Source organism: Colias eurytheme, chromosome 20 (genome assembly GCF_061535395.1).
Source record: "Colias eurytheme isolate Ceu_HAF_F1 chromosome 20, ilColEury1 Martin Lab GWU primary, whole genome shotgun sequence".
Lineage (NCBI taxonomy): Eukaryota > Metazoa > Arthropoda > Insecta > Lepidoptera > Pieridae > Colias > Colias eurytheme.
This window is the reverse complement of record NC_142999.1, coordinates 2327449-2471627: the sequence shown is the minus strand read 5'-3', so window position 1 is coordinate 2471627 and position 144179 is coordinate 2327449. Positions and strand designations below refer to the sequence as shown.

The 144179-nt window shown below is 33.4% G+C and overlaps 11 protein-coding genes and 1 long non-coding RNA gene across 12 annotated transcripts in view; 7 read left to right on the top strand and 5 right to left on the bottom strand.

Moving 5' to 3' along the window:
* The window catches only part of LOC149899525 (UDP-glucosyltransferase 2-like), a 9577-nt gene extending 7291 nt beyond the window's left edge, over window positions 1-2286 (top strand). The window contains exons 7-8 of the mRNA XM_090113946.1: window positions 1695-1914; window positions 2016-2286. Of these exons, the coding sequence (XP_089970072.1) occupies window positions 1695-1914; window positions 2016-2286 (491 nt within the window). The remainder of the gene's footprint in view (window positions 1-1694; window positions 1915-2015) is intronic.
* Window positions 2287-10685: 8399 nt separating this feature from the next.
* Window positions 10686-33154, top strand: LOC149899523 (UDP-glucosyltransferase 2-like). Its single transcript, XM_090113950.1, has 8 exons — window positions 10686-10838; window positions 26194-26281; window positions 28819-29011; window positions 29561-29752; window positions 30634-30853; window positions 31212-31431; window positions 32015-32234; window positions 32536-33154. The coding sequence occupies exons 1-8, from the start codon at window positions 10701-10703 to the stop codon at window positions 32804-32806; spliced, it is 1542 nt and encodes a 513-aa protein (XP_089970076.1). The 5' UTR covers window positions 10686-10700; the 3' UTR covers window positions 32807-33154.
* LOC149899524 (uncharacterized) lies at window positions 22814-24295 on the bottom strand. The gene is made up of 3 exons (XR_016457911.1): window positions 23750-24295; window positions 23560-23621; window positions 22814-23485 (listed from the first exon to the last, which is right to left on the bottom strand). It is a non-coding gene; the product is annotated as an uncharacterized LOC149899524 (long non-coding RNA).
* Window positions 33155-33354: 200 nt separating the features above from the next.
* On the bottom strand, window positions 33355-47196 carry LOC149899522 (UDP-glycosyltransferase UGT5-like). Its single transcript, XM_090113945.1, has 9 exons — window positions 47154-47196; window positions 43689-43838; window positions 43376-43463; window positions 42876-43068; window positions 36453-36650; window positions 35954-36173; window positions 35175-35394; window positions 34639-34858; window positions 33355-33669 (listed from the first exon to the last, which is right to left on the bottom strand). Exons 2-9 carry the CDS (start codon window positions 43836-43838, stop codon window positions 33399-33401), a joined length of 1560 nt encoding a protein of 519 aa, XP_089970071.1. The 5' UTR covers window positions 47154-47196; the 3' UTR covers window positions 33355-33398.
* Window positions 47197-52259: 5063 nt separating this feature from the next.
* Window positions 52260-58559, top strand: LOC149899521 (UDP-glycosyltransferase UGT5-like). The gene is made up of 8 exons (XM_090113947.1): window positions 52260-52415; window positions 52829-52916; window positions 54143-54335; window positions 54775-54972; window positions 55275-55494; window positions 55928-56147; window positions 56486-56705; window positions 58280-58559. The coding sequence occupies exons 1-8, from the start codon at window positions 52263-52265 to the stop codon at window positions 58557-58559; spliced, it is 1572 nt and encodes a 523-aa protein (XP_089970073.1). The 5' UTR covers window positions 52260-52262.
* A 10490-nt stretch (window positions 58560-69049) lies between these two features.
* On the top strand, window positions 69050-75240 carry LOC149899520 (UDP-glucosyltransferase 2-like). The gene is made up of 9 exons (XM_090113949.1): window positions 69050-69113; window positions 70686-70841; window positions 71560-71647; window positions 72060-72252; window positions 72686-72883; window positions 73198-73417; window positions 73827-74046; window positions 74216-74435; window positions 74961-75240. The coding sequence occupies exons 2-9, from the start codon at window positions 70689-70691 to the stop codon at window positions 75238-75240; spliced, it is 1572 nt and encodes a 523-aa protein (XP_089970075.1). The 5' UTR covers window positions 69050-69113; window positions 70686-70688.
* Window positions 75241-79209: 3969 nt separating this feature from the next.
* On the bottom strand, window positions 79210-83499 carry LOC149899519 (UDP-glycosyltransferase UGT5-like). Its single transcript, XM_090113943.1, has 9 exons — window positions 83409-83499; window positions 82639-82794; window positions 82284-82371; window positions 81764-81956; window positions 81062-81259; window positions 80732-80951; window positions 80229-80448; window positions 79691-79910; window positions 79210-79489 (listed from the first exon to the last, which is right to left on the bottom strand). Exons 2-9 carry the CDS (start codon window positions 82789-82791, stop codon window positions 79210-79212), a joined length of 1572 nt encoding a protein of 523 aa, XP_089970069.1. The 5' UTR covers window positions 82792-82794; window positions 83409-83499.
* Window positions 83500-86208: 2709 nt separating this feature from the next.
* LOC149899518 (UDP-glucosyltransferase 2-like) lies at window positions 86209-91144 on the top strand. The gene is made up of 8 exons (XM_090113637.1): window positions 86209-86355; window positions 86922-87006; window positions 87214-87406; window positions 88955-89152; window positions 89425-89644; window positions 90248-90467; window positions 90577-90796; window positions 90877-91144. The coding sequence occupies exons 1-8, from the start codon at window positions 86209-86211 to the stop codon at window positions 91142-91144; spliced, it is 1551 nt and encodes a 516-aa protein (XP_089969763.1).
* Window positions 91145-92725: 1581 nt separating this feature from the next.
* LOC149899517 (UDP-glucosyltransferase 2-like) lies at window positions 92726-97979 on the top strand. The gene is made up of 8 exons (XM_090113495.1): window positions 92726-92869; window positions 93147-93231; window positions 93673-93834; window positions 94558-94762; window positions 95650-95869; window positions 96429-96648; window positions 97143-97362; window positions 97709-97979. Exons 4-8 carry the CDS (start codon window positions 94635-94637, stop codon window positions 97977-97979), a joined length of 1059 nt encoding a protein of 352 aa, XP_089969621.1. The 5' UTR covers window positions 92726-92869; window positions 93147-93231; window positions 93673-93834; window positions 94558-94634.
* Window positions 97980-99162: 1183 nt separating this feature from the next.
* On the bottom strand, window positions 99163-105468 carry LOC149899516 (UDP-glucosyltransferase 2-like). Its single transcript, XM_090113944.1, has 8 exons — window positions 105281-105468; window positions 103131-103221; window positions 102329-102521; window positions 101542-101739; window positions 100850-101069; window positions 100203-100422; window positions 99799-100018; window positions 99163-99536 (listed from the first exon to the last, which is right to left on the bottom strand). The coding sequence occupies exons 1-8, from the start codon at window positions 105425-105427 to the stop codon at window positions 99263-99265; spliced, it is 1563 nt and encodes a 520-aa protein (XP_089970070.1). The 5' UTR covers window positions 105428-105468; the 3' UTR covers window positions 99163-99262.
* A 7290-nt stretch (window positions 105469-112758) lies between these two features.
* LOC149899515 (UDP-glycosyltransferase UGT5-like) lies at window positions 112759-130225 on the top strand. The gene is made up of 9 exons (XM_090113653.1): window positions 112759-112943; window positions 114231-114377; window positions 114741-114828; window positions 115011-115206; window positions 128018-128215; window positions 128491-128710; window positions 128842-129061; window positions 129329-129548; window positions 129811-130225. Exons 2-9 carry the CDS (start codon window positions 114234-114236, stop codon window positions 130085-130087), a joined length of 1563 nt encoding a protein of 520 aa, XP_089969779.1. The 5' UTR covers window positions 112759-112943; window positions 114231-114233; the 3' UTR covers window positions 130088-130225.
* A 3427-nt stretch (window positions 130226-133652) lies between these two features.
* Window positions 133653-139144, bottom strand: LOC149899514 (UDP-glucosyltransferase 2-like). Its single transcript, XM_090113586.1, has 9 exons — window positions 139028-139144; window positions 138160-138306; window positions 137050-137137; window positions 135886-136081; window positions 135456-135653; window positions 135118-135337; window positions 134719-134938; window positions 134336-134555; window positions 133653-133992 (listed from the first exon to the last, which is right to left on the bottom strand). Exons 2-9 carry the CDS (start codon window positions 138301-138303, stop codon window positions 133719-133721), a joined length of 1560 nt encoding a protein of 519 aa, XP_089969712.1. The 5' UTR covers window positions 138304-138306; window positions 139028-139144; the 3' UTR covers window positions 133653-133718.
* Between the last annotated feature and the right edge of the window lie 5035 nt (window positions 139145-144179).

The following is a 144179-nucleotide window of genomic DNA, read 5'->3' as shown; positions in this document are numbered from 1 at the left end:
TCAAGGGCCCATAAAAAAATAAAATCACATAAAAAAGGTTTTCCATTTGGCTTTTAAAAACTTGCTCTATCAATCAGGTAGCTACCCTAAAAATTTCATTTTATTATTCTGAAGGCTTCAATCGAAAAATTGAAATCTAAATGTGGTAAGTGGAAAATTTTTATTAACATGATGATCATTAAAACCAATAAATAGGTGTTAAATTACCAGAATTTTTTTAAAATAGCCCCGCTGTTGCTCAATGCAAGTGCGACATCACCGTAAAAAGTTGTCTTTTTAATGTCTGAATGCTCTTTTATCATTTTAAATGGTTTCTTCTGCAACTATGAATTTCCGGGTTATTTCGTCCAAATTGTGGAAGTCTCTCCTCTTTGTAGTATTCCCACGGAAAAAATTCAATAGGGTTTATGTCCGGAGACCGTGGAGGCCAGGCTAAAGGGCAAAAATACTCTGAAAGATGGATTGGTCGTTGCAGCCTGCGCATGCGTCGGTGATGCCTGCTTTAAAGCCTGGCCTCCACAGTCCCTCGACCCCATTGATTTGTTTTAATGGGGATACTAAAAAGACCTCGGCCACTTGAGAGAATGCCACAATTTGGACGAAATAACCCGGAAATTCATAGTTGCAGAAGAAACCATTAAAAATGATAAAAGAGCATTCAGACTTTAAAAAGACAACTTTTTACGGTGATGTCGCACTTGCATTCAGCAACAGCGGGGCTATTTTAAAAAAATTCTGGTAATTTAACACCTATTTATTGGTTTTAATGATCATCATGTTAATAAAAATTTTCCACTTACCACATTTAGATTTCAATTTTTCGATTGAAGCCTTCAGAATAATAAAATGAAATTTTTAGGGTAGCTACCTGATCGATAGAGCAAGTTTTTAAAAGCCAAATGGAAAACCTTTTTCATGTGATTTTATTTTTTTATGGGCCCTTGAAGTTATGAACATACTGGGTAATTTTATCTTCCTTGGCATTTAATTCTTTTTTTTTATTCCATTCGAAGATCTAACGATAGTAAATGTTACCATACTGAATTGACCTATCTTTCAGCTTAGCACACAAAAAAAATCAAGCATCTAGCGCAATAATTCACGTCACCATAAATAAAAATCTCATCGTACTTGGCGATAGATGAAAAATTGAAAAAAATGTAATAACTCCGAAAATACAAAAAATCGCATAACACACATGGGGGTGATTCGGATAGCCCTCTTGGTCCTCTACCTCCCAGCTATCGTTCATCACTACTTTTTGGGACACCCTGTATTACTAGCTTTCCACCCGCGGCATCGCCCGCGCAGTCAAAGAAAAACCCGCATAGTTCCCGTTCCCGTGGGATTTCCGGGATAAAACCTATCCTATGTCCTTTCTCGGGTATCAAAATATCTCTATACCAAATTTCATGCAAATCGGTTCAGTAGTTAAGGCGTGATTGAGTAACAGACAGACAGACAGACAGAGTTACTTTCGCATTTATAATATTAGTATGGATTCATTATTATCAACAAAAATAAAAGCTTTTCATAAAAAAATTGGGTTCAAAATGTAGTATAACACAATTTTTCAACATAATCTTATTTTATTTTTCAAAATTAAATGACGATATCTAATGTATGCAATTTCACATGTCTTTTTATATGAAATGTGGAAAAAATCTATTGAAATGAATGTTTCGTCCTTTTAGCACATCCCAATCTTAAACTCTTTATAACTCATGGTGGCCAACTTTCTACAACTGAAGCTATACATTTTGGGGTACCAGTAATAGGTATACCTACTATGGGAGATCAGCATATTAACATGAAAACTGTTGTACAAAAGGGCTTCGGTATTACTGTAAATCTGGCGGAAAATATGGCAGCTGACTTATACAAAGCAATTAAGGAAGTGTCAGCTAATCCTATGTAAGTTAAATTTGAAAATGTATTGCAAGTTTTTGGAACGAAAACTATTTATAGACTGACTATTAAGAAATATTATCTTTCAATGTTTTTCTAATTTCCAGTTATAAAAGAAAAGCAGAAGAACTTTCCAGAATTTACCATGATCGTCCGTTAAGTCCAAAAAGCGAACTGCTCTTCTGGATTGAACATGTTGTCAAAACTAAAGGTGCATTGCATCTGCGATCTCCAGCTTTACAAATTCCTATGTATAAGAAACTGTATATTGACCTTCTGGTGTTTTTATTGATAGTAATGTATCTATTATTTAGGAAAGCAAGAAGTATAGTTTGTAAGCAAAATAAAGTAATCAGGAAAAAAGTGAAGAAAAATTAAATATTACATGATTTTGTTTGTGATGGCTTTTCAGTGTGAGAATATGAGAAATAGAATAATTACTTTATACGAATTAAAATGTTTTGGTAGTTTTTTGCCATTTTATTTTAGACGTCATCGGGTTTGCATATGAAATAAAATATGACACATTATTAAATTAACTTATATTCACAAAATAACTTAGCCTATATTTACAAAATTAAACAATATTCCTTAACACACTAAGCAGGAACAGCTCTTTCTAAATGATATGCGTCTATCAACAAGGATTGCAAGCTTAAGTTGGTTAAGATCCATTCACCATGAGGATATACCCTGCTACTAAAAACTACTTCGCCTTCGCCACAGAATAATTCTAAGCTACTGGCATCTAAGAAAATCCTCCAGCTATGAGATTTTGTAGGAACCCACTCTACTTGTCGTATATCACCAGATCCTCTATCGACGATTACTTTACCAGCTTCGCGGTTCCATCGCAGCCAAACCTTACCACCTCCCATGGAACCTTCTAGCAGAAGTTCTATATCTTCAGTAAGATCACCTTCTATAATTAGTTCCGATGCCTTTGGTAAATTTATTATTTGATCCGGCAACAAAGATCCGTGGATAATAGAGTTATGTCTTAAGGTGACCATTTCATTTACTGGTTTCATAATAATTCGATTGCCAGATAATTTTAATTCTCTTACTATAGTTAGCGCTCCAGCCCATCCGTCAACATCCTCTGGATGAGGCACTTCCCACATACTAAACCATCCGACTACGTAACGTTTCCCATTATGTTCCATTGTTTGTGTAGCGTAAAAGTCATGGCCGAAATCAAGTTCTTGAAATTCTACTTCTGGGATAAATTCGTACGTTTCATAATTAAAACTACCTATGATGTAACCTGTTTGGTATGTATTTTTATATCGATCACCTTTAGGTTCCAAGCCTTGCGGTGACATCAACAAAACATATTTGCCATCGAGTTCAAAGAAATCTGGACATTCCCACATATAACCCATCTCTCCGTTTGATTCTCCAATCACAGCGAGATATTCCCAAATTTTGAGATCATGTGATGAATATAAAACTACTTTACCTCTTTCATCGTGTGTTTTGCTTCCAAGAACAAGGTACCATTTATCACCATGTTTCCAGACTTTTGGGTCACGAAAATCTGCTGAATCGCTTGATGGCAAAACGGGATTGCCTTTATATTTGTGAAAGTTGATACCATCGTCACTAAATGCGAGATACTGGCTCTCTTTGTAGTAAGGTTCTTCATCGATCACTTCACGTCCTGTATAAATAAGTGTAAATGTATCGTCATCTACAACAGCGCTGCCAGAAAAACACATTTCTTCTTCAGGAATCAATGCAGTAGGCAGTTGCTTCCAGTGAACAAGATCAGGACTGGATACATGGCCCCAATGCATAGGACCCCAGATACTATCATATGGATAGAATTGATAGAAGAGATGAAATTCTCCATTGTAATATGAGAATCCGTTGGGATCGTTCATCCAGCCAACTGGTGGTGTGACATGATAATGTAACCGATATCGAGGATTTATTTCACTTTTCTTACTTTCTATATATTGCTCCAACTCAACTTTAGAACTATAATCTTGTTTTATTGACCCCGAATATACTGCTGCGAGGAAACAGAGTAAAATTATAATATTTTTTATGTACGCCATTTTTACTTTGAATGGCTGTTAGCGAATATGACCCTTATTTATATAATTTTGGAAATTCAGTGATAAATATTATCTCAAGTGTTTTATTTTGCACTTGTTATGTAAAATGTCTCCTGTGCAGTATTATCAGACAGAAATTGATAAGTTTTGTTCATACATGTAAATTCCTTATCATTTGTTTTGACCCTTAATAGGCTGATGGTGGTATTGTGTTTTTTTGGTTGTTTCAAATTAATTTTATATAATGCGTTTTCTGTGCGTTTTCTATTTGGTGATAAATTTGGTGTGTAGTAATTATTGTTAATGTAGGTATTATACATATTTTAAGAACTTAATCTGCTTGAGGCAAAAACAACTATTAATCCTTTATTTTTGCCTTTTTTATTATTTTTTTTATTTTAAGTTAATTAAAAAAGGAAAGCCACATTTTCGTAATGTACATTTTCGTGGATGACAATATTTGCCAAAGAGAATTTCCATTATTAATATCTGCAATTTTAAAAATGTTGGAATTAATATTAAAGAGGCTTTAAAATACTATTCATTGATTTGTCAAAAATATATACACACAGATTTCGTATGAGTTCTAATTTTTTACCATATTTATATTATTATCTTTCACCTTTTTATTCATGTATCTCGTCATTTTCATTGGTCTTGTGTAAATTGTAATATATTCAAAACTGGATAAAAAAACTAGAGTCATTTTTATTTTTCAATAGACATTTCAATCCAATATGACTAATTTTTTTTCCAAAAAAATACGTGCCTTTTATAATATTTGATAATATACGATTATTTTTATGAAATATCCTCATATTATGTATTAACATAATTTTTTTAATATGAGTAGGTACCTTATTTATTTATCCTATACATTTGTTTGTTACGCTAAACACAATATGCAATCTTTAATCAAGATTATTAACAACATAATCTTAACTCTTTTCTATCTTATCAGGTGAGGATTCTAACTGAGGGGTAAAAATTATCGATAAGAAATAAAAGACAAGGAGCTTGACAAATATTGATAATCTTGATGATGATTTTCCGTACGTGATTCAGAACATCTGATTGATAAAGAAATTAGATCTAACTAGCTTCCTGCCCGCGGCTTCGCCTGCTTTGTCTAAAAACTAATAAATTATAGATCTAACTACATAATATACCGAAGAACTGTCCAGTGGTTCTTACGTGACAACCCTCCATGGATTTTCATCTTCCGTAGGTATCGGTCAATTAGGGAAAGCTGGCATGTTCACAGTACTCACACTTATGCAATTTCACTTACAGTATGTTCAAAAATAAATGCGACTCTAGTTTCATTTTAGACTTGAATTGTAAAATGGGTGCGTTGTAGATATATGTACATATATGCAAATATAATTACTTATGGAAGCTCTCATAATTTACCTGTAAAATTATAATTTAAAAGTAAATCAATTGATGAAGTTAATTATTTATTCTAATAATAATCAATTGGATAAAAGTATTAATAATCATTCAATTATCAAATAATAATTAAATTCCTGACTTTGGTCGAGTAAAGATATCTAAGAAATATTATATTTGTAGTAAGTACGTAATACCTACCAATACGCGCTAACAAATATGTGTTACATGTTTATTGTATAATTTTCACACTATTGGTTTTAAACTCAAACTCAAACATTTATACAATTAGACTTCTTCTAGAAGCACTTTTGAATCGTCATAACAGTTTAACAGTTTTAACATTTACCACCAATTCAGAAAGCAGTATCTATAGAGAAGAAGAAGAATCTATTTTAATCATAATCGTAATCTTCTACTTCACTGTAACTTTCATCGCTCGAAGAACTCGATGTTTCGTTGTCGGAATTTCTTAATGTTATTATAAATGAGTCAGTGTAATTATCTACTTTTGGTTCTAATTGAATATATTTTTCCTCATGTTCTCGCGTCTTTCTCCAAACGTCACTAAACATATCCAGACTAATAGCATTTGCTTCCTTTCTAAATAATTCTTCCACAGTTTTCAAGTTAAAGTTCACATTTTGTGATGCTACTTTCCCTTTAATTATGCCCCATAGTAACTCTATTGGGTTGAGATCTTTGAGGATTGCATCAAGTAGGTAAAAATTGTGTATAGTTTGGCTTATTTTTTTTAATAATGTGATAACTCTGATTATTAATTAGTTATTTGATTTTTGAAAAAAAAATGCCGATTTTAGTCAAAATTTATATTTTTCTAACAAGATCCTTATCATCCAAATTTCCACCTTGGTGAGAAAAATTGACATTTCTAATGAAAATGAACAAAAAATTAAATGATTTTATTAAATACTGTAAAATAGTCTATAATTCTTCCATTTACTGTATCACAAAATTCTTCATAGATTTTTAGATATTCGTACTACACCAATTACATCACCCTGTATTTATAAACAATTGCAAAATATGACACATACATAGGCCGGGAGATACTGACACAAAATTTCGGGTCATTTGTAACAGAATGGCGGTTCTACAGAGGTCTTATTACGCAATGACTAAAAGAAAAATGATGGTCAGAACTCAGAACGCTGGTGGTTAGTCGAACTCGTCGGATAAATAGCGAAAGTCAAACGATTTACAAATCGTTTGACTTTTCCGCGGTATGGCGACCATTTGGAATCGTCCGAAAAGTATGGCATGGCAATTTTAGTAAATGGCTGCACGACGATGGTTACCTGTGCAAAAGTGAGCTCGGTACAAATGGTTGAATTGTTTTTTTTTAAATCAACGCATTCACGTCGGTATGGCGGACTGTAAGTCACATCGTAACTGTATGGCATGACACTACCGCCTACATCTTTTTTAAGGGCTATCGGTAAATTCTAAAATTTTTGTGTTACAAATCGTTGGACTTTCGCTATTTATCCGACGAGTGTGACTAACGCCCACGCGACTAGTCCGCCGGTACCAGCGTTCTGACCATCATTTTTCTTTTTGTCATTGCGTACTAAGACCCCTCTAGACCGCCATCCTGTTACAAATGGCCCGAAATTTTGTGTCAGTATCTCCCGGCCTAACATGTGCAATGTGTAAATGTGTTGACGTTCCAGCTCTTCTTAATATACCTGTATATTCCTTAACGCTGTAATAAGCCCTCTGAACTAATACATTTTTTTACATAAGTATTTTAAAAAGCAAGAAAAAATATACATAAACAACTATTTCAACATTTGTAATATCTACATCAAGTTATCTACCATTAAATTTTATAGATCAAAGATCCAGACGAGTAGGTGAATGATAATAAAAAAGTCAAAGCAAGGTTACGATTATTTACGTTACGTAACATTATTTTAATTCAATTAGGTACTTACATTGAAGACTACTGATTATTTAATGTATATTGTATATGTCCCAAGCAAATTGTAATATTTCGACTTTTACAAACGGCGTCGGTCACTTTTAACAAACGGTTATAATATGTCGAGAATTAATTGTAAACAGAAATTTTTTGTTTGTATAAGAGGGTGGGTTCTTGTATTTAAAACTACCTATTTCTGTGTAGTTTTAAAAACAAGAACCTAACTGTTTGTAAACGGCGAAATATTACAATTTGCCTGCGACATATACATATTACATAATTACATATAATATTTAGTTGTACATTTTTTTTAGTTAGATTAATTTCAATGGAACAAATAATTTGGTGTAATGTTACTTAAAGGAAAATCTATATATTACTAGCTTCTGCCCGCGGCTTCGCCCGCTTGGTGTTTTGATAAAAGGTAGCCTATGTTCTTTCTCAGGGTCTAAAGATTGTCTGTGCCAAATTTCATCAAAATCGATTCAGAGGTTTAAGCGGGAAAGCGTAACAGACAGACAGACAGAGTTACTTTCGCATATTAGTAGATAGGGATTATCAATACGTACCCATAATAAGAAGATTTTGCTAACAGTTATATACGTTTGATAATTTTCATTAATAGAATGAAATTCTTACTCTACAATGTACTAGATACTATTTTTGCATTAGACTCACTGATAACGTTAATTATTCAATAATATATTATAATTCTTATCATTATGTAGTAGGTACATGTCATTATCAAGTTGAACCTATAATTACCAATTTATCTCGTTCAAAAGAACATTACAATATGTCACTTCATACATAAAATAGTCATAAATATGTAAATGTTTTTGTTTCATTGTAATGGCCGTAATGGCCATAATGTACCTACAGGTACATGTAATTTCAAACATATTGACAATAACCTAACATCACAGAATACATAATAGTAGTATATGTACCTAAATCCTACTAAAACAACAAATGCCAAAGATCAACATTGCCAAAAAGAGCATGCACCTTAGCAAGTTAAAAATAGATAGCCTGCGAATTCATTTAGAATTTTATAGCATAAACAAGCAAATTAATATTAAAAAATTTTAGACCTTATCGAAAATGACTATATACGTATATAATCGATTCGAATCGCCTTAATGCAATCGCATAGTCCATATTTCAATAACATTAATAATACTTATCTTTAATCTTTAATCTAAATCTTATCTAATAATGTTAATAAAAGTGTAGGTTATGGTTTTAACCGACTTCAAAAAATGGAAGAGGTTCCCAATTCAGCCGGTATTTTTTTTCAATAAAAAAATTGGTGGGTGCAACTTTATATGGAAATTCAATATAGGCAATTAATTTATATTAAAACTTATAATTTTTCGACAGATTATTATTAGAACACTAGAGGTCCGCCCCGGCTTCGCCCGTGGTACATATTTCGCAATAAAAGGTAGCCTATGTCCTTTCTCGGGTATCAAAATATCTCCATACCAAATTTCATGCAAATTGGTTCAGTAGTTTAGGCGTAATTGAGTAACAGACAGACAGACAGAATTACTTTCGCATTTATAATATTAGTATGGATTAGCAAAAAACTACTGTAGGTAGGTACTAATGTAAAAAGTAGGACAACAAGAAAAGAAAGTCCTCATAAGTCATAATATTGTTTCAGTTGGTGAAAAATATTGTCTTCATTAAAATTTGAAATATTACGTGATCATAATTATACACAGTTAATATTGACACAGTATTTTAATAATAATAGAAACAGCACGTGTAAATTTTTCCATTCATAAAATATATCAAAAATTTTCCTCATTTGAAATATTATATTGAAAATTTTACCACGAAATATTTCTAGGTCAAAAATTTATATGGCTTTTTCGTTGTGAATATGTGTCTATTTGAAATAAAAAAAATGTTGTGTGGTTTTATGACACCACGGTAAAAGTGAAACTGTTCGAACGGTTCCGAACACTGCTTTGTGTAGCGCATGTCGCGTGACGGTCGGCTGCCGAGTAGGTATACCTACTCGGCAGCCGCGATACACGCGACATGCGCTACATAGACCATAAAGTTTGAGACGATGTAATAAAAGTTTCACTTTAAAAATATTTGGGTGCTTGTCCACTATATTACTTCAAACGCTAAACGCTTCTAACTTCAAACTCAATGAAGCAATATGATTGGTTTTACACACATTTCTCGCTTCACATCCTCGCACATTATTGGTGGAAGTCACAGATCAACTGCACTCAATAATCGCCATAGAGTATATCGCCCACACACATATCGAGTTCGAGTGCTGTTTATTAATCAATATACTAAAACCTTCCTCTTGAATCACTTTATCTATTTAAATAAAAGACGGGTTGCACTCCGGGAGTGCCGGCAGAAGTGAAAACTTGATTATTAACGTTGAGCATGTTTGATATTTTGGAATGGTATCCATCCTACGCTTTTTCGATCAGGTCACGTGTCCTGACGCGAGTTTAAGATTTTATACCCATTACAGAAAAAGTGCTCAACGCCGCTAAAGAAGTTTTCACTTCAAAAACCGCATCAAAATCCGTTGCGTAGTTAAAGATTTAAGCATACAAATGGACATAGGGCCAGAGAAAGGGACTTTGTTTTATACTATGTAGGGAAGCTGAACTCATCTGATAACGCAACCTCAAGTTATTTTTATAGTATAGCGCAGCATCTCATGTTTTTACATAAGAGCATACTCTTTGAGATCTGTTTATTAATACGAGGCTTGGGATGGGATGATATAATATAGCCCATAGATTTCCTCAATAAATGTACTATCTAACAGTGAAATAATTTTTCAAATCGCACCCCGAGTCCTGATATTAGCGCGTTCAAACAAACAAACCTTTCAACTTTATTATATTAGTATCATAAATTCAAGTATGACGTCAAAATTCCCCAGAAATCGTGTAATGAATATTTAAAACATTTCAAGGTCTAACAACTTATTTGTTTTGATTTATTGATGCAAAAAAACATCAAACTTCACTACAAAATAAAAACAAATTTTAGTTGAATTTTTGGTAAGCTTATATTTTCTCAACAATAAATGTTTCAAAGTCAAACTCAAACATTTATTTATTCAATTAGACTTCATCTAGAAAAACTTTTGAAACGTGGCCATTACATATTTTTAACATTTACCAACAATTCGGAAAGCAGTATCTACGGAGAAGAACCGGCAAGAAACTCCATAGTTGCTCTTTTATATCATGTCAGTTTTACAATTTAATTTTACTAAATACATATTATTAATAATATGTTTCTTCGGTATACTGACTTTCAGAGTCAAGTTCGTAACTTCTTGATAAGGAAATCTCTTCAGTAAGTTGTTTCTTTCTGTCCTGTGTAGTAGTGTTAATATGTTGTTTCTGGTTTTATTCGCTTTTCTTGGTGTCAGTGATGGTTATAATATTTTATTATTTTTCCCTATTCCGGGGAAAAGTCATTCGATTTTGGGAGAGGCGTATGTGCGTCATTTGACAAACGCTGGCCATAATGTATGTATTTTTTTGTTATTATTAATTTTAAATTAATTTATATTAAGAACTATAAGTAAATAGGTATGTTTTTTTTGGAATTTCCTAGAATATGGGACTTATTGCAAAATACTTAATGTAGAGTCGAAATAATTTATTTTTAATTTCATTGACTCTTGAAATTTATTACAAATTGTATTAATTAAAAAAAAATAAGTTTTATAATTCATAGGTCTGGCTGATCATATTATCAAAATTATTTATTATATACTAATATTAAAATCAACAAAAGCTACATAAAGCGGGTGATTGAACTCTTTATATTTCTCTAGTACTTGGTCTAACGTGTGGATATGATCTATAGTTGAAAAGGCCGAACGAAAGCCTGCTTGTTCAATTGGTTGTTGGGAATCTATTAGTGGTGTTAACCGACTCAAAAGTATGGATGTGAAAAGTTTATAAATACTAGATAGAAGGCTAATAGGTCTATAATTAGCAATATCTAATGGATCTCCTTTTTTATAGAGCAAAACTATCTCTGAGCTGTACCATCCGGTAATCAAATCGAATATGTTAACAGCTACATATATCTAGGAAAGCTAGTATCATTTAACGAAAACTGTAATGAAGAAGAAGTTGATAGAAGAATTAATGGGACGTGGAAGAAATTTTGGGCTCAAAAAGAAATTTTAAAAGGAGACTACCACATAGGATTGAAGAGAATAGTGATGGATACCTGTATTTTACCTAGTTTGACATACGGGAGCCAGACATGGACATATACAAAGAAAATTAAAAACAAAATTACCACATGCCAACGTTCAATGGAACGAAGTATATTAAAAATAAAAAAAATACAGAAGATTAGAAGCAAAGACATAAGAAATAAAACTAAACTAACAGATGCTCTCCGCCAAGCTCTACATCTCAAATGGCAATGGGCGGGTCACATATCGAGATATACAGATAACAGATGGACATTACTGACAACTAAATGGGCAGGACCAACAGGAAAAAGGAAAAAAGGTAAACCAAGAAAGCGATGGGCTGATGATTTAATAGAAACGGTGGGCAAAAACTGGATGAAAATTTCACAGGATAGGATTACATGGAAGAGGAGAGAGGAGGCTTTTACCCAATAAGGGGTCCGTGGAAATAAGAAAAATAAAACTAACATTAGATACTAAAATAGATTAAGTTAAACTAACAACTAACAAAACATTTGAAATGTAAATTTTGATTTTTTCACGGAATAAATGAGCTTTATTATTATTATTATTATAATATTAAAACAATAAATTATTAATAATTTAATTAAAAAAAATACATTTTTTCCATACTTATAATTCAGGTGCTCTTCTCAAAACTAAGAGAGAAAAAATACGTTAACATTAAAAAAAAAATAGCATAACTCAATGAACAGCTGTTGTTAGAAAAAATTAAAATGCTTCTTTTTTAACGTTTTTGGATAACATTTTATCTTCCTAGGACTATAGCAAAAAATTAAAATCGGTCCAGGCGTTTTCGATACTTGCAATTTGGAATAAATAAAAAAAAGTATTTATAATATTATTATCTATGGGGTTCCTATATCTATAGGTATAATCTAAGTACCCACATATCTTATCTATTTGGTAATATAAAATAATTAGTTATTCGTGTCATGTTACAAAATATAATCAAAACATAGTTTATTCCATTCATATATAAATACTTAGATATTTTAGTGGTAACAATTCAGTTTAAATGCATCTTACTATAAATAAATAATCATAATATCTTGTTCTCTGTTTTATTTTTTGTCTGTCCCGATAAAAAATATTAAAAAAAAAACAAATTGGTAACTAATATAAATCTACATTAAAATATTGGATGTACCTACATTAAAATATGTAGCATCACGATGTTTATCAATAATAACTCCAAAATAAATAAGCCGATCTTGATAAAATTTTGCATACATTGTATAATTTAGTGTAACATGTACATCACAATAATAAAAAATAAAGAATAGAAAAAAACGATCACGAAGCGGTTTTCGAATCCACGCCATTCGTATTATTTTTTTAAAGAATTGAAAATAATACGAAATATTATTTAAAAATATATTTATAAAATATATTTTGTAAGCTATAAAACTAAATATCAAATGTAAATAACATACAAACTGTTTTTATTTGGCAGAAAATTACCAAATATCATGAGCTGGTTCCTAGTTGAATAAGTTTTTTTAAATGCGAATAAAAACGTGTTATTTACAATTTACATCTATACTTATACTAATAATATTATAAAGCTGAAGAGTTTGTTTGTTTGAACGCACTAATCTCAGGAACTACGGGTACGATTTGAAAAATTGTTTCGGAGTTAGATAGCCCATTTATCGAGGAAGGCTATATAGGCATATCATCACGCTAACACCAACAGGAGCGGAGTAACGCGCGTAAAACCGCGGGAACATCTAGTATAAAATATTGTTTTTGTGTGCGTATAAATTGAAATACGAAAGATCGTACATTCATTAACCTTTCGCAAAATAAATTACTAATAATAATTAATGAGAAATGAAAAGAAAAACAATACGTTACATAAAAAGTAAAAACCGATACGATTACGATTATCAGTTTTTTTTTACAATTCAACAAATGCGACGAGGCGTCGAAAATAAATTTAATCAAAAATATAGTTTTCCAGAATATTCTTCCTATATTTACACAAAGTATTCTTCCTATATTTATGAAAATTTATCCAATTTTGACTTGTCCTCTCCCTCCTTTCTTTTATTGTGAAATTTGTATTATTAACTTTTTTCATTCATCACCAATAACAGCATACTTTTGTTTCCAATGGGTGCAGAGTAGAGTTTACTTCGATCTGTTTCACTGATCGATTTTCTTTAGGGACAAGTAGGTGATCAGCCTTCTGTGTCCTGCCAGACCGAGACATTTTTTTTTCTCGTTTCCACCTGAAATCGAACCCAGGACCCCTCGGTTCTACGCTCACGCGTCAACCACTATACCAAAGAGGCGGTCTTCTTCTTCATTTGGAGCAATAGTTACGAATAATGTTTTAAATTGTTTGCATTCTCATCAAGTTTCTGCTCATTTTTTATGGAAATCCTTGATGAATGAGCGTCTATAGCTAAAATATATACCAGTTCGGATTGAAAGTCAATCCACTAAAAACACAAGTCATCATTGTTGGTAGCCCATCGCTAATCGCGAAGGTTGACTGGGTTTCGCTTCCTTCAGTTCATTTGTGCGGCGCTCAACTCCCCTACAGTAAAATCGTCAAGGATCTCGGCATATATATTGACCAAACATTGTCTTGGGATCCTCAACTGAAGGAAGTGAGCAGGAAGCTGTTTGCCTCCGCTGGTGCTTTGCGACGACTGCGTAATCTTCTACCCATTCCGACAAAGTTAGCGCTTGCTCATTCCCTTCTCCTGTCCCACCTTGACTATGCTGATACATCCTACCTTGACCTTTCTGAAGCCCAGTTGGATAGGCTGGAAAGACTCCAAAACTTCTGCATCCGATTTATCTTTGGTTTGAGAAAATTTGATCACGTCTCCGACTTCCGTAAGAGACTGAAATGGCTCCCTATCCGACTGAGGCGAAACTCCCATATCCTTCATCTTCTGTACTGTGTGTTGTTTGATCCAAAAGCTCCAAGCTATCTTCGAGAGAAATTCAAATACTTGAGCTCGAGTAATCTACGCTCCTCTACTAACCTTTTACTTCTGATTCCGGCTCACAAATCAAAATTCTTTCACAATTCGTTTGCAGTTCGTGCGGTTCAATTATGGAACTCTCTGCCCACAAAGGTCAGATGTGCTCAAAATTTGAACGCTTTTAAATTGTTATTAAAAAATTATTATCTATCTCTTGTGTAATTTTGTATAGCTGTCGTATTTACGTTTATTTTTATTTCTCGTTTTATTCTATTTTTCTGATCCCTTCTTTTCTACATAGTTACTAATATTTATGATGTATATGTGTGCTATGGATATATATTTGTATATGTATTTATGTATTTATTTTATGTATTGTATGTAAGTATATGTATAGCTATTTATTATAATTATTATCGTATTTATGTATTTATATATTTCATTATTTTTATGTATTTTATATTACTATTAGTAAGTAGTTAGCTTTGTATATGTTTATTTTGTACATTTTTCAATGTGTTAGTATTGCCTTATTTTTGCTCACCCACATCATATTGTTAAATTTCCTCTGATTGTTGGGTTGCCTGGTAGATATCGCTACCTAGCGATAAGGCCGCCCTTTGCTGTTTCTGTAGTATTGTCTTTATTATATGTATTTATATGTATTTTCAATGCAATAAAGTATAATAAATAAATAAATAAAAATAAATAAAAAATATATATAAATCAGTTTTATTTCTTTTTGCAAGTTTTTATATACCTAGATATAATATAATAGAAATTATAATGTGTTATCTATAAAACTCAAAAACTCAAAAAACTCAAAACTTTATTTAGGTACCTATTCAATTTCTGCGGACGCGGTTCTACCGAATACCCGCGGCCCCGTCAATAAAGCGGCACGGCGGAACACAGTGGAGTTTAGTCGGTAGGACCCTGCACTCAGCAGGGTGAGTCCGACATAACCCAGGGCTCTTCCCCCGAGTGCCCTGGGTATGCCTAAATGCATTCTCCACTATAAAAAAGGGAACCTATTGAATTAGACTTCTTCTAGAAGTATCGTCATAACATAGTTTTACCAAGGTTTTACCATTCATCATGTCATGTAATTGTAGACACTACTTATACAGACTATTTATTATTTCGTTGACTATTATTATGCAATTGTTTGCGTTACTCGAGTAGTTAAGTACCTACTTGTATTATTTGATCATACATTACTACACTGATATGTACAAATTATGCTGTAACTTTTTTAGTACTAGCGACCCGCCCCACACTAGTGCAAGCAATTTTATTTATTTTATTTGTTTATAACACTTTATTGCACAAACTCAATTATGAAAAAAATTGGTTGTCTGTAAAGTCGGTTTACTGACGATAGTTGAACGTGACAACGTCCGATTGTGCTTCTTTGTCGCTCGTTCCGCGCTCTCGCTTGCACTTCAAGCTTTACATGGAACGCCTCAGAGCAAGGTAACGCCGCATGAGTCATGTTTTTTCGTGCGTGCAACCGGCTCTATCGAATTATAAGACGTCACGTCAAAAAAAAAAATGTGTGCGTGTACTAGTGTACACACGTAAGAACTAAGAAGTGAAACTTCTTTATGACCTTATTTTTCAAAAAATAATTTACTATAGGTATGCAACTTTACATAAATACGTCGAATCACGCGTGGTGGGGATAAGAAAAAGATGGCGCGTAACGGAAAAATGTCACGGGTAACGAAAAAATGTTACACTAATTTTTTTCCAACCCCGATACAGAAGTTTCTCTTCAAAAATAACATTAATGCAAAAGAAAGGCATAGTTTGTACAAGAGGCGGCCTTATTGCTAAGCAGCAATCTCTACCAGGCAACCTGATGGGAAAGGAAATGTATGAAGTTAATGGGGTAGTGCAAAAAGAAGAAAAAAAATGTATGTTATATAATACAAACCTTAGCTGTGTCCCGCGATTCACCCGCATTGCTCCGCCCTTATTAGTGTGTTAGTGTGATGCTATGTAGCCTTAGCCTTCCTCGATGAATGGGCTATCTAATACTGGAAGAATCAAGAAGCAAATTATTCAGATTTATAATATTAGTATAGATTCCTCTTGAGTCGCAATCTAGTTAGTGATTTAGAGTCAATAGTCAATACGGCCTTCATGATTTTATAAGAATACTAGCGGTCCGCCCCGGCTTCGCCCGTGGTACATATGAAAAATAGATGTTGGCCGATTCTCAGACTTACCCGATATGCACAGAAAATTTCATGAGAATCGGTCCACCCGTTTCGGAGGAGAATGCAGACTAACATTGTGACACGAGAATTTTATATATAAGATAAGATTATAAAGCTGATGAGTTTGTTTGTTTGTTTAAACGCGCTAATCTCAGGAACTACTGGTCCGATTAGAAAAATTATTTCGGTGCTATAGGCTTTATATAATCACGCTAAAACCAACAGAAGTGGAGCAACGCGGTTGAAACCGCGGGGCATAGCTAGTAAAAAATAAGATAGAGCCTGTGTTAATCACTCAAGATGGGCTTAAACTTTAAAATTAGTCGAGGTACTGAATTTTTATTATGTACCTCTACAATATAAATTAAATTATTAGCTCAACATAATTAAATTTTTAATCATTAGTCTGCCAAATATATTAATTTCCTTCCCATTAAAAATAACTTTTAATGAAGCAAGCAAAAACGAGCTAAAACAAAAAATAAGACAACCCATATTTTAAAACTTAGTTTTAAGGTGCATTTACATCAAACGAGCGAATGCTCATTCTACCCCCACTATGTCAAATTATTTAAGTGTAAACAGGCGTAGAGTATTCTTTTCTTGTTTTTAATGCGTTTGAAAAGATTATAGTTGATATTATGACAAATTATGCAATGTTCTAATATCTAATGAACAACACTAAATACGAGTTTTCGTTACACTGAAATATCAGGAAAGAAAGCTCTTGCCTTGCTCTAGCTCTTCGTTTGGTGTTAATGCACAAACGATATAAAACAGTTTGGCACCTTGTAAAAAAATGTTTTTTTTTTTCTGAAAAATATTAAAACTATATGTCTTTACTAAACTAATAAAATTTTGTACGGAGATAATATATATTTTTAATCGGTTACCACGCGAGTAAAACCGCGGGAAGAGGTTCATTTCATTAATTCACAAAGTCTTTAAATTTATTATGTACTAGCTGTGCCCCGCGGTTTTACCTACATTGCTCCGTTCCTTAGGGTGTTGATATATAATATAGCCTATATTATGTTGACCCGACTTGATAGAAATATTCATACAAAATTTGAAGACAATCCATGCAGTACTTTTAGAGTTTAGCCCGGACATACATACAGACAAACAGACAAAAATCTAATAATATGAGGAATATTCAAATATAGTGTTAAGGATGTATTTTGACTTTCTTTGTCTTTGAACAGTTTAAGTTTTATTTATTCACATAAAGATAAGAGTTAAGTCGTTTGTATGCTAACGATGCTTTAATTAATTATCCCTCAATATAACTATCTATTATGGACTAGCTTACCGCCCACGGCTTCGCCCGCTTTGTCTACAACCTAATCACTACATAGTATAAAACAAAGTCGCTTTCTCTGTCCCTATGTCCCTTTGTACGCTTAAATCTTTGAAACTACGCAACGGATTTTGATGCGGTTTTTTTTAATAGATAGAGTGATTCAAGAGGAAGGTTTATATGTATAATAACATCCATTAAATAGTGGAGAAGTACTGTTATTTTTGAGGTTTCTAATGTGATGTCGTAAATAATTACATTTTTCCGCTTACATTGCAAACGCAGCAGCCTGCGTTTTTGTAACCCTACGAGTTTTATCAAAATAATGTACTAAGTATTGTACACATTGAAAAGGTCTACAGAAAAGTCCGCGATGGTATATTATGTCTATCTCTTAGGGATAACCCACAATTAAATTAAATTATTAAATTAAATTAAATTTATTTATTTTCTCATCACAAATGCACAATCAACACATACATTGTAAATCTATATAATATTATCTTAATCTTAATATAACCCACAATAACTTTTTTTTGTCATTTACTTTTTACGACAAATAATGGTTAATTTTTGAAGCGATTTTAACCAATACAGCATTAATCCTTAACGAATTAAATACCTTGAATACATTGTTCATTTAATATAGATCTATATGGCCCTTTTCACCGTATGATTTAAGTGAATATTTTCGAAGATAATACAGATTTAAAAATTGCGGGACGTAGCGTTTGCGGCGCGGCGGTACCGGCCGGCCGTCATTGCACCCGTGCGAAGCTGGGGCGGGTCACTAGTAAATTATATATTAAAACCTTCCTCTTTAATCACTCGTTCTATTAAAAAAAACCGCATCAAAATCCGTTGCGTAGTTTTAAAGATTTAAGCATACATAGGGACATAGGGACAGAGAAAGCGACTTTGTTTTAAATGCTATGTAGTGATGATAAAACATTTATTGATATTTAAATGCATAACACATAGACATGGTCTATATTAAACGTTTTGTGACTTTTAAAATATGTAAATATGTTATGGTCAAATCCCGGAACACAATCTCTTCGCGGAAGGACTGGTTTATATTGGCAAAAGCCACCTCGAAATACATTTCAATTTCACCCTTTGACTGACGTCAGCTGCAGTCTCGGGCGCGAACGCAGCACAGGCATCGCACGCGCATAAGACGCCTCAGCTAAACAACGACTGAGGAAAATTGTTTAGTAAAAAGCCGTAATATTACATTTATTTGGGCTTTGGACATTATGCCAGACCTGAGGTTCGACCAGTCCAACCTGCGAGTGCCCGAGCTTCGGGGTTTGACTATAACACATCCATACTAATATTATAAATGCGAAAGTAACTCTGTCTGTCTGTCTGTTACTCAATCACGCCTGAACTACTGAACCAATTTGCACGAAATTTGGTATAGATATATTTAGATACCCGAGACATAGGATAGGTTTTATCCCGGAAATCCTACGGGAACGGGGAAAACGCGTTTCTCTGAAAACGCGGGCGAAGCCGCGGGCGGAAAGCTAGTAATATTATAAAAGGAGCGTAGCAGAGAGCGAGCGCAGTTTTAGGTGCGTGCGTAGGTTTTAGGACCGAGAGAAAAGTATCCTACTGATATTATAAATGCGAAAAGGCGAATGAATGTACTCAATACTAATTCTGGGTACTCTTTCACAAAAAAACTACTTCGAATTTGATGATACTTTACAGTTATCTTAATATATATAAATCTCGTGTCACAATGTTTGTCCTCAATGGACTCCTAATCCACTTAACCGATTATAATAAAATTCGCACACCATGTGCAGCTCGATCCAACTTGAGAGATAGGATAGTTTAAACATCTAGGTACCACGGGCGAAGCCGGGGCGGACCGCTAGTAATTTTTATATATTTAGGTTATACATAACACAGGCGCAGCACAGCTAGATAGACAAATTATTATTTAAAATGAACATTCGAGATAATAACATAAACTTATTAAAGTAATAAGTAAGTACATTATTACCATAATTACAGTTCAAAATAAGTATATATTTAACGAATATTGCATATTTAATCTTGGGAACAAAGTTTTTAAATTAGTATTACCACTATTGTAATACTGTGGTATTTATTACTTTGTGAAGTACGTAAAAAAGGTGGAAATATTACAGACTAGATTTCCGCCCGCGGCTTCGCCCGCGTTTTCAAAGGAAAACCCGCATAGTTCCTGTTCCCGTGGGATTTCCGGGATTAAACCTATCCTATGGGTTAATCCAAGTTACCCTCTATATGTGTGCTAAATTTCATTGTAATCGGTTCAGTAGTTTTTACGTGAAAGAGTAACAAACATCCATACATCCATACATCCATACATCCTTACAAACTTTCGCCTTTATAATATATATTTAATATTAGTATATTACAAACATAGTCTACGTTAGATATTATGTACAAAAACAATATAATAAAAAAATAATGTTTTAAAAACTCATTAAGTATTAATTTTTGCTATTGAGTAAACGTGCCTGGAGCACGTTTAAAAACAAAAAAAATCTTTCATATTCTTTTTTTAAGCTATTGCATAGCTTCTATCGCGGGCCTTGAACGCGGGCACCGAATCGAGAATTTCCGTAACGAAAAAACCTCACGCTCCTCACTCCGACGGGCTCGGAGGTGTGGCTTGAAGGCATGCTATGCAATAGCTTTACCGCGGCAGTCCCCGAGTGCCACACGTCTTTTTATTTGTATTTGTTTTTATAGCGGCAACGGTAATACATATTTTGTGAAAATTTCAGCTTTCTAGCTATCACGGTTTATGAGATACAGCCTGGAGACAGATAGACGGTACGGAACCCTATTAAAAAATAAATCTATATATTATATATACTAGATTTCCGCCCGCGGCTTCGCCTGCGTTTTCAAAGGAAAACCCGCATAGTTCCCATTCCCGTGGGATTTCCGGGATAATACCTATTCTATGTGTTAATCCAAGTTACCCTCTATATGTGTGCTAAATTTCATTGTAATCGGTTCAGTAGTTTTTACGTGAAAGAGTAACAAACATCCATACATCCATACTTACAAACTTTCGCCTTTTTAATAGTATTAAGATAAGATTAATATTAAGGTAAGATAATATATAACTCAAAGGTGACTGATATAGTGATCTATCAACGCACAGCCCAAACCACTGGACGTATCGGGCTGAAATTTGGCATGCAGCATATTAGGACATAGGCATCCGCTAAGAAAGGATTTCCCGAAATTCTTGCGGGAACGGGGAAAAACGGGGATGCACGCACAAAGTCGTGGGCGGAAGCTAGTATACATAATATTATCGTCAGTTAGCTATAATGAGTTCTTCCGTCAGTTTGGTGGTCAAGTTGATATGTAATTTGATTAGTGTTACAATAGCATTGGTTTTAAGCATTTGATTCGTGTACGTAATCGCTCACATTTGTAATTGTTATATATTAACATTATTCTAGCCGTGAGAATCTGTAAATGGCTTATTGTAAGTATTATATTATGTGACTATCTTTAAGGATACAGCTGTAGATTCTCCTAAAATATAAATAAATAAATAAATAAATAAATAAATAAAATTATTTCTGTGCAGTGAACAGAAAATTATATTGGAATATTATTCGACCAACCTGTTATATTGATAAACAAAATAATTAATTAATTTTGGGCGTCCTTCTGACTTTCACGTACAATGTACCAGAAATTTCTTAATTAATGTTAATCTTGAAGTTAATTGCTTCTTAATAATTAATGTAGGAATAAATAAAATAAATAAATAAAATAAATAATGTAGGAATTTCTTCATTATATTCATAAATAGTCCAGGATTCCAAGTAGGTATAAATAAATATAAGTATTATTATCGGATTATTACCAAGTAGATTATATTATTTACTAGTGGTCCGCCCCGGCTTCGCCCGTGGTACCTACATGTTTAAACTATCCTATCTCTCAAGTTGGATCGAAATGCACATGGTGTGCGAATTTTATTATAATCGGTTAAGACGATACACAAAAAAAAATCCACTGCTTGGCGGGCGGAGTCTAGCTCGCTATCGCGAACGCGGGTGTGCGCGAAGTCATTCTTGCAAACTCGCCGCGCTGCCGCTGGCTGACTCGGGACAAACATGTATGGAGTCGTCATACAGTTATAATATTGTTATACATATATTTAATTGTTGATTTATTGGTTTTATTTTCTTGCTTATAAACACAAAATTATCTTCTTTTTAACAACTACTTATACATTATTAATAATTATTAATTATTATTATTTCGTAATGTTTACTTTATTACAAAATAATACAGGTTATAAATAATCTTTAAAATAACAAAAAATATTGTTACTCTGAAAAAATGAAATGGTACTCAATAACGCGGACTACTGAATTGATTAGAATTTGATGCTGACGTAGATATTACATCATGCCCAGAAATGAAAGGTACTATTTCTGAAAGAAGTTATAAACCCTAATTCTTCTCAGTCAAAGTCAAGAGTGGAAGATATCGCTAATACAGTAAAACTGATGCGAAACTTTGGATGTTAATTTGTATATTTTTTTGTTAGTTGTTACTTAATCACGTCAAGACTACATTACCAATTTTGATAAAATATAGCTAATTGCCTGGATTTACACATAGGATACTTTTTATCCGAACTGAACACTTCTGTGGGATAAAATAGGATTCACGATATAACCTAATTCCACGCGGGCAAAGCCGCGGTCGTAATGATATTTTTTAAATAAAAAAAATGTTTAAAAAAAAACACAAAATATATTGACGCATGTATTTATTTTTTGCACTCTATTATAATTGTAATTATTCATTACAAATAATCAAAATAAAATAGCCAGAACAAAGTTAGGCCCTGGTAGGATAGGTAGGCAGGTACAGCAATGTGAGACGAACACTGGCTTATTTATACCAATAATAATGTATTATAAACATTAAATTAAGTTTACTTTCTAACAACAAAAATACATAATATTAGCTAATGTGAAAACGAATCAACCAATCATCCCACAACAATGAAATATGCACACAAATATTCATCCAAATCGGTTCATGTGATTAGGAGGAGTGACTGCAGCGCCATCCTCCGGGCCCAATTGTGTTTCCAGATCACCCAGGAACTCAATTTAATATACTTACACAAAATTTTTCGAAATGAAAACTCACATTACTATGTAAATATGAATATAAACCGGTTTTAGTACTAAGCAATTTCCCGCACAGGTGTAGTAAGTATAAATGAAATAAATATCAACATCAAATTCTTTATACAACATACCTACCACCTACTAAGAAATTCTTGAAATTTTTTCGTATTTTTTTAAAATATAATACTACTCCAACGAGCTCCTGTTCCATAATTCCATATTACGTCCACCATACTTCCACTAAGTTCACCATGATTTTTTATTTCTTTGCACTTTGTTGCTTTTTGCTAAAAATGGAATCAGGCGATAAAACCAGTAGAGCGTTGATAACATACATTTTTGACTGAATAAAGGTACTTACGAAGGAGTGGGTTCACATTGTGAACAATCAGTGGGTTTATTTTCCTTCTGGATTCCGGATTTCTGAAAAGATTATTTATGCTATAAATGAAAAAATCTAACATATTCGTTATGTACTTAAAACAGGGGTACATATCAAATACATCGTCTATAATACAATTATCATCAAATTTAAAATAAAACCAACTTACTTCATTAATTTGTTCCAATTGTAAGCATTCTTTTTCCTTCAACCTTTATGTTTCTTCTTCTTATTTTCTTTATTGTCCCCATTTGTCTCATTTTGTCTTATCGTGTTGTCACCCTTTTTTACGATTGCGCGAGCGACACAAGTTCCCCGTGTGACGGCCGTAGCGGGAATGACTCGTGCAGCGATCGGGGTAGGAAGGTACAGGGCGGCTCTCGCTATATTGGCTGGTCAGGCGCTAATTTCAAGTATTTCTTGTTTATTTCAAAACCATCGCATATTTCAAAATTCTAACACGGTAGACGTATAGGTTGTATATTTTATAGTTAATATCCAAAAAGTCGTAACTTTACGTTTGTTATTTTGAAGATGCCAGAGATTAAAAAAAAATAACAATGAGAACTTTGTATTTTTTTTCTATCGAGAAAATATCATGGAATCATGTTTCTAAAACGGTAGACGTATTGTGTTACTATTGAACTTTCTTGTCAAGAATTTTCATCACGACAACTTTAATAATATAAAAATTACGAAGGTTTAAAAAGGGCCGTAAATGTTAGAAAAATTAATTCATCACCTTATGTGGTTTAGGAGTCCATTGAGGACAAACATTGTGACACGAGATTTATATATATGTATTAAGATTTATTGTAAGTATTTATATCCAACGACTGTCTGTCTGTCTGTTCGTGGTATACTACTGCACCAATTTTCATTGATTTCAATAATGGATAGCGTGGTTCTCTAGCAAGGTTTATTACATGACTAGCTTTCCGCCCGCGGCTTCAACCGCGTTTTCAAAGAAAAACCCGCATAGTTTTCGTTCCCCGGGGATTTCCGGGAAAACCTGCCATACCTATGTCCCGGGGTAAAAAGTAGCCTATGTCCTTTCTCGGGTATCAAAATATCTCTATACCAAATTTCATGCCAATTGGTTCAGTAGTTAAGACGTGATTGAGTAACAGACAGACAGACAGAGTTACTTTTGCATTTATAATATTAGTTATTTTTGGATAAAGCGGGCTAAGTCATTCGCAGAAAGCTTGTATATAATAAACATGTTATTATAAAATGAATACATAATTTGTTTCTAAGATATAGTTCAAACTAGCTGTGCCCCGTGGTTTTACCCGCATTGCTCCGCTCCTGTTTGTCTTATATTAGCATGATGATAATATTATATAATAGCCATAGCCTTCCTCGATAAATGGGCTAATCGGAACAGTTGTTCCTGAGATTAGCGCGTTCAAACAAACAAACTCTTCAGCTTTATAATATTATTATAGGTAATAAGAACAAAGAGACCAGTCACGGTTTTTACACGTCTAGATTTATTATTGTAATTATAATTAATGAATTAATGTATAACACTATTATCTTATCCCAGTCATTTATTATTATGTACTGTTAATAAATCACTTGATGTAACAATAACGTCGTGGTTATAATTATATGTACTACTTAAATGATAATTTTTAACCGTGTTTGTAACCTTTGATTAAATTAATATGTAATCTTATATTATTTTATACTTTTTCCTCTACTGTACCAAAGGTTGTCTGGAAGAAATCGCTCTGAAGCGATAAGACCGCCATTTGTACTTAGTTTAAGCTATATTTAAGTGTCTGTATTTCTTTTTTATTCTCTTTAAGTGCAATAAAGAATTTATAAATAATAAAAAATCTATAGTTTTTTGTTGCATTCATTTGAGTAATTTCCCTGAAAAACTTTCCTTATTTTGTGTTTAAAATCAAAAAAAATATCATGACGCCTTTGAATATACATGTACATAGCCTAACAAAAATATTTTACTAAATCTTCTTATATATAAAATTTTCGTGTCACAATGTTAGTCTGCATACTCCTCCGAAACGGGTGGACCGATTCTCATGAAATTTTCTGTGCATATCGGGTAAGTCTGAGAATCAACATCTATTTTTCATATGTACCACGGGCGAAGCCGGGGCGGACCGCTATTCTTATATATAAAAATGAATCGCAAAATGTGTTGGTAAGCGCATAACTCGAGAACGGCTGAACCGATTTCGATAATTTTTTTTTATTATATTCCTTGAAGTACGAGGATGGTTCTTATGTAGAGAAAACGTAAACATGTACCACGGGCGAAGCCGGGGTGGACCGCTAGTACTTAATAATTATGTACCTACTTTGGCAATTCTAAAGCGCTAAAGGAAGTCCAGTTATGTAAAAATTCAAATATTTCAGTTTGTACATAACTAGCTGTGCCCCGCGGTTTTACCAGCAGTGCTCCGCTCCTGTTTATCTTAGCGTGATGATACCTATCTATCCCATCTAATTATTTTAATCGGACCAGTAGTTCCTGAGATTAGCGCGTTCAAACAAACAAACTCTTCAGCGTATAATATTAGTTAAGATATGTAATTCAGTTTTATTACTCCCACTAACTAGATTTCTTCAATGTTTCAGGTGACTTATATAACGCCGCTACTTATGAAAAACCCACCACCCCTTTTAAGGCAGATAGACGTATCACATAATGCGGATTTATTACCTGGTATGTTATATTTTTTTTTAATTAATATTAATATATAAGTAATTAATATTTACTTAGAATTTTCAATCCATACTAATATTATAAATGCGAAAGTAACTCTGTCTGTCTGTCTGTCTGTTACTCAATCACGCCTAAACTACTGAACCAATTTTCATGAAATTTGGTATGGAGATATTTTGATACCCGAGAAAGGACATAGGCTACTTTTTATCCCGGGAAAATGACGCAATTCCGGAAATCCCACGGGAACGGGAACTATGCGGGTTTTTCTTTGACTGCGCAGGCGAAGCCGCGGGCGGAAACCTAGTTAATAATATTTCAATTTATTTATTTGCATTTCAAATAGAATATAAAAGAAAACGTGAAGTCCCATGTCGTAGTGTATCTGTTTCACTGATCGATTTTCTTTAGGGACAAGTAGGGGATCAGCCTTCTGTGTCGTACCAGATCGAGAAATTTGTTTTTCTTCATCTCCACCGGGAATCGAACCCAGGACCCCTTGGTGCTACGCTCACGCGTCAACCTCTGTACCAAGGAGGCGGCTGATAAAAATAGAATATAGATTTGCACAAAATATTTTGAACATAGCAAAAATATATTACCTTTATCTTAATATTATACAAGGTCATTCTATTCATGCAAAATATAGAATAATTAAACTTGTTCTTATAAAACCAAAATAAATTAACGTCTTCAATTTACAAAGTTTACTTAATATTATTATTTGCTTGAACGTGGTAATCTCAGGAACTATTTGAAAAATTATTTCGGTGTTAGATAGCCCATTTATCAAGGAAGGCAATAAGGCTACATTATATGAACACGTTAAGGCCAAGGAGCGGAGCAATGCGGGTAAAACCGCGGGGCACAGCTAATTCGTTAATATACTCTTAAGTTTATAAACATCTTAATCTTAATACTATTATAAAGGCGAAAGTTTGTATGGATGTATGGATGTATGGATGTTTGTTACTCTTTCACGTAAAAACTACTGAACCGATTACAATGAAATTTAGCACACATATAGAGGGTAACTTGGATTAACACATAGGATAGGTTTTATCCCGGAAATCTCACGGGAACGGGAACTATGCGGGTTTTCCTTTGAAAACGCGGGCGAAGCCGCGGGCGGAAAGCTAGTAATGATATAAATAGCATGACTGCACGTCTTAAGCTAAGATAGCAAATAAATTATAGTCACTGGGAACTAATTAATATTCATATTTGATACAAAAAATCGTATTACCATTGAGTTGAATAAATTTTTCATGGCAATATTAATATATGTATATAGTTTGGTAGATTATTGGTACTGAATTTAACCAAAATTTATGAGGATTGCGTATCAAAATAACAATGAAGCTATAGAAATCTTTATCTTCTTATATATAAAAATGAATCGCTAAATGTGTTGGTTAGCGCATAACTCGAGAACGGCTGAACCGATTTCGATAATTCTTTTTTTATTATATTCCTTGAAGTACGAGGATGGTTCTTATGTAGAGAAAACGTAATTATGTACCACGGGCGAAGCCGGGGCGGACCGCTAGTGTTAGATAAAAATGCTTTTCATTTTTCAAGAAAGTTGCAAGAGAGTTTATTCTTCCAATAAATAAAGACCTCTGTCAGTCTACCAAGCGTTTATTTACTGCAATATGTATATCATAATTATCATTAGCCCATATAATATGTTCCCACTGCTGGGAAACGGGCATCTTAAGAGGGTAAAGACCATAATCCACCACGCTGGCTGAGTGTGAGTTGGCGGATGTGACATGTAAGGTTTGGCGTATGCCGTAAATCTTCTTATATATAAAAATGAATCGCAAAATGTGTTGGTAAGCGCATAACTCGAGAACGGCTGAACCGATTTCGATAATTGCACGCCTCATAAGCGAAGCGTTGAGGTGGGTACTACTGTCACTTCGCGCAAAACATCTGATTTTTCAAACTTAAAATGTCTTTATGTATCATACATTGCACTTGTAAGATAATACATACACACACATGTTAAGAAAAAACACTATTTTTAACGTTCATGATATTTTTGATGTCATTTTTGTTATTTAAACTAGTTAAAAAACAGTTTAAAAAAGTTCTGTCTTGGACGTCCGTGTGTCTGTATGTGCGGATCCTTTTTCTTGTTAACACGATAGCGACCGAAATACTTTACTAATCGAGTCTTTTTTTTTCTCTTACGCTTGAGTATGCTCAGGAATAGAACCCTTTCATTTTTCAGGGTCTGATTCGATGTGGTTTAATTGTTATTAAATAAACAAAAATAATAATTAATAAATATTTATTAAAAAAAAATTATGAGGCGTGCACTTTTGGATTTTCCAAATTATTCTTTTTTTATTATATTCCTTGAAGTACGAGGATGGTTCTTATGTAGAGAAAACGTAAATATGTACCACGGGCGAAGCCGGGGCGGACCGCTAGTAAATAAATAAAATAATGTCGTCGAACTTTTGATTCTAAGACATGTCGGTTTCCTCACGATGTTTATTAACATAATGTTTCATATAATGTTTCAGGTAGCATATTCGACGTGCAGAAGTTTATGTCCAAAGAGTTAGACTTGCAAGAAATACAGCTACTGTTCCCAATAATGCAGGAGCTCTTACGGGCGACGCTGCAAAGTGACCAGATGCAGACATTCATGCATGACCCTGAAGAACAGTATGATGCTGTTATTGTTGAGTGGCTGTTCACGGAACTTGGGGCAGGGTAAGTTTAGGAATACTAGAAAGAAGTTTATTACGCCTAGTGAGACTACTCACTAAATATTGAATAGTTCTTATTTAGGTATATTATAATAATTATTTCTTATTTATTAATTACAACTGCAACCTGCGTTAAATATAAAGTAGTATGTGTGATAACCGATAGGATCTGGGTTGAATCCTCAATTAAAATAAACAAAATGTAAAGATACTAGGTAATATTGGAAAGGAAAAATTAAAAAGGAGCGTGTTTTCTGTGCACGCGTGTCAGAAGCGAAAATTCTTTGGCAAGATTCAAAGATAGCAAAATCGTCGCCTAAATCCACGACGTGACGGTACTGCCATGACGCGACCTTGAAATTTGACTTGCCTAACGAAGTTTCACTTCAATAAATTAATAATACAATAAGCAAGTACCTAACCTTTTGAACTTAGTTGTAACTTGTAAGGTAGAATTGGTTAATTTCTGTATTGACGATTTGTAACAATATAAACATACACATAAGCTACGAGAACTTTACGTCATTTTCAATACATTATTTTTCGATTCCAGATTGTCTTCCGTATTCAACTGTCCGCTAATTTGGTCAACATCTACAGAACCACATTCTGGTATATTAGAACTGATAGACGAGCCCCTCAATATTGCGTACACTATCTATATTTGGGGGAGAGGATATTCCCTGGATCTCTACAGCCGTTTGCAGCATGTATGGTCGGTGATGAAGATTAAGTATTATCAATGGTATGTTTATTGTAGTTTTATTATTTCAATTTAATGATAAATTATAAAATTCCCTAAATTTATATTTATATTTTTTTGCTACGACTATTAGCTCAAAACTACTCTATAACAGTGCATTCACATCAAACGAGCGAATGCTCATTCTAACCCCACTATGTCAAATTATTTTTAAATAAAGCGTATGGCATTCTTTCGTTGTTCTTAGTGCGTTCGAAAAGATTCTATGCAATGTTCTAACACTGAACAACACTGAATACGAGTTTTCAGTTTAGTTTGCACTAAAAGATCACGAAATAATTCTCTGGCTCAAAGGCCAGCTTATAATCTAATCGTTTATAATCTACTTAATATTATAAAGCTGAAGAGTTTGTTTATTTGTTTGTTTGTTTGAACGCGCTAATCTCAGGAACTACTCCGAATTATTTCGGTGTTATATAGCCCATTCACCGAGGAAGGCAGGCTATATATATCATCACGATAAGACTAACAGGAGCGCAGCCACGCGGATGAAACCGCGGAGCGCAGCTAGTTTAAAAATGTAAATGCAGAGTAAACTATCTTTTACTAATTTTAAACTTGCTATATTAACGGGTTGCAAAATTTCCTCGCAAACATACATGCCAGCATTTTACTCAGTAATGAATAACATGAACAATCAATTTTATAGTTAACTAGCTTACCGCCCGCGACTTCGTCCACTTTGTCTAAAACCCAATAAATTATATACTAAAACCTTCCTCTTGAATCACTCTATCTATTAAAAAAACCGCATCCAAATCCGTTGCGCAGTTTTAAATATTTAAGCATACAAAGAGACATAGGGACAGAGAAAGCGACTTTGTTTTATACTATGTAGTGATTTCATAAATTTTGTATTTCAGGCAAGGCCAAGACATAGACAATGAAATATTCATAAACTCATACAAATCAGCTGTTGAATCTAGAGGATTCAAACTACCCACATACGACGAAGTGAAATACAACGCTTCACTTATGCTGGGAAATTCTCATATATCTAGCGGTGATGCTCATAGATTACCACAAGCTTATAAGATGATTGGAGGATATCATATTAAGGATAAAATTGATCCTTTACCTGCAGTAAGTTCATTTACTATTTCTCTATAATCTATACTAATATTATAAAGCTGACGAGTTTGATTGTTTGAACGCGCTAATCTCAGGAACTACTGGTCCGATTTGAAAAATTCTTTCGGTGTTACATAGCCTATTTATCAAGGAAGGCTATTTATCATTACGGTAAGACCAACAGGAGCGGAGCTACGCTGGTGAAACCGTGAAGCTCAGCTAGTATATAATTAATACTCTATAATTAAATAATTTATTTTCTTTTGCTAACAAAACAGTCATAAAAAGCATCATAAACTATTTTCATCCTAAAATTAAAAAAGAAAACATCTAATGTGATAATTATATTATATCTCCTCACATTTTACAGGATCTGCAAAAAATCATGGATGAATCTCATGAAGGAGTGATTTACTTTAGCCTCGGAACTATGTTAAAGGGTACCACAATGCCAAACAAAACAAGAAATGATATAATTGGCTTTTTCGGTAGTTTGAAACAAACGGTCATTTGGAAATATGAGACACCAATATCTAATCTACCACCGAATGTTCATGTTGTTCAATGGGCACCACAACCTAGTATATTAGGTGAGAAATAATTTTAACACTAGCTGTTACCCGCGGTTTTGCACGCATTTTTTCAATATATAAAAAGAGGTAAGGTAAGGTAAGGTAGGTATATAAAAGGAGGTAGTTTATTTGCTTTTATAGTATTATTTCAAGGATTTTCATAAAATATTTAAATAGAAGACGGAATGATTGTCCGTTGCTACAATTTAGATAATTTACTTTGATAGATATGCAAAGTCTGGAAAGAACAGTATTTTAAATGAGATAAAATTATAAAATGAAAGAAATTCTTATTTAAAATAATATAAAAAGATTTAAAAAAAGTTCAAAATATAACTAGGTATTAATTCGCTTATTTTGTTTTGTAAAGCCCTTGTAGTCTAAGATCCCACCGCAGGATTAGTGCGTTCATAGTTTTTTGATGAAACCAAAATTTTATGTATAAGTATTTTTAATTACGAGACTACATATCGACTATATTTCTAGTCAAAATTTTGCCGCAAGCATGTTTAATTAAATTTTTATTGCATCATGTTATAATTTGTATGCCATACTCTAAAACAAACTACATTTTAAATATTAATATTTCACTTTTTTACAGCTCATCCCAACACCGTCCTATTTATGACGCATGGAGGTCTTCTATCCTTATTTGAAACTCTTAAATTCGGGGTGCCCATAATCGGCTTTCCAATGTATGGTGACCAATTTACAAATATCAACAGAGCACAGAAGAAAGGCTTTGGAAAACGGTTCATACTGGGACAGGACCCGTTGGAAAAATTATTCGAAACAGTCAAAGATATGATTGAGAATCCCAAGTACGTATTTTTTGTTTACATTACCTTACATCTTACATCTAAATAGTGTTTGTTTTTCGTAATTATACAATATTTTATCCACTGATTTAGCATGTTTAGTATAATTATAATTGTAATTAATAGCCTTTATAATTTTTAAGTATTACACTGCATTCTAGCTGATGTAGACATGTAGTCGATGTAAGGGCATGCCTGTCTTGATAGAGCCTATTTTCTCTCGCCTGTTTTTAGTTTATATTACTGTGCCTTCTTACTTCTCTAAGTACCTACCTAAATCTAACCTTCCCATATAATTTTACAGATACCGCGAACGAGCAAAGGAATTTTCCTTAATATTCCACGACCGTCCAGTCTCTCCTGGAACAGAATTAGTCCACTGGGTGGAGCATGTAGTCCGGTCAAACGGCGCGCCGCATCTACGCTCTCCCGCGCTTATGGTGCCCTGGTACCAGAAATGTTACCTCGACCTACTTTCTGTTGTCCTAGTACTTATTTTAATTGTTGCGTATTTATTAAGAAAGTTATGTACGATATTGATGAGTAGATCAATGGTTAAAAAGAAAACTAATTAGATGTATGTTAAGTACTATGTAAGTGGAGAGATTTTACATAATTCAGTAATAGAGTTTTATAGTAATATCTCTTAGTAGCGCCTGTAGGTAATAAATCGCAAAATGTATGGAGGATGTATTTTGTTGCCACACTTATTGTTATCTATAAGGAGGATAAGAATCAAACAATACAATATTTGCAATTCGCTAGCACTTCTGCTTTAAACTGGCACTAGAGATCACCTGAGATGATATTATTACGTCTTCACAATCAAAAAACGAATTCATTTTTTTGTTTGTAAGTAAACTCACAATTTGACTAGTCTGTTTTGTTAATTTACTTTATGTATGTTCATTTATGTATATTATAGATTATTATTAAACATTTTCATGAAATAAAGATTGTTTTAAGTATATAATCACTCTTTTATTTCTCATATTAATAATAATTTAAATCTTCACTAACAACATATCCTTAGATACTCATACTTCGTGTCATTCATTCAATAACTTCTCAAGTTCAATTATCATATTTCAAACGATCGTGATAATCAAAACAAACAACACAATAAATAAAAAACATTATATTTACAATTTATTTACTATTTACAATTTACTGTCTCTTCTTCTTGTCCACTTTCCTACCTCTAAAGGTCAATATAATCCTTTTCACAACTGTTACAATGACAATTAAAACTATTAACACAAAAGCAGCAAAGTCTAGGTATATCTTCTGGTACCACGGCAAGTCTAATGCTGGTGACCTCAAGTGGGGAGCCCCACGGGTCTTCACCACGTGTTCTACCCAATGCACAAGCTCCTTGTCAGGAGTCACTGGTCTGTCGTGGTATATCACTGATAGTTCTTTCGCTCTGGCAGCATATCTGAAAGTAAAATAATTGTTAAAGATTGAACGTTTTTGAAGAAAAACTTCTTAAGGTGTGTTGAGAGTAAACTTTCATGGTCGGTCATTTCGTGGCAATACCGTCACGTCAAAATTTAAGGCGATGATTTTGGTATCTTGAAATCTTGCTAAAGAACACTTCAATATGTGTCCTTTAAGTGTCATATTGTGCTCGGCACACACGCTCTTTTTACCCGACTACGGCAAAGCAAAAGGAGGGTTATGATTTTGACAGGCTATGTATGTATGTATGTATGTATGTATGTATGTATATATGTATGTATGTATGTATGTATGTATGTATGTATGTTCATCTGTTCCCTCGTAACTTCTAAACTACTTATCAGAATTTGACAAATGACATATCATTAGAAGCGTCTTAATTGTCCGCTGGTTATAGGCTATATGGGGTTTCACAAAATCTAATGTGGCGCCCTCTAGCGGACAAAACATACAGAGTAAAAAAATAAAGTTAAGATAAATATGCCGTGTTTGGTATCATTTGAAAGCTTTTTACTTGCACATTTTGAATATATATATATTACTAGCATTTGCTTGTGACTTTACCTGTATTCATGGGCTGATTGTAGTTGGGTTTTAGTTGTTTTACTTTTTATCTTGTTATGTATTTTTGTCAAGTATTTTACATAATTTCTGTTCAGTAATGATAACATAGCTGCGGTAAAATATATAACATTGTATTTGCAATAACTATTTTTAACAAAAAAGTTGACCGCCTTCAAATTGTTAGAATTAGACCAAATTAAAAAGGACCAACAAAATCGGTTCATACAGTCCGAAGTTGGACGTAACAAACGTGTAACAAGCCTATCAAAATACAGTCTTATTTAGAAACTTCTCCTCGTTTTCAACTCTCCTTCTACTTAATTAAGTTCGCATTTCTATCCTGATAATTAATTATTAGTTTTTTTAGGGCAGTACTACTTACTTTGGGTCTCCTAAAATTTCTTCAATAGCCTTTTTAATATCACCAGCCATGGTGAATGATAACTGAACTTTTTTGGCAAAACCTAGATGTACTGCTCTTGCAGCATTTAAATGTTGGTCAGCAAATGCTGGGATAGCTACTATGGGCTTTCCGAAGTGAACAGTTTCAGTAGTTGATAATTGACCACCATGAGTTATAAACAGGACGCAGTTTGGATGAGCTGTGAATTAAAACACATTTTAATTAATTATATAATCTCTACATTTACAGAAGAAGTTGTATGAAGTGTTTTAATTTTCTTCTGATTAAATAATATAGCCTAACTTTATATGCAAGCTCAAAAGAAGGCATGTAACCATCAAAATTAAATATTAACAACAAAAATCAGCTGATTTCAATGCTTATTTATTTTAATCGTTTTATCATTTTTATGAAAAAAAAATAGACTTGAGTTATTAAAAAATGTAACGGACAGGAGCTATAATTTTACACACGTGTACAAATTACTAAAATACAAATTACACACGTGTACAAACCTAATATACTCTGTTGAGGAGCCCACTTCACGATGTGAACATTGCTAGGTGTCCCTGGGAGGTCCTCTTCGAATTTCCATAAAATTGTATATTTCAATCCACCGAACATCCTCAATAGACTCTTCTTCAATTCATCAGGCAAGAGTCTACTCTTTAAATTACTTCCCATACTGAAGTAAATTAAACCATGTTTGGCACCATCTAGCAATTTCTTCAAATCCTGTAAATACCTATAGATTAAGGGCCGATTTTTCAATGCTTGGATAAAACTTATTCGTCGAATAATGTATAAAACTACCATTTTAAAAACGTATTCTAATTGCCCGTATTTGACAGTTTACGTGACATTTTAATAATATCGTGTAATTACTTTATTGGACGGATAGGTTTTATCCAAGCATTGAAAAATCGGCCCTAAGACTTACATATATTTCTAATTTAAGATACCATGAAATTTGTGAGTTCATTTTCCATACTTTGTTTTCAACAATTGTGCACTTTTCACGGTATTTTTTGGCCAGGACGACCAAATTTTCGAACAGCCTACTATTATCATCGGTTCTACAATATGGACACCTTCAAAAAGAAGCGCGCAATGCTCCAAGACTGGGAAAACAATCACAATGTGCCTAACGTTGAAACGCTTATGGGCGGCGACGATCACCTCCATAAATTGTACTGCCTGCTCCTTAAGTGGTTGTCCTATAAAAAACATCCACTAACTTAACCATGTGCTATTTTATATTAATCTTTTATAGTTAAATATATTAAAATATTACCTCTGGTAATGGCTTCACTTCACGGCTAATATGATACCCTCCCACTGGTTTGAAGTTCTGTGGCAAAGGTATAGATTTGCCCATCGATGGATGTGAATTACTCAAAACAAGAGAAGCATTGTATATAATGTCTTCTAGTGGCGGAACAGGGTAACCACGTTTTTTAATCGCTGGTACCAACAATCGGTCATACTCTATGTATTGTATAGGATCCGTCACGCTGAAATAATAATTTGATTTAATAATATAACAGTATTGTTTTGTTAATTTTAGTTACGATAAGTTCAAAATTTCACGAAGTTTTGAAAATACTGCAGATAAACAAACAGTTTGGTAAAATAATAAAATAAATAGTTTTTAATATACGGAATTAAATTGTGTTTGGGATATATCCCGTCCCATTCTGAATTACTACTATCATTCCTCGTCAAGTTTTTTTTGTGAATGATCAACATTAATTATCAACAGAACCAAAAAAATAAGATGAAATCATACTCACAAATATTGTAATACAATTCCTCCTACATGGAACAACAATTCCTGAGCTCTTTGGAAGAAACTCAAGGGTGGCATGTTAGGAGACATGGCATCGGTAGTATATGCTGGGTTGGGAGCATCATGAGCCAGTCGTAACACCATACGGTGAGGGTCTGATGATGACAACCAGATGTATGGGCAATCGAATACAGCAGATAATCTAAAAATACATAAGGATATTTTTTTACTGAATAATTATTAATAATGTTTTCGAAAAAAAAATCGTTCGATATTATTTTTCCTACGTTTGTGGCTGGAGAGCAAATTTCAAAGCCTAGTGCCCGAAAATTTGCTCTCTTTGATTTTGTGGTCATTTTTGAAAATATTTTTCTTCCTTACGCTCTTATGTATGCTCTTATAGTAGAGCCAATTTAATAGGCAACATTTGACGTCTATCAATTTTATCTTCATAGGGTGGTAACCTGCTTAAAACATCGATTAAAGTGAATTAATCGATACGGACTTGAAACATTTGTTGTTGGAATTATATGCAAAAATTAATAAATTATTATTGTTGGAATTATATGCAAAAATTAATAAATTATTATGAGTATAGTAACTCATTTGACCTTTTTGTAAGTATAAAATAACCGCCACCCGTTAATATTTGTTCAGTCCTGTTTTAATTTGTGAACAGTACACAAGTATAATATTATAGTAAAATATAAAATAAAAGGTGATAAAGTGAAGTGAAGTATTATTTTATACCCTAACCTCCTACAGGTTATGGGCCCAGATTACGCGAGTGAAAATAATAGTGCAGTGTTTGTGCAGTGAATTGTTAAGTGTTGTTTAAGTTAAGTGCGTATACGTTAATATTTAAAATGGAGAACCAAAAAATGAAGCGAAACATTAAGCCGTTCGATGGCGAAAAATATAGTACGTGGAAATTTCGTATTCGTGCTTTATTGGCCGAAATGGACGTTCTTAAGGTGGTCGACGAGGATCCCATCATTCCGACAAATGAGTGGGAGAAAAACAATAGGATTGCAAAAGGTATTATAGTGGAATATTTGGCGGATTCTTTTCTCGGTTTCGCTAAAGAAGATTCTTCAGCGAGGCAAATTTTCAAAAAATTAGACAACCTATACGAGAGAAAAAGTATGGCTACACAATTGGCTATACGAAAGAAGTTATTGGCGTTAAAACTACAAGGCGATGTACCTCTTATCAAGCATTTTACTACGTTTGATGATTTGATAACGGAGCTCTTAGCTGCAGGCGCTAAATTGGAAGAGACCGATAAAATAGCCCATTTATTTTTGACACTACCCTCATCTTATGATGGAATCGTCACTGCAATTGAGACGTTGACGGAAGATAATCTAACGTTAGCTTTTGTAAAAACGAGACTTTTAGACCACGAGGTGAAGCTGAAGAATGAATCTGGTGACACTAGTATGAAAGTCTTACAGGCTAAAGTTGAGATTCCGAAGAAAAGGAAGTTCAATCGTCATAAAATTAACTACGATAGTCATAAAAGAAAGAAGACATCACATTTCATAAAGTGTCATCATTGTGGGCGTAAAGGACACGTTAAAAATGACTGCTACTATTACAAAAGGAATAATCAGGCATTTAATCAGCATAAAGATTATACCGACAGACAAAAAACGCTACAAGTAGTGGACACAAATCAACCGTCAACTTCAAATTATGTTTCCGGGTTTGTTTTAATGATGGGAAATTATCGAAATGATCTTAGAGGTAACAAATTAACATTTATCTTGGACTCCGGAGCGTCGGACCATATAACAAACAGGGAAGATTTGTTTATCAATTGTACTCTTTTAAATTCGCCTGTCAAAATTTCGATTGCTAAAACCGGTCAATTCATCTGTGCAAATAAAAAAGGAGCTTTGCAGGTAACCAGTGATACAGGCATACAGGGAATCTTGGAGAACGTGCTTTACTGTCCTGATGTGCCGTATAATCTCTTGTCTGTGTCGAAAATGCAACAAGCTGGTTACACCATCATTTTCAACCAGTGCGGTGCTCGTGTACTAGATAAGAGTGGTAATGTCATCATGCGAGGTATGTTGAATAATAATTTAATAACTGTTGATTTTATGACTTCGTTACACGAGAGTCACTCTGTTTCTAATATTTGCAATAATAATATTACCAAGTACAAATTATGGCACGAACGTTTGGGCCATATTAGTAAAAATAAATTTTTAGAACTGAAAAATAATAAAATGACAGATGATTTTAATGAAATTGAAACATTGTTGCCAATTAATGAATTTTGCGAAGCCTGTATAAAAGGTAAACAGAGTAGACTACCGTTTAACGACGTCAAGGATAAAAGTTACGTGAAGAGACCTTTATTTATTGTTCATTCGGACGTCTGTGGACCTATCACTCCTCCGACCGTAGATAATAAAAATTATTTTGTGCTTTTTGTTGATCAGTTCACGCATTACGCCGTGGTTTACTTGATAACGTATAAATCGGACGTATTTTCAGTATTTAGGGACTTTGTAGCTAAAAGTGAAAGTAAATTCAATACAAAATTAGTAAATTTATATTGTGATAATGGCCGTGAATACTTATCCACGGATATGAAAAATTACTGTGTTGAGAAGGGTATTACTTACCATTTAACTGTACCTAGGACCCCACAGTTAAACGGCGTCTCGGAAAGAATGGTTAGGACTGTTACTGAGAAAGCCCGCGCTATGATTAACGGCGCTAAATTAAATAAAGTATTTTGGGGTGAAGCGGTATTAACTGCTGTGTTTTTGATTAACTTGACTCCGACTAAAGCGGTGCAATGTCATAAGACACCGTTTGAGATGTGGCATGATAAAAAGCCCCGAATTAAATATTTAAAGGTGTTTGGATCGACTGTGTATGTTCACAATAAAGTTATGAAGTCAAAGTTTGACGACAAATCTTGGAAGGGTATTCTCGTGGGTTATGAACCAAACGGATATAAAGTTTGGAATCCTGAAATTAAAAGGTTTTGTGTTGTTAGAGACGTTATAGTTGACGAGGTCAACTTTATTAAAACTAGGCCTATAGATAATTTTGAAGAGAATGTTCGAAATTCTCATGACCAAACTGATATTGACTTTATGTCGAAATCAGTGTCAAAGCCTAGAGTCTCTGCAAGTAATAAATCTGATGATAATGAGTGCCCTAGTAAAAAGAGTAAGAACCAAGATGTAAATGATTGTGAACAAACACATGTTGATCTGCAGTCTGTTAGTCCGAGTTCAAGTAATAATGAATTAAGGAGGAGTGCTAGGCTTAAAGGGCGTCTGCCTGTGTCATATAAAGAAATTGATGAATGTAATAATGATTATTTAATGTGTGCTCATTCCGTTTTGTATAATATACCCGCCTCTTTTAATGAAATTAAATTTCGGGATGATAAAGTTTATTGGGAACAAGCAATAAAAGATGAATTGAATTCATTAGATATTAATAATACATGGGTTTTAGTTCCTAAACCTGAAAATAAAAATATAGTTGATTGCAAGTGGGTTTTCACTCTGAAGACTGATGAGTTTGGAAAGCCTTTAAGATACAAAGCTCGCCTTGTTGCAAGAGGTTTTAGTCAGGAATATTTAACTGATTATAACGAGACATTTGCCCCCGTTGCAAGAATAGCTAGCTTCCGATTTATTGTTAGTTTTGCTAATCAGTTTAATTTGCTCATTCACCATATGGACGTTAAAACAGCTTTTCTTAACGGTGACTTAAAAGAAGAGATATATATGAAAATACCTGAAGGAGTACAATACAAAGATAATTATGTATGCAAATTAAATAAATCATTGTACGGGTTAAAACAGGCCGCTAGGTGTTGGTTCGAAAAATTCGAACATTGCCTTGTGGAAAAAGGTTTCCAAAACTCTTCTGTAGATAGGTGTATTTACATGTTAGACAGGGGCAGTGTGTATAAAAGTATTTATGTGCTATTGTATGTTGATGATTTAGTAATTGTATGCGCTGATATTAGTGTTATGAATAGTTTTAAAATGTACCTAATGAGCAAATTTAAAATGACCGATTTAAAAGAAATTAAATTATTTCTGGGCATTAAGATTGCAAGATCTAACGATGAAATATTATTAGATCAAAGTGCATATATTAAAACAATTTTACATAAGTTTCAAATGCACGAATGCAATCCCATAAATACTCCTATGGAAGTAAAACTTAATTATGATGCCTTAAACTCAGAAGAAAAGTATAATGCACCTTGTCGTAATGTTTTAGGCTGCTTAATGTACGTAATGTTATGTACTCGGCCAGATTTAAGCTTGTGTGTTAATATACTTAGCAGATATTCTAATAAAAATAATAAAGAATTATGGCTGTGTTTAAAGAGAGTTCTCAGATATCTTAAGGGTACTATTAATTTAAAATTATGTTATAAACGGTCTGATTATGAAAATATTTTATGTGGATATGTTGACTCTGACTGGGGTGGAAGTGATACAAAGGACAGAAAAAGTACAACTGGCTATATATTTAAATTGTTTGATAATTGTACTATAACTTGGTGTACCAAGAAACAAATGTCGGTGGCAGCCTCTTCGACTGAGGCTGAGTATATGGCACTGTATGAAGCTGTAAGGGAAGCGTTATGGCTAAAATCATTAGCGGCTAGTGTTCATTTAAACATAGATAAACCCATTGTTATATATGAAGATAATAATGGTTGCATAAGTATTGCAAATAACCCCACCAGTCATAAGAGGTCAAAACATATAGACATAAAATATCATTTTTCAAGAGAAAAGGTTGAACAAAATGTAATAAAATTAAATTACATTCCCACAGGTTTGCAGCTAGCAGATGGACTCACAAAGCCATTACCTGTCGTGGCCTTTCAAGCAATGAAGTCCAAATTAGGATTAAAATGAATATGATTCATTTTAAATGATTCAATTAATTTAGTGTGAAAATTATTAATTATGTTTGATTGATACATTTATGAATATTATATATTATATAGTCTGATTAGGTTTTTCTGGGTTTTTCCTAATCCTTGCAACAAATGTTGGACTATTATTATGTATTCCCAGTGTATACTTGTAAACTGTACTGTACTGTGGTAAATATTAGAAATATGTAATGACGATTCGAAAGTGCTTCTAAAATAAGTTTTATTGAACAAATAAATGTTTGAGTTTGATTTTGTAAAGATTGATTTAATGATTAATTTTTGAGGGGGCGTGTTGGAATTATATGCAAAAATTAATAAATTATTATTGTTGGAATTATATGCAAAAATTAATAAATTATTATGAGTATAGTAACTCATTTGACCTTTTTGTAAGTATAAAATAACCGCCACCCGTTAATATTTGTTCAGTCCTGTTTTAATTTGTGAACAGTACACAAGTATAATATTATAGTAAAATAAAAGGTGATAAAGTGAAGTGAAGTATTATTTTATACCCTAACCTCCTACATTTGTCAATCGAACTTGAAACACATGTCAATAATTTATGATAATTTTTATTCCCAAGTAATCAATGCATTCGATTCTAGATGTCAGATTTCGATTTTTAGAGTAACGTCTCTGGTATTTAAAAAGAAAAAAGGTTTATTGACACAAAATTGTAGCGACGTCAGTTCTTTAAATCAGAAATTGTTCATTATGTTTAGAATGGTTTATCAGTAAAATCAAGTCCTAAAATTACTTTTATCGGTCATTATTATTATAAATATGTAATCGTAATTGAAAAAAGTTAAACAAATGTGCAGTTCTAACAAAACGAAATATCATGTTATTCTATGTCGTGGTTACTAGGTTACGTTGTTGAATTTTGTTGAACTGTCAAATGTTGCCTATTAAAATGGCTCTACAATAGTATGGATAAACTCTTCTCACTTCAGAAGTGAAAAATTTTAGCACTATTACGCAGCATCATTAATATAATATACACATAAATATATTAGACCCGGATTCTATCAAGCGTTATATTTACATTCATTCATAAACGATCTATACGCTATATTATCTACTAGATTTCCGCCAGCGGCTTCGCCCGCGTAGTCAGTCCCCACATAGTTCCCGTTCCCGTGGGATTTCCGGGATAAAATATATTCTATATTGTGTTAATCCAAGTTACCATCTGTGTGCTAAATTTCATTGTAATCGGTTCAGTAGTATTTGCGTGAAAACCATACATACCTACATAATTACAAACCTTTTCTCTGTATAATCTTCTTATATATAAAATTCTCGTGTCACAATGTTAGTCTGCATACTCCTCCGAAACGGGTGGACCGATTCTCATGAAATTTTCTGTGCATATCGGGTAAGTCTGAGAATCGGCCAACATCTATTTTTCATATGTACCACGGGCGAAGCCGGGGCGGGCCGCTAGTATTAGTATAGATATATCAATTTATAGCTTACCCAGCAATATAGTCGAGGAAGATCCATTCTATTATAATAACATCAAACTTCACATTAGGATCAAACATCATCTCCTGTACTTCTTTATGTTCAAAGGCGTGGACACATGATTTCTTCAAACTGTCAAAAAACAACGTAACATTCGAAGGAATAAGATTGGTGTTCATATACTGCTTAATATCACCCACATGATCTAGAAAAAAAAACATTATATTATGGAAAAGAGGAAATCCAGGTTTGAGGCTTTTTAACGAATTTGACATTTATTAATTATATTGTAAATATTATACAAAGACCTTTCCAACACTTTCGATAAATAGATAGATAATTAAAATGGCGGTCTTATCACTATTAGGTCTAATAAGTCTTATCTCTTCACTATTATTCTCTTCCAGACACTTTACAATGATCTTATTCACGATTAGTTATTTTCTAAATGTTCAAAACTATAATAAAACACACAGACTGCTAGAAAAATAAATTAAAAACTTATAAATTACCTGGTAAATATTGTATGTTATGGCTCAAATCTATTTCTCGTACATTGGCTGGTCCTTTACCTTTTGGGAATGGCGTCAAATATGTTACCTGAAATGAATTGTTTATATTATAATTTATGTGACTTTTTATATCTTCCCAAAAAAATGAGCGTGTATGCCGATCACACGTGTCAGAAGTAAAACTTCTTTGGCGAGATTAGAAGACCTAAATTGTCGCCTTAGGTACCATGACGTGACGGTATTACCATGACGCAACCATTTTCATCTTCATCTTCATCTGAGCAAGTGAATTAATAAAACCATATTTTCTTACCTCATGACCAGCCTTTGCTAAAAGCGAGACTACACTGTCTCCCAGTATGGAATGGCTCTTCGATGCAATTGGGAACACCACCATTATCTTGTATCCAGAACAAAAGGTAATCAGCGTGGTGATCACCAGCCCCAACCATATTGACTTCATCTAAGAAAAAATAACAAAGATTAACAAGTATTTTCAGCAGAAATTGACTAAAATTAACATTGTTTTAAATGAAATTTGCTAAACGGGAGGTTGAATTGTTTCTTTTTATATTTTATTCGTCTATTTCTTTTGCTCTTTTTAAAGGACCTGCTTTTCGCTTTTCGCTTTTTCGCGGCTAAGCGATCGTCAGTTAATGTTTTCCTATTTCAAGGTGAATTTAAATAGACCAAACTATGAGTTTATCAATAAAGCTTATACTGAGTCTACCTTCAAAACTTTATTTATCCCTTGGCGTTCGCACGTGGTATGTTCAAAGGCTAATTTACATTTTACTAGGTTCTACGGCTCTACCCGTCAGAACTGAGGCCACGATTCCAAACGCGATTAAGTCTTATCGTGATATAGCTACTTGTCCAGATAACTCAGCATAAAATATCACGTTTTAGTATAGATTTATCTGTATTAATTTAGATATAAACTTTGCTTTGTTTATCCGTATTAAAATAGATTTTTATCTTCTCTGCATTTATTAGATTAATATATTAATTATTTATTTTAATAATAATCAAATAATCAATCAATAAGGTCAATAATAGTAGATCCTAGGAAATAATCAGATAAAATTCTCTGTTATATTTGCTTTTGGATAAGTTTTTTTAGATTAGTCCAGTACAGTTTTGAATCCATGTAACCAGATTCACAGAAACATAATTGAAGATATTCAAAAGATTCTTCACCAACATTCTACCGGGTGGTTATCGTAAAATCAAGGCTTAAATTTTAGTCAAATGGGTAATCTTATAGGCCACCTATTGATTGGTGTATTTGTGTATGCTATAAGAAATACATAAAATAAACTATCAAGGCGTAAAACCTCAACATGGAATCTAGTACAGATATACTGACCTTCTGTTTTCACACGATAAGTAACAACTAACATGATAAAGTGATAAGATTGTATCATTGAACGGTTTAGTATCAATGTACCGTCTAGAGTCACTTGTTCATCTTTTGAGTAGGTACCCCTTTTTATCGGACAAACCTCAACTACGAGCAGAATGTATAAGAATGTTTAAGGCGTTACCCGGCAATTTCGACTATGTTCAACCTCTATAAAGTCTGGTACAACATAAAGCACAATACCGAAAAAAATATATAAAATAGGATGGTCTTTGATCTTTAATTGCTCGCGAGGACTTTTTTCCAAAGTTAATAGATTTCTAGAAAAAAATGTGCCGTGATCATCGATTTTTCCGCAAATACTCTATAAACTTCATAACCTGCTGACTTAGAGCTCTGAAAATTTTATGTTTAATAAATTATCAGTTACACAACATTCCCTGACGAGGATATTTTGTTTCACTGATTAGTATCTTTTTAAATACAAAATGCGAGGAAAAAAGAAGGTGCAGAGGGAGAGGTTTGAGATCCGTCAAGTATGGTAAAGGTTATTAGCGCATGTAAAAGCCTTAAACTTGAAACATGCATCTTTGTAACTACATTACGTTTATCTTAATGATAAATTGAATTCTTATTCTCATATTTAGTGGTTATGATTAAGCTACTCACTATTTGAATAAGTTTACTAGCATCTCAAAAGACACAAATTTTAAGTCAATCTTTTGCAAAGTTTAAATCATTCATTCTCGATCTTAGTACAAGGGATAAAATTATTTTGAATTAGTTCGGATATAAGATCGTTATAATAAAATTTGATCATTCTTTCTTAGTATCAACATTCTACATTTAACTTATCGGTATTTTATAATTAGAAATCTATATCTTATCAATTATTGAATTAAATACTTTTTTCGCTTGCTCATGGCGTCGCGTGAATACCTGGACTGATTTAGACAATAATTTTGTTTTGTTTGCTATTATTAGAAGATAATATGTATTATATTATGTTATAATAGATAGTAATTAGTAAATTTACTTAATAGTGTTCACTATATAATATAGACATGTTCTTGTATCTATTTTCAAGCAAAATACGAGTTAAATATTACAAGTGTTATTGTTATAATGAATGTTCAAACAACTAGCCAATTATTGATACAATAAATAGGTAGGTACTATCTTATTCAGTCAATTTTTCCTTTAAACTTGCAATAACAATGTTAAGGAAAATATATAGGTAGTACATTATAATTGTAGTAATATGTAACCTGAGAATTAAATAAATGTTTATATAATTACAATAACACGTCTACATAAAATCAGACATTTATTAATATTAAAGTAGATATGTATCATAGATAATTTATAAGTTATGACAGCGTTAGGTATACATATAGGTAAATTTTGGCGCCAAAAATAGGCATTTTTGTTCAGCTTGTTATTGAAATAGGATAAGCCTTTGACGTCGCTCAAGTTATGTAAATGTTTCAACTTTTAACTTTTAAGTAATGTCTGGCAAGCAATATCTGTTCTCAAGCATAGAATCAAGATTAATAAACCATTTTTTTCAAATCCTTACATCATCTTTTAAACATTTCAAACGATGACAAAAACTTGTCTGCAATTTAGTAACAAAAACTAATTACCTTTTGACCAATGAAATAAAAGGTCAATGCGGTTTAATTTAGCTGACAACCATGCTGTAGATAATCTTCATACGTGGTTTTTCATAAAAAAATAAGTGTCATCAAAAAACATAACTACCTATCCGTCCATTTGTCAGTTTGCAGACGAAATTAAGTATTTAAAGACTAATAATTAATATTAAAATTAATAAAAAAAGACGTGTGGCACTCGGGGACTGCCGCGGTAAAGCGATTGCATGCTATGCCTTCAAGCCACACCTCTGCGCCCGTCGGAGTGGGGAACGTGAGGTTTTTTCGTTACGGAATTTCTGGATTCGGTCCCCGCTCTCAAGGCCCGCGATAGAAGCTATGCAATAGGTTAATAAATATTTAAGATTTATCAAAAAGGTTCCTTATAATTAGCATTGAATTGATTTAAATCTTCGGAAATAATTAAATTTTGTATTTTAAAAATCGTTAAGAAGTAAACAAGTTCTTAAAAAAAATATATCCATATAATAATCGTTTTAAAACAAACAAATGTTTAATATAAATTAATAATTTAAATTCTCAGACCTTACAGACATATAATAAAAAAATCATAATAAAACAGTTCAAACAGTTTGATCGGAGTTTTGTAAACAACACTGACGCGAGAATTTTATAAATAGATCGTACCTACCAAAAAAATACTATCAAATAAAGATTAGTAACCAGTTATAACAAAAACCATATGATCTTAATAATAACACATAACCTGTAGGAATAAATTATTAAAATAATAACGAACCTTATACACTTCAAAACACTTCAAATACACAACCTAAACTAACTTTGGCCTTGTGCGAGCCGACGTTTTTTTATTCCGTACTCGGTGTGTCCATGATTAGATTGATCGACGAATATCTGACTCATCTTTATTATAAAAATAATACCTGATCGTTTGTATTGAATATCCTATCCTGTACTACTTATATTATAAATGCGAAAGTTTGTAAGGATGTGTGTGTGTGTGTGTGTGTGTGCGTGTTTGTTACTCTTTCACGCAAATACTACTGAACCGGTTACTTACAATGAAATTTAGCACACATGTAGAGGGTAACTTGGATTAACAGGTTTTATCCCGGAAATGCCACGGAAACGGGAACGGGTTGTCCTTTGAAAACGCGGGCGAAGACGCGGGCGGAAATCTAGTAATATGATGAAACTACTGGGTGACTTCATTAATACTATTAAAGCCAAAACAATGACATGCATAATTATATTTTTGGCTAGTATCCGAATTGTCTGAGGGTTGGCACCTTGGAAACAAGTTTATCTTATTAAGTGCGGTTTGTTCTTATCTATAGTTTGATTAAGGATTAATTTTGTGGTCTGTACAAAATATGTAGGTACATTATTTAGTTTTATTCTTTAAAAAATCACGTCGTAAATTATACTACTTATAGATTTATCATAGATTATTTCATTTCAATAATGTGAAACTACATTTTTCGTAAGAACGTTTTTATCTTGATAACAAAATGTAGACGAAGTCGGGGTCGCAGCTAGTGCATAGTTTTTCAGGAAATGAACAACCCATAAGAATTATGCGTTAGGTTAGGTTTATTTTTAGTTTTAAATTAATGTTGATCATAATGATTGATGATATTATCTTAAAAAAGAACTTGTTCTGATCACCGAATCTAATACAAAAACCACATAGGTATAATTATGTTTATATGAAGTTAACAAATTACCCAAAAAATTATACTGAGAAAATAATTTAATGGTTTTTTTTATGAATTAAATAAAAACAGCTTAAATTTTGATCCTGCTGTTGCTAGGTTTCGTCTAAGGCCATACCTTGGTTACAACGGTCAATTATAAATAATACTAGCATCCTAACTTAATCTTATATATAAAAATGAATCCCTATTTCCCTTGGTCACAGCACCACGCGTGAACGTGTGGCACGCGTTGAGCACGGGGACCGAATCCAGAAATTCCGTAACGAAAAAACCTCACACTCCCCACTCCGACGGGCACGGAGGTGTGGCTTGAAGGCATAGCATGCAATAGCTTTTTCCGCGGCAGTCCCCGAGTGCCACACGTATTTTTTTTATTATATTCCTTGAAGTATGAGGATGGTTCTTATGGAAAGAAAACGTAAATATGTACCACGGGCAAAGCCGGGACGGACCGCTAGTCTATAATAAAATAATGCTAAAGTAATTCTGCCTGTCTACTCTTCAAGCCGCGCCACAACCGCGGCACTAATTTGGTTGAAATTTAATACAGAGATAGCTCGAGACCTGAAGAGGGACATGGGATAAGTTTTATCCCGAAAATGTGAGAAACCATTTGCAGTGCATATCCTATTTAAGATGTGCTTATGGGTTTAGTTTCCACATATTCATGAACCCACTTAGATTGAGACAAAATAGCGCCCTAGTATACACTGAGGCTTGTATGCTTAAATCTTTAAAACTACGCAACGGATTTTGGTGCTTTTTTTTAAATCTATTTTAGTATCTATTTAATTCATGATTTTAGACAAAGCAGGCGAATCAATAAATGTTTTCAGACCGTTCGACAACATGTCCATCCTTTTGTCGCATCCAGCCATAACAATACCTACCTACTTATTTTAGTAATAAGATTCACAAAGATAAATGCAATCGAATGTTATCCAAAGTCCTTCTGCCAAAGCGACATAATTTTTGCAGTGTCACAGTGACCAAGCTGATAATAATATAATTATCTTGGTCACTCAAATGATGTAATATTTGGATCGATTTCAAAACCTTTTATCTCACCCAATTAGATTTTTCAGGTATCAATAACAACTGTATATGCGAACAAGAATCTTTACTTATAATTGTATACGTAGTATATTATTATTAGTCTGTGCTTATAATATACATAAACATACGAGGAATTGTTTTTTTGGTAACGGATAATTATTTTCTTTATACTGTTTGAAATACAAATAAATAAAGGTTCGATTTTTTATTTTATTAACCGACTTCAAAAAAAGGAGGAGGTTTGGCCGGTATATTTTTTTTATTTTTTTTATGTATGTACACCGATTACTCCTAGGTTTCTTAACCGATTTACGTGATTCTTTTTTCATTGCCGAACACTAATATTAAGCCCGTGCACCGACATCAAACCTTTTTAATAAATAGCACATCTAAATAATACGTAGTAATTAATAATATCAAATCTTTTTTATTTTTACTTTTCCGTTTTTGAAGTCGGTTGTTTTTAACACAGTTATTTTTATTTAGGTTAGTACATGGACTCGCGCAAAATATATAAAATAGACAAAATAAATAAAAATAATTTGCTGTTTTTAACTCTCTATGCAAAAGGTAATAGAGATTGAACAAAATATTATGTACCTGCTTTCCTTGCGCTTTTATTGTTAATTTTGTGTGTATATTACTATTAATTATATTGTATCAATGTACTTAATTTAAAAAAAATAATTGATTCGAGAAAAAGCAGTGAAAAGGAAAAACAAATAGTAGGTAATCAATTTAAGTAATAATGACATTGCCCACTTAAACAATATTGATACAGAGTAGGTAAGCAACGCGGACGTACTTGTAAAAAGCACCTATTGTGTAGACAAATCCACGGTAAACGCTTAGTATAAAATATTATCATTCCTGCATACGGTTGTAATCTATCGATATATATTTCGGTAAAAATAGACCGGAAATGGTTGTATGAGGATTGAGGATATCATAAGATAAGAAAGATAAAAATATATATAAAAGTGTCGTGTCACATTGATTCTCTTCAGATCGATTTCTAGGAATTACTACATATCTAGTTTAGGAAGGCTTAGGTTTATAATTTATTAGATTTTAGACAAAGTAGAAAGTTAGTGGTTTTATAGAATAGAAAGGCGATGACTGGCTGATAAATTCTACCCAGGGTATTAAATAGGGTATGAAATTTGTGTCAAAATTTGTGTCACGACTCACGACCTATCCATCTTTCAGGGTATCTTATAACGTGGCCTACACGGTCCCCCGTCCTAAACCCCATTGTTTTTTTTCTGTGGGGATACTACAAAGACTTCGTCTACTCAACGCCGCAATTTAGACGAATTTACTCTGAAATTGAGAGTAGCAGACGATACCATTAAAAATAATAGAAGGTCATTCAGACACATACATTCAGTATATTAAGATTTTTCACTTACCACATTTCGATTTAAATTTTTCGATTGAAGCCTTATGAATAATAAAATGAAAATTTCAGTTTTACCTGATACATAGAGCAAGTTTTTAAAATCCAAATAGTATTTTTTTGTGATTTTTTTTTAAGGGTCCTTGAAGTTGTAAATATACTGGGTATTTTGTCTTTCTTGGCAATTAATTTTTTTTTTATTGATTCAAAGATCTAGCGATAGTAAATGTTACTATAACGACTTAGCCAATCCTTCAGCGACCAAAAAAAATTTAATAACTACGCAATAATTCACGTCACCATCATAAAAATCTCAACGTACTCGGCGATAGGTTTGAAAAAAAAATTGAAAAAAAAGTCACAACCGAAAATACGAAAAATCGCGTAACATACCTACAAGTCCTCTACTTCCCAGCTTCAGTACCTGTCTCATTACTTCTTGGGACACCTTGTATACCTATATGAAAACTTCGTGCGTCTCTGACTTGCAATTTTCCGGTTTAAAATATTTTATCATTTCCGAAAATTTTTAATATTTATTTCAGCTTAAAGATAAAATATTTCAAGGAAGTTTCTTATTATCTATATCTCTTTTTATTTATATATCGTTTCCAAGAAGTAATTTTTACAAAAAATTTAATACCTACTATTGCCTTTAACCGTGGCCGTGGTAAATAATCTAGCTACGTATTATGAGGATTCAAAAACGTTTCTATTAGAAGCCTATTTCAATTAATCCATCTTGGAGTTCAGTTACTAAGTTCTATCATATTATTTTGCGATTATAAATAACTAGCTTACGAATCAAAACGAGATCGCGTACATAAACTTTGTGTCTTTGGATGGATTTTCAAGACTTCAAAATATAAAGTCCTTCATTTGCGAAAATATATAGATAAGATATACCCGTACTTGGGATTTAGCTTCAAAAATAAACGAGGTTCAAAAAAACATACTTCTAAATTTTTCATAAAAATACAAGGTAGGTGGGTACACATTTATCGCAATATTCTAAACTACCGCCCGCGGCTTCGCCCGCTTTGTCTAAAACCTAATAAATTATATATTAAATCCTTTCTCTTGAATCACTCGTTCTATTAAAAAAAACCACATCAAAATCCGTAGCGTAGTTTTAAAGATTTAAGCATACATAAGGACATAGGGACAGATAAAGCGACTTTGTTTTATACTATGTAGTGATGAAGAGAAGTAGGTATATCAAAACGCTTCTAGTAATTTGCTCTATTGTGTTACAATGCTCAAAAAAATAAACAATATTAAATACCTACCATGATGAACAAACAGTATAAAATAAAGTTTTTCCAATAAGGAGATACCTAGTCGTTGTCTGATAATATATCAGAAATATATAAATGATTACTTATTTTTAACGATGCAAAACTAAACATTGTCTTTATTCTATTCTGGTTTTTGACTGGGACGATACATCGAGTAAATAATTTATATTAGTTATAAATAACATTAAATTATAGATTTAAATGGATACGAATATAATAAGTGAATTTCTCCTTTAAAAAACAGTCAATAACATTAAAAAATCTGTAATTTTTTTAAAGAAAGCTTTGAGTTACGACACTCAGTGAAAACTGAAAAATATAGTAACGTGTTCATAATTTGTGCTTTGGTAAATTATGAGTTTTTGTAAGAAAGCTTTGAGTAACGTCACTCAGTAAAAGGCAATAATCATCAGAAAATGGCATCAAGTTTATTAAGTGTATTTTGCGTGTTGCTCTTAATGGGTTATTGTGAGTCGTATAACCTTTTAGTCATCAGTCCTCTGGCTGGTAAAAGTCACGCTATTCTTGGAGATGGCATCGTTAGACACCTCACTAATTCAGGACATAAGGTAAAATAGTTATTTCCAATAAAAAACTACTCAACTTGTCAAACCTAGCTTTCAAGTATAAAAAGTATCATCAATATCGGTTCATCTAGTTGAAAGCTTTGAGGTTACACACGCAAAAATGTGTAGCCAAGCATACTAAATACTTTTAAGCTATTGCATAGCTTCTATCGCGGGTCTTGAGCGTGGGGACCGAATCCAGAAATACCTTAAGGAAAAACCTCACGCTCCCCACTCCGACGGGCGCGGAAGTGTGGCTTGAAGCCTGAAGGCATAGTATGTAATAGCTTTACCACGGCAGACCCCGAGTGCCACACGTCTTTTTTTTATTATATTTTTTGTGTTTCTACCCCAGTATCTCACCATGTTTTTTTATTAATTTTCTGTTTGTTTTAAACTAATTTTATTTGTTTTAGGTGACATACATAACATCCTACCCTGATAATAAGTCACATAAGAATCTCACCATCGTTTTCGCAAGTGACAATGTAGAAGTCATCGAAAGTATGTAGATTTTTTTTTATTAAAACCTATTTAACCTGATTGTATTAAAGAAATTAGTTAAAAGATAATTGTAATAAATACGTGTTTATTGTTACCTTGTTTAAAATAAAAATATAAATTACACATTAAAAAAATATGTTATTATACAACATAATATAAATTCGAACTTCAAACTAGAATTTTGCATGTTACTACCCGCTCATATGCTTGAGAAAAAAAAAATGACCCCTTACTTAGCTACGCGCAACCACAGTTGCAAAAACACGATCAAGAATCTTGTTTCGCGCAACTGTGGTTGCAAAGCGACTTTCTTATTTCAATTGATTATAAACTCTATTTCATACTCTCAGAGTCTAATTTTTACGTATTTAAACCAAAGACAACTAATTGATTCGTCTATTTCTCCCCAGTACTACCAACCTTTCAAACAGAATTTTGGGAATATCTTAGTTTGTATCTTACGTGTCTTACAAGGAAGTGTTAAAATATGCCGTAATTGTTGTATTTTATTGATTTCTACTCGTGTTTACTTACCAGATTATTCTCTAACATGTGTTTTATTGTTATAAAGTAGTATTTTAGTGACCGTTGTAATAAATATGTAATAAAGACGACTTTAAAAGTTAGTAGACTTTAGACGATTTCATAACTTTTTAAGGTATACGGTAATCATATATTGTAAAAATAACACAGTTTTGTATAGTATTATTACAATAGCAATCGATTACAGTCAATATATTTTAAGTACTCCTTTCGCGGAAGTCAGAAATTAAGTTTTAATAGCGGTGCGTCGAACGCGCGGCGCACGTTCCAGAGCACTAGCAAAGTAGGCTACCTTTATTTTTTTTGCAAGCTATTTAGCGTATTTTACTTTTGCAACTGTGGTTGCGCAAAGCATATGAGCGGCTACATAATTTGTTTGTGATTCTCAAAACTATAAACTGTTAAAATGTATATCTTACTAGCGGTCCGCCCCGGCTTCGCCCGTGGTACATATTTACGTTTTCTCTACATAAAAACCATCCTCGTACTTCACGCAATATAATAAAAAAAGAATTATCGAAATCGGTTCAGCCGTTCTCGAGTTATGCGCTTACCAACACCTTTTGCGATTCATTTTTATATATAAGAAGATTATTTCTTTAAAATAAGCTTCGCTGAGTTTTAAACAAGATTGCGATTAAATGCTGAAAAATTAACTAATATTACGTTTATTATTATTCCAGACCATATGACCAACATACAATTTTTAATGGACCAGAAGTTCAGTTTGCAAGACCCGAGCCTTCTTTTATACCATTTCATAGAAAATGGAAGAAAAGCGGTATCTGTTCCAGCCGTTCAAGAGTTATTTAAGGATAAGAGCCAAAAATTTGATGTCATAATCGCTGAATGGATGTTCTCAGAACTGTATGCTGGGTGAGGTAGATTAGATTTTCATTAGGATAAAAATGCTTATTTGAAAATTTATTAAATAACTAGCTTCCGCCCGCGACTCCATCCGCGCGGATGTCGGTCTTCGCGTATTTTACGCCCAGGATAACTAATAAGGCATAATTATACCAAGTTTCATCGAAATCGAACTGTTAGTTTTCACGTGATGTCTTCACATACAGACAGACAGACAGACAGACAAAAATTTTTTTAATCACATATTTGGGTTTGGTATCGATCCAGTAACACCCCTGCTATTTATTTTTTCAATATTTTCAATGTACAGAATTGACCCTTCTACAGATTTATTATATGTACTTATAGATAGTAAGGGGCCCATGGCAGCGCTCGAATACTTTTTCAGTATTACTTGGCTAACAAGCAACTGACGCATTGATGTCATAAATTAAACTTCTGTTCACAGAATATCAGCTATCTACGACTGCCCAATGATCTGGTTCTCAACTGTAGATCCGCATTGGATGGTGCTCAAGCTAATAGACGAGGTTCCCAACCCAGCGTATGTTGCGGATGGCTTATCTACTGATATCCCTCCATATTCCTTTTGGCAACGAGTACAGGAGTTATATAACCAGCTTTATGGACAATATCTGCAATACTGGTAAGAGGGTTCTTAATTCAACGCTATTTTATATGTATGTATTTGAAAGCTAACCCTTATTATATTAAATATATAATAAATTATATAAATAAATTATAATAATAAATATTTAAATATGTAATAAATTATTTGGTATTGTTTAAATTTTTTCTTCCTTAGATAGATCGATATAGCGTGGATTAAGAAAATTTTCGTAGATGACTAAAATGAATATCATTATTGATTGAAAAAAATAGGTTAGGTATTCAGCCAACACATACAGCTAAGAAATTATTCAAATAGTATGTGTTAATAATTTTCAGGGTCACATATCCTATTGAACAGCAATACTACGAACAATACATAGTACCTCATATCAGGGATAAGAGTAAACCTGTGCCATCGTTGGAAACTTTGAGATACAACGCGTCTTTGATGTTGGGTAACTCGCACTACTCTATGGGAGGAGCTTTGAAATTACCGCAAAATTACATAGCAATTGGTGGCTACCATATCGATGCGAATGTCAAACCTCTGCCAGAGGTAATAATATAATAATTTTGTATAAATTTATAAATAATAGAAAAAATTCGATCACTAGTGGGGACTCGAACACATAAAACTGAAAGAATAGAATAAATCCGATTGCTCTGGCGGGTCACGAGTGGATGATTTGGTCAGGAATCCGCCCCGGAATGGCGCAAAAGGATGCAGGTTCGAGTCCCGCCTAGTGATCGATTTTTTTCTATTCTTTATAAATTTATATTTATAAAGCATTTGAATGTCATAAAACAATAAATATCAATTTCAACATAATAATTTTGTATTTGTATTTAATATTGCGATAAATCCTAATCCGCTTTCTTCTTATGTTTTGTTTATTGTGAATGTCAAGTTCTTTGTTCATATTTTTATATGTAAAACGTGTTATTTCTTAAAATTAAAACTGCTCTAGATTTTTATCCTCTAATTCCAGAATCTCAAGAAAATCATGGATGATGCAAAACACGGAGTAATTTACTTCAGTATGGGATCCAATTTGAGGAGTGAAAACTTTCCAAAGGAATTAAAGGACGGAATAGTAAAAGTTTTGGGAGAGTTAAAACAGACTGTTATATGGAAGTTTGGAGAAGATTTACCAAATCGACCCAACAACATCCACATTGTACAATGGGCACCGCAGGCCAGCATTCTAGGTTCGGAATATTTATATGGAACTAGCTTTCCACCCGCGGCTTCGCCCGCGTTTTCAAGGAAAAACCCGTCCCGGAGGATTTCCGGGATAAAACCTATCCTATGTCCTTTCTCGAGTATCAAAATACCTCTATACCAAATTTCATGCAAATTGGTTCAGTAGTTAAGGCGTGATTGAGTAACAGACAGACAGACAGAGTTACTTTCGCATTTATAATATTAGTATGGATATTATTATTAGCTTTTTAATCTGGAGTACTTCGGACACTTTTAAATATTCAGAATAACGTACCGACCGAATTTAATTCAGAATTGTTTACGGAAATGTCTTAAATTGCAGCTCATCCTAACTGCGTGTTGTTCATCACTCATGGTGGTCTGCTGTCAACCACTGAAGCAATCCACTTTGGTGTTCCCATCGTCGGTATCCCAGTGTTTGCTGACCAGTTTACTAATATCGAACGCGCTGTGAACAAGGGATTTGCGAAGAAAGTAACACTCTCCTATACTATGGCTACGGAACTTAAGACACAGATTGAGAACATTTTGAGCGATCCCAAGTGAGTAAATCTGGGGGCACGGTAGTGCCCCCGCCAAGACGAGCCGAGCGAAACGCACGGGCACTACCTACCTTTTCTCGAAGCGCTTCGACGTTTTTTTGAACCCTCATAACTTGGGTTTGGATTATGCTAGATCAACAAAATTTTCGGGATATATTGTCAATAGCGAACTTATTGAACATATTAAGTTTTAATTACATTAGCTTTTATGCTTCAGATTTTATTTATATCTAAAAAACGCTAATTTCGTCACTGACTCACTGATGATCATCAAAATTCTTAAGGTATTTTCTAATGTCCTAGAAAGCTGAAATTTTGTATGTAAGCTAGTATTAGCACACAAACAACAAAAAAATTATAAAATTTGTAACTTTCATCCCCCAACCCCTTAAACTAGGGGATGGGAGTTTGTATGAGACCTGTAATTTTAAATTAAATTTTGATGACGCTAGAGGTCTAATCTAATAATCTAAAACTTGGTTCCCCTAGGTATATATAGGCTATATGTATAGGTACTCCTTGTTAAAAAAAAAAAAATTAATCGACATAATTATATTGAGACATATACTTCAGATCAGATCATATAAATATGAATGAATAGAAAATTTGAAATTATCAATAGAGCATTCGTTCATCGTGAACAGTTTCCAATCTGTGTCGCGTATGCTATCACCATACACAAAAGCCAAGGACTTAGTTTAAATAATGCTCTCATTGATATTGGGTCATCAACGTTCTCTTGTGGGCAGGCTTATGTAGCACTCTCTAGAGTGACTAATTTGCAAGGTGTTCACCTTATAAATATTGACTTTAGTAGTATTAAAGCACAACAGTCAGCTATAGTCGAATATAATCGCCTAAGAACCAAGTATCGCCCTGATCTATCACTTATTATAAACAGTAAATCAACAAAGAAAAAAGGCAAAGATAGAGAGTGGGCTATAAAAAAAGGCGTCTCTGATGTGCAAGAAATACACCCCAAAAAAAGAAGAAAAAAATAAAAAAAAATTTTGTTACAAACAACTTACAAAAAGAAATGAAATCCCACCAAAAACATTTTCATGTAAAATGTTGCCAAGACGAGCCCATATGACTCGCACTGTCAAAAAGTTGTCAGATCTCATGTAGAGCCAAGCTTCTAACACTACACGCCCTAACTCTAAAAGGCCTAACTTCACAAACTCTACACCTTAGTCAAAATATGTGGCTTGGCCGTTCGTTACTACAAGAACTATTGTATAACACAAAAGTAATGAACAGTGAATTAATTTTTCACCTTACGCCGATGTGAATGTAGCGCAATGGCCAAGCCACATATTTTGACTAAGGTGTAGAGTTTGTGAAGTTAGGCCTTGTAGAGTTAGGGCGTGTAGTGTTAGAAGCTTGGCTCTACATGAGATCTGACAACTTTTTGACAGTGCGAGTCATATGGGCTCGTCTTGGCAACATTTTACATGAAAATGTTTTTGGTGGGATTTTATTTACGACACAACTAATATAAGTAGCTAATGAATAAGACGAGATTATAATTACTGATGTTTCAATCTATTCCTAAAACTTTTTTTGAATTTCAGATATGCGGCAAAGGCAAAGGAATTGTCACAAATATACCATGATCGTCCAGTATCCCCTGGCGATGAGCTGGTACACTGGGTGGAGCACGTGGTTAAGACAAATGGCGCGCCGCATCTACGCTCTCCCGCGCTTATGGTGCCCTGGTACCAGAAATGCTACCTCGACCTTCTTGGTCTTATCCTAGTAGTACTTTTAACTGTTTTATGTTTATTACAAAAACTGTATAGAAAAATGCTCAAAAAACCTGACAAAAATATAAGTAATAAGAAAACAAATTAAATTAAAGCATGACTTTCTTAATCAATTTTTTTTATTTATTTCCTCCTGGCACCCTTGTCAATCTATGCATTAATTTATTAGAATATTTATAACGAACGGACAGTCAATAAATAATTAAAATTGTGTGTAGATCCAAATTATTTTTGGGATAACACGTAATTTGTGTGTAGATCCAAATCATTTTTGGGATGACACGTAATAACAGATAATACTTTATCCCCAACTTCTGGGATTATAATTTGACAGATCATTTAAATGTAACTTTATTTTATAACCGATTTTTACTTGTCTGATTACGAGAATAGAATAGGTAAGAATAATATTATTATAAGTTATAAAATGATGTAAAAATTGTACGAAAATATGTAGCTAAAAATATTTGCTTTTATGATTTAGTAGGAACTAAAATTTCGGTCGTTGTATTTCTCTAACATGTTCTTATAATATAAATTTATAAAGAATAGAAAAAATTCGATCACGAGGAGGTAGGTACTCGAGACCGCATCCTTTCGCGCCATTCCGGGGTGGATTCCTGGCCAATTCAGCCACTAGTGACCCGCCAGACCAGACCCGCGGCCCGCCAGTGATCGAATTTTTTCTATTCTTTTTGAATGCCATAAAACAAAAAAAATATTAATTTCATGTTCTTATTATTATCTGTTTGTAAGTGCACATAACACACCTTAACCGCTTTAAGTATGTTGAATAATTTTAATACGTAGGTAAATGGATAAAACCTTAGGGAATACTATTTATTTTGTGTCGAAAACTAAACTTGAAAAATATTTCGATGGAAATTTGTGGCCTATGGCATGTGCAAAGCAGCGAGCAGAATACTAGTTAATTATAATGTGTCCGTATTTATGCAAAATGGAACCACTCGACAAATTTCGTTTTTTACCTTTATTGAAGAATACTCATTCAAAAGTGGTCTAAATTCTTATACAAACAAGAACCACATGATTTTAACGTTGGAAACAAGGTATACTAAAAGCAGAAAGGAACCACCAGCAACAACGAATAATACCATATTAAGCAAAACCGAACCACAGCACCACTGGACTGCTTTGTTCAAACAAATAAACGATATTACTATCATGTCATTTTATACAAAACAGATCCACACCTACTTGGTACCATTATACATTACACATTTTTCTATTAATAACAATTATTTTTAATACACAAAATGGAACCAGGTTTCTGTGGTATGGTTATGCGTAAAATAAATACATAATTTAATTGTAATTTTTTATTGCAAAATAAAACCACAAGCATTCGGTTCTATTATGCATAAATAAATATTGTAAAACATTCTGAAACCCATCATCACTATATAATATGGAACCAAATGCCTTGACTTGTTACAATGCTTCTCATCTTTAAACAACGTATTTCATTACTTAAGTGCAAAACTCCAATTTTTTAAGTAAAACGTCGAACATCTGTCAATATATAGGTGACATTCAGCGAAGTAGTTCGAATACGTGTTTTCCTCCGCGAAGTAAGTTCTATTGTTTTTGTTAATTACCTTTAAAATAAAATGTGAAAATGTTTAGTAATAAATAAATAAGCAAGCAATTCGTAAGAAAAGCATTGGAGACGAACACCGAAGATAATAATGAAGATACAACGGGTAAGTAGTTTTATTTAATGCATTTAAGTACTTATTGAATCTGAGATGCAGGTACGCTTTATCCACTTTTGATTCATTCCCGATTGTGGTGTGATTTTAAGAAGATAGTTCATTAAGTAAGTACAAGAGGAATCCTCTGTGGATTTACGTATTTTAACGACAATGTCATTGTTCACGAAGGCGCGGCGAGTCGAATTAAGAGTCATTTTGTTACGATTCATCTGTCATTGTGAGATGAAACTACTAAAGTCTAAACCCTGTTTTAAAAATAACTGTCGATGATCTAGGTACCTACCTACTATTTTGGTAAAATACGTTTAGATTCAGATTCAGTACAGTACATTCAGCCACATCATTCAGCGCATATAATTATTAGTTTGATTTTAAAACTCGCGCGGCTACTGTTTTGACCGGAACAAGGCCCTAGCCTGCGAAATTCAAAATTTTAACAAGTTTATTTAATTTTTTGCCAGGGTTGCCACTATTGCGTATGATTTTTAGGGTTCCGTACCCAATGGGTAAAACGAGACCTAAGACTCCGCTGTCCGTCTGTCTATCCCTCTGTCTCATGAACCGTGACAGTTAGATAGTCGAAATTTCATATGATGTATTTCTGATGCCGCTGTAACAACAGATACTAAAAAACAGAATAAAAAAAGACGTGTGGCACTCGGGGACTGCCACGGTAAAGCTATTGCATAGCATGCCTTCAAGCCACACCTCCGAGCCCGTCGGAGTGGAGAGCGTGAGGTTTTTTCGTAATGGAATTTCTCGATTCGGTCCCCGCGCTCAAGGCCCGCGATAGAAGCTATGCAATAAATAGCTTAATAAATATTTAAGAAGCTCCCATACAATAAGCCGTGATTTTTTTGGCGTTTTTATAGATAATGGTACGGAACTCTTCGTTGCGCGAGTCCGACTCGCACTTAGCCAGTTTTTTGTACATGGCGCATGTACATACAACATACTTAGTCGTCTAGTAGGGACACGGCTTTATAAGAACTAATAATAATATTTTGCTGTCGCCATATAAAAGTAAACCTACGTATAAAAGCCACGCAGCTTTATTATTTTGATTTAAAGCTTTTTTCTTTTTATTACAGAAGATAACGAAGAACCTTATACGTCGCTGCCTCTGGAGAAGCTTTCTTCACCTTCTAGCGATATTCAGTCCATATTACATCTCATTCCACAAGATGCACAGTTTTTATAACGGTCTCATTAGTGATGATGCAATAGAAGACCACATAGATGGACTAGACACGGTGGATTTCGAAATCCAATTTTATGATAACGTCGAATAAACGTCCTATATAAGTATTATTTTATATATTTTATTAATTAAAGCTTTAATTACGATATTATAAATACATAGTTTCATTTATATCATTAAATCCCTGGGATGTGGTTCCTTTTTGTATAAGAGAAAACCTATCAATTGATAAATGTTAAAAGGAACCACATGCACATTTTCTTAATTATCTAGAAAGTTTAAGAATATTCAGAGCAAATTTATATACACATACTTAAATAAGTAATTTATCAATGAATTTAAATAAAATAAATTTTAATTTTACTTCATCTAACAGAGCTGCAAATGTTTTTGTAAATCCTTTGATATCTCAGAAGTGCGTTTTTGCTGGGTGGTTCCTTTTTGCTTAAATACGGACATGTTATGTAACTGTTTCTATCTTATATAATACTAGCTTTCCGCGCGCGGCTTCGCCCGCGTTTTCAAAGAAAAACCCGTTCCCGTAGGATTTCCGGGATAAAACCTATCCTATTTCCTTTCTCCAAAAATGTCTCGGTCTGGCAGGACACAGAAGGCTGATCACCAACTTGTCCCTAAAGAAAATCGATCAGTGAAACAGATGTATGAATAATGCATCTGCCCCATACCCCACTACGGGGACACGGGACTTCACTTATGTCCTTTCTCAGGTATCAAAATATCTCTATACTAAATTTCATGCAAATTGGTTGTTGAAATATTGATTTCATTTACAAAAGTTTCTCTCTTAAAAAGCAATTACGTTTCTTACACTATACGTGTGATTTATTGCAACGACCTTTTTTTCTTATCATGCACATTTGGTAAACCTATTGTGAGTCCTGTATACACTCAACACTTGGTAACACATGTTAAACCTTGTGAATATTTATTGTATAGATTCCTAGAAGTACGGGTAAGAAATACTCGAAGAGGGTCATAAATAAAGGTATAATTTTGAGTGTTATATAGACCCTAAAACAGTTGAGTTATATAGCTCTTTGTGTGTAGTTCACTCGTATCCTTCAGACTGTTAAGACATACCTTCGATACTCTATTTGAAGTTAAAATAAAGTGACTATCTTCCTACAACAAAGTGCTTGAATTATTTACTAATATTAATCACACCACTATCAATAATCCCAATAGGTTATGGGCCCAGGCTACGTTGTTGATTAATTTAAATACAAATTTTATTGAGAGGAAGAAAATTAAAATTTCAAAGTGCAATTGAAAATTAGTGAATGTATCGTAAGTAAAACATTCAGAGTGAAGATAAAGATTTTATAAACAATATGGAAACTATAAAATCTAAAAGAAACATCCAACCTTTCAACGGTGAAAATTATAATATATGGAAGTTCAGAATCCGCAGTCTCTTAAATGAACTTGAAGTGATTCATGTAATCGATAAACCAGCACCAGCGAATCCTGACAGCAAGTGGAAGAAATCGGAGTCAACCGCAAAGAATGTGTTAATTGAATATTTGTCCGATTCGTATTTAAGTTACGTGAAACCAGAATCGTTGACAAAACAAATTTTTGATGTACTAAACAATATCTTCGAAAGAAAAAGTGTAGCAAAACAAATTGGAGCTCGGAAGAAATTATTTAATTTGAAGTTGGAAGAAGACACAGATTTGTGTAAACATTTTATGATGTTCGATTCTTTGATATCGGAGTTAGCATCAGCCGGTGCGACTATCTCAGAGGTTGATAAAGTGACTCAACTATTGCTTACTTTACCACCTTCTTACAATGGTGTTATAACAGCCATCGAGACTTTGTCAGAAGACAACATCACGTTAAGTTTCGTGAAAACAAGATTATTAGATCATGAAGTTAAACTTGTTAATGAAAGTCTTGACACAAGTAAAATGGTTCTACATGTTGAACAGAAAACTAATGAAAGAAAACGAAATAATAAGGAGCTTAGAAAATCATCGAAAATACGTCGTGGAATCGTCAAGCCGAAACAAAATGGTATAAATTATAAAGGGCACATTAAGTGTCACAATTGTGGAAAAAGAGGACATTATAAAAATGAATGTCGTAACTTCTCGAAACGCTTTAAGTCCAAACCAAGTACAGAAAGACAAAGGACAATTCAAACCATTCAAGCTGAGCCAGTGATTGAAGACAGCTTTGCATTTATGGCTGGAAATTTTCAGTTAACAAATGAAGGAAGTGAAATATCCTTTTAGCAGTTAGTAAGACAGCTGACAGTGAGGTGGAATGGTAAGACGGCAATGACTGGTAAGCCGAAATACAATATATCTATTCTGGAATTTTCGGTAAGTTAAACTTTATTAATTATTAAAATAAAGATTCTAATTCCGAATAAAAATATTAGCATCAGTGACGAGGTCAAATAAGAAAAGATAAATTTTAAATTATCTATTAGAAGTTTGATAAAGTTAAATTATCTAGTAGCTAATAGATGACATTAAATGAAAAGGTAGATTACCTGTTTGTGTGAAGCTTGTATAAACAATAAACAAGTGTAAATGTCATTTAATAAAATAATGTTGAAATCAGATGTTTATGGTTCTCATGATTAAAAGAAATGAATAAATCATAATAAAATTATTTTGTAATGTTTAATGATGAATTCACTCATAAGAGTGTAACATATTTTATGAGAAATAAATCTGATGTATTGTAAACCTATTTACTGATCATGTTAAAGAGAATTTATCTTACTACTTAAAAGGTAGATAAAGGTATCAGTTATCATCTCACATTGCCACGAACTCCATATTTAAAATACCTTTAGGTTTTCGAATCAGCCGTATGTTGAAACCAGTAAAACAAATTTGATGAAAAGTCATCAAAGGTAAAATGGGTATAGAGCGTATAAAGTGGAGAGTAATAAATATGTGGTAGAAAGAGATGTAAATTTAAATCAAAGGCAAAGGGAGACGAGGTTGATTCAGGTTTAAATACTGAAGTCCCTAACGATTCGTTAAACTCAGTTGACAACCTTATATATTCAGTTAAAAATAGCTATATGGGTTAATCTCAGTTGGTTGAAACTGAATGAATAGCTATATTATGTTAAACTCAGTTGGTGAAAACTGAATGAATAGCTATATGTGTTAATCTCAGTTGGTGAAAACTGAATGAATAGCTATGTGTTAATCTCAGTTGGTGAAAACTGAATGAATAGCTATGTGTTAATCTCAGTTAGTGAAAACTGAATGAATAGCTATGTGTTAATCTCAGTTGGGAAAACTGAATGAATAGCTATGTGTTAAGCTCAGTTAGTGAAAACTGAATGAATAGCTATGTGTTAATCTCAGTTGGTGAAAACTGAATGAATAGCTATGTGTTAAGCTCAGTTAGTGAAAACTGAATGAATAGCTATGTGTTAAGCTCAGTTAGTGAAAACTGAATGAATAGCTATGTGTTAAGCTCAGTTAGTGAAAACTGAATGAATAGCTATGTGTTAAGCTCAGTTGGTGAAAACTGAATGAATAGCTATGTGATAAGCTCAGTTGGTGAAAACTGAATGAATAGCTATGTGATAAGCTCAGTTGGTGAAAACTGGAAGTAAATAGCAGCTATACGTTAAATTCAGTACCTAGACGAAAAACTGTAGTCAATAACTTTGCGTTAAACTCAGTAGCTAGTCATCAATAAAATAATAAGGCAGAAGGCTATCGAAGTATTGAAAATACAAACAATACAGTGCCTAAAATTTAATGACACAGACAATTAGTATTGACAATGAAACCGATATATCAGATAGATATTAAAAGCCAAACTTCATCTAATGAAGATGATTATTAGCCGTTTCATTATTTACTGTGCGCATAATACATTGTATATTTACTCCTAATTCACATGAGATAATTGAAAATAGGAATGATGCTAAACAATGAAAAATGCAATTAATGATGAACTATATTATTTATTTGTAAATAAAAAGCTTGGACTTTAGTATCAAAACCAAGTAGTACAAATATTGTATATAATGAAAATGGATATTATAAAGTACGATGAGTTCGGAAATCCATAAAAGTGTAAAGCCCGTTTAGTTGCTAGAGGTATTAGTAAAAATATCGGTTGCAACAATTTTGAACTTAAGTCTTTTAACAGCAGCATGGCTTGTTAGTTTACCAGATTGATTAAACTGCATTTTAAGTGGTCAGTTAATCGTACAGTATATTAAAATACTTGAGGGTGTGAAAAGTGAAAACACTTGTGAACCCCGATTGTAAATTAAACAAAGCATTAGGTAGCATATTGCTTAAAAAGTTGCCAGATGTTGGATTGAAATATTTGAAAAGACTATTAGAAAAAGGTTTTACAAATGATTTTAAGGATCGATTCATGTACATACTGAATAGATGAGATATCTCTAATAATATTTATACTGAATTAAATGTGGACGATCTAGTGATTATAGTGAGTGACTATTGTTGAAAAACGATGCAGAATTTAATGAATTAATTTAAAATGGGTGATTTAAAAGGAGGTTAAATTCTTATTAAGCTTTAGAATCACGAGACAAAATAATGTCGTAACACTAGATCAAAGCACATAAGTAAAAATTAAAACCGTATGAAATAAACTTAGTACAATGGGTGATCAAAATCTTCTTACATAAAATTCAATTTAGATTTTGAGGCAATGGAATCCAATGAGAATGGCGGTATTCCATTTCGAATTCTTATTGGAAATCTAATGTATTTAATTTCATGTACAATGATCTGACTTTAACTATAAGCAGACATGTGAATGAAAATAAACAAGAACTCGGTAATGTTTAAAAACAAGTAGATTAAAATTAAATATGTAAAGGAAACATATAAGAACAAATTGATAAGATACTTGATTCTAATTAGACAAATTGATAAGATAATTGATTCGAGTTAGTATTTAAAAAGAAAAGTACAACGGGTTACTTCTTCTAGTTGTATGATTGATGTACAATATGTTGGAGTACAATAAGGCAGGTTCTTCTACAGAAGCTGAATATATGGCTCTGTATGAAGCTGTTAAATGCAATATGGTTGAAAAAAAAACTTTAGCAGCAGGTATAAACCTGAAAACTAAAGAACCTATCTTAATATATGAATAGTAAAATGGATGTACTAGCTAACAATCCAACAAGCCTTATTAGATCCAAACATATTGACATCAAATATTAATTCCTTTGGGATCAATATGAGAAATAATACTAAAATTATTAAACATATGTCAACAGGTGTTCAAATTGCAGACATGCTGACAAAGCCACTACCAGGGAGGTTCCTGGAGTTAAGAGCGAAAATGGCATCAGAAGATTATTTGTAAATAAGTTGTATCTTGATGTAAACTTATATATTTTTAATGATCTGATAAGGTTTTCCTGGGTTTCCCTTATCGTGAAGACAAATGTCGGATCACTATGTATACGGTTAGTAACAACCGTCCCAGACAAAGAGTAAGCGGAAGGTATGTCGATCAGTATTAAGAGTATTGTATTCAACTTTAGAATTTTGGTTATCATGATGTATTAATATAATTGTATATGTATTAATATGTAATTGCAATTAAAATTGTAACTTGGAAAAGAGATTAACTTTTGAGGGGGCGTGTTGAAATATTGATTTCATTTACAAAAGTTTCTCTCTTAAAAAGCAATTACGTTTCTTACACTATACGTGTGATTTATTGCAACGACCTTTTTTTCTTATCATGCACATTTGGTAAACCTATTGTGAGTCCTGTATACACTCAACACTTGGTAACACATGTTAAACCTTGTGAATATTTATTGTATAGATTCCTAGAAGTACGGGTAAGAAATACTCGAAGAGGGTCATAAATAAAGGTATAATTTTGAGTGTTATATAGACCCTAAAACAGTTGAGTTATATAGCTCTTTGTGTGTAGTTCACTCGTATCCTTCAGACTGTTAAGACATACCTTCGATACTCTATTTGAAGTTAAAATAAAGTGACTATCTTCCTACAACAAAGTGCTTGAATTATTTACTAATATTAATCACACCACTATCAATAATCCCAATATTGGTTGAGTAGTTAAGGCGTGATTGAATAACAGACAGACAGACAGAGTTACTTTCGCATTTATAATAGATATGAGTATGGATTTCATGAATGATTTTTATTGTGATTACTGATTACAATAAAGACCACTGTCCTTTATCAAAATTTATCAATGAGAATTACAAGAACGTACATTATTCATCACTACATAGTATAAAACAAAGTCGCTTTCTCTGTCCCTTTGTATGCTTAAATCTTTGAAACGACGCACCGGAATTTGATGCGGTTTTTTTAAATAGATAGAGTCATTCAAGAGGAAGGTTTATTAGGTTTTAGACAAAGCGGGCGAAGCCGCGGGCAGAAAGTTAGTAATAGAATAAAAAGAAAAAAACTGTGTGATAAAAGAAATAGTATGTTTTCTAATTAAAGACAAGCAAATGAATTTATAAGCCGGTACTAATATTGATGGACGCACAATCTATTTTCCACAAAGTGCATAAAATAAACGATTATCCTTACATAGGTACAAGCATGGACGTATAAAAAAAGACGGACACCGTTTTACGAACAAACAACGTGAAGCCACCGTAGTAAGCTAGCGATCGTGTAAAGACAATGAACACGCACACATTCTCACCATAGTAAGCTAGTCGGCCGCCATTACGTCGTGAACTACCGACTGATTAACTGCGTCACTGTTTCACAAAAAATATTTAAAATGCCGCCTTGCGTGGTTAAAATATGGTGTCGCAACAGTACAATTTTAAATAACACACAAGGGATTACATTCCACAATGAAGCAAGTTATTTCTTTTATGTTATAATGACAAAATTATTACGGCAAAATTTATAGAAAAAAATACAGCCGCCATTTTCATCAGGACAGCTGTTGCCATAGTGTTGCCATGGCAACATGGCACACACACATGGATGTGTCGCCGCCATTACTAGGCTTCACTCAATGTTTTGGCGATATATACCGTCCGTCTTTTTTTATACGTCCATGGGTACAAGCATACAAGTCAGCAAATTTCTAAGAGCTAGCGCGCAAGAGCAACTTTTGTCTCCGCAAAAAACCGTATCAAAATCCGTTGTGTACTTTTAAAGATTTAAGCATACATAGGGACGTAGGGACAGAAAAAGCGACTTTGTTTTTTAATATGTAGTGATAACCCCATGAAAGTAAAGTATAATGACTAACTGCCCCCCTAGACAAGTGGCTTTCTATTAGCGTAAAGTTCAATAGAATAGATTTTAAATGTATGAGATTGACGTTTGATTACGACGACGACGACGATTGATTACGTCAATCTCATACATTCATAATCTATTCTATTGAACTTTACGCTAATAGAAAGCCACTTGTCTAGGGGGGCTGATATTTGATAGATATGCATTCATCTATTGCTTTGATAACAAATGTATCTAACCGACTTCATTAAGATGCTATTATCCATAATCCAGCATAGGCGTTCAAATGTGAAGTTACCATTGCTAGGGACGGACGTTTGCTTTGGTAAAATTAGGACATGTTTATAATTAAATTTATAATTATAAATAATTGAGTACTTTGTGATAAGTGATACAGATATGTAATTTATTATTGGTGTAGTAATTTTTGAATAGTTTGTTGTTTAGTTGATATAAAGGTAATTGATTTTTGTTATCTTTGTGTATGGTTAAACTGTGGTTAGGAGATAGGAAAGGTCTAAATTAGATAAAAATTAGTTCTGGTAAAATCTGCGAAAGTGTTAATTGATATAAGGAAATATTTTTAATTTTTTGGCTTATTACGAATGTAAATGACTAGTCATTGATGAGTTGATATTTATTTATGAATCAGTTTTAGTACGTCGGTAGTAATATTTTTTCCTAGCTACGCTTCGCAGTTTTCCCGTGATTTTACCCGCATGGATCCGCTCCTGTTGGTCTTAGCATAATGATACACAGCCTTCCTCGATAACTAGGCTATCTAACATCGTAAGATTTTTTCAAATCGGACCAGTAGTTCCCGAGATTAGTAGTACTAGTGTACACACGTAAGAAGTGAAACTTCTTTATGACCTTATTTTTCAAAAAATAATTTACTATATGCAACTTTACAGAAATAAATCAAATCACGCGTGGTAGGGATAAAGGGAAAATGTCACGCCTAACGAAAAAATGTCACCCTAAATTTTTTCCAACCCCGATAAAGAAGTTTCACTTCAATTATTTAACGATTCATAAAAAAAATAAGGAAATAACGATTTTTTTTCTAAACTTTATTTAAACATGAATTTAAAAATTATTGACCGTTTATATGCTATTTAGAATTTTTTAATTATAATAGTCGATTATTTATCATTATTGCGTCTGTGATATTCGTATTTATTTATTAACGATAATAAAACTTGAGAAATAGCCATATATCAGCAAACAATGTGACGGAGTTGTATAATGCATTACTAAACACTTATTATTAAGGGCATGAAATAAACATATCGCATAAGAATCCATATTTTAGATCTTGAAGATCGTATCTACGAATATGTATCTCTATATCTAAAGGTATATATATAAAGTTCTCATAACATATAACTCACAATGTTACCATACTCCTCCGTAACGGCTGGAACGATTCTCGTGAAATTTTTTGTCTATTGGGTAGAGAGCCTAAATCTATTTTTCACCCCTAAGTGATAAGAAGGGCAGAACAACATTTGCCGGGGCAGCTAGCAATAAGTAAACTGGGTCAACTACGCTTTCGATAAATAGAGATATTTTTTAGAAATTGAATAATCTATATATATGTATATGTATATAAAAATGAAACCCGTTTCGCGTTGTCACGGCATCACGCGTGAACGGGTGGACCGATTTCGATAATTCTTTTTTTATTATATTCCTTGAAGTACGAGGATGGTTCTTATGTAGAGAAAACGTAAATATGTACCACGGGCGAGGCCGGGGCGGACCGCTAGTAATTTATAAAATTGTAGGATAATAAAAATAATTACCCATAATTTATATATAAATTTTTATCAATTTATCTTCAAAATGACCGGTGTTCTAATATTCAAAAGCTTAATAACATTAATTTTTCAGTTAGTTAAGAATCCATAACATTAAAATAGTCGCCAGATATTACATATTTGAATTTTTAGAAATTATTAGTCTTTAGTACAGTTTGAGTGACCTGACTCAGTAGAAATGAATATGATTTGGTTTTTCTTTTACAGAAAATGGCGTCACATTTATTGACCGTGTTTTGCGTTTTACTTACGGTATGCTATTGTGAGCCGTATAACATTTTGGTGATCAGTCCCCTGGCTGGTAGAAGCCACGCTATTCTTGGAGATGGCATCGTCAGACACCTCACTAATGCGGGACACAAGGTAAACAAACAAAACGTTATAAAAATACGTTAGAAATAGAGCCGTTATTTGGGAACGTCGGTTAAATAGTCATTTGTTACGAAGCCACACTACAAATCTACAATACAAATAAAAGATAGTCTATGCCACACAGGAATTTTCGAAGTAAAGTTTGCAACTGATGTAAGATTATCGTAAGTCTTGCTTTAAAACAACTACGGAGTTTCTTGTCGGTTCTCCTTCGTAGATACTGCTTTCCGAATCGGTGGTAAATGTTAAAAATTAATGACGATTCAAAAGTGCTTCTAGAAGAAGTCTTATTGAATAAATAAATGTTTGAGTTTTGAGTTGGAGTTTGAAAGGTCCTTGTTAGTGGCATATAAGTGCCACAATTTCAGCCAATATTGTATTTAAACATGCAGAATATTACTTATATTTTCTCAAGTTTTATTGTAGTTTCTTAACCAACTTGTTATTTATAAAATACTAGCTTTCCACACGCGGCATCGCCCGCGCAGTCAAAGAAAAACCCGCATAGTTCCCGTTCCCGTGGGATTTCCGAAATAAATCCTATGTCCCGGGGTAAAAAGTAGCCTATGTCCTTTCTCGGGTATCAAAATATCTCTATACAAAATTTCATGCAAATTGGTTCAGTAGTTAAGGCGTGATTGAGTAACAGACAGACAGACAGAGTTACTTTCGCATTTATAATATTAAGTATGGATTATATTTATTTTAGGTGACATACATAACATCTTTCCCTGATAATATGTCGCATAAGAATCTCACAATCGTTCACGCTAGTGAAAATAAAGGAGTTATCAAAGGTAAGTATGTGTTTATTTTTTTTTTGTTTCTAAAATATTTATTTGTTGCTAGATAAACATTATCATATACATGTTTTTTAAAATACAGTATCGTAAAAAATAAAAATAATAGTATAAATGATATCTCTTATATATAAAAATGAATCGCAAAATGTGTTGGTAAGCGGTATAACTCGAAAACGGCTGAACCGATTACGATAATTTTTTTTTATTATATTCCTTGAAATACGAGGATGGTTCTTATGTAGAGAAAACGTAACCATGTACTACGGGCGAAGCCGGGGCGGACCGCTAGTTCCTAATAGTTTGAATCTGTTTGAATAATACAAGTTTTGCTAATTTGAAACTAGATGGCGCTGGTTGAAGTATGTACAAATTAACTTATATTATACATTATTTATTATAATTCCAGAACAACTGATCAGTATACCATCTATAATGGACAAGGACTTCAATTTGCAAGACATAGGCTTTCTGTTCTTCATGTTCATGGAAAACGCAAGAAAAGCGGTGTCTATTCCAGCGGTACAAGAGCTATTTAAGGATAAGAATAAAAAATTTGATGCTATAATCGCTGAATGGATGTTCTCAGAACTGTATGCTGGGTAAGAATTACAAGCAGACCGCCCCGGCTTCACCTGTGGTACATGTACACGTTTTCTCTCCATAAGACCCATCCTCGTACTTTAATATTATAAAAAAAATTATCGGAATCGGTGCAGCTGTGCAAGTGTGATGCCGTGACCAAGTGAAATAGGGACTCATTTTTACATATATAGAGATTTATGAAATTTGCAAAATGTATGTTAAGATCTGGTAAATATCTCTCCTTATTCACTTTATTATTCGAGATGGCTAGATATAGCAAACATACAACAGCAAGGGAAATCGTGGAATACAACTAGTTTCTTTATAATCAAATCATTCAAGCAGTATTTTGAAATTGTTCATTCCACCTACGTCACTTTACCTATTTAACGTCTACCATTTACAAATAATTTGAATCTGATATTTGAACTCATAAACTTCTATTCACAGTATACCAGCTATCTACGACTGCCCACTGATTTGGTTCTCAACTGTGGATCCTCATTGGATGGTGCTCAAGTTAATAGATGAGGCTCCCAACCCGGCGTATAGCTCTGATTGCTTATCTGCTGATATCCCTCCATTTTCCTTCTGGCGGCGAGCACAGGAATTATACAATCAGCTTTACGGACTATATCTCCAAAATTGGTAAATAATAAATCCTAGCAATTTTAAACCGTTTTCAAAAAAAATACCCAATTCAACGGTATTTTGATGTGTACAACATCAATAAATGATTTTGTTTGTTAATCACGCTTCTCTTTTGGTGCTATTTTTTCATTCAAAGTTTTTAAGTTATCCAGAATAATGCGGTCTTAAGTCCGTCTTATTTCATTTGTATCATAACGGTCTTTATAATACAATTGTTTTATAAAATAAATCCCGTAAAAACCAACTAGAATCGCAAACATGGTGCATAACCAAAAGCTAAATATTATTCAATGTTAATTTTGGTTTCTCAGGTTCGTAAATGGTATGGAACAGCAATACTACAAACAATACTTAATACCCCATATTAGAGATAAGAGTAAACCTGTGCCATCGTTGAATACTTTGAAATACAACGCGTCTTTGATGTTGGGAAACTCGCACTCCTCCATGGGAGGAGCTTTGAAATTACCACAAAATTACAAGGAAATTGGTGGTTACCACATTGATACGAATGTGAAACCACTGCCAGAGGTAAAACTTTACTTTTTAAAAGCTAAACCTTCCTCGTTTTCATTTGACTATAAAATCTTTTTGGACTATCAACAATTCGTAAAACTTTAACGCCTAACAAAATATATTGTTTAGTCAGATCCTCGTCATTTTTTTTTTGCTTACGTACGTCATTTTTTCTTCTCCTGTAAGAGCTATTACGCACTGTCGACCAGTCGCTGGCGACTCAGTCGCCGGCGACTGTGACTTACTATAGTTTAAATAGGGGCTTGCGCACTTAGTCGTCAGTCGTCCAGGAGTAAGTCCAGTCGCCGGCGACTGAGTCGCCGGCGACTGGTCGACAGTGCGTAATAGCTCTAAGAGTTAATAGTTAAATGCCAATCTAATGGCGATGGCGATTCTCACTGAGTAAATTGTTAATACCTTTCAGAATCTCAAGAAAATCATGGACGATGCAAAACACGGAGTAATTTACTTCAGTATGGGATCCAATTTGAGGAGTGAAAACTTTCCAAAGGAGTTGAAAGAGGGACTTGTAAAAATGTTAGGAGAATTGAAACAGACAGTTATTTGGAAATTTGGAGAAGATTTACCAAAGCGTCCTAAGAACGTCCATATTGTGCAGTGGGCACCGCAGCCAAGCATTTTAGGTTTGTATTTATTTTCGAAGTTTTAGTACCTACCAATGTATTTAAAATGAAAAGTGCTATTAAACAGCAGCTAATTGGATTGTCAGGTCTTGGAGTGATGGAAATTTGATTTACTTTGCCACCAACCTATCTTCGAAATACTCCTTTAAAATTTACTTTTAAATTGCAGCTCATCTTAACTGCGTGTTATTCATAACTCACGGTGGTCTGCTATCAACCACAGAAGCAATCCACTTTGGTGTTCCCATCGTCGGTATCCCAGTGTTTGCTGACCAGTTCACTAATATCGAACGCGCTGTGAACAAGGGATTCGCGAAGAAAGTAACGCTCTCCTATACTATGGCTACAGAGCTTAAGGAACAGGTTGAGAGCATTTTGAGCGATCCAAAGTGAGTAATTTTTATCCTCCTTACTAAAACTTATGTTAGACGGTGATGAGACATCGTAAATAAGACTTAGTTTCTTGAAAATTTATACCGATGGAAAAATAGAATAACTTTTATATTGTTTTTAATATTTATAATTAATGTAATTCATTACGTAACTAATTGTTACGTAAGTCCCCTGCCTTAAAATGGAAATCTTCATTAATCATGTTAAAATCATGTAAATAATATTATATTGTTAATTGTTCTTTGGTCCCGCAGGACAGGCTTCGCCTAGTGCGGGAACCAATGAATCTCATAATTATATTAATATCAAATTGTTAAATTAATTAATATTGTGAAATACACCATATTCTAATAATCCTGTCTTGGAATTATTTATTATTTATTTATTTATTTTTAAATGTTTAAAATTTTACAAATTTTAGTACCCACTATACTAGTGCACTTCTGTCGGCAGTCCCTATTTATGACTATTAACTATAATAGTTGACTTTAAAGAATCAAAATTATCGATATAACTTTCAGATATGCAGCAAAGGCAAAGGAATTGTCGCTTATATACCACGATCGTCTAGTATCGCCTGGCGATGAGCTGGTACACTGGGTGGAACACGTTGTTAGGACAAAAGGTGCGCCACATCTACGCTCTCCTGCGCTTATGGTGCCCTGGTACCAGAAATTATATCTCGACCTTCTTGCTGTTGTGTTTGCAGTTATTTTATCAGTGATGTGTTTATTACGGAAACTTTATAGAAGGATATTAAAAAAATCTAACAAAAATATAGGTAGTAAGAAACGAAATTAAATTACTGTATATTAATTTTTTTCTGTTTTTATTTATTCCAATCTTCCACTCCAATCTGACTCCTGACTCGCTAAAATTAGAAAAATGAGTACCTAACTACAATATTTTTATACTCATAAATACATCGATAACTTATAATTCGTCGTATTTATATAAGTCGTATTTATTTATAAAATTTTATTAAAATTATAACTGTTGTCTGTTCATCAGGTATTTTTTAAGCATTACATGATAATAAAGATGCTGATGAAGTTGAAGATAATGATAAAGTTTTAAAATTTACTATCATTTGCTTGTAATGTATGTGTAGAGGTATTTTTCTTTGGATATCGGTCATTTCTGGAGCTAAATCGTTTAACTTGGTTATAATGAAGCTCTATGAAACGTTTTAGAATAGAGTGTTACTAGCATTAGCTACTATTAAGTATTCTGCGGTGTTACATAAGCTGAAACCTGTATTAATTTGTATTAAGCTGTTTAGATCAGCTAAGAAACAAATTACAATGGCTATATTCATGAGTAGCTGTGCCCCGCGGTTTCACCCGCATTGCTGTTGGTCTTCGGGTAATGATATTTAACCTTCATCGATAAATGGGCTATTTAATACCGAAAGAATTTTTCAAATATGACCAGTTGTTCCTGAGATTAGCGGGTTCAAACAAACAAACTCTTCAGCTTAAAATATTAAGTATAGATATTTGCTAAGTTTTTGTGACGCCCTTATGTATGTTGTGAGATTTCAGTGTAGTTCGCGCGAATGTATTCTCGGGCTGAAAGCTAATTACGATGTATACGACCGCGACTGATGGCAGCTAACGTCTATAAATAGATATTTACTCAAAATACAGCTTTAATTTATTATACTTATGAATCATCATAATACATAATCTTTAACACCATAGCATTGAAATTTGGAAAGCAGTGTGTTTTCAGAAATATATATTGGTGTAAATAGACTTACTTAAAATACATATGTATAGTGCAATTTTCCTGTTTATTTTTATGTTATTGAGTTCTGACAAATTTATCAGAGATATATTAGCTGCTATATTAATCGGCTATATTAATCTAGGTTTTAAGAGGGCATGGACCAATCAAATGAAAAATTAGCATTAACATATTATAGTATACTAGCGGTCCGCCCCGGCTTCGCCCGTGGTACATGTTTACGTTTTCTCTACATAAGAACCATCCTCGTACTTCAAGGAATATAATAAAAAAAGAATTATCGAAATCGGTTCAGCCGTTCTCCAGTTATGCGCTTACCAACACATTTTGCGATTCATTTTTATATATAAGATTATATCATATATATTATATTATATTATATATTATATCATATTTCTATTTGAAACTAGCGGTCCGCCCCGGCTTCGCCCGTGGTACATATTTACGTTTTCTCTACATAAAAACCATCCTCGTACTTCAAGTAATATAATAAAAAAAGAATTATCGAAATCGGTTCAGCCGTTCTCGAGTTATGCGCTTACCAACACATTTTGCGATTCATTTTTATATATAAGACTAGCGGTCCGCCCCGGCTTCGCCCGTGGTACATATTTACGTTTTCTCTACATAAAAACCATCCTCGTACTTCAAGGAATATAATAAAAAAAGAATTATCGAAATCGGTTCAGCCGTTCTCGAGTTATGCGCTTACCAACACATTTTGCGATTCATTTTTATATATAAGAAGGAGAAAGAAGATAAGAAAGATGAATGTTGAATGTATGACGTGTTCGACGCATTGTTCGACGTTATTTATTTTGAAATGATGTTTTCACATTTGTCTTGTAAATTAAAATATTACCTATGTAATAAATGTAAAACTTAACGTTCATCGTTAGTTTAAACTAGATAAAGTATTTTTTTGAAGTGTTGAATAAAACTAAGTATTGTTTTATTTTTATTGTCGCGAACTGCGGCTTAACACGTTCACTGCGAGTCACCCACAATCGGCCTGGTGCTGTGCCAAATCACTGTGCGCGCGGAAAAAACAGGTCTTTCTCGCTTGTGCGGAACAGGTTTTCTGGGCATTTTTACGAGCATGATAGAGACAAATATAGTTTTCGAATTGTGACAAGAAACGTAGTAATATAGGCAGTTTACTTACGCGACAGGTCGTTTTCGACCTCCGCCGCACAGGACTTTAAAAATGTTACCTCAGTGCGGGAGCGGGCCTGTTTCGGTGGGTGACCGGTAGCGACCTGTTGCCGCACTGTGCAGATGCGTACGCGTTGAGCCGCCAGTAGTGTTGTGCAGTCAAAAGAAGGACGCGCGCTCATCGACTTCAAAATGGCGCATCGTAAAAAAAAATAACGCTAGAAAATGTAAGTAATAGTGATACTGAAGACGATTACGAAGAGACTAAACGAATTAAATACAGGAAAATATTTCAAAAGCAAGAACCAAAGCCATCCACCAGCAAAATCACAATTTTAGAAAATAAAATAATCCGCCCAGCAAATTATAAACGCCAAAGTATTCTCGGCGACGACATAAGTGACGAAGAAATTTTTCCTAAAAGAAAAAAATATGACTACCCTGACTATGACTGAAATATGACTACCATTCTAGAAATGATATTTACATCAGTCCGAGTGGAACAAAACTTCGTCATGTTATGTCAGGACCATGATAACTCGGTTACGAATAATATCGTGGTAAGAACACATTAAATAGTTAAAGTTAATTATATAAAAATAATAGTATTAAATTTTGTTTTTAATTACCTACTATGTTTGGCTTAGTGCTTATAAGATTTAAATATAATTAATGACTCGATATTTTATTTTCTTTCACTATCCCATCACTATAAAAATTACACTTTGGTGCGGGATCAGGCCTTGTCGGCCTGACAATTTCGATTGCTAATTTCTCAATTTCTGTTTAGAGAATCCAGGGGCGGGATCAATGTATTGACAAGTGATTCATCAAGATTTCAAAACTGTAAAAAAATCATAGATACTTTATGGGTTGGCTAAGATAATAGAGCTTTAATACTTCTCAGAGCTGTCGTGTCGAAAGGGCCTGCCACGCACATTAAGAAAGTCAAGTGGGTGCTTTTTTGGACTGCCACCGCACCAGCTGAAAGTCATTGTTATTTTTTACGCAGTGAACGTGTTATACCTACATAAAAACTTTAATTGTTTCTAAAAGTACTAACATCAAGCTTTAAATTGAGCTATATTTCCCAGAACTCCTTCCTACTTAAAAAAGAGATTTATATTTATGGGCTCGTCTCATGAATGTAATTTGCGCTCCTCTAACAATCTTACGCTTTGTTATGCCTGCTCACATCTCCAAATTTTATGATTCATCTTTTACCGTGCAAGCCGTAATATTGTGGAACTCCCTACCAACCGCAATAAAGCAAGCGCAAACTTTGAATAGTTTTAAAGCTGCAATTAAAAAATATTATCTGTCCTCATAGTCATTCTGTATCTGTTCTGTTTTACCAATTTCTCTACTTGAAATTTTTATATATCCTCTTCTGCACGTTTTCTTTCTTTCTTATGTTATATGTAATTTTATAACTTACTCATATCTATTTATTTGTATATTTCATCTTGACACAATAAGTTTGATTGCGATACCAAGTGCCATAGTAACTTGGGCAATCAATCTCCTTTGTGATTTTAACATTAAAACACCAATCTGTGCAGTTAAGATGTCGATTTAAGAATCTAAATTGCTTCTCGTCATCAAAATTATAGTCTTTTAAACTAAAGTGGCTTCTAGAGTAAAGAATCTGATAGCTTATTTATTAAATCACGAGTGAATGACTCACTCATACTTGCGTGTTAACCATGACGGTGCAAAATGAAGAAGCACATATTTTTTGGAAAAACCAGCTTGCTGAAAAAACTAAAATAATAAATATACACCCCGAATGCTTGATAAATACCAAAAATAACATGTAATAAATAACTAGCTATGTAATTGGAATAAATAAAACCACCCATTAATTTAATTATTTTTCTTATTACCTATATTTTTGCTAGATTTTTTGAATAAACGTCTATACAGTTTCCGTAATAAATATGCAATACTTAAAAGAACTACTAAGATAACAGCAAGTAAGTCGAGATATAATTTCTGGTACCAGGGCACCACAAGCGCGGGAGAGCGTAGATGCGGCGCGCCATTTGTCTTAATCACATGTTCCACCCAGTGTACCAGCTCATCGCCAGGGGATACTGGACGATCATGGTATATTTGTGACAATTCCTTTGCCTTTGCCGCATATCTGAAAGTTAAATCGTAGGTTTGGGATTTCATTACTGGCCTAAAAGACATAAAACTTAACATACGCGATACAACCTTATCTACCTGTTACGTTCTTATGGCTAACTGACGTAACTTTTGTATAAACGAAATAACAAATGAAAGTCTAACTATGTCTTACAACCGTTTTGTTTTAAAGAATATAAAAATATACTTTACTCACTTGGGATCACTCAAAATAGCCTCAACTTGTTTTTTAAGCTCCTCAGTCATAGTATAGGAGAGCGTTACTTTCTTCGCGAATCCCTTTTTCACAGCGCGTTCGATATTAGTGAACTGGTCAGCAAACACTGGGATGCCGACGATGGGAACACCAAAGTGGATTGCTTCAGTGGTTGATAGCAGACCACCGTGAGTGATGAATAACACGCAGTTAGGATGAGCTGTAATTTAAAAAAAAATATTAATAAAACTTACCAAATGCTTTATTCAGTCTATCTCTAATGTACTCTGAAACAATAACTGTTAATTGCAACTAGGTTTTTATGAATTAACTTCAATACGAAAATATTGAACTATTCTTCACCTGCAGATGACATAATTTCAATTATCGCTTTATCGAGTGAAGCTAGCCCTAACCGCTTTCATTTAACAGATTATACCGCTTCCTTACTTTTGAACTAAATACTTTAGACATATTATTTCTGAAGTCTTTCATATTTCCCTACATAGAGCTAAAAAATAATTTAATCTTTCCAAACCTAAAATGCTTGGCTGCGGTGCCCATTGCACAATATGGACATTCTTCGGACGATTTGGTAAATCTTCTCCAAATTTCCAAATAACAGTCTGTTTGAACCCTCCTAACATTTTTACAAGTCCCTCTTTCAACTCTTTTGGAAAGTTTTCACTCCGCAAATTAGATCCCATACTGAAGTAAATTACTCCGTGCTTTGCATTGTCCATGATGTTCTTGAGATTCTGGAAAAAAAATTAAGATTGGCATTAGACAATGAAGATTTTTAATATCTTTCACACTCTAAACATTTGTGTATCCATAGAATAGGCTTATACATAGAACGTTATTAATTGTACTTGAATAATTTGTTTGTTATATTGTTGTATAAGCTGTTTGGAAACTAATAAAATAAAATAAAATAAAATAAAAAATTAAAAAAAATATCATATTTCACAAATAAATAGGACAAAGAACTTTATTAAACAAAACACATGAAAAGTTTAACTGTTGCAGTATAAATATTACCTCTGGCAAAGGTTTAACATTCGTATCAATATGGTAACCACCAACTGGCTTGTAATTCTGTGGTAATTTCATAGACCCTCCCATAGAGGGGTGAGAATTACCCAACATCAAAGACGCGTTGTATCTCAAAGTTTCCAACGATGGCACAGGTTTACTCTTATCTCTGATATGGGGTACTATATATTCCTCGTAATATTGCTGTTCTATGTCATATGTGGCCCTGAAAACCAATACAGAATGGTTACCTTCGTAGGCCACTTATCTCATTTTCAATAAATGTGCTAGATTTCATTACAATTAAAAAAGTGCGTGTTGTTGATTTTTACTTACCAATATTTAAGATATTGTATAAAAAGCATGGAAAATAGCTCCTTTGCTCGTTGCAAGAAGGAAAATGGAGGAATATCAGAAGATAAGCAGTCCGGGACATACGCTGGATTGGGAATTTCATCTATTAACTTGAGCACCATCCAATGCGGATCCACAGTTGAGAACCAGATCATTGGACAATCGTAGATTGCTTGTATACTGTGAATAATATTAAAACTTCAATCAGAAATTGTATACATCCATACTAATATTATAAATGCGAAAGTAACTCTGTCTGTCTGTCTGTTACTCAATCACGCCTAAACTACTGAACCAATTTGCATGAAATTTGGTATGGAGATATTTTGATACCCGAGAAAGGACATAGGCTACATTTTATTGTGAAATATGTACCACGGGCAAAGCCGGGGCGGACCTCTAGTAATACATATGTCGTATAGATAGTATGAAATGGGACGAATTGAGCCAGTCGAAATAGAGCAGATCAAAATACACCTAGTAGTATGCAAATGGCAAAGTAGCGCTTCCTAGTCTCAAATATTCTACATCTTGAAGGCAAAATGAGTATATACAAAAAGCAGACTTGATTAAGTTGACCAATGAAAATATGGTTCGATTTGACTCTGACCGATAACAGGTTATAAACATTATCTAGTATTCACTGTATACATAGTGTACATGAAAAAATAACGACAGTCTTACCCAGCATAAAGTTCCGAGAACATCCATTCAGCGACTATAGCATCAAATTTTTGGTTCTTATCCTTAAATAGCTCTTGGACGGCTGGAACAGATACCGTTTTATTTCCAATTTCTACGAACGCCATGAAAAGAAGGCTCGGATCTTGCAAACTGATCTCCTTGTCCATTAAAGATTTTATATTGGTCATTTGCTCTGAAAAACGAATAAATAAATAAAATCATATCAATAAGTTCGTAGATATTTCAACGCCATCTAGTTCCAAACTAAGCAATGCTTGTTCTATACTGAGTAACAAAATATTTTAACCATCGTAATATATTTTATTAAATGTATCCCTATTCTAATAATAATAATTTGCCTTTCGAACTTCCAACTTTGTGTTGCAATTTTACGAGTCTTATTATGCATTACTAATATTTTATTTTAGGTTAAACTAATATTTTACAGGGTTTCCTGGACCTTACAGGGACCTGTGGCTGTTCCAATCAATGATGATTAAATCAAATAAAAACTAAATACCTGTGAGAACTTCTTGACTTTTATTCGCGTGTATCTTCGTGAGATTCTTATGAGACGTATTTTCCGGGAAGGCTGTTATGTACGTCACCTAAAAGGAGTAATTTATTAAGTAAAACGAATTATAATTCTTTATGATTATTATATTATTATTTTTTATAATTATTTATAAACGACCAAATTTTGAGAAAACGAGACTCAAAGAACTACATTTCTAAATTCATCACTTAATAATAAAAAGGATATATTATCTATTTATTTATACCTACTGGATATATTTTTCTACTATATAACCGACATGTGATGAATATTTTACCGATATTCCAATTTAAGTGTATGTTTATTTATTTTTATTTACCTTATGTCCGGCATTAGTGAGGTGTCTGACGATACCATCTCCAAGAATACCGTGGCTTCTACCAGCCAGAGGACTGATCACCAAAATGTTATATGGCTCACAAAAGCACATCATGAGCAACACGCAAAACACGCTCAATAAACGTGACGCCATTTTCTAAAAAAAACAAATAATTTATTACACACTCACTACCACTGAGTGAGGTCACTCAATTCTTTCTTTCAATCACTTTATTCCACCAATGCTTAATTTAAAAAAAAACTATGATTCATAAAACAAATTAATACGAATAAAACAAATACGAATCAATAATTTTAATAATATTATGTTAAGAAACACAGATTTTAATGTTACTCTTATGTATAACATTAATAAATATGTTTGTTAGTATTTTGCGATCATCACAATGAATAAGCGATTTATAATAAGCACAACTTACAACTATAATGATTTTATAACGACTAATAATTTAAAGAAGAAACTGCTTCATAAATTGACATCATTATTTACACTTATAGCGTACTAGCTTTCCGCCCGCAGCTTCGCCCGCATTTTCAAAGAAAAACCCGTTCCCGTAGGATTTCCGGGATAAAACCTATCCTATGTCCTTTCTCGGGTATCAAAATATCTCTATACCAAATTTCATGCAAATTGGTTCAGTAGTTAAGGCGTGACTGAGTAACAGACAGACAGACAGAGTTACTTTCGCATTTATAATATTATTACTTATTAGTATGGATTTTAAATAACAAAATTTTAATTCTACTTACTCCTCAAAATCCAGAAAGATACGTAACTAAAGTATGTTATATTTAAATTTATTTTTTAATATTACAACGTAAAATGTGTACTTGCTTTTAATACATCGGCGTGATAAATAACCGGAATATAATAAATTCAATGATAAATATTACATCAAAAACTCAATAGTCATCAAATCATTGATATATTTGATAGATACAGGTATTTATTTATCAGTTTTTTCATTATTATCTTTTTATTGGTAGATGTAATATTTTAAAAGGAATTGTCGTCTGTTCAGTGTCATGTTTTTCGAGTATCACATAAAAACTACAAAATGGGTTTTGAGTAATGTTTTGATTTTATGTGTATTGAATGAACAGTAGAGGGAGTATATTTCACTGAACGTTTTCACAGCTCAATAATCTTCTTATATATAAAATTCTCGTGTCACAATGTTAGTCTGCATACTCCTCCGAAACGGGTGGACCGATTCTCATGAAATTTTCTGTGCATATCGGGTAAGTCTGAGAATCGGCCAACATCTATTTTTCATATGTACCACGGGCGAAGCCGGGGCGGACCGCTAGTAGTAATATAAATAAATAAATGTATAGTGAAATTATGTATTATATAATATATTTAGGTTTCCAGAAAAGTCCGCTATGGGAGATGTATATCTCTAAAGAGAACATACTATATCCATTTTATTACTTTAAAAAAATGGCAATTACAAAGCAGTAATTGGAAAGCTACTGACAGAAATACGGTACTAAGTATTATCATTTTAAATAAATCATAAAATCTATAAACTTATTAGCCGATTTCGAAAAAAAAATTACAGTTAAAAAATTATAATTAAAAACATTATGTAAATTAAACTAATACTCCGCTGGTTTAGTTTTTATGTATATACGTATACATAAAAACTAAACCAGCGGAGTCATCCTTACTTGTTCATTTGAAATTATGGAATAATTTGAAATATGTACACAAAAATATATTTCTTATCCATATAATATGTACGGAGCGATTATCAAATAATTAAGGTACATACGTATTGATAAAAATCTTAAATATTATGTTGGTATATTTTTTTTTTTTGTGTGGTGTCTCTCAATGTTAGCCAGAAGGGCTTCTACATTTTAACGCGGACGCGGGGGTGAACTGAAGGTTCACCCTGGTAGCGACATGCACAAGGGCGTCCCCCCTTGACGGGGATCACGGCTTGAGCTGTCGCTTGAGTGGAGGAGGCCAGAAGGGCCCTAATCGGACGGGAATGTTGGTATATAATATTATTTATTCTGCTAGCCGACTTACGCCCACTTCGATGTACGTTAATAATTACGAAACCACATGACTTATTATTTTAAGCTAGCTGCGCTCCGCGGTTTCACCCGCGTGGTGTCACTCCTGTTGGTCTTAGCGTGATGATATATTATATGACATCACATCGAGGACAAACAGTCCTCGATGGACTCCTAAACCACTTAACCGATTATAATAAGCTTCGCACACCATGTGCAGTTTGATCCAACTTGAGAGATAGGATAGTTTAAACATGTAGGTACCACGGCCGAAGCCGGGGCGGACCGCTAGTTGTATATATAAAATATGAAATTCAATAAAGAAGCGCCACGTACGTATTATATTATTATATTGCATTAAAATGAACGTAATTTTTGTCGTAGTTTTTATTGATAAGTGACAATGCTTTTATTAATCGCTCAATAATTAGTCAATTATGATAAATACTGATTAAATATAAGGTATCAAGTATAGTAATCCATCAATAGTGTAGTGTTATCTTATATTATGTTCTAACTAGCTGTACTCCGCGGTTTTACCCGCAGTGCTCCGCTCCTGTTGGTCTTGAAGCCTATAGCCTTCCTCGATAAATGGGCTATCTAAAACTTGAAATAGGGGATGTTTGAAACCCAAGTGTTAAATGCTATTCGATTATAATTATTAATCTATACATAATTAATCTAATATTATAAAGCTGAGTTTGTTTGAACGCGCTAATCTCGGGAACTAGGTACATGTATTTGACAAATTCTTTCAGTGAGATAGCCCATTCATCGAGGAAAGCTATAGACTATATATATCATCTCGCTATGACCAATAGGAGCGGAACACTATGGGTAAAAAATATAATATAGCGATAAAAAAATCAGTTCCTAGATCCCTACTAATATGCGAAAGTAACACTGTCTGCCTGTTGCGCTTTCTCGCTTAAACCTCTCAACCGATTTTGATGAAATTTGGCACAGACAATCTGTAGACCCTGAGAAAGAATATAGGCTACCTTTTATCAAAACACCACGCGGCCGAAGCCGCAGGTGGAATCTAGTAAATAATATAGTAGCAAATATTTTAACCAACATGTTTTTGGTACAACGTCATTGATTACATTATTACAGTTTTTACAGTTACTATTTTATTTTTTACTGTAAGGAATAATTTAAATAGAGAAAAGAAATCATCTTATAACAATCGATTTTCTGATATGGTGGTGCAATAACAACTGATTTTCAAGATTTTCATAAAACATTTCCAGCAACCCCTGATACACTTCCTAAGTAGCAAATGAGTGGGCTGCAACGATTGACGTGGTTCTTTAAAAAACAATACAAAAAAGAGCAAAAAATTAATAAACCAATAAAACCTTCATCGTTTTTGTCGCGTCGGTTAAATAAACTACATAATTATAATTATAGTATCGCAAATGACGCACACTTTAAATAATTGGCATAAAAAAATTGATACATAATAAAATGCACTTTCTAAACGTATACCTAGTCATTTACATTTCATTGTTTTTAAAACATGGAGTTGTTTAAGTTGCTTAGTTTGGTAGTTCTACTAATTAATTGTAGTGCGTACAAAATTCTGGTGGTCGTTTCCTTGCCTGGGAAGAGTCATGGGATTTTAGGAGAAGGCATTGTTCGGAATTTAATCAATGCTGGTCATGAGGTAAGTATCTGTTTCGTATTATTAAAGTGAAACTTTTATTACATCGTCTCAAACTGTTTGGTCTGTGTAGCGCATGTCGCGTGTATCGCGGCTGCCGAGTAGGTATACCTACTCGGCAGCCGACCGTCACGCGACATGCGCTACACAAGCAGTGTTCGGAAACGTTCGAACAGTTTCACTTTTACCGTGGTTTCATAAAACCACACAACATTTTTTGTATTATTATTTTTTTCTACGATGAGGAGTCGCAATTAAGTTAGTTGCATTCTAAGGCCCGCCCGAAATTGGAAAAAGAAATAATTTTGCCTCGATTTTTTAATCTTTTAAATTGCCTTTATGCTGCAATTTCTCTTGTAAAATTATATGTGACCAAACTCCGTCGAAAAAGTCCAACCAATTTTTGTGAATTACATTCGGTAGGTCGGAGAACTGGTAATTAATTTTATATTCTTAAGTGCTTTAGCTGGATCAATTAGTTAATTGTTGTAGATGTATAAGTAAAGTAATGATACTAATCATCAAAAGTCAATAATTGGTTATTTTAAAATATGTAATTATGCTTGCAGGTCACGTTCATAACGTCATATCCACCAAAACCAATGAAAAACTTGAAAGTTGTAGATGTTAGCGAAAATATTGAGATTTTTAAAGGTAAGCATACCCTTATAATACAGACCCGTCGAGCCTTTCAGTGGTATGGCCATACATTACTGATTTTTTACATTGAGTTACCAAGTACTACGTACTAGAGAGGGAATTTATGTTTTCAGACATTGTTTTCTTTCAGACTTCAGTATTATAATATTTAATTTCAGTAATTTTGGTTTGTAAATATTAAAGTAAAATATAATATTATAGGAGGTTTAATGAGCATCCAAAATATGATGGAAGGAAAGGTAGACCTGCATTCTATAAAACTTATAATGGAAGTTTGTTTGGAAGTGGGAAAAAGGACCCTACAAAACCCTCGAGTTCAAAACCTTCTCAAGGATACTAGCCAAACCTTTGACGTTCTCATATTAGAGTATATTTATCATGACTTAAATGCTGGGTAAGTTAAGGGCCGATTTTTCAATGCTTGGATAAAACGTATCCGTCTTATAAAGTATTACACGATGATATTAAAATGTCACGTAAACTGTCAAATACGGGCAGTTAGAATACGTTGTTAAAATGGTAGTTTTATACATTATTCGACGAATAAGTTTTATCCAAGCATTGAAAAATCAGCCATAAGTTTTTTTATAAAGCGCGTGACACGGTGAAGATACTATAATATTTTATCTTAAGGTACTGTTATATTTTATATTACAGTATCTTAACGCATCCGGTACCAGCGTTCGGACCATCATTTTTCTTTTTGTCATTGCGTACTAAGACTCCTGTAGAACCTGTTACAAATGACCCACAAAATTTCGCGTCATTGAAGACAGCATGTAAGAAAACAAATGTGCCTCTTTCTTCTCTTAATATTTTTCAAAGGTTATATTTATTTTGTAATGGTTCCTCCACCAGTTACGAAGAAATTCGAAAGTAAAATATACGCGTGAAATATTTCCTACATTATTCTCATTGATAACTATGTCCTACTAATATAATATCTGAACCGATTACAATGAAATCTGGTATGTAGGTAGCTGTAGTAGAAGACCCAGAATAAGGCATAGGCTACTTTTTATCCCGGAAATCCCACAGGAGCTGGTTATGGTATGTTATGCTGGTTTCTCTATGAAAACGCGGGCGAAGCCCCGGGCGGAAATGTAGTCATCAATGAAATTACACGTGAATGCATTCAAAATGTGTTTTTATGAGCCCTAGTTATCTGCAAACACCTTGAATTTTCAATATGTATTATTATTTATCATTTGCATAATAATTAATTAAAAATTCAAAGTACGTACTTTGTTTCTATCATATAAATTGAAAAAGTACCTAAGTAACTAGAAGATAAGAAATTATACTTTTTTTAATCATGTATGTAAATTTTATTAATTTATACAAAGTTTCATTTTATCCTCACTGCAGTAAAAACGTAGACGTACCTAATAAATGGAATTCAGTACATTAGTAAGCAGAAAATTCTGACACCCAAATCTGGCTTTTAAATATTGTCAATATTTGTTAATAGACTTGAGTATTTTTGTATGTATTCAACCGACTCCTTTAGACTATAATATTTTTACCCACTTTGAACGGACAGATTAAATTTTTTGTACACTTAGGTCGCCTTTCTTTTTAATTCCGCGTTTCCACCTGCAAGTAGATTTGCAAGCTGCTGTCAGACAGACTGTCGGACATTTCTTGCGCAAGTTTTCTTGCAGATGGACAGGCGGCCTTACAAAATATGACGTTGCTTACAAAGGATAGGTGACAATCCAATGATTCCATAAAATAAAATGTGTATTTATTTTATTTTTTCTTAACAGTATCAATTATTTCATATTAGATTCGTAGCTGAGCTTATTTAATGTCTTCCACATCGAACCTTGTTCTATTCTGTTTTTCCAACTCTTAATATCATTTTTATGCATATTGCGCTTTAGAAACCACGTAGATATCTTCAAAGAAAACTTTTAGATAAGACAGTATTATTTTTCAGATTTTCAGCTGTGTACGACTGTCCTTATATCTGGTTTTCCCCACTAGAACCTCACTGGATGGTGCTCAGGCTGATAGATGAGTTCCCCAACCCGGCCTATGTGTCTGAATCTGCTTCGAATAACGCTCCTCCGTTTAACTTTAAAGAAAGAGTGGAGGAGTTATTTAACCAAATAAATGGAATCTTGTTAAAAAAATAGTAAGTAACATCACCTTCTATAGAATATAAACGTAACTTATTGTTGGTATTGAAGAAAATCAAAGAGACCATGCGTATAGATGGGGAGCTGAGACGGATAACAAGTGTGCATTTACATAAATGGAGACATGGATACAAATCAGCCAAATACTAAGCTTATATTTCTCATTTAAACGATGAAGCACGATTTTCTGCTTTGTTTCTACAGCCTTCCAATATAACAAATTATAGCTCTATTATTATTGTATTTTATTAGAAACTTCTGGTTTCAGCTACATAGACCCTCTAGAAAATGAGTATTACGACACCTATATTGTCCCTCACGTTCAAAGTAGGAACAGACCAGTTCCAAGTCTGACTGAACTAAAATACAATGCCTCATTAATGCTGGGCAATTCACATGCATCTTTGGGAGAAGCAACCAGGTTGCCGCAAAACTACAAGCCCATTGGTGGATACCATATTGAGAAAAATGTGAAACCACTTCCTCAGGTAAGTTTTTCTAGGACAAATATTGTTCGAAGGCAGTCCGCAGACTTTGTTTTAAGTACCTACAGATTCTGAGAGATCTTCGGTGTGATGTGATGAAATTTAAAGAGAATAATTTCCAGCCATATACTGATATATTATGTTTTTCCTATATTTTGAAGTTTTTTTTTATCAATTCTTATATCTAAGGAAATCATTATCATGCAGATACTTATTTAGTGCATTTGTTTACTTAAATTATAAAGTTTGGGAACCGTTTGTAATTAAAGCATGCAATTAATTTGATAGCTGTAGAGAACATTAAAAACGAACTGTTTTTTTTTATTTGTCTACTAGCGGTCCGCCCCGGCTTCGCCCGTGGTACATGTTTACGTTTTCTCTACATAAGAACCATCCTCGTACTTCAAGGAATATAATAAAAAAAGAATTATAGAAATCGGTTCAGCCGTTCTCGAGTTATGCGCTTACCAACACATTTTGCGATTCATTTTTATATATAAGATTACAAATAGTACAGAAACAATAAGCACTACTAAAAATTTTATAACATAATTTCTAGCAATTTTCAAGAAGATAAATTAAAATATGTACAATTGAAAATTTCAGAATCTGAAGAAATTAATGGATAACGCTGAGCATGGTGTGATCTACTTTAGTATGGGATCTAATCTAAGGAGTGACACTTTACCAGAAAAGACGATTAAGAACTTATTGAAAATATTTGGTGAATTAAAGCAAACTGTAATATGGAAATTTGAAAGAGATTTACCGAAGAGACCTAAAAATGTACACATATTAAATTGGACACCACAACAGGGCATTCTTGGTACGTTGTTTTAAATACAAGAAAATGATAATTTACAGCTTCATTACCAAACTAATAAACATGCTTGGAACCTTTATAAAATTTGTAATCGTATTGATAATCTTTTTAGCACATCCAAATTGCCTATTCTTCATCTCTCATGGAGGTCTTTTATCAACTACTGAAGCAGTACACTTTGGAATTCCAATGATAATAATCCCAGGGATGGCGGACCAATACGTCAATGCAGATAGGGCAGTAAGGAAAGGATTCGCCATTAAAGTCGACTTATCATTCAGTATGGACGTTGATTTGAAACGAGCTATCCAAGAAATGTTGAATGAGCCCAAGTGAGTGTCCCAGTTTTATAAGACCTTTCCAAAACAACAATTGAACATGTATGTTAACTTCATTATATATTATCTTTTAGGTACAAAGTTAAAGCCAAAGAAGTATCCTTAATATACCACGATCGTCCCGTCTCTCCTGAAGTAGAATTAGTCCACTGGGTGGAGCATGTGGTGCGGACACAAGGCGCGCCGCTTCTACGCTCTCCCGGACTTATGATGCCCTGGTACCAGAAATGCTACCTCGATTTACTTGCTATCCTACTAGTTTTTACAACAATTGTTTTCTTTTTAAAAACAATATGCCAAGTGGTTTTCCGAAAATCGTCTTATGATAAGAAAAATAAATAATTATTTATAATAAGATAATAAGAAATAGTAATTGTTTTATTTCCGTTTTAAATCTATTTAGGTAACAGAATAGCAAAGATGTCAATCTTTCTGATAAAAAATGTAACTGCCCTACTTTAAATTCCACTTGATGTGGTTTAATTTTATAAATATTTCATGCCTATTAGTAATTATGACAAGACGAATAATATAGTTAATCGGTAAACTACTTTCCGATAGACCTAATATGAGATATTCACGAACTTTACATAGCGATCAAATATCAAGACAATTCCTACATAAATATAGAAGCAAATATTGGTAAATGAATGTGTTCGTACAAACTTATTTTCTTTAAAATTTGACTTTTATTTTCTTATTTCTTCTTCTAATTGTAATTATCAATCTCAATAAAAACAATACGAACTCAGATTATTTCAATAAGTATAAAAAAAAAATTATCGATGAGACTGTAATTTGGCAGTCGCAATAATAAATTGTACTTTGCATTGCATTTAAACTTCATTTAAATATATCCCAATATACTCGTAAATATTATATAGCTGAAGAGGCTGTTCGTTTTGTTATACGCGCTAATCTCAGGAACTGCAAGTCCAATTTGAAAAAGTATTACAGTGCTAGATAGCCCATGTATAGAGCACGGCAATTTATTTAATACGCACGCACCAATAGAAGCGTAGCAATGCGGGTAAGACCACGGGAAACAGTAAGTATATAACACTCTGAATTTTTTCAGACACTGAATTTTTTCAAAAATAAACTGTATAGACTGCTACAAGCTAAAAATTATTATAGTGTTAAGAAATATTTAAATGATCGTGACATGAATATAATATGAATCTTAATTTAATTTAATTGTAATTTTATGTGTAATTTTTGTAATTGTTTATTAATGTATTTTGTGTATAATTTTGTAATTGTCTATTAATGTATTTTATAATTTGACTATATTAATTTGTAAATTTTTGCACGCCATTTAAAATGGCAGTATATGCGATAAAAAAAATTTTGTGTAACACCCTTATATACGAGCAAATAAATATATTTGAATTTGAATTTGAATAAAATATGCTGAAAAGGTAATTTTGGATACGTGAAATAATTAATTAAATTTATTCTTTATTCTTTATTTTACAATTATTAAAATACATTCGGATTTTATCCAATGAAAATACAACACAAAGATCGTCAAATAGATTTTATTTTACTGAGACGTTGTAAACATCGCGTCGAGGTCAGTTTGAGAGTTGAGTTCAGATACCAAAGTTGTTTATAAATAGTTCCAACGAATCAAATTTGTTGCACGTTAAATCATCGATGAATAAAAAGTGTGATGTTCATGAGGTGTGTATATTTTATAGTTTATTTTCGTTGAAAACAGAGATGTTAAAAAATTAACAATAAATCAAAATAAATTTTGTAAACGATACAAGATAGGAATAAAAAGTGATAACAACGTTAGAAAATATAACAATGAAAATTACGAAAAATGCTATTTCAATATTTTGCATCAAAAATAAGATAATACTTTATATGAAAAGTAATATAATATAACCCATTGATTTTTTTCAGAATATGGCCTGGCTCCTAAAGTTACTGAGTTTGGGCATATTATTGTCCAATTGCTGTGCATACAAAATTCTAGTCGTTGTAACTTTGCCTGGGAAGAGTCATGGCATCTTGGGAGAAGGTTTAGTACGGCATTTGATAAATGCTGGTCATGAGGTAATTACACATTCCAGATATTAAAATATTATTATATTTATATTTCTGGCTTCTTAAATACCAATTTTATGGAGCTATGAAGATAGATCCGCTCTTCTTTTCGTTATTAATTTATTCATTAAGCTTAGTCATTAATAGCAGTTAAAATAAGTTAACATATAAAATATTATGCATACCTACAGAAGATTTACGAAAATTATTGAAGCATATCAAATATACGAGTTAACTTGCTTTTCTCAAATATGGTATAAATAACCGCTGTAGAATATATTTGCAGGTTACGTTCGTAACATCATTTCCACCAAAACCGAAGAAAAACTTGAAAGTTGTAGATGTAAGCGAAAATATTGAGATTATGAAAGGTTGGTATAAGCCTACTCTTATCCGACTAAACTTTTGACGGTAGACAATAAAGTAGACATGACCTGAATCCTCATATCTACCGACCCTCTATGAATTCATAATTTATTATCCATTAATATTGTATTCCTTTCCTTTTTTGTCTAGCCGTTGTGTTTGTTATCTATACTCATGTTATAAAGCTGAAGTGTTTGTTTGTTTGAATGCGCTAATCTCAAGAACTACTAGTTCGATTTGAAAAGTTATTTCGGTGTTAGATAGCCCATTTATCGAGGAAGGCTATAGGCATATATATATTATCACGCTGAGACTAACAGGAGCGGAGCAACGCGGTTAAAACCGCGGGGCACAGCCAGTAATTATATGTATAAGTAATAACTGATAAATCAGTAGTGCTGTTATAACAACAAAACTCCTTACGATATATAAAAGTAAAATTACAGGAGGCTTACTTAATATCCAAAATATGATGGAAGGAAATATAAACCTACAATCGATTTCAATACTATTAGAAGTTGGATTGGAAGTAGGAAAGGGTACAATTAAGAACCCTCGACCTTTGATGTTATAATATCAGAATGGGTTTATACCGACTTATATGCTGGGTAAGTTAACAGTATGATTATCAGCTGAGAATTAAAGAAAAGAATTAAAGATTCGATATTTAATTGTTTCCTTCACGTGCAAATTTTTCAACAAAGAACTGTACGGTCTTCGTCATTTGGAAGATTCTGCTATTTTATTAAATCTCGAGTTAAATGTCGTCATTCAAACAAATAGCAGATTCAACCAGATGACTGCGACTTATAAATATTCATTTTACAACTATGACCAAAAAATCTTTTGGTGTCATGTTCTCCCCATAGTAAATACACCAAACGCGAGAAGCAATTGAATAATTTGTCACCAGTGCAAAGTCAAAGGTTCAATTTATTTAACGATCAAGCAAGCGATGCGATAATACCAATTTAATAGTCCACAAGGTCATAGTACTGCACTCGTGTAACTTATTTAAAAACGTGAATAAAATAGATCTTACTAGTAATTTAAGGAAATTCAACAGTGTTTGCTTACAAATATTGAAAATCGGTTACTATAGGTAATTTAAATAATAGTTATGTCACAATTAATTGGCTTAGGTAAATATTATATACCTTCAAGATTTACATTACAATATTATTAAATCATAATATATACGTCGTTCAAATCTACTCGATGAATCCTGGATCAGACGACACAAATAATGCCCGTTATAGTACCTTCGATGCAATTTCGAATAAAAAGAACAGTCTTTCCCAGTATTTTCATAATTCTTTGGCCACTTCCAGATTATCAGCTGTGTACAATTGTCCTTACATCTGGTATTCTTCACTGGAACCTCATTGGATGGTGCTCAGGTTAATAGATGAGCTCACCAACCCGGCCTATGTGTCTGACTCAGCGTCGAGTAACGCTCCTCCTTTTAGTTTCCAAGAGAGAACCGAGAACGGAAGAGTTGTTCAACCAAATATATGGAATGGTCGTACAGAACTAGTAAGTACTCATTATAATTATTTATGTGAATAAAAAGCTGAAATCTATGTACGTAGAAAATTTCTCCCTGCGCCAAAGTGGATGACTAATTTTGATTTGTTATTGTCAGCACAGAAAAGTAAAAATAATTTATAAAATTCTACAGAAAATATGAACGCAGCCAGGGCAGTAAAGAATGATAAAGAGGGATACTAAGTTTTACTGCCAAATTAGAACCATTAATAATAATCAACCAACAGATCGAATTTGTTCTCTTAATATTTCGCAATTAAAAATTCATTCTTACTCTACCTAAAGAAGATAATTTACCAGAATTATAATCATTTCAAAACTTAATATGTATACAGGGTTACTTGTAAACGACAAATTAAATGAATATTTATTTTTGTATGAAAATAAAATCTAACATATTATAAAAAGTCGTAGAACAAATGTTAGATATCTTATCCTGCGAGGAAGCTGGTGTTTTACAAGTGACCCTGTATAGCCTATCAGAAAATTTCCACTAACATAGAAGACCTATATTATAGCCTAATTGTTTAAATAATAATACGTTTTCTTCCAACGCTACAAACAATTAACGTAAACTATTCTGAAGTTCATGACCACTATCGAGATATATGAACGTAAATAAAACTAAGTATATCATGAATAAATAGTAAATTGCTTCATCGGATACGCAAATATACTTTGTGATGTACAAATATTATAGAATTTGTTAATGTAATATTATAGTATAGTACGAGAAGATAAAGTTCTATTAATTTTTTACGTTACCTACGTTACGAGTCACTACTTAACCTACCTATATACAATCATTCATTACCTTTTCTAATGTTTAACGTAACGTTTAACTATTCAATCTATACCTCTACCCTTGATTTCAGCTACATAGAACCTCTAGAAAACAAATATTACGACACCTATATCGTGCCACACGTTCGAAGTAGGAACAGACCAGTTCCAAGTCTGACTGAACTAAAATACAATGCCTCATTAATGCTGGGCAATTCACACGCGTCCTTGGGGGAAGCAACCAGGTTGCCGCAAAACTACAAGCCCATTGGTGGACACCATATTGAGACGGATGTTAAACCTCTACCTGAGGTAGGCTTTTGAATTAGATAACGATTTAGATCTTTAATCTTTTGATTCTTATAAAAAGGCACCGGATGTCTTTGGCGTATCAGCGAACTTTAAATTTTGAAAAATATGTATTATCTAAAATGGATCTTCTTAAAAAAAATTAAGCAAAAGTGTCGGTAGGGCGTATCATTTAATCAAATACCTCCTGCGTATAAAATTAAAAACGGATTTTACAACTGATCAAGAAAATCGTTGGAAACATATAACAAGTTTAGAAATAGAATACAAAGTTTTGAAGTCCCGTCACCCCTAGTGGGGTAAGGGGCAGATGCATTGTACGTCTGTTTCACTGATCGCTTCTCTTTAAGGACAAGTAGGTGATCAGCCTTCTGTGTCCTGCCAGACGAAACATTTTTTTTTCGTCTCCACCGGGAATCGAACCCAGGACCCCTCGGTTCTACGCTCACGCGTCAACCACTGTACCAAGGAGGCGGTCAAGTTGTGTTAGTCATTTCTAATATACCATATTAGTTCGATTTTGATACGTTTGGTTTTAAAATATCAAAATTTAATGTTTCAGAATCTAAAGCAATTAATGGATAACGCTGAACATGGTGTGATTTACTTCAGCATGGGATCCAATTTGAGAAGCGAAGATTTACCAGAAAAGTTGACCAGTAATATTTTGAAAATATTTGGAGAATTAAAGCAGACCGTATTGTGGAAATTCGAGCGAGATCTGCCAAATAGACCCAAAAATGTGCACATTGTTAATTGGGCACCGCAACAAAGTATTCTTGGTACGTTCAAAGTGGTCTGTACCACAATTAGCATAAATAAATTAAATTAGTTTTGAGAATTGCATAATAAAAAATTAAAACCAATTGCATCTGCATATACCTTGCCAACATTAAGATACCGATACTCAGATCTAAAAAATATGTTGCATTTAAAATTTCATAAATATCAATCAAGTCGTTTCCAAGAGTATGTACCTACGACATCTAAGATAGTGACACGAGTATTTCATACAAATATAAAATACTAGCTTTCCGCCCGCGGCTTCTACGCGCAGTCAAAGAAAAACCCGCATAGTTCCCGTTCCCGTGGGATTTCCGGGATTGCGTCACTTTCCCGGGATAAAAAGTAGCATATGTCCTTTCTCGGGTATCAAAATACCAAATTTCATGAACATTGGTTCAGTAGTTTAGGCGTGATTGAGTAACAGACAGACAGACAGAGTTACTTTCGCATTTATAATATTATACATAGTATGGATTGTAAACATTTTCAGCTCATCCCAAATGTATATTCTTCATCTCCCATGGAGGTCTTTTGTCAACAACTGAAGCAGTACATTTCGGAGTTCCAATGATAACAATTCCTGTGATGGTAGACCAGTTCCTGAATGCAGATAGAGCAGTGAGGAAAGGTTTTGCTATAAAAGTGGACCTTTCCTATACCATGGACGTTGATATTAAACGAGCTATCCATGAAATGTTGACTGAGTCCAAGTAAGTGTCCTAATTTCAGTAAATAACAGTCCACCCATTTCGCAACTCGTTTGATTTTATATTCCACCTCATCATCAGCCCATATACGTTCACACTGCTTATAATCCACCACGCTGGCCAAGTGCGGGTTTGCGGATGTCACATGTCGTTGAACGTTTGATTCTTAGACATGTCCGTTTCCTCACGATGTTCTCCTTCACCTTCGTTCCACCTAATGCTACCTTATATTGATACAATTTATTATTCAACCAGGAGAAATCAGAAATATTGTGTATATTTCTCTTTAAATTTCTTTTCTCTTTCTTCTTTAGCTAATGAAATCCACATTACTATATTACGATTTCAGATATAAAGCCAAAGCCAAAGAAATATCCTTAATGTACCACGACCGACCATTAACTCCTGGCGATGAGCTGGTACATTGGGTGGAGCATGTTGTGAGGACACGCGGCGCGCCGCATCTACGCTCTCCCGCGCTTATGGTGCCCTGGTATCAGAAATACTACCTTGATCTACTTTCTGTTATTCTTGTAGCTTTAACTGTAATTATTTTCATTATAAAAACAATGTACAGAATGGTTTTTCGAAAATCAGATTCTGATAAGAAAAATAAATAAGATTTTTAGTATAGTTAATGTAATTTTGTTTTATTTATGTTTTTAAATCTTTCTAGTGGATTGAGATGGCAATATTTCAGAAAAACCACTCGCCACACACAAAATATATTTCAAACACAATTTAAAAAGATTCCTATTTAATTGTCATCGTTTTGATTTTGCTATGTCTATGCCTCCTTCATGTCCTTTTACTTTCTCTTCGTAGGTTTTTTTTTCTGGGTCTGGCAGGTCTTTACTTGTACGTAAAGAAAATCGATCAGTGAAACAGATATTATGTATAGTATGCGAAAGGAGGCAAACATAAATCATTCAATTCAAGAAATTAAGTTCGATTTTGTTGTTTGAATTATACGTATTTTCCAAAAAGTATATCAGATCAGAGTACTACAGTAGTCTCTAATAATTTATATAGATTTCTATCTGATTATTTATCTCTTGTTAATATTGTTATTGCATGGTAGGTACTTAAGATAACATAATAGATCCTGGATTATTTTATGAGATAAATAAGACGGAAGCGCGCTAAATATAATTATTAAAGAACTTGAGAAAGATAATAAGTATATTATCCGATATTTATTCAGACACAATTTCAAATCTAGTTTCAATTCGATTGTTGCTAGGTGGTTCTCCACAGAGCGAGCAGCCTCGCGAAGCAAATGCAGCGCGAAGCAGCTCGGTTAGTGCAGACGTGACTCGGTCGAAAAAAGCGCGTGTGCCGTCATTTTCCTTTCCTATTATTTCCACGTTCACACTGGCCGACAGCTGTATCGCGCTGCAATTGCTTCGCCCTATCTGCCTATTAAATAAACGTAAATTTGCCTCAGTAGTGTGAAAATCGGACAAAATAAGACTATTTATAAATCTAAACTGTAATTAATCTATATCGTGTCAAATTGTATATATATAAATCGGGTCAGCTTTTCTGGGATGAAAGAGTAAAAACTTACCTTCGACGATCGTCACAAACTGCACGTTTTTAGCAGGATATTGGAAATAATAATACAGAAATATGTATTATAATAGGTTCATGAACATGCTACCAAATACGAAATAAAACAACCAAGATTTGTGCAACAATTGTATAATTCTACATAATTAATAATTATGTTATTGCTAAGCTGAACTTTTTAATATTATTTATAAAAAAATAGATAACAACATCTTTCGTGTGCTCATAAATTGCTGAAAACAGATTTATTTAATAAAATTGTTTCTTAATTAACACATTATGAACACAAATTTTCCCAAAAAAAAACTAGCTATACTAAAAAATTGTCTATCTAATTGAATTTTTTGCTACCAATAGCCGACTTATTATTAAATGAACATAAAATCATTTTAATAAGGCGAATTACAGCTAATAAAACTACAAGGATGATAGCAACCAGGTCGAGATAATATTTCTGGTACCAGGGCATCATGAGCGCGGGAGAGCGTAGATGCGGCGCGCCTCGTGTCTTCACAACGTGGTCTACCCAGTGCAAAAGTTCCGTGCTGGGAGACACCGGTCGATGGTGGTGGACAAAAGATAGCTCTGTGACGCGTTCTCTGTATCTGGGAAATTAACAAAACGATTAAATGGTTTAGCATAGTAAATGCAAAACATATTAATCATATCTTAAGAACATCAGAAAAATAATGGTCGTAATGAAATAGATTACCAAAATTCACTATTTTTAAAATAGCAGATTGAAATGGCTAAAAAACTGTTTGGACACAATATTCATAATAATCTCTACAGATATTGAAAAATGTAAATTACTATAATTTTTTCGTATAAAATCTTCAAGGTTACGTTTAAATTAACAATACTTACTTAGGATTTCCTAGAATTTCAGTGATAGCAGCTTTCAAATTATCTGGTACTTCGTTATCGAACGTAACTTTTATAGCAAAACCCTTTGATTGAGCTCTTTTAACATTTAAGGCTTGGTCCGCGAACATTGGTATTCCAATTATCGGCACACCAAAATGAAGAGCCTCGGTAGTCGATAACAGACCTCCATGTGTAATAAATAGGACACAATTTGGATGAGCTGAAAATAAATGGAAATTGTAGAATAATTCTGCTAATTAGAAGACTTAAAACTTTGATCGGGGAAGCTACACACTTCTGCTCTACTGAAGTTTTGGTTTTGGCTTCTCCCCACTAATTACGTTAATACTAGGTATCATCCTATTTCTATTAACAAGCAATAAAGAATTCATAATATTTCTTACCTAAAATACTTTGTTGTGGTGCCCATTTTAGTATGTGCACGTTTTTAGGCAAATTCGGTAAGTCCTCCTCAAATTTCCACAATACAGTTTGCTTCAATTGACTGAACATGTCTAAAAGTCTTCTCTTCAACTCATTTGGCATCGACCGGCTCTTCAGCATCGATCCCATACTGAAGTAGATAACTCCGTTCTTTCCATTGTCCATTATTTCTTGCAAATCCTAAAAAATGTAATATAATCATTATAAATTTGGTATATACTTATTTATTTAAAGCTAGTTCATCACTTTCAATGAAAATCAAAGCTTTTAATTTAAAATTAAAAAAAATACACTGTATGTATTTATTATTTACTAGCGGTCCGCCCCGGCTTCGCCCGTGGTACATATTTCGCAATAAAAGGTAGCCTATGTTCTTTCTCAGGGTCTAAAGATTATCTGTGCCAAATTTCATCAAAATCGGTCCAGTAGTTTATGCGTGATAACCATACATACATACAAACCTTTCCTCTTTATAATATTAGTATAGATACCTATAATCTGTATTAATTTAAAAGTTTTTGCGTTTCTTTTATTAACCTACTTTCACGACTTTGAAATAGAAAGGAAGCAAATACAACACAATAAGTAACAAAAATATAAGACCAACCTTCGGCAATGGCTTCACAGTTTCATCGATATGATAACCTCCTATGTTTATATGATTTATTGGTAACCGAATAGCTTCACCAGTAGATACATGGGAGTTACCCAAGATCAAGGAAGCATTATATTTGACTTCTTCATACGGGGGTAAAGCCTGGCCTCGTTTTTGGAACGGTGGTGTAAAAGCGTCTATGTATACTTGATTGTCGCCCGCACGCAGCTGCCTGAATGAAATTTATTTATATTATTTAGGTTTAACAATAACAAGGGTAAAAAAATTATTATATTCGAAAATGAATCAAGCAAATACAAAATATGGACTCTTTACTTTCTTGAAACTTTGACAACAGATTTCTGGATTATAAAACCACAATCAACATTTCACAATTTCTGTCTGTGTTGTTTATCTTTTCGATAAAAGTTTTAAAATGTTTGCAAAGATGCTCTGCAATGTATTCAGTGTGGAAAACGAATTCTTATAACGAACGGCACTCTTCACAATGGACGGCGTTGGCCCAACAAATGATCGTCGATGTTTGCCACCATTATGGTGATTATCAACATCTACAATGACGGCCGATAATCGACATGACACTATCGTGATTGCCTCTACTCGCTTAACACTTCCCATTGTAAAGAAGGCCCATTAACATATTAAATTATATGGTATATGGCAACAGATTAAAAATAACCAACCACAGCAAATATTGCGTGTATATTTGCGTCCATAATTCTTGACAGCGCTCCCAAAACGTGAAGGGTGGAACTGCATCAGACTGTACCAGGTCAGCTGCGTATGCTGGATTTGGCGCTTCATCGATCAGGGCTAGCACAAGAGGATGTGGGTTCACTGACGATGACCATATTAGAGGACATTTGAATACTGCTGCAATTCTGTAAGGAAAGATCTAATCTTTAAATATAGACGATAAATTCCTGCAAGTGTAATTGGTTCGGGAAGGTAACTTTTTTGAATCCGATGATGTGTAATAACTGAAAGCTATAGAAAATTCATTTAAACATTTTTATAAATATTTCACTCGAGGATGCTATACAAGGTGTCCCAGATTCGGTGTTTGGTCAATCTAACATTTTTTCAGACACTGATTACGTAAGAAATGCTTTGAACATTCCTGACACATTTTTTTCTATCATACACTACATCTGTGACACAAATATAAGAAACTAGCTGCGCTCCGCAGTTTCACCCGCGTGGCTCTGCTCTTGTTGGTCTTAGCGTAATGATATATAACCTATAGCCTTCCTCGATAAATGGGCTATCTAACACCGAAATAATTTTTCAAATCGGACCAGTAGTTCCTGAGATTAGCGCTTTCAAACAAACAAACTCTTCAGCTTTATAATATTAAGTATTTAAAGTATAGATTAATAGTTTATATGATACCTACGATATGCCACTATCGAATCGAGTATATTTTAATCAAAACAAATATGAAAAAAGGAACTTAGAACAAATACGAACCCTGAATATAACTCATTGTACATCCATTCAGCTATAACAAGATCAAATTTCTCATCCAAATTATTCATAAGGTTTTGTACATTCGGATGATTTACAGTAGCATTCGCTAGTGTGTACATCACCTCCAATATTGTTCGAAGACTCGCCATTTCATTTTCATTGGTTAATATTTTGCTGATATCCAAAAATTCATCTGAAATTATAACATTGAGATCAATAATTATTCTTATAATATCAATAATATCTAGACAATAAATATTAAATAATACCTATCTTATAGATTCGTTTCATTAATTTATCAACACTACTTGCGCCCCACGGTTACACCCGCTTAATCACATTCATTACATTTTCAAGAAACAAATAACAAATGTTTGACACACATTGTGTTTATGTTTTTGAAGTGAAACTTCTTTATCGGGGTTGGAAAAAATTTAGTGTAACATTTTTCGTTACGCGTGACATTTTTCCGTTACGCCATCTTGTTTTTATCCCTACCACGCGTGATTGGCGTATTTCTGTAAAGTTGCATAAAGTAAATTATTTTTTTTTAAATAAGGTGATAAAGAAGTTTCACTTCTTACGTGTGTACACTAGTACAGGCACAATTTTTTTTATGTGTGATAGTGTAACGGAGATTCAGACAGAGCATTATTATTAGCAAGTGTTCCATATTTTTAAGTACCGGGAGCTTGTAAGTTTTAAAACAAAATGCCCTTTACAGAAAAATAAATGAAATTAATTATTTTATTACTCGTAACAAAATCTTTATTGTAATGAAATGTTATAATTAATGGATTACCTTCAGGAAAGTATTTAAAATTAGATTCTAGCAGTATGTGTCGTAGATTTTCAGACTTCATCTTGGCAGGAATGGCAGTGAGGTAAGTGACCTAAAACGGAATAATATACACTAAAAAAAACATACATAATGCAGGCGTACATTATCGTTATCATTATGAACATTATGTGTAAACAGAATAATTACAATGTATCTTATAATTATTTATGGTTATCATTTAAACTGGATTGACGCGTGAGCGTACCAAGCGTACAAACCAAGGGGTCCTGGGTTCGATTCCCGGTGGAGACGAAGATGAAAAAAATGTCTCGGTCTGGCTGGACACAGAACGCTGATCACCTACTTGTCCTTAAATATTATCGATCAGTGAAACAGATGCATAATGCATCTGCCCCTTACCCCACTAGGGGACATGGCACTTAACACTTATTTAAACTGAATAACATTATTGAGACCTGCGACAAGAGACACAAATACCACTACTATTTTATAATGAATTATTATAGCATACCTACAAGGGTATCGCGCTTTGTCTAAAACTTGAAAAATTACATTCCTAGAGACCAACTCTATCTATTAAAAAAACTGCATCAAAATACGTTGCATAGTAACAATATTCTAAGCATACATAGGAACAGTAGATCAACAACAGGAAGCGAATGTTTCATACTATGTATTGACTATTGATAATATTATCATATTTTCTCATTTACTAGTAACTACTATTGCTAGGGTGATATTTAAATGATAATAATAAGTTATTTTGTTGCATAAATTGATAAAAATTTACACGTGGTATAGTGAAGTGCTTTTTAAAGTAGAAACAATATATATTTCTTATATTTTGATTATAATATACGAGTGCTTTGTCACTACTTATAATATTATAATAGTTAAAAGTACTTTTTCTCGAATTAGAATTAGCGTATTCCCAGTTTCGTATTTGGTATTGCGCTAAATAATAACGTATATAGAATTATAAAGAATAATATAATACGAATTTAAAATCCGTTAAAAACTTTTAAATTGCTTGCAATAATACTTGTATTTAATTAAACACGGAAAAACTATATTTATTTTTAAATTAGAGTCTAGTTTTATTAACTGCATTATAAACGAACGAAATGAACTTATATCTCATTTAGGTAAAAGCATCAAAAATATGTCGTCTAACAGAATTCAACTATTCCAAAAAATAATAGAATATAATAACGAAGCTTTTCCTCAAAAAAAATTGAACACGATTCAGAAATAGATAACGATTAGCGAGTTTATAAATATAACAATGTCTCGTCTACCACTAAATATTTAATACTAGCAATGCCCTGCGGTTTCACCCGCACAGATAGCGATATCGTGACAGTGAAAAGTCTACCTACTATTGAAAATCACCTTTACCCCGTCCCGCACTACGGCCTGCTCATTGTATTGAACAGTATACATTCTATTTTCTGTAGATTGACACTTTTAAAAATTCGTTATATCTTTTGAATGGAATATCCAATTTTTTTCATTTAAAAAGTATTTTGCTGGTATTGAAACAGTCTATAATAAAACCTAATTTAATGGGATAAATATTAATATAAGTGTATGGATAAAATGGTTTGATTACTGTCGGGCGTCGCGGTCGGCACCTCTATTTACTTTGAAAACGTAAAAAAGTTGTTGTAGTAACATAACTCCTGAAGATGGACATATTATGGTATCGCGGACTTTCTTGTAGATATTGATCCATTCTATAATACCGTAGAACATTTTTTGTACGATCTTCAATAGATTCCGCAGCGCACGCGATGACAGAAGTTTTATTGAGGAATTTTTTACACCTTGGGTTACATTATTGCATTTTTGGAAAGAATCTCCAATTTTTTTTAAAAATGCAATATAGCCTATGTTGCTCAGTGAAGATGCAGCTTTCTAATGGTGAAAGAATTTTTGAAATCGGTCCAGTAGTTTATGTGTGAAAACCATACATACATACATACGTATATATAATTACAAACTTTTCCTCTTTATAATATTAGAAGAGATTCAATTAAACCAATCCAGAAATACAAAAGATTCGTGTATTAATATTTAAAGAATGTATTATACCTAAATTTCCAAATATTTTATAATTCATGCGTCAAAATTAAAAAAAAAAACGATACCTCATGCCCAGCGTTGACCAAATGTCGTACATATCCTTCTCCCAATATAGAGTGGCTTTTTCCAGGCAACGGAAAAATCACTAACACTTTATATGCACTACAAAGTTCACATAACAAATAAATAAACACCAAGCACTTGAGAGACATGGTCACAATCACATGTGCTATGTCTTAAACAAATCTTGGCTATTGAAATGACTTTATTTATAGAAACAAATATCCTATGAGTGTGAACTGTGAACGTACATGAATATATATGTATTTTAACGCGGTTGCGTGTGTATGTACTAATTTTTGTTACACGTTATTTTTTAACAAGTAATTCATATTTTTATTCTTATCTAAGGTCATGCAAATATTAATGTTCGTTCAGTCAAAACAACTAAAACTCAATTGATTTGATAGTCGGATATCAAATTGCGGATGTTTTTTTATCTACTTTACTATACCTATAGTATGATTGTAGACCTTGTGACCTTTTACCGTATACATGAATTTGTTTTATAATATTGTTTAATCTATAGTAATAAAGAGATAAGAAGAGCGGCAGTTTTTGATATCTGCAGCATTCTTATAATATGCTGGATACCTAGGAGAGGTCCAATCACGTAATATTAAAAGACTTTTAATAAAATATAATATAAATTATACAACTAACAAACTGAAAGAAAACAGTAAACGTAGTCTGAATTCTGAAAGTGACAACCCAATACCTGTAAAAATCTTTAAACATATCTATAAAAAAAATTATGCTCAACGTACAAAAATACAAACATACTATACTCATAGAATAGCATTATTGTGATACAATCAAGAGCCTACTTATGTCATTTGAAATACTTATTACTGACAATTGACGAAATACATATTGCGCAAATAGACACGGAAACAATATTGTTAAATTATGGAATAAATACAGCCTTTGGATCAAAGGGGTAATTTACTTAATATGTAATACACATAGATGACCTTAAAGTATGACGACAAAGTTTAATTGTCTACATATTATGTTTATCATGAGTACAGGGCTTAAAGGTCCGACCGCACTAGGCGTAACTGCCCGGCAGTATAGCGACGCGACGCAACACAGCTTTCTATGAAAGTGTATGAGGTACGCACTACGCGACATTGAAACTACGCGCCACGGCCAAATTTGTCAAATCGGCAAATGTGTCGCACCGTGAAGCGTCACGTAGTTACGGCTTATACGGTCAGCTGCTGCAAAATTTGCTGAGTCATGAAGATGGTTATCATGACAATAAATATTAAAAAAACAATAATAAAAAATCAGTATTTGCTGAATCATCCGAACACGCATAACATCAGCAGCATCTGACTTCTAATTATTGACATCTAGCTTTAAAAGTTAGCGCATTTAATTAATAAGGATTCTAACGTGGTATAACACTTACTCCATTATATCTTAGATCGGCCATAAAAAAAATTTGTTAAACAAAGTCTGTTTTTAACAATTTCTTTGAAATTGCAAAAAACTATTCTAGTGTAGGTACTAGGTACCCAAAGCGTTCCTAATGACCACAGCGTGGTTTAAATAAGATGGAGAGAGACATTCCATAAAGTGTGAGCGAGACAGATAGCGACGCTTATGACATACGGACGCAAAGTCCGCCCCGGCTTCGCCCGTGGTACCTACATGTTTATACTATCCTATCTCTCAAGTGGGATCGAACTGCACATGGTGTGCGAATTTTATTATAATCGGTTAAGTGGTTTAGGAGTCCATTGAGGGCAAACATTGTGACACGAGATTTATTATGTATAATATAAGATATTAAGATACGTTATAGCATTAGTCATATCTGATAGACGTTAATCTTATTATAAATATTTTATTAAAAATAATCCCCCGAATACCAGACGAGCTTCAAAATTATCTGACATTTCCCTCCCCGCCTGGTATTATAAGTGAAAATTTGAGAAAGCAACTATGAATTGCCACAGGATGAATTATTATTATTTTATTATGTACAGTCTACGTTTTATTAAATACTAGCTTTCCGCCCGCGGCTTTGCCCGCTTTGTCGAAATCCTAATAAATTATATACCAAAACCTTCGTCTTGAATCCTTCTATCTATTAAAAAAAAACTATCAAATCCGTTGCGTAGTATTAAATATTTAAGTGTACGGACAGAGAAAGCGACTTTGTTTTACACTATTTACAGAATATGTATTTGTGTATAAAAATATTAAATTTGCATGCATGCTATAAGGTGGTGAGAACTTTGAAATATTGGGTAATATTTTAAGATCTAGTAAAGCAAAAAAAATTAATTCATTGGGATTCCGTACATGTACGTGTATGTGTAGGTATGTTATACATGTACGGAATCCCAAAATAATTATTATAATACTAGCAATGCCCTGCGGTTTCACCCGCATAGATAGCGATATCGTTACAGTGAAAAATCTACTATAGGTCGGACTATAGGTTTAATTTTTAATCACATGAAAATCACCTTTACCCCGTCCCGCACTACGGCCTTATTTTTTTTTGTTTTAGTGGGGAAATCTTTCATAGATACCCACGGCCTCCGGGGGAGGGGCCGTGGGTTATGTCGGATTCCTACCGACCAAAACCCCACTGTGTTCCGTCAAGACGCATATTGGTAGGTCAAGACGCACTACGGCCTGCTCGAACAGTATACCTACTATTTTCTGTAGATTGACACTTTAAAAAATTCGTTATATCTTTTGAATGGAATATCCAATTCTTGTCATTTAAAAAGTATTTTGCTGGTATTGAAACAGTCTATAATAAAACATCATTTAATGGGATAAGGATTAATATATGAGTATAGATAACATGGTTTGATTACTGTCGGCACTTCTATTTACTTTGAAAACGTAAAAAAGTTGTTGTAGTAACATAACTACTGAAGATGGAAATATGGTATCGCGGACTTTCTTGTAGATATTGATCCATTCTATAATACCGTAGAACATTTTTTTGTTCTATCTTCAATAGATTCCGCAGCGCACGCGATGACAGAAATTTTATTGAGGATTTTTTTACACCTTGGGTTACATTATTGCATTTTTGGTAAGGATCTCTAATTTTTTTGAAAATGCAATATAGCCTATGTTGCTCAGTAAAGATGCAGCTTTCTAATGGTGAAAGAATTTTTGAAATCGGTCCAGTAGTTTTTGCGTGAAAACCATACATACATACATACATACATACTTACAAACTTTTCCTCTTTATAATATTAGTATAGATATACTACCGATAGGAATCAATCTATGTACATGACTATATAATCTAACTCAATGACTCAGCTATTTTTATTAAACACATCTAGTTATTTTTGAGGTGTTGAAGTGGTTGTAGTCAGAATACTTTTCAGAATATTACCTATATGAAATAGCATAGGGTAAGATAAAAATTAAAAAGGTAAGCTCTATTTATTTATTTTAATTCCTAGTAAAAAAATATCATACTTAATAATATTTTGCTCTTACCCGGAGTCACATAGTAAATTAACATAATATTAAATATATTAATTATACAATAATATGGGTAATTTATTCATCACAGTTCTTCAATCTTGTAAGCATTTAGAGTTAATCAGTTTTATTTAAATAAGTTTGAGTGTAACTACATATTAGTATGTGATAGGTAGGTGTAGGTTTAAATTTTTGGATTGTTTTAGACGCTTTTATTATTTTTGTAGGTACGTACGTGGGCTCGGTTTTGACCCACATTAAACGAACAGATTTAAGGTGATGAATTAATTTTTCTAACATTTACGGCCCTTTTCAAACCTTCGTAATTTTTATATTATTAAAGTTGTCGTGATGAAAATTCTTGACAAGAAAGTTCAATAGTAACACAATACGTCTACCGTTTTAGAAACATGATTCCATGATATTTTCTCGATAGAAAAAAAATACAAAGTTATCATTGTTATTTTTTTTTAATCTCTAGCATCTTCAAAATAACATACGTAAAGTTACGACTTTTTGGATATTAACTATAAAATATACAACCTATACGTCTACCGTGTTAGAATTTTGAAATATGCGATGGTTTTGAAATAAACAAGAAATACTTGAAATTAGCGCGCGACCAGCCAATATATCGAGAGCCGCCCTGTACCTTCCTACCCCGATCGCTGCACGAGTCATTCCCGCTACGGCCGTCACACGGGGAACTTGTGTCGCTCGCGCAATCGTAAAAAGGGTGACAACACGATAAGACAAATGGGGACAATAAAGAAAATAAGAAGAAGAAACATAAAGGTTGGAGGAAAAAGAATGCTTACAATTGGAACAAATTAATGAAGTAAGTTGGTTTTATTTTAAATTTGATGATAATTGTATTATAGACGATGTTTGATATGTACCCCTGTTTTAAGTACATAACGAATGTGTAAGATTTTTTCATTTATAGCATAAATAATCTGTTCAGAAATCCGGAATCCAGAAGGAAAATAAACCCACTGATTGTTCACAATGTGAATCCACTCCTTCGTAAGTACCTTTATTCAGTCAAAAATGTATGTTATCAAAGCTCTACTGGTTTTATCGCATGATTCCATTTTTAGCAAAAAGCAACAAAGTGCAAAGAAATAAAAAATCATGGTGAACTTAGTGGAAGTATGGCGGACATAATATGGAACAGGAGCTCATTGGAGTAGTATTATATTAAAAAAAAATACGAAATAATTTCAAGAATTACATTTCTTAGAAGGTGGTAGATAAGTATGTTGTATAAAGAATTTGATGTTGATATTTATTTCATTTATACTTACTACACCTGTGCGGGAAATTGCTTAGTAATAAAACAGGTTTATATTCATATTTACATAGTAATGTGAGTTTTCATTTCGAAAAATTTTGTGTAAGTATATTAAATTGAGTTCCTGGGTGATCTGGAAACACAATTGGGCCCGGAAGATGGCGCTGCAGTCACTCCTCCAAATGACATGAACCGATTTGGATGAATATTTGTGTGCACATTTCATTTTTGTGGGATGATTGGTTGATTCGCTTTCACATTAGCTAATATTATGTATTTTTGTTGTTAGAAAGTAAACTTAATTTAATGTTTATAATACATTATTATTGGTATAAATAAGCCAGTGTTCGTCTCACATTGCTGTACCTGCCTACCTACCCTACCAGGGCCTAACTTTGTTCTGGCTATTTTATTTTGATTATTTGTAATGAATAATTACAATTATAATAGAGTGCAAAAAATAAATACATGCGTCAATATATTTTGTGTTTTTTTTAAACAATTTTTTTATTTAAAAAAATATCATTCCGACCGCGGCTTTGCCCGCGTGGAATTAGATTATATCGTGAATCCTGTCTTATCCCACAGAAGTGTTCAGTTCGGATAAAAAGTATCCTATGTGTAAATCCAGGCAATTAGCTATATTTTATCAAAATTGGTAATGTAGTCTTGACGTGATTAAGTAACAACTAACAAAAAAATATACAAATTATCATCCAAAGTTTCGCATGTATAAGAATATTATACAGTGAAACCTGGGTAAGTGAGACATCAAGGGACCTGCAAAGTAGTTTCACTTATAGAGGTATTCCACTTACCCAGTGTCTCAGATATACAGGTACAAATAAATATCTGTCTCATTTACAGAGGGTTCCATTAATAGAGGTGAGAATACAGGTTATTTCAGTTATACAGGTGCGATCATTAAATAAAATATATGGTAAGGTAGAATAAGAATGAGTAAACAAACAATGTTATCCGAGTTACAGAGGTTTATGCATATAAAATTTACTCTCTGTCTCAGTTATAGAGGTAACTACGATGATAAATCGAAAGAACAAATCCCAGATATAGAGGTTTACCTGGTTCCACTAACAGAGGTAATTCAGTGCCAAAGTGTTGGGACCTCAGCATGAGTTCCAGTTATGGAGGTTTCTCACTTATCCAGGTCCCACTTAACCAAGTTTCACTGTAACTGTATGACGACTCCATACATGTTTGTCCCGAGTCGGCCAGCGGCAGCGCGGCGAGTTTGCAAGAATGACTTCGCGCACACCCGCGTTCGCGATAGCGAGCTATTAGACTCCGCCCGCCAAGCAGTAGATTTTTTTTTGTGTATCGTCTTAATTCAAACTTTGTACTCTTATCAAGGATCGGTGACAATAAAAAAAAGACGTGTGGCACTCGGGGACTGCCGCGTCGGAGTGGGGAGCGTGAGGTTTTTCGTTACGGAATTTCTCGATTCGGTCCCCGCGCTCAAGGCCCGCGATAGAAGCTTTAATGCCGGCTGTACACACTCGCCGAGACACACCGAGACAGGCTGAGAACGAGTATGTACATGGTGCATTCGTCTTGTCTCGCACTCTCGTGTCTCGCCTCGGCTGTCTCGGTCGCTGGTCGGTTTTTTGCGTCCGAGTCAAAGGGTCTCGTTGAGTCTAATAGCAAACAAAGACAAATAGCAACAGCTATTTCTACGTCCATTCTCGTGTAAGTCTTCAGTTCAAATGTTAGAACGAGTGTGTACAGGCATGCTCTCGACGAGAGTCTTTTCGGCCGAGGCTCTCGACGAGAGGCTCTCGACGAGTGTGTACAGCCGCGGTAATAGCTTAATAATTTCATAGGTTTAGGGCCGATTTTTCAATGCCCAGATAAACAGCTAGATAGACTTTATTCTTCAGTTAACAAAATATTCAATTTTTCAATAGACGAATAGGACTTATCTATCGAATAACTACGTTATTTGAGGAATAAATCTATTTGCCGCTCCAACGGCCAGATAGCGCGCTATTCGACTGTTAGGCGTTTGAGTTGACAACTGACGCGTCAAATTTGAGATATTTTCGTATGTCATAACATAGAGCGTAGAATTATTAACAATTAAACCTCTTTCTATATAATTATTATCAATTAAAATCATATTGAAATTGATGTTTTTGATAGTACTGATGACCATGCCATTGAAAATTTGCCGAACGCTGCCTTTAAGTATGTCGTTTCCATCGTAAAATATATAAATTGAAACACAAATTTAACCAAACTCTTTACTCGAATCAAAACAACAATCAACAATCATAGAAGACAAGTGCACTCCTGACGTGAGTCATAATGACGGTTGTTGACAAATTGCAAGATTTGACTCTATCCCGCTCTAACCTGACTAATTTAATATGTTTGTTTCGCCACTCCGAGAGCAGTGCTGCCAATATGGAAATATTTGGTCAGATAGTTATTCATCAAATAAATCACGATTGAAAAATAGGCGAGTCGTAATGAGTTAGATAAATAATTGAATAAATCTATTCGAGGGGTAGTTATTAGACTGTTTATCTCGCGATTGAAAAATCGGCCCTTAAGCGTACTTTTTTAATATTTTAATAATTTTATTTTTAAAACCATAACATTATTTATTTGTAAATACTAATACAGGTTTCCGTCTGACCGATAAAAGCGGCCAATTTAAAAACCTTCTGAGATTTGACCTTCAATCACTTTGGAGGCCATTTTTTAAGGTCCTCCGTAGTTTAACCGAAAATATGAACGTGCATACACGTCTTACCATAACGTTATATAAACAAATTATATAATGTCTTTAGTATATAGGTGTTAATTATTAATACAACGTCAAAATATTACGTCTTATCTTAATTTGATACGAGTTTATCTTAATTTTTCCTGTTGAACTGGTAAGCATTGTGTAAACATTTAATTTTGTAAAATTTGTAGTATAAAAGTGATAAAATGTATGACTGTATGTCGTGTATCGTAATGGATTGATATTTTGAAATAGGTAATTAAATAATATATTCCCGCCCGCGGTTTCGTCCGCGTGGTCAAAGGTGATGGGAATGAGATGGTGCATCGTTAAAAAGTCGTCTATATCATCTTCTAACCTTCCTCTAAACTCAAAAGTGCTAATTTTAAAACGCTCCGTTGCGACGTAAAAGACAAACATACAAGACAATTTAACGTTTATAGTATAAATATGTTAAAGTTAAAACAGTAAATATAATCTTATTTTTAAATATATAAACAATTTCCGATTTCGTTATACTTAAACTAATTCTAACATGTGATTTGTTGTGTATTTTTTGAGTGAATACCAATGAATTTCGATATTCCTAACCGACTTCAAAAAAAGGAGGAGGTTCTCAATTCGGCCGGTATATTTTTTGTAATATCATCCCACCTGCAAACAGTCAAAACATTTTAAAAATTACACAAATACCAATTTTGTGTTTGATCAACTATGTATTATAATAGATTAGATTAAGATTTTTAATACTTATAAAAATAATAATATATCGATAATATATCAAACTTCTTAATTAATATCATACCTAGCTGATATGACTCATATGTCCGGCTTACTTATTTGCAATATTTTATTGTACAAACTAAAACAAAAACAATAAATCAACAGTATTACAAAAAAATGGGTGGTTTTATGAAACCACGGTAAAAGTGAAACTTAGGCACAAAATTATCGTATTTGTACGATAGTAATTATCGTACGGTTCCGACTTCCGAACACTGCTTTATACCTACTCGGCAGCCGACCGTCACGCGACATGCGCTACACAGACCAAAAAGTTTGAGACGATGTAATAAAAGTTTCACTTTAAAAGGCATCGTTTGTATAAACGGCCTTATTACTAAGCAGCAATCTTTACCAGGCAACCAAATAGGAAATGAAATGTTCATAGTATCCTGCAAAAAATACAGACCTTTCTGATACCCATTCCTTACTGAAAAATATTGTATTGTAAATACGTATACCCGATATAGGTAGTAGGTTCCCGACCGCGGCTACGTAGATTAGTGCGACTTAACCTTAACAAATTATTAACACAAAAAAAAAACAAATAAGAAATAGAAGAAAACAAACCAATAAAAAAACAATTTGATAATATTGTAAACCACAGTAAACCATCCATTAATCTCTGATTAATATTCGTTCTATCTACTTTCAGAAAATGCTTCGTTATCTCTTCCTGCTGGCGGCTCTGCTGGCGCTCAGCGATACATACAAAATCCTGGTAGTGTTCCCGTTTCCTGCAAGGAGTCACTCCATACTTGGTGACGGAGTAGTTGATGCTCTAGCTAAGATTAATCATGAGGTAACTAGTATTTGATAAATACTGAACACACCTAATTTCGTATTTCAGGTGAATTGTGCAAAATAAATTTTAAATGATCAAGCTAGATTAGGTTACAAGTTACAACCATGTTACAACAGTTGCATACACAGTAATAGACTACGTGATCGTTTAAAAAATGCATCGTAATCAAACTATGTGTGATTTTTTTAAACTTTAGGAAATAGAAATGGATCTGACATAGGAGTTTATACTTAAAGTGAAACTCGGAAACTTAGGTATTGTATAAAACATAACCCTGATTATTTTAGGAATAGAAATAGTACCTATATATTATGTTCTAGAGATCTTCATATATACTGCATATTTAATGTTCTCTTTCAGGTTACACATATAACTTCATTCCCTCGGAAGAAAAACGTGTCCAACATTAGAGAAATAGATGTCAGCGAAAACTTAAAATTATTACCAGGTAATTTTCAGATATTTACAATATTCCATACCCACGAACTTTCATGTGAAGTTCGTTGCATTATTATTATAGAATAATCTATTCTAAATCAACATTATTTTTCTTAAATGTTACATTTTTTTCGATTTAGTATTATGACTGCGAAATAAATATATTTATTCTTAATTCTTATATATATTCAGATACCATGCGAATGATCGTGGACTCTTTATTAAACAACACCTCGCCTGATATAGACTTATCAGAATTTGTTGCCACTACAGCCAAAATATTGACTCAAACTTTGGAGAACAAAGCATTGCAAAGCCTTGTTAACGATCCAAAAGTACAATTTGACGTTGTTATTGTGGAATGGTTTTTCAACGAGGCTTTATCTGGGTAAGAAGTTATTACGACTACAATACTTTTTATTTTATTTTATACTGTATCAATATTAAATCCTACTCAATCTATGTCATTGGTCAGTCTTAGTGGTAAATTCAACTTTCCCATCTAGAATCGCTTGTAAAAAAAGACGTGTGGCACTCGGGGACTGCCGCGGTAAAGCTATTGCATGCTGTAGATACGCGTTCACTGTCGTATACGCAGGGGATGGGATTGGCTCGTTACGTCGCCAGTAATTAGGGTAAACACACGTCCGCTCACGCCGAGGGCTGCTGCGTGACTGTGCTCCCCACTACCCGCGAACCCGAGACATCCGGGGATATAGTACCTATACTTTACTCAAACACTACATCAAAAAATACACATCCCTTCCTTATTCTATTTTTTTCTTTTATTAAAATATAATCGTTTACAACATACATTATAGACATACATTATAGAAAGCTATCAGACCGATTTAGTTAGGTATTTCATTAGCGGTATTCCTCGCCCTCGTTTACATCACCGCTGCCTCCACCTGCATCCCGAACCTTCTGGACCCCCTCCATTCCATTCTCCCTCTGTTCTTACTAAGTTACATTACTTCTATGCTTTTGGCTAGCATCCACGCCTCCGACAAGTACGTATCCACCCTCTAATCGTTCTACACCGTTTCGAGCTGGTTCAAAGTCCGCTGTCAGTCTGTTACGCTTTTCCGTCTCCCCCACATACTATACTTTATCACTTGTTATTGACCCCAAAATCTCCTCCTTCTATCTGTATGTTATTTTCTATTGTTTTTCAACCCCTTCTTCTAACATCGGAATTGTCAAAGTCCCGTTCGTCATACAACCGAGAGGAAACTCCATCTTTATTTTTTGTCTTCCAGAGAACGCCCCTGTCCTCCAAAAGAACCCCATTTCATCGTTCGTTCCTCGGAGCCCGCTTGCACATTCAACCTTCCAGCTTGGTTCCGCAGCTTTCCTACAACCTCTCGAATATCTCTCCTTCCTCCTGTTTTACTTGTTGAAACATATACCTTTCGATAAATAAAAACACAAATTCAACACCCACTCACTCAACAAGACCTCTTCCAGAAGCTCCCTTGAACCGTCGCAACATAACCTCACGCTTTACCACCAATTCGGAAAGCATCATCCATGAATGGAACCGGCAAGAAACCCTTTAGCTATTCCTCTAACATACTGACAATATTACATTTAATTTAACATATAACATAATGATGATACCAAAGAACAATCCCGCGGATCCCACGCGACAAGCCTCCATGGCTTTTCATTCTCCATAATACATATTATATTCCTTAATGCTGCAATAGGCTCACTGAACTAATACGTTTTATATTTAAGTTTTAAAATTACCAATACTAAACTCTTTAATTCTATCAGGAGTTCTATTGTAAAAGAGTACAATATCTTGACCTATTAGATAGCCGGAAAATAGCATGTCAATTTTATTTTGTTCCTTATGTGATAACAATGTCCATCTCCTTATGTGATAACAATGTCAATCTCCTTCTCTTGTGTATTATTGCAGTATTATTGCGTACGTTTAAAACGTTATTAAAATTTAATTATATACTGTGAAGTTACAGTAAGGATGCCAGTATCTCTTAGTGAGTCCCGCGCACGCAATTTATATAAATGCGTATGGACCATTTGTGCAATATAAAAACAGTTTCAATATCTGCTGCCAAGCCCCATAGTAACCATATGTCATGAAAGTAGTTAATAATCCAATCTAGTCGTATCTTTATACGTGAAATGATGCCTCATGTTCCGAACTGTACGCAGCTGAGCTGGTCCTAGCAGCGGCAGTGCTAACATAGACTCCCTATTGTAGCTCGTCTTATTTTCCTATAGCTGTGGCAAATAACTACACCGACTCCTTCAGAATCAGTTACATATATTTCAGGTAGACTGTAAATAGCCTCCTGTAACTCAGATCCACCTAACAATAACAAAGTGGCCCTATTTTTTTTTTTCGGTGCCTTTCGCGCATCCAAGAAAATCCAAGAACACCTTTTCCATCTTTTCCAACAAAAAGCAAGTGTTGCATTGTCAACTTCTAGGTCGAGTATACCAGGAGGGAAAGTAAGTTAGTCATTCTTTAGTCCAATAGGGACAACCTAAAATCAGGTTTGATTTTATGTGATAACACCGGTACGAATTTATGTATTTATTTATTATTTATATAAGGCACAGTTACAGGATATAATCCACAAACATTTACATCAACTTACTAAATTAATCAGTATTAAGATTACAACCCAATTAAAACTGCACACAACATTTAAATCATTACAATAACATAAAAAAGTGAATACAGTAACTATATACCATCATTAATTATTAAGTCAAATGTTTTATCAATATATCACACAAAAAGTACTCATTAAAATTACAAGAAATGTTGTGTGGTTTTATGAAACCACGGTAAAAGTGAAACTTGCTTTATACCTACTCGGTAGCCGACCGTCACGCGACATGCGCTACACAGACCAAAAAGTTTGAGACGATGTAATAAAAGTTTCACTTTAAAAATGGTCTGTATGCTTTACATTAATATAATGAAGGCTCATACTGCCTACTGCTAACAAACAACATACTATATTATACGTATAGTTTACATTTTAAAATGAGGCCTATACAGCCATCGCAAATTTAAGACGAATGGTTTACAAATTTACGAAGGCCCGTCCTGCCCACACTACTTTTACATAAGGTTTGGAGGGCCCGTACAGTCTACATAACCAATTACGCAGGATTTACAATTTATGAAGGCTCATACAGCCTATATATACAATTACGTACAATTTACCATTTATGAAGGCTATATAACAAATAACGCACGATTTACAATTTATGAAGGCTCGTACAGCCTATGTCACCAATCACGCACGATTTACATTTAATGAAGGCTCGTACAGCCTATACAACCAATCACGCACGATTTTCATTTAATGAAGGCTCGTACAGCCTATGTCACCAATCACGCACGATTTACATATAATGAAGGCTCGTACAGCCTATACAACCAATCACGCACGATTTTCATTTAATGAAGGCTCGTACAGCCTATACAACCAATCACGCACGATTTTCATTTAATGAAGGCTCGTACAGCCTATACAACCAATCACGCACGATTTACATTTAATGAAGGCTCGTACAGCCTATCCAATCACGCACGATTTTCATTTAATGAAGGCTCGTACAGCCTATACAACCAATCACGCACGATTTACATTTAATGAAGGCTCGTACAGCCTATACAACCATCACGCACGATTTTCATTTAATGAAGGCTCGTACAGCTTATACAACCAGTCACGCACGATTTACATTTAATGAAGGCTCGTACAGCCTATACAACCAATCACGCACGATTTTCATTTAATGAAGGCTCGTACAGCCTATACAACCAATCACGCACGATTTACATTTAATGAAGGCTCGTACAGCCTATCCAATCACGCACGATTTTCATTTAATGAAGGCTCGTACAGCCTATACTATAAATAAATAATAAAATAAATATCATAGGACATCATTACACAAATCGACCTAGTCCCACAGCAAGCTCAATCAAGGCCCGCGTCGTGGGCACTAGGCAACGACAAATACAATATTTAATAAATACACATATAGACAACACCCAGACCCAAGAACAAATAATTGAGTTCATCACACAAATACCTGCCCCGACCGGGGATCGAACCCGGGACCGTCGGCCCAGTAGGCAGCTACTTCACCACTGCGCCAACCGCGTCGTATACTTCTTGCATAAACCAATAATTTTATTCATTATTATTATTTTAAATTTGATTTGCACCCCGTGTGCAGTCTCGTCTAACTTGAAGATAGGATAGGTTACATTTCAGTTTATAGTCGCAAATATATATATATATATATATTTTAATTATTTGACAGTCAGTTCTCTGTGTATCTATTACTTCTAATTGATCCTTACATAATATGGCGGTATCTATTGACTGGATTGAGTAAGTATTCAATAGATGGCGCTATTTAATAATTAGAAGACTACGCGTTTGACCGTTCATATTCATAATTAAGACAAGACAACGTCTGTCGGGTCAGCCAGTATGTATATATTTATCGAATATAAAAATAATATTTACAATTGCATGATTAATATTAAGCGAAATACGTAGATCAAGCGTAGATCAAGCGTAGATCAATTATAAAGTTATATCTTTCGTTTGGATACTACTTACATATTATTTTATTCCATTTAGTAGGTACTCAATTCGCTATTAGACTAGAGTAGATAATTTTTGAAACAAAAAAAAATCGCAGTCGGATGAAACCCATTAGAAAAGGAGGGGAATATGATAAAAATGTAAGGAAAAATAAATTACGGTCAATCCGAGTTCGGGAAGCGGGAGGGGGGAGCTTTTAAGAGAAAAAAATGGTTTCTCTCGATTTCCGACAAAACTACAAGTCCTATAGAAAAAAGTTCAATGGCAAAGTTGTAGGTAATTAAAAGTTCTACAACTTTTGTATTCAATTTTTTCACATAACCTAAAAATTTAGGTGAAAAATTCAAAAAACCAAGTTTTTGGTCTTTTATTTCTATCTACTTCAAAATTTATTTTTTTTCTACGAAATTTGGTGGAAACTTACTTTATTATGTCCCAAATACACTGTAATTTATTTGATTGAAAATATTTATTTTTTCGCCTTATTTTGAATTAATACCAAAAAAACAACCTAATTTTCAATCGAAAAGTCACCCGTCAAAATATCAGCTTTTTTCAAAAACTTGGGGTGCCTTTTATTCATTGAAATCTCTACTTTCATATGGTGTAAAAAAAATAAACACCACCATAGTAAATGTTCTCAGGAAATGCATACAAACAGTCTGAAAATTAGCTTTTACTAAATCAGGCACACTTCTCGAACTACCTGAAATGTTTTTATCGACATCATTTTGCTTTTGAATATGCTGTAAAATATTAAACTAAGAACAGATAATTATTTTTCTTTTGAAATATTACCGAAAAGCCCATACAAGAGAAGATATAGAGTTCAAGAATTGTGCCTGTTTTAGTAAAAGCTAATTTTCAGACTGTTTGTATGCATTTCCTGAGAACATTTACTATGGTGGTGTTTATTTTTTTTACACCATATGAAAGTAGAGATTTCAATGAATAAAAGGCACCCCAAGTTTTTGAAAAAAGCTGATATTTTGACGGGTGACTTTTCGATTGAAAATTAGGTTGTTTTTTTGGTATTAATTCAAAATAAGGCGAAAAAATAAATATTTTCAATCAAATAAATTACAGTGTATTTGGGACATAATAAAGTAAGTTTCCACCAAATTTCGTAGAAAAAAAATAAATTTTGAAGTAGATAGAAATAAAAGACCAAAAACTTGGTTTTTTGAATTTTTCACCTAAATTTTTAGGTTATGTGAAAAAATTGTGAATAAAAAAGTTGTAGAACTTTTAATTACCTACAACTTTGCCATTGAACTTTTTTCTATAGGACTTGTAGTTTTGTCGGAAATCGAGAGAAACCATTTTTTTCTCTTAAAAGCTCCCCCCTCCCGCTTCCCGAACTCGGATTGACCGTAATTTATTTTTCCTTACATTTTTATCATATTCCCCTCCTTCTCTAATGGGTTTCATCCGACTGCGATTTTTTTTATCTTTTCATTATTTTCAAAGGCTTCTACCCCAGTCTATATAAGATACTACAGTTAATATATTTGTATCCAGTAAGTATAAGTTGTAGTACCTACATAAAACTTCCGACTAAATACTCTAAATAGTTTTATGGCCATACAAATGTGTACCTACAGCGGGTACTGTGCAGTGTGCACGCGTAAAGAGTGTAATAATAATAAATAATAAAAATACTTTATTGTACACACAGATGAAGTTGACAGAAATACAATAAAAACAGCAAAAGAGGTTAAGGTACAGTAGGCGCCGTATATTATACGAATTAAGTATATTTGAACAACTAATACGTAGAAGAGGAATTAGTTATGTCTTCATTTACTTTTTACGACAACATTTAGTATAAACAAATATATCTCTGTCTCTATCTCTGCTAGAAAAACACACTGTCATATACGTATTATTTATTAGTAAATTATTGCATTCGTACAGTCACGTGGTCTCCTCAGAAAATCAGTGCAGCAATACCCTTCAATTAATGGTTGCTGCTTCGCGGTAATCCTTTTTGCCGCTATTGCTATCTCTTCTTTTTAATTTTATTAGATTATTAAGAATTGCATTTTTTCTTTATGGTGGCAAATAAAGTCTTCTATTTCGAAACAAATCATCATGTCATATTTATTAATTGTTCTGATACCGACTATTATAAATCATTATTATTTATAATAAGTACTGTAACTACTTATTATAAATAATAATATAAATGTACATATTATTTACTATTATTAAACAGAGTGCAGCAATAACATAATTAAATCATAATATTTAATACAATCTACAAAATTTATGATCCAAAATCATTGGCCGCTTTGTTTGGCTTATTTAACCTCATGTTGGTAATTATAATAACTTTGGCAGACAGTGCACGTACTTAGCACCGCGTAGCTTTAATGTCACGCTCTGCTCATGTCACACAGATTGACTAACGTGCCTCGCTAAGCAAAGCCTAAATACTCGCAAACCATTAACTTAAGAAACTATTGCATTATCACCGATCCCTGATAAGTAGGTATGCAGATACTGAACCAAATCTGCCCGTTCATAACGGGTTAAAATCTAGTCTGAAGGACTGACTTAATACAAGTAGATGAAGCTATTAATAGCATGTTATAAAGAGAAATCATTTAGCAGAATATCATCGTTTGTATCATGAGTATATAAGTAAGAATTATCATAATACAATCAGAGGCGGCTCGTGACAAAATTTTATGGGTGTTCACTTGAAATAAAACACTGAAAATACATGGTGTAAAGCAGTACAATTTATCAAAAAAATTACTTGAAAATGCATACGTGATACGTCTTTCTTTTTGGTGTGCAAAAATATCTATAACTTAAAGCGACAAGACCGATAGACGCCAATTGCAGTTCATTCAACAAATGGTACCGAGATTGTGAATGTTTTTTCATCTTGATTGAAAGATGAGCTAAGTCGTCAACGCCCGTTTCAGTCCAAGCACTCTCACCTCCGCCGGCCGCGCCCGCTTTAAATAAAAGACACGGAAAACAAAATAGTTTGTTGCTTTCATCACAACCACACAACCACGGTGTTTTCACATATTGTTCAGATTTAAACACACGCGTATATGTTTTCGTTTTTGTCGTACATTTTTGCGTAAGATCAAGTTCAGGCCGTGGCGGTCCCTTAGCTTTACATTCAAGCCGAATTTGTAACGTTTTCAGGGCCGGATTTAGGGGAGGGCAAACGGGGCGAAGGCCCGAGGCCTCCACAAGCAGGGGGCCCCCACAATAGAAACTTCGGAAAAAAAAATCTTTCAAATTCCAACTAGTAAAACTAGTAAACATCTTTTCCTTTGATATTTTTTTTCACTTTTACCTTTACCTACAGCCTACAGTACATGATTATTTGATTATATTAATCTTAAATATTAACAGAAATCATTGATCTATATTTGTTCACTCTAATCAGGCAATCAGTGAAATATCAAAATCTCAAATGGCCCTGATAAGCACTTCCAATTTACTACCCATTATAAGGGAGTACCCCAATGGCTCAATGGCTCAGTGGGGAGGTATTTGCCCGCAACCTCGGAGGTTGGGTATTCGATTCCGTGAAAATTTGCACGCTGCAGCAGAGGCATTGGTGAAAGTGTATACGGATGATTTAGAGCCTAGTCTTGGTAATGAGTTGGTTCAATTTGTGTCTTTGATTGATTCATACAAAAAGGACTATGGAAAAAATCAATCGCCGGAACTATTTTACTACAAAATTCTCGAAGATCGAAAGGAGAATGGCGAAACTGGGCCTAACTGTTACAGAAATCATAATATATTTAAAATTCATTATGTTAATTTTAACCCATTGACCACCGTAAGGCCCGATCGGGGCGCGACACAATAGATTTTCTATTGTGTCTGTGATTCCGAGGACTGATGGATTAATAATTATTTGTAAAATATTGACTTCTGATTCTATGGGAAAACAAATCTTTGAAAAAAAAATAATTCGTTCACTACCGGTCTTATCAAGCAGAGATATCAGTGTTGTCAGAAGTAAAATAGTCAAATATATAGATTAATATATCGAAATCACGAATGAATGTTTATTAATTTTCATTTTTAGTTTTATTAAATTCAAATGCTATAAAAATCAAAAGCAAAACTTAACTTTTTTTAACACACATCTTAATTTATTTAGGTCATTCTATAAAATAAAAACATATTTTACTTAATCAATAATAACTATAACCTTTTTATTTAGGTAGCTGGCCATTAATAAATGTCAAATTATTAATCATAATTGTGTCAGTGATGAGTGATTTGCATAGAGTATAGTAATATATATTGGAAATAGAGAGCCGTCTTAGTTCTTTTTTATGCCGACCTCTAATGTCAAGTCAATCACTGGTGCCATCTGTTAATGCCATCCAAAAATAATGTATCTATATAGATAACAGTTGCTACTGTTTAAATATCTAGCTGAACCTTTACACCAGTAGCAAAGATTAAGCTAGATATTTAACAGTAGATACTACAAAGTAAAGAGGTTTCGTATATTAAACAACATACGAAACCTCTCTATTTGTAGTATTTACTGTTAAATATCTAGCATAACCATTGCTACTGGTGTAAAGGTTCAGCTAGATATTAAAACAGTAGCCGTTCTTAGCAAGAAATAATTTTAGGTGATGAAAAAAAACAAGTTCGATATTTTATTTATTACATTAATTATTAAATTTATTATGCTTCACATAATATGTGCTGCCAGTTTGATTTCATCCTCACCATCATATTTGATTTTGCCTGATAATATCCTATTGATTGTACGGCACCAACTATATATTAGCTACCGTGTTATTAAAATATTTTTTTAATTGATCTTCATGATAATTACAAGTAAACGGGTATTTTACCATTATATCAGCAAGCATGTAAATTTTATCCTGCTATTATTGCGTTTTGAGAGATGGAACCTGAAACAACAGCATGCCATTATTTACAGTAATGTTGAATAACAAATAAAATTATGTCAAGTTATAATATGATAAATGGTCAATTATATCCAAATTTATATCAAACTATCTGAGCCCGTGACTTCGTTCGCATGGAATTCGAAAAAAGGGCGACAAACTCATTATTTGCGGTTGGTACAGTAGCTGTTTCTAGGAGTTGAACCGCAAAATTAAGTTTGTTTTGCATTGTTCATAGAGGTAGCTTTCACAATGTGAAAATAAAAGTAGTCTTAGAAGTGTACCTGTAACTGTTTCAGTTGAAGCTTCTGGAAGTGGCAGTGTCACCTGTGGTAATGAATGATCTAAATCAGGAGCAGGCACAGTGACCACTTGTGTTGAAGATAAATCACCTGCAACAGTGAAAAATTTAAATTATATATGTGGTTACATCAGGATGGGTACCTTAACATTATCCACTATGCAACTATGATATGTAGGGTAAAACAGCCAGTGAAATTACTAGCATGTGATACTGAAGAACTTATACCTCAAGGTGGTCACCACTTACCATCCACCAAGGGCAATAAAAAAAACTACTACCTACTTACAAAATAACCATGGGGAATAAACTTGCCTTACACAAAACTCGACACATAGTTGCAGTAGCAGATGTGGAGCAAATTAAAGGGAGTTATTAAGGCAGCTTTCACTTACCGTGAAGATGTAGTGTAGGAATGACCATATAATTTAATCGATTATTCCGATTCTTATCACAATCACGGAAATGAATATCACAGATAGAGACCTTCTTCTTATAATATTCATAGTCTGATGGTGTTTCCAATTTGCCACCAACAATATGAACCCAGGCCTTGAAACGCTCAGGATTTCTTTCCATATGTGGAAATTGGTGATGGTGGAATATTAAAATAAAGAAAATTATAAAAACTGCTAAAAAATCTAAACTAAAAACTAAACTGAACTGTTAAATTCACATAAAAATAAAATCATGATAAAATTATTTTGTATAATATAAAAAAAAAACAAAATTCAAACGTCAGACGTCATATTCCTGAATTCTTTTCGGCATTTTAATCAAATTTGTCATACTGCCATCTGCAGGATACTTGAGTAAATATAAATTGCTTAGTAATTTCGGATGGTGTCGTTAGAGAGTGCTATTTTCAATTCAGTGGATGATTTGACAGCTTGTTTTAAGTGTCCCCCCACTGGTGATTTGTTATGTTTGTTGTTTGACTTTTGAGTGAAGTTTTAGTAACGTTATATTCAAAATTGCCTCAATCGTCTATTTTTACTCTAAAGATATTATGTATTTGAATTGATTAGTCTTATTATGAAAGCGAATCCTGATTCATCCATTTATAAAGATATAAGAAATGTACCTAACTAGTGATTGTTGATGTTTTGGTAAGTTAAAATGTGTGTTGAATAATATGTGTTGGATCCAATATTTGTATTACCTGACTGTTCTACTGTTACACTATTATTAACTAGACAATGTAGATAGAAAATAAACTTACCTGGACCTAGAAAAAGGCAATGCAATTCATTTAATTCGAGCAAACTAACTTTTATTTTTGTTACTTTACACCCCAATATCTCTGCTATCTATCTATCTATCTATGGGAGTTTGCCATTCTCCAAACAGAGCTACATTCCCAAACCTCGAAATTGCATTGAGAATGTATTTGGTCTTGATGGTATCAAATTGCACTGGAGAGCGCTCATTTTCAAAAATGAAAATTATAAAAAATAGGCTTCGAACCACGATGGGACAAAACCGTCTATCAAAGCTTTCTCTCCTGAGCATTGAAAGCGATTTACTCCGAGAACTGGATTTCAGCGAAATCATCAACGATTTTTCGGCAAAAAAAGCTCGAAAGGTTCCGTTCGTTATCACTAAAATTTAGTTCAGATAATTCATGTTTCCGATTATATTTATATGCGTTTGTTAAATAGTAAGAGAATCTAGTTACTTGGTTTCACAATAAATTATTTATTGAAAAACTCGACTGAGAAAAATTGTTCATTTTATTTGGAAAATAATTTGGGCCTCCACTCCTTTGTTGCCCCGAGGCCTCTGGACCTCTAAATCCGGCCCTGAACGTTTTATCACACTTTTTAATGAACGCCACATTATAATTATTGTACACAAGTAATACTGATAACTACAGGCTATTTCAACACGTGTTTTATAATTTTAATTAGAAAATTGCATGAATCGCGCGCGTGCATTGAAGTTGACTCGAGTGTTTGTTTATATTATAGAAGTGGTAACTGGCAACCTCGCGCGCAATCGCTGTCCTGCCTGGCGGTAAAAACGAACCGGCAACGTTTGCGGGTGCGGCGCTCCGAATTTTGCTACTTTTCCATAGAAAATCTTTTGTTTCACGCGCAGGGCTCTGGCAAAACCCTCTCTTTCACTCCTTTTGGATTTCGTATTAGGAAATGTACTAAATCTTTTTTCATTGGAGCGCAATCGTGAGCGCTCCGCTTCGCGCGTTACATAATACAGTAGGTATTATACAGGTGTATGGGATGATGGAATGATGGATATATTCATTGGTATTAACAGTAGTTTTAAAGATTACGATTGATTTTAAATAGTAATAATTAATGGTAATAATTAAATTAAGGACTATGATTTTATTATAATTATTTATGGGAGTTCACTGCACCAGCGCTCCTTAGGGCGAGCCGCCTCTGAATACAATACTTTTGTACACGCTAGGTGTTTTCCTAACTAATAATATCAGTTTTACAATAATTATGTACTCAAATACATTAAAACGCAAATATTTCGTCGGACGCTTATATAACTTTTATGAAAATTATAACGTTAGACGTCAAGCGTCTGAGTACCTACACCCAGCGCTGGCGCTTGGTAGTCTGTTTAGCACTTAGTTTAGCAGTATAGTTACTGCGCAGTACAACCATAGAAAATATACTGGTACAACGCGTTTGACATATTATTAGCGCGGCGTCAGGTTAGTGTTACGTTTTAGTTTAGTGCCTTGACGTCGCGTACGTACGCATCCTATGTGTCAAACTCAAAGCCTAAATCATGATTGTCGCTAACGACTTGGACAAAAGAAAAACGTAACGTAATTAACATTAGTAATCTACCTCCCTTATTTTTATTTTTTTAATTATTTAAAATTATAGATCTGACCTTTATCCTCGTCGCCAAATGTAGATACGCGTTCACTGTCGTATACGCAGGGGATGGGATTGGCTCGTTACGTCGCCAGTAATTAGGGTAAACACACGTCCGCTCACGCCGAGGGCTGCTGCGTGACTGTGCTCCCCACTACCCGCGAACCCGAGACATCCGGGGATATAGTACCTATACTTTACTCAAACACTACACATGCTATGCCTCCGTGCCCGCCGGAGTGGGGAGCGTGAGGTTTTTTCTTTACGGAATTTCTGGATTCGGTCCCCGCGCTCAAGGCCCGCGATAGAAGCTATGCAATAGCTTAAAAAATTTCACGAAGATCCAATCCAACAGTAATTTTGGCTAGACTTCCTTCAGAAGCGCCTTTGAATCGTAAAATGCAAAATATATTTTTTACTAACGATTCGGAAAATATTTAGTTCCTATACAGAACAAACCAGCAAATACTGTGTGTGTGTACTTTTAATGCAATGATTTATGTTTCAGATTATCAGCAGTATTCAACTGTCCCTATATCTGGGTGTCCTCCGTGGATCCCCACTGGAGAGTGCTAGCTCTGGTAGATGAAATGCCGAACCCTGCGTTCACTCCTGACATGATGTCCACTTATGTCCCACCATTCACTTTCTTGCAACGTGCAAAAGAATTGGCTATGCAAGCAATAGGACTGGGAGCTCAATATTTGTAAGTATATTTCAATATTACTTGTTAATCTTAAATTACACTTTCTTAAATTATTTATTAATGTAACTACCGGGCAAGAAGGTGATCGGTTACTTAATCTAGCGTCTTACTATATGACAAGAAATATCTTCGGATCTAAGAATAAACGTAACGCAACAACTTGCATTACATTGATTAGGCTTTTACAGTAGCATTTTAGCTATGATTCAGACTGTATTGTTCTCTTCAACAACATTTTATACCATTAATATTGATTAGTCCACACTTCTTTGCAGCATACTCAATAACTTGCAGCGTAATACTTACCAGAATTCCCTGGCTCCACTCATTGAGAAGCGTGGTCATAAAGTTCCTCCGCTGGAAGCAGTTCTTTACAATGCTTCTCTGTTGCTGAGTAACTCCCACCCGTCTATGGGAAGAGCTTTGAGCTTACCCCAAAATGTTAAGGCCGTTGGTGGCTATCACATAGGCCGTAGTGTGAAACCCTTGCCTGATGTGAGTGTAAATGCAATATTACTACTATTTACTAAATACCTATTACTTTTATATGGCAAATAGGCAATGGTACATATATTATATTTGTGTGTACGTCTTATCTATTTCATACTCCTCCTCAACATTTATAGGACCTGAAGAAATTACTCGATAATTCCAAGAATGGCCTAATTTACTTCAGTTTAGGCAGCAATGTCAAAAGTGCATATTTACCAGACAAAGTGAAACGTGGTCTATTGAAAATGTTCGGTGCTCTGAAACAGACTGTATTGTGGAAGTTTGAAGAAGATATGCCTGATATTCCTTCTAATGTTCACATAATGAAATGGGCTCCACAACCGAGTATTTTAGGTAACTTGTGATGTTCTCGCCAAATAGATTGTCAAATATAAACCTACACTCTGTTAAAACATACTCTTTTCGTAACCTGTGATGATCAGAGATCTTTTTTGTTATACTTCTTTAGTTATTTTATAATAACATTAAATTAGTCAAGAACAATCCTTAACTATTGAAATGAAGAGCTCTAACTTTTAATTTTCTATGCTATCCCACAAATAGAAATTTATTTCACCAACGACTTGTTCTCGTTGATGAAAATCTTTCTAATAATTTCAGCTCATCCAAATTGCATCATCTTTATCACCCACGGTGGTCTACTTTCAACAACCGAAGCTGTCCATTTCGGAAAACCTATTATTGCTATTCCGATATTTGGAGATCAGTACACGAATACTAAGCGAGCAATTGAAAATGGTTATGCCCTACAAGTTACGCTAACAATGAAGCTTGCAGATGATCTTAAAGCTGCTCTTGAAGAAATGCTATCAATCCCAATGTAAGTATACTCTCTTTCATATAAAATGACTAGGCGAATCGGAAGTAAGCAAGAAAAGTAAAGAAGTAGATTTGAATATATAAGCTTTTTTACGCAGGTTCACTAAAATAAAATTGGTATTTTAATGTGAACATACGTTACTAATCAACCATCATTTTATCGTTATGTTTCCTCATTCTTGAGTAATAAAGCGTAAATATCACGACATATTATTTTATATATTTAAATATCATTTCCTAAACAGAATTTGTTTTAATTTCAGGTACAGCATAAAAGCTAAAGAACTATCAGTGATATACCACGATAGACCAGTGACTCCCGACAAGGAGCTGGTGCACTGGGTGGAACACGTGGTGAAGACCCGTGGGGCTCCCCACTTGAGGTCACCAGCATTGCACGTACCCTGGTACCAGAAGCTTTATTTGGACCTGGCTGCTGTATTACTATCCATACTTGCGATTATTATAATTGGTATTAAGAAGGTGATATCTAATTTTAGAAAGGATAAGAATAAGACGAATAAAAAGAAGAATCAATAGAAATATGAATTGTATAGTTTTTTTATGAGTGCACTAGCTTTCTGTCCGCTGCTTCGCTCGTGTACCCAAAAGAAATTCCCATGGAATGAGATATTTAACCAAGGCATAAAGTAGCTATGATTGTCACTCTCTAGCCTCCTATCTTTGGACACGATCACATTTATAATAATGTTGAAAGTGGATGATTATGTAAAAAATGTGTTTTTCGACATTCAGCTGAGTATGGCCAAATAGACAACAAGCAAGTAATTGTTTCGAGGGAATTTAAGGCAGGATTTCGGCAGTTAATAGCATATTCATCATAAAATGTGAATACATATTTGTATAATTTTTTTATTAAGCTATTGCATAGCTTCTATCGCGGACCTTGAGCGCGGGGCCCTAACCAAGAAATTCCGTAACGAAAAAACCTCACGCTCCTCACTCCGACAGGCACGGAGGTGTGACTTGAAGGTATAGCATGCAAGATCTTTACCGCGGCAGTCCCCGAGTGCCACACGTCTTTTTTATTTATTATATACTAGCAATGCCCTGCGGTTTCACCCGCATAGATAGCGATATCGTTACAGTGAAAAGTCTACTATAGCTCGGACTATAGGTTTAATTTTTAATCACATGAAAATCACCTTTACCCCGTCCCGCACTACGGCCTTTTTTTTTTTTTTTTAGTGGGGAAATCTTTCATAGATACCCACGGCCTCCGGGGGAGGGGCCGTGGGTTATGTCGGATTCCTACCGACCAAAACGCCACTGTGTTCCGTCAAGACGCATATTGGTAAAATTCCTCCGTGACCCCCGCACTACGGCCTGCTCGAACAGTATACCTACTATTTTCTGTAGATTGACACTTTTAAAAATTCGTTATATCTTTTGAATGGAATATCCAATTCTTTTCATTTAAAAAGTATTTTGCTGGTATTGAAACAGTCTATAATAAAACATCATTTAATGGGATAAGGATTAATATATGTGTATGGATAACATGGTTTGATTACTGTCGGCACTTCTATTTACTTTGAAAACGTAAAAAAGTTGTTGTAGTAACATAACTACTGAAGATGGACATATGGTATCGCGGACTTTCTTGTAGATATTGATCCATTCTATAATACCGTAGAACATTTTTTTCTTCTATCTTCAATAGATTCCGCAGCGCACGCGATGACAGAAGTTTTATTGAGGATTTTTTTACACCTTGGGTTACATTATTGCATTTTTGGTAAGGATCTCTAATTTTTTTGAAAATGCAATATAGCCTATGTTGCTCAGTAAAGATGCAGCTTTCTAATGGTGAAAGAATTTTTGAAATCGGTCCAGTAGTTTTTGCGTGAAAACCATACATACATACATACTTACATACTTACAAACTTTTCCTCTTTATAATATTAGTATAGATGTATAGTCACGAAAAAAAAAGACGGGTTGCACTCTGGGAGTGCCGGCAGAAGTGAAAAATTGATTATTAACGTTGAGCATGTTTGATATCCATCCGCGAGTTTAAGATTTTATACCCATTACAGAAAAAGTGCTCAACGCCGCTAAAGAAGTTTTCACTTCAAAATAATTATTTACGTTTTTGCTAAGCGTTTTTGTATGTAAGGGATTCAATTTGTTTATGAAATGTTTCTATTAGATACAAATAAACATTGTATTTAACCAATGATGCTTTTTATTCTTGTAAACCCGAAACCCGTTCGTTCAGCGCGATTTTATCATTAGAAGAACCATATAAATATTTAAGAAGATTATTATTTGGTATTTGAAATAATAACTGCAGCCTTAACTGATATGTGGGAATTATTAGTGAAATGTGAATTTATTTGCCACCAATAATAATTACCTATATACCAATAATAATACTAGCATTCCGCCGGCGGCTTCGCCCGCGTTTTCAAAGAAATCCCGCATAGTTCCCGTTCCCGTGAGATTTCCGGGATAAAACCTACCCTTTGTGTTAATCCAAGTTACCCTCTATATGTGTGCTAAATTTCATTGTAATCGGTTTAGTAGTATTTGCGTGAAAGAGTAACAAACACACATATAAACATCCTCACAAACTTTCGCATTTACAATATAAGTAGGATACACTAGATTAGTATTATTAGTCGATTCACATTATTTTATATCATTCATATACTATTTATTACTATCTGACTAGCATTTATTGAACCAAACATAATCTTATCTGATAAAAAACTACGGATACAATGGCACGTAGCTATTACTTATAACTAGATTAAACTAAATTGTACCTATAATCTTCTTATATATAAAAATGAATCGCAAAATGTGTTGGTAAGCGCATAACTCAAGAACGTCTGAACCGATTTCGATAATTCTTTTTTTATTATATTCCTTGAAGTACGAGGATGGTTCTTATGTAGAGAAAACGTAAATACCTATGTACCACGGGCGAAGCCGGGGCGGACCGCTAGTCTTATACAGGGTGTCCCACTGTTGGTATACTAAGCTCAAAGGAGGTTATAGTTTTGCATACGCTGAGTACGTAAAAAATACTTATAAAATTCCTGACGCATTTTTTTTTTCAAATAGATGAATTCTTAAAACTCTATGTGTATACCCATAACAAGTAACCCGCCCAACTTTGCCACCAGCATGTGAGCTATCGTTTTTAGATGATGTTTTCATAGACAAAATGCTCACATTAGAGAAGCGGTATATGCCGGCTGCGCGAAGCTAGAGAAGAAAACATGGATTTTCAGGTAAAATTTAGCACAAAATTTTTGACGTAATTTTGTTGTTTGAGTATTTTTTACGTGATCAGTGTATTCAAAACTACAAGTCCCTTCGCGCTTAGTATACCAATAGTGGGACACCCTGTATAATATAAAAATGAATCGCAAAATGTGTTGGTAAGCGCATAACTCGAGAACGGCTGAACCGATTTCGATAATTCTTTTTTTATTATATTCCTTGAAGTACGAGGATGGTTTTTATGTAGAGAAAACGTAAATATGTACCACGGGCGAAGCCGGGGCGGACCGCTAGTAAATAATATTAGCTCCAACTAATAGCTACTACTACTTAATATTATGAAGCTGAAACTGTCCGATTTGAAAAATTATTTGGGTGTTAGAGATATAGCCCATTTATTAGGCTACCATTACGCTAAGACCAACAGGAGCGGAGCCACGCGGGTAAAACCGTGAAGCGCAGCTAGTATATTATAAATGCGAAAGTAACTCTGTCTGTCCGTGTGTTTATACTAATTAAACCACTAAGCCGATTTTAATAATTCTTCGAACAAAGATCTTTTGAGACTTGACATAGACCTTGAAAGAGTTTTAAACCTGGAACGGAATTATGCATGTCTTTCTTGAAACTTAAGTAAAATATAAGAAGCTTGATAAAGTAAAAAAATGCGATAGTTTTTTTTCTTAAGCTTTCGATGGAAGATTTATTATTCATAATCTTTAAATGAACAAAAATATGTGTTATAGGTACATATTTTGACTGTACTTATTCCTAGTCATTCGTAGTAGTATTGTATTAACAATATAATAATACATATATTAAGAGTAGGAATGGTTAATTAAAAACAGTCTAAAAATAAATCATTTTATTTACAATAGCTTATAATACATCATTACCAGTCTTATTACCTGCTTTATCACTGTGTTTTACTCTTTGATTTAGTTCTATTTTTCCTAATGAGTGATATAATCTTTTTAACAGCGTATATAATAGCATAAATCACGATAGCTATAACAGCAAGGAGATCCAGGTATAGTTTCTGGTACCACGGTACTAAAAGTGCTGGTGACCTCAAGTGGGATGCACCACCGGTCAACACCACGTGTTCTACCCAATGGACAACCTCCTTGTCAGGAGTCACTGGTCTGTGATGGTATACAGTAGAAAGCTCCTTGGCTTTTAAGCCATATCTGGAAACATACACCGAAATAAATATCGAAAGCAGAGTAGAGATAGATACACGACTCAAAGTAAATATAGACCACAATTCTAAGTATATTTTAGCATGGCGTGCGTGCAAAACTAGCTGCAGTCAGATTATACCAGTAAATTTTATTTTTAAAGCTTTTCGATTATGATATTTCATATGCAGGATGTGTCTCTGTCTCGAATAATAAAAACAAAATCATTACAGTAAATTTTTCCAGAAAAATGGATGGATGGAAAAATGGATGCAATTATGAGATGGTTAAGATAATAATATATAATATGTTTTCGTATTTTAATCTTAGTAGTACACTTGGACAGACTCACCTAGGATTACTGAGCATCTCCTGGATAGCAACTTTAATGACATCAGCCACATGATATGTCATATCTACGTATATACCGAAACCTTTTTGCACTGCTCTCTTAGCATTAGTGAACTGATCAGCGAATACAGGTACTGCGATGATGGGTTTTCCAAAGTGGATAGCTTCAGTTGTTGACAGTAAACCTCCGTGAGACAAAAATATGACACAGTTTGGATGAGCTGAAAGTTAAAGGTTAAATATATCCAAATCATCACGAAAAGGAAAAATGGATGTCATCAAATCATGAAAAGTTGTACTTTTACAAGATTATTATAAAATTAATTTTTCTTAATCCTTTTAGAAAAAGGAACCAATAACCTCCAAAGGAACCAAGAACCTTACCTAGTATGCTGTGTTGTGGTGCCCATTGGACAATATGAACATTGGAAGGAGCGCCTGGGAGCTCTTCTTCAAACTTCCATAAAACTGTCTGCTTTAAGCCACCAAACATTTTCAAAAGACTCTGTTTCATTTGCTCCGGTAAAAATCTACTCTTTATGTTGCTGCCCAAACTGAAGTAAATTAAGCCGTTCTTTGAATTGTCTAGTAGTTTCTTCAAATCCTATAAATAGTGAGAAATGTAAAACGACTTAGAATGCATATGAACGTGAATTAAATGCATTACTTTTTTGAAGAAATCTTTGCTGTTAATGCAATAATATAATTGAAAGAAAGAAAGAATAATATTTTTAAATAAAGAGTAATTGTTAAAGCATTTTATTAGAAATTATCATTATTTACCTCTGGCAAAGGCTTGACTTCATGACCAATGTGATACCCGCCAACTGGTATAAAGTTTTGAGGTAGCCTTATAGCCTTTCCGACTGAAACGTGGGAATTACTCAGTACTAAAGAAGCATTGTATAATATATCCAGTGCTGGGGGAACTGGGAGACCACGCTTCTGAATAACCGGTACGAAGATTTCGTCGTAGTCTTTTTGTTGAGTTGGATGAAGGAGGCTGCAAAAATGTTCAATGTGCTCAACGTCAATAAAATGTGCTCCTTTTCTTATTCTGTCTTTGAAACATATAGCAATACCACTTATTTATCTTTCAAAAATATAAACTTAAAACTCACAAGTATTGTAGACCTAGTCCAAAGATTTGCAATCCCAGCTCCTTGGCTCGCTGCATGAAGGTAAAGGGAGGTAGAATATCGGATAATACATCTGGAGTGTAAGCAGCATTTGCAAGATCGTCAACTAAAGCTAAAATCCTCCAGTGAGGGTCAACAGAGGAAACCCAGATGAAAGGACAGTTGAATACTGCTGATAGACTGAAAAAAATTAACAAATACAACTGTCATTATAATTTTGACCTGGATTTATTTTGGGGACTAAAGCATTTCATTTTAGGTCTTCATAATCTCTACTATTAGTAACAACATTAATGAATTCATAGAAATAGATACACACTGTAATTTTTAGTTGTAGTCTTAAATTGATCCAATATCTGACTCCCTAAAATCTGTTTTAGAGAAAGTACAAAGGCCAATTGATCAATCTTACCCAGCATACATTTCGTAAAACAACCATTCTATGAGAACAACATCAAATTGCTCATTGGGATCATTTATAAGCTTTTTGACCCTTTCATTTTCCATAGTATGTACGAATAATTGCGACATTGTTGTAACAATATTCGACACATCCACATTTGACTTAGTATTGTTCAGGAGATGCTCCAAGTGATCGCGCGTACTGTCTGTGAGGGAAAAGTATTAAAATACATTGTTAAAATATTAGCAGGATTGACGTGTTTAAATTTATTTCAAACTCAAACTCAAACATTTATTTATTCAATTAGACTTCTTTTAGAAGCACTTTCGAATCGTCATTACACAATATTTGCATTACACATTAACATTTACTATTTTGTAATTTATTTAATTCAACATGGGCCATACTGTGGAAGTCGTGGGATAGATACCATAGAATGTTTGTGTTTGTGAGTAGTCGGTTTAATTATACTACATATTAACCATATTTTCATTGCAATTGTAGTCTGCATGTCTTTTTGAGAATTTTCTCAAATGATTTTTTTCTGAATATAAAAGATTTTTGCACGCCTCATAAGCGAAGCGTTGAGGTGGGTACTACTGTCGCTTCGCGCAAAACATCTGATTTTTCAAACTTAAAATGTCTTTATGTATCATACATTGCACTTGTAAGATAATACATACACACACATATTAAGAAAAAACACTATTTTTAACGTTCATGATATTTTTGATGTCATTTTTGTTATTTAAACTAGTTAAAAAACAGTTTAAAAAAGTTCTGTCTTGGACGTCCGTGTGTCTGTATGTGCGGATCCTTTTTCTTGTTAACACGATAGCGACCGAAATACTTTACTAATCGAGTCTTTTTTTTTCTCTTACGCTTGAGTATGCTCAGGAATAGAACCCTTTCATTTTTCAGGGTCTGATTCGATGTGGTTTAATTGTTATTAAATAAACAAAAATAATAATTAATAAATATTTATTAAAAAAAAAATTATGAGGCGTGCACTTTTGGATTTTCCAAATTATTTTACTACCTATACTAGATATTAAAAGAAGAATAATAATTAAAATTATGAATCAAAATTTCATAAAATTACTCTTGCACAACAATTGTTAAAGCTTCAATACATAAATGAAAAATAAAAATGAATTTAAAGTATCACTGTACCTGGGAATAAAACTTCATTGGCGCTAACATCTATTTCTCTTACATTAGGTGCAGTTTTGGCTTTTGGAAAAGCAGTAATATAGGTAATCTGAAATAAATAGTTTTGCTATAGATTACGACTACTATTTTGACTTTAAATAACTAATGTAATAAAAAATTGACTCTTTTATTTTGTACTTTCTTAGCATGACACCACTCGGGAAAATGCATACATCTGATTCACTGATCGATTTTCTTTGGGAACAAGTAAGTAATCAGTCATCATTATCTTCTGTGTCCTACCAGACCGAGACATTTTTTTTCTTCGTGAATCGAACCCAGGACCCCTCGGTTCTACGCTCACGCTTCAACCACTGTTCCAAGGAGGCGGTTAACTTTATTAACATAGTAGGTAAGGTACAAGTAAATATTATGAAGTTCGTTGCATTGTGCACTGAGACCCTTTGCGGTTATAGATTCTATTACTCATGATTGCAACATATTTTAATCTTACATCATGCAGACCCATTTACATAATGTATTTTAATGTCTTTTTATCTGCATTTATATTTACAAACGAAGGATACAGACACTAAGCTACAGTAAAAAAACATGACGTTTGAAAATTCCAATCATATGTTTTACGTAAACAACAACAATAATTAATTAATTTGATAAGTTATATTATCTTAGGTATATTACACTGTAAAAAGGATAATCTATTTAATTATCAATTATTTTTTTGAAGTGAAACTTCTTTATCGGGGTTGGAAAAAAATTTAGTGTAACATTTTTTCGTTACGCGTGACATTTTTCCATTACGCGCCATCTTTTTAGTATCCCTACCACGCGTGACTCGACGTATTTATGTAAAGTTTGAAAAATAAAGATGTTTCACTTCTTACGTGAGTACACGCACATTTTTTTTTATTAAAACGCCAAACATATCAATTATATTACTCAATACACTATAAAATAAATAAATATTGTTAAAAAAAACCCTTATTTTTTAAATTTTAGTATCGTCATGTGTACAAAGTTTGAATTAAATCTGTCCTTGTGTGTCTAAGGCGTCGGCCACACACAAACATAGGTGAAACTTATAGATAAAACCGTGTTAAAAAGTTATACCTGATGTCCAGCCTTAGCCAGAGCGTCCACCACACCATCCCCCAAGATGGAATGACTCCTGGATGGAAAAGGATACACCACCAAGATTTTGTAGCCTTCAGTGACCGCCACTAATGTGGTTATTAGTAAAAGTAGAAGATGCATGTCCTGTAGAGTTCAATAATCATATAGATACTACAATTTACTTAGTTAAAAAAACGAGCGTGTATGCCGAGCACACGTGTCAGAAGTGAAACTTCTTTGGTGAGATTCAAAGATACCAAAATCGTCACCTTACTCCATGACATGACGGTATTGCCATGACATGAACTTGAAATTTTACTCTCAACGCGCTTAATGAAGTTTCACTTCAAAAAATTAAAAAAAAAATCGGTAACTACTCATGTTTTATACCATTAAAGTATTGTGACCGTTTCTTGATAAGTATACAAAGTTTGAATCAAATCTGTCCGTATAAAGGGACTCAAAATCTAAAAAAAAACTGGCCAAATGTGGATGACCAAATCGTGAAACGTTGACGATTTAACGATCTGGCCAAACTAAATTGGCCATTTCATGAAATGAGCAACTCTACGATATGGCCACGACATAGACATATCTAGTAATCGGTAAGTACGGGAAAATCCAGCAAAAAACTCTGTACAATAACTCTGTGTAATAACTGTACCTTCTTATAATAAAGTGGAATAATAAAATATGATTTATAATATGTAGTTATTTATTTATTTATTTATAAAAAATATCTCAAACTTTACATTATCAATAATCAATTAAAATAATTATTTATAAAAGTAATCAGTCTGAAGATTGCATTTTATGATAGACTATCGAACAGCAGAACAACAATTTAATTCTCAACTCTACTTACAAATTTGCTCCACGCCGAAATAATAGAATTATTATTTTTCTAGTTTACAAAGTTTTAATATCACAAATCACAATGTTATTTACTCTACGCCGATATCAACACTAACTTTGTGAACATACAAATAATCTAAACACTTCATAATGTATTTATTAATCAAATAAAGATTGTTATTGTTGATTCATATCTGTCTAGACGCGTGCGCACACCGTCATTTATAACACTATAGTGTACTAGCATTCCGCCCGCGGCTTCGCCCGCGTTATCAAAGAAAAACCCGCAAAGTTCCCGTTCCCGTGGAATTTCCGGGATAAAACCTATCCTATGTGTTTATCCAAGTTACTATCTATATGTGTGCTAAATTTAATTGTATTCGGTCCAGTAGTATTTGCGTGAAAGTAACAAACATGCATACACATACATCCATCCTCACAACACACTTACACACATACACTTTCGCGTGTATCATATTAGTAGGATTTTATCACCAAACTATCTGTGTATTACCCACTGCACAGTGCTCCGCTCCTGTCGGTCTTAGCGTGATGATATATTATAGACTATAGCCTTCCTCTATAATATAATAAATGGGCTATCTAGCGCTGAAATAATTTAGAAAATTGGACTGGTAATTCCCTGATATTAGCGCGTTCAAACAAAAATCAGAATATAATTTAATAATAAGATAATTAATAGGTACCTACTTTAAAGCGTTATTTAGAAATTTCGGTCACGCGCTTTTAACATTTTAAATATATATTTTTTTATATAAAATATCCTTCCATTAGGAAGGAGCACACTTTTACCTTTTGATTGTCCATTAATGGACATTTCAAACAAGATTTGCAAGCAAATTAAAAGGAAGCTGCAAATGCACAACGGATAATATAGACAATTTGTTTTTTTTTATGTAGTTATTTTACATGCATTAGCGCATTTTTCAATCTTCTTTTTTTATAGTTTTCAAATACCTATTATAGTATAAACATTCTATATCATAAAAATGAATCGCTTAATGTGTTGGTAATTGGTTGGTAAGCGCGTAACTCGGGAACGGCTTAGCCGATTTCGTTAATACTTTTTTTATAATATTCCTTGATGTACGAGGATGGATCTTATGGAAAAACATTAACATTTACCACAGCCGAAGCCGGGGTGGACGCTAGTTAGTTATAATTTTTGACTCACCTAATTTTATTCCCTTTTCTTTTAATTTGATATATAAGTATTGCAACTTCGTTATACATTGATAATATTATAATCTTCTGCATTGTTTATATATAAAATTGTATATATTTTAAATTACACAATCTTAATTGAATATTTAGGGTTCCGCTGCCAAAAAAATCAATTAAGTATTATAAACCATCTATAATGTTTAATATTAAATTTAAAAATTTTAAACTTACTCTTATACCATTATTATACAAAAACAAGATAATTTTTTATCACAATTCAAATAAAAGTGCACACTCTCCATCAATATTCTTATTCCTTTATTTTAACAAATTCAATTTATATTAATTAAGACTCCCTCCTAAAATAATAATAATAGCAACATACATATACTTACGAATTTTTTACATTGAACCCTAATTAATGTTTGTAAATATCGAAAATTATTAACATAACTAGCTGATGCCCGCGACTTCGTTCGCGTGGACTTTAGACGTAAACAACTGGAGGATTTCAATTAAATTAGGTTTAACTTATAAAAGAAGAAAAGCATTATCCTTATATAAAAGAATATTAATTTTCCTACCGCGAGTTAACAATTATATCAGAAACAAAAATAACTTTTAAAATCTCTTTATGAAGTACGTTCGTTACGATCTTGCCTCTTATCTCTTCATGCCGTACCTACTCCATCAACACTCTCTCTCACTCTCACTTTGTAATTGATTTTGAATATTTGGTTGTATGCGTATTAGATACGCGCGTGACCTGGGGTAACTATAAAAAATTATTTTCATGTTCATGTTGCTCTTGCTCGTGCTCGTGCTCGTGCTAGTGCTCGTGCTCGTGCTCGTGCTCGTGCTCGTGCTCGTGCTCGTGCTCGTGCTCGTGCTCGTGCTCGTGCTCGTGCTCCTGCTCATGCTCATGCTCATGCTCATGCTCATGCTCATTCTCATTTTCGAAAATGATGTGGCAATGAGCTGTCCTCCTACCATGGGCAGGGGCTCAGGGTGGGGCAAAAATAAAAATAATTTTCATGTTCGTATTCGTGTTTATGTTCATGTTCATGTTCATGTTCATGTTCATGTTCATGTTCACGTTCACGTTCATGTTCATGTTCACGTTTATGTTGATGTTCATGGTCATGTTCGTGTTCGTGTTCGTGCTCGTGTTCGTGCTCGTGCTCGTGCTCGTGCTCGTGCTCGTGCTCGTGCTCGTGCTCATGCTCGTGCTCGTGCTCGTGCTCATGCTCATGCTCATGCTCATTCTCATTCTCATTTTCAATTATAGAATGCCTAAGCAAATGTTCGCCGTGATTACTTAGTGATAATTTTTTTTATTTATGACCCGATTGACATGAAATAAAGACTAAATGTTAAATGAAGATTACCACAATATATTAGTGAAAACCGCATCTAAATCGGATAAGCCATTTCTGAGATTAGCGTGCACAAACATACAGAGAAAAAGACAAAAAAGTTTTTAACTACAGTTTTGGGTTCGGGATCAATTTAATAATAACACCTGCTACTTTTTTTTTACATATTTTCATTGTACAGTCATCACTTTTCTACAATTTCATTATATGTATTTGATGATGATTGATGATTGATGATGATTAGGTATACGACATGAAAATATATTAATAAGTTACCAAGAAATAATCATACTGTAGATAAATACGAAACAAAAGTATTAACAGTCAATGTTTATTTTGTACTAACAACATTTGATTGAATTGATGAAAAAATGATCATTATCAACGAAGTTACCTTTTCTATAATACTTAAAACGGCTCATTTTTTTAATTATCTTCTGTTCAAATTTTGAGGGTTATGTTGGAACTTGAATCATAGTTTGACACATTATAAACTAAATAAACTACGATATAACTTTTATGCAGAAAAAACGCACATTACAATCTATGAATTTAAAGAATAAATAACAACGTACCTACTATTCATTTTATTGAGCTGATGATTACCTTTTGCCCCGGTTGCCTGGAATAGATCACTGCTAAGTGATAAGGCCGCCTAATAAATACACTGTGTTTTTGTATAAAATCGTAACATAATTTCCTTTATGTATTGTTCTATTAACACATATTTATCTTCCCAAGGTACTAAATTTTAATAAAAAAGTTGTTTTTGTTATTTATATCTAAAAAGGAACTTTTGTATTAGACAAAAATAAACATTAAATTTTTATAAGTTTTATTGAAGCTGAATGTAATGCAAATGGGCAAATATAAAAGTAAAATTATTTAAAATAAATAAATGAAACAACTACCAATCACAAAAAAACTTCCTTTTCAGTTGAAAATTGCTGGATGCTGAGTATAATAATATGTACTCTGATCCCAGTACGATCTGTAGCGCGATAGCCATAACGATAATAAAATGATCAGATAACAGTAAAGTACGAATAAAAATCATTACTTGTACAGTAGTTGTGAGTGCAAAATTTACGTTTCAAAATAACATTTTTTTCGGTACTTAAACGTAGGTAGTACTTTGATATGTGGTTGGCTACCCCTTCTCTCATTCCCGAAAAATATCTTCCAAAATTACCCAAGATTCTTCCAATGATTGAACCATACGTTGGACATTAAGTGGACATTAACTTTAGTCAACAATTGACCACGCGCAAGGTTACTAATTTCCACTACATCCTCACGCAAATCGACAATTTTCAGGTGGTGTTCTAAAATTTTTAGCAGGTAAAGTCTTCCAAAGGCGATATAATTTTATGAACATTGAATGTGTTAATAAAAAAAAATCAAAGGTTAACTGTAATTCTATTTTTAGCTACTAACAAATAAAATTTTATCCACAACTACCGTGGCCTTCTTTTCCCAACGCACCTCAAATGGGGCTTTTAATATATAGTCTTGCAAAAGTCATAAATAAAAACAAAATTTCATAATTTTCTTATTTTGTCATAACTTGACCGTAGTCAACTAAAAAAGTTACAACTTAAATTTTGTGGGAATGCAAGATGGTGAAAATTAAAAAAAGACGCAGATTTTTAAAAATGTAACCAATGAACACAATCACTGTTATCTACTATTAGATTAAACGTAATGGTGTCTTGTTTGACATCAAATAATAAACATTTACCCTCACTCGTAAAAATTTAGTATATTCACATGAAATATAAGCGCACCTGAAATGAACTCTGGGAAGATATGGGTTAAAAAGTTATGGGGTAAAAATAAATAAATAAAAAAAAAAACAACCTCACCAACATCATAATATTTAAATTATGAATTTCCAAGAAGCGTTAATATGTAAATTGATTTGATTTTAATGAAATCTCATAGATGGCGCTGTTTCAAATTTGTCTTTATACTACTAAGATTCATTTAACTGTTTCTCTGCCAAAATTACATAAATGACGTAGTTTTTATAGTGTAAAGCTAGATAATAGCATGGCTTACTCAAAAACAACATTTAAACATGAGTCTTTAGATTGTACGCGGTCGTAGCACAGAGAATACGTAAGAAAAATAAAGGTTCACAGCTCCTCCCCCGTAGGTGATAGCTTGATAATATGTAGCCTATAGCCTGACCCGACCTGTTAGTAATATTCATGCAAAATTTGAAGTAAATCCGTGCAGTACTTTCTGAGATTAGCCCGGAAATACATACAGACAAACAGACAAACAGACAAACAGACAAACAGACAAAAATTCTAAAAACTATATTTTTGGCTTCTATATCGATTATAGATCACGGTCCAAGTATTCTTTTAAAAAAATATTCAATGTACAGTTTTGACTTCGCTACGATTTTATTATATGTATAGATATAGATATATCGATTATAGATCACGGTCCAAGTATTCTTTTAAAAAAATATTCAATGTACAGTTTTGACTTCGCTACGATTTTATTATATGTATAGATAAGTATGAAAAGTATAACAATTATCGCAAAACGTATGCGGAACCAACACCTTTAAAATAGTCTCTAATTGAC

What these genes read in the sequence shown, in the direction of transcription:
- LOC149899514 (XM_090113586.1), bottom strand. Translation starts at nt 138,303, where the DNA reads ATGCATCTTCTACTTTTACTAATAACCACATTAGTGGCGGTCACTGAA. An exon ending in CAATGAAGTTTTATTCCCAG is followed by an intron (nt 136,082 to 137,049) that starts GTACAGTGATAC and finishes TTTCCCTCACAG; the next exon opens with ACAGTACGCGCGATCACTTG. An exon ending in GAGATGCTCAGTAATCCTAG is followed by an intron (nt 133,993 to 134,335) that starts GTGAGTCTGTCC and finishes GTATGTTTCCAG; the next exon opens with ATATGGCTTAAAAGCCAAGG.
- LOC149899523 (XM_090113950.1), top strand. Translation starts at nt 10,701, where the DNA reads ATGTTGTTTCTGGTTTTATTCGCTTTTCTTGGTGTCAGTGATGGTTAT. An exon ending in TAATGCGGATTTATTACCTG is followed by an intron (nt 26,282 to 28,818) that starts GTATGTTATATT and finishes ATAATGTTTCAG; the next exon opens with GTAGCATATTCGACGTGCAG. An exon ending in ACCACAACCTAGTATATTAG is followed by an intron (nt 31,432 to 32,014) that starts GTGAGAAATAAT and finishes ACTTTTTTACAG; the next exon opens with CTCATCCCAACACCGTCCTA.
- LOC149899522 (XM_090113945.1), bottom strand. Translation starts at nt 43,838, where the DNA reads ATGAAGTCAATATGGTTGGGGCTGGTGATCACCACGCTGATTACCTTT. An exon ending in TTCCTCGACTATATTGCTGG is followed by an intron (nt 36,651 to 42,875) that starts GTAAGCTATAAA and finishes ATGTATTTTTAG; the next exon opens with ATTATCTGCTGTATTCGATT. An exon ending in AAGTGAAGCCATTACCAGAG is followed by an intron (nt 35,395 to 35,953) that starts GTAATATTTTAA and finishes AGGTATTTACAG; the next exon opens with GATTTGAAGAAATTGCTAGA.
- LOC149899515 (XM_090113653.1), top strand. Translation starts at nt 114,234, where the DNA reads ATGCTTCGTTATCTCTTCCTGCTGGCGGCTCTGCTGGCGCTCAGCGAT. An exon ending in TAGCTAAGATTAATCATGAG is followed by an intron (nt 114,378 to 114,740) that starts GTAACTAGTATT and finishes GTTCTCTTTCAG; the next exon opens with GTTACACATATAACTTCATT. An exon ending in GGACTGGGAGCTCAATATTT is followed by an intron (nt 128,216 to 128,490) that starts GTAAGTATATTT and finishes ACTTCTTTGCAG; the next exon opens with CATACTCAATAACTTGCAGC.
- LOC149899520 (XM_090113949.1), top strand. Translation starts at nt 70,689, where the DNA reads ATGGCGTCACATTTATTGACCGTGTTTTGCGTTTTACTTACGGTATGC. An exon ending in TTCTCAGAACTGTATGCTGG is followed by an intron (nt 72,253 to 72,685) that starts GTAAGAATTACA and finishes TTCTATTCACAG; the next exon opens with TATACCAGCTATCTACGACT. An exon ending in AGCATTTTGAGCGATCCAAA is followed by an intron (nt 74,436 to 74,960) that starts GTGAGTAATTTT and finishes TATAACTTTCAG; the next exon opens with ATATGCAGCAAAGGCAAAGG.
- LOC149899517 (XM_090113495.1), top strand. Translation starts at nt 94,635, where the DNA reads ATGAGCTCACCAACCCGGCCTATGTGTCTGACTCAGCGTCGAGTAACG. An exon ending in GGAATGGTCGTACAGAACTA is followed by an intron (nt 94,763 to 95,649) that starts GTAAGTACTCAT and finishes CCTTGATTTCAG; the next exon opens with CTACATAGAACCTCTAGAAA. An exon ending in ATGTTAAACCTCTACCTGAG is followed by an intron (nt 95,870 to 96,428) that starts GTAGGCTTTTGA and finishes TTAATGTTTCAG; the next exon opens with AATCTAAAGCAATTAATGGA.
- LOC149899521 (XM_090113947.1), top strand. Translation starts at nt 52,263, where the DNA reads ATGGCATCAAGTTTATTAAGTGTATTTTGCGTGTTGCTCTTAATGGGT. An exon ending in CAATGTAGAAGTCATCGAAA is followed by an intron (nt 52,917 to 54,142) that starts GTATGTAGATTT and finishes TTATTATTCCAG; the next exon opens with ACCATATGACCAACATACAA. An exon ending in TTCTCAGAACTGTATGCTGG is followed by an intron (nt 54,336 to 54,774) that starts GTGAGGTAGATT and finishes TTCTGTTCACAG; the next exon opens with AATATCAGCTATCTACGACT.
- LOC149899519 (XM_090113943.1), bottom strand. Translation starts at nt 82,791, where the DNA reads ATGGCGTCACGTTTATTGAGCGTGTTTTGCGTGTTGCTCATGATGTGC. An exon ending in ATACAATATCTTAAATATTG is followed by an intron (nt 80,952 to 81,061) that starts GTAAGTAAAAAT and finishes ATTGGTTTTCAG; the next exon opens with GGCCACATATGACATAGAAC. An exon ending in GCTATTTTGAGTGATCCCAA is followed by an intron (nt 79,490 to 79,690) that starts GTGAGTAAAGTA and finishes TTTAACTTTCAG; the next exon opens with ATATGCGGCAAAGGCAAAGG.
- LOC149899518 (XM_090113637.1), top strand. Translation starts at nt 86,209, where the DNA reads ATGGAGTTGTTTAAGTTGCTTAGTTTGGTAGTTCTACTAATTAATTGT. An exon ending in TAATCAATGCTGGTCATGAG is followed by an intron (nt 86,356 to 86,921) that starts GTAAGTATCTGT and finishes TTATGCTTGCAG; the next exon opens with GTCACGTTCATAACGTCATA. An exon ending in GAAATGTTGAATGAGCCCAA is followed by an intron (nt 90,797 to 90,876) that starts GTGAGTGTCCCA and finishes ATTATCTTTTAG; the next exon opens with GTACAAAGTTAAAGCCAAAG.
- LOC149899516 (XM_090113944.1), bottom strand. Translation starts at nt 105,427, where the DNA reads ATGTCTCTCAAGTGCTTGGTGTTTATTTATTTGTTATGTGAACTTTGT. An exon ending in TGGTCAACGCTGGGCATGAG is followed by an intron (nt 103,222 to 105,280) that starts GTATCGTTTTTT and finishes ATTCCGTTTTAG; the next exon opens with GTCACTTACCTCACTGCCAT. An exon ending in TACAATGAGTTATATTCAGG is followed by an intron (nt 101,740 to 102,328) that starts GTTCGTATTTGT and finishes CTTTCCTTACAG; the next exon opens with AATTGCAGCAGTATTCAAAT.